Genomic DNA, 119,044 nt, shown 5'->3' on the forward strand with positions numbered 1-119,044 from the left:
TTAAGAGCATGTAGCAGTCCTACTCTTACCGACCAAGCAAACTCCCTCTTTTTCTTCATATATTAAATAAACAAACGAACAGAAAGAGTTAAAATTTCGACGGCACATAACTCTTTTGTACCGGAATTGAGGAAAGTTACTCATATCCCGAAAATCGTCGAAAATTTTATTTACTTTTTTGACACGTCTTATCATTTCCACATTTCCCGCATTTCAGGGGCCAAAAACTGCATAGTTAAGATACTTTCCGCCACCTTTCAGGGTTGCCAACTGTCCAACATTATAGTAGTTACACGATACAAACATGTCCGCCTTAGGCACCGGAGTCTCGTCGTTGTCAAAATACGTTTGGAAAGCTCCCGAGCTCGCAGGATTTGGCGTAAGTTACTGAAACCCAAAATGATCATAAGGTGAAAACATAAACCAAGTAACGCTATCGTTCAAACTTAATAAAACTTGACATAACCTATTCTAACGCAATTCAATTTTCACTACACTTAATAAAGTCCTATCATTATTACCTTCAGCTTTTTTTTGCTTGAACAATTCGCAGCATTAGTCCAGAACCAAAAAAAAACCGACTTCATAGTGACTACATTATTTTACAACTTGAAGATTTCACTTACACCCTCAAAGCGACCTATGGCCAAAGTTGTATCTTGGTTCTCTTCCTGTTTTCGCTCTCATCCATTGTACGATGTATTCCGAGATAGATTCCCATTTATAATAACAGAAAGTATTGGTGATAATAACTGGAATATTACGTTTATTATCAGTTTCAACAAGTTCGTAACAAATGGGTCGGATGGAAAATGATACGTGATGTCAAGCGGAGGAACATGGTCAAGCAATACGCTCCTGAAAGGCTGAGGATCAATTCTATCAGGAAAAATACAATACTACCTGTGGAACTGAGGGTATATATTTTATCACAACGGACGAATGCAGATTTTCAATTCTCATCCACGTTGTTTATCTGTTTAATCTTTTTGTCACAGGAAATTGCGGATCAAGAAATCGCGGCGTTCCCGCGTGATTCCTGCTTCACAAAGGTTCACAATCGATGCGTCGTTACTTCAAGAGCAAGAAGTGTTATCCCGCGGTGGAGAGTTTCTCGCATAATCTTTCGTGACCTTGCAGATCACAACCAGCTGTCTGGCGTTCAACGTGCCATGTGGTAGATTTATATATCTGTAACGGTTTCTGCAACTTGTAGATAAAATTTCGATAAAAATAGAATAATTCTAGGATAACTCCTATTTTCTATTTTCTTTCATCCATATGCCAACGAAAACCATTTTTGCTATTTAGATGCAAACCGTTGAATTTTAGGGTGGGTACATAGTTGTAGAATTTCGGGTACCAAACTGCATTGTAAATTGCTCGAAGAATGTCGCTAAATTTGAATATTGATGTTTAAAAATGACAATAGTTTTTATTTCACTTGCGATTGATGCCTTATTAGTTTTTATTGATTTTAAACAATCTAATATAACAGTATACTATTAATTAATTGCACTGAAAAATTACATCCGATTCAAATGCTGTTTCTAAAATATCTCGTGACGTTTTGAATTTCGTATTCCCACGGATAATCGTCGAACCCGCGGTTCTGGACTCCGTAAGATAAATCATCGTTCGATTTCGCGTCCGTCTCGCTGTCGCTTCGACTTCTAGGCTTAGCAGTACAGTGTTTGCTTAATTTTCGGTACACGCATTCAAGGATTAAAAGAAGCAGCGATATCAGAACGCCTGATCCCAGAACTATAAACATACCCTGAATGTCATCCAGCGTCAACTGTCTCTCTTCTGCTGACGGTATGTGCAATGTTTTCTCAGCACTGACCTTGAATATAAAAAACAATTTGATGAGGCTTAATTAACCGTCAACAACGTGAAAACATTTGGTCATTACTGTAATTAGTGGAAGTCAATTTTCATGAGAACCCGAATCTGCCCTGTTTTGCAATTATTTTGGACATAGTGGAATACTCATTTTCGATATTCAAATTTCGAATGAACATTCGAATTCAGCAACCGTTGCACAAAACACTTCCAATTGTTGTTCGTCATATATTGTGCCGTTTTGCATAAAATAAAAATTCCACCCACTTGCAAAAGTTTACCAGTAGATGATCGTTGCACGTCCCATTTAACATCAGACGTTATTTTCTGCACGAGTCCAGCCTGTTGAGCTCGTTGAGCAACTTTACTCATCCTTTCCGTGTACGTTGAGCCCTTTGGAAAGGCGACAGTGACCCCGAATTGCACGAAGCATTCGCGACTTATGTGCATCAATGATCGTTTCGTTTTCCAGCTGTGAATAATCATCGGTAGTCATCAGTTTCATATTCTCAATGACACATTATTATCATTATTAGTGTAATCTCATCCTCACTTCGGGGCAAAATCCGCCTGTACAATGTACTCGAGCATTGCTCTTGAGCCGAGTAAAGCGTAGGGCCAAAAATAGGCTCGACTCGCGTTTCGTATACCCTCTGCAAGCGTCGGCACCAGTTCCAGATTCTTTAATAGCTTCACTATATTCGGATCGCTGCTGTTCTTGAAAAAGTACTCCCAACCGTCGTGATCTGCAGTGAACGAGATAATAATTCCGAGGCAAGATTTACCGTTGAATAACCATATACAATGAAAGAGATATTATAATCTCAAAAAAATGAAATATGATCTACTAAAGTTATAGAATACAATCAGACGTTTTCGTCTTACATCCTTCGAATCAAAGTAATCCAATGTAAAAGGTAAGGGTCATAAACAGAAATTTTATACAGATTAAAATCTAATAGATAAACTTTTTTGAATAGATCGCTATATTTTGTATTTCGAAAGACGAAGACAAGTCAACTTTCGATATTTTCGAATCAATTGCAATGTAGTTGACGTTCTGATTCGAATCTCCAAAGTTGGCGAATTCTGTAATTCGAAATTAAAACTGCCTCTGTGTTCACAACTTTTGATAATATGGCGTGGAAGAGACTCTGTAGGGTTTTGCACCAAGTAAGCGCAGAAGATAAGATATTACCCAGAGTTCCCACGCGATATCGATAGTAGAGAAGCTGATCGCTCGTGTCTATGGCGGGTGGATATACGGGAATCGTTATGAATGCAATAATCGAACTGGTATAGCACGATGTTATAATTATCGTGAATACCCAGTAAAGACCTGCAGCAAAAAGGACAAGTGCATGATCTCGTATTTCCATTGTATCATGAAACAATCGCCACAAATTCTTACCGATCAGAATCGCGGATGCATTTTGTGCGAGTCCCTCGTAAACAAGTGGACTTCTGATGGTGAAGCAATTTGTAAACGTGCTAAAGACGAACCAGAACATTTCCATCAATTCTTTAGGCCGTGTTACGAGCCTCAGTAAATTACTCTTGCTGCTTAGCGTCAGAGGTATGATTGCTCCAAGGTATGCGAATATCAGGGTGACCCAAACCGATTGACGAAATGGTCCCAAAACCGCTCTGTATCTGTTGAAGAGTAACACCGAGTAATCGAAATAATTATCGATTTGGTAGATAGAAAACCATTTTTTCTTGCTCAATAAAAACTGGATCCGTGAATACAAAACAATATGTACTGTTCCCTGATTATTTTTCTACTGATACATTAATTAATAATAATTATAGTTATTCTACTTTGGCAATGCGGTAGAGGTTAAGGATATGAATGCAGCGCAATCGTGAGTGTGAGGGTACATCGTGTCGAAACGTCTCATCAGGTCGACCGATCTGTACAAACCGCCCAAACCCATTGAGGCTTTACCCGAAGAAATATCAAGCATCACGGCACTGACTGGGCTGAAAAAATTCCGGAATATTTTTCATTCTTCGTGTATCTGTTGATAAGACGTATTTTTATATTATTTTATACCCTAGTAAATTCCTGGGTGTAGGATCTCGAACATCGATCGTGAAATTTAACATCTTGCTCAGTAGCCGTATCACTCTGATGTCCACACCGTCCCACTGGACAGTATCAGTGCCCGGAGTTACCCTGAAAAATAAAAAAAATGTATTGGAAGAATATCGACATGAGCTTTCTCTGCAGTAAATATTTTCTTGTTGTCATATTTAGTTCTCCATTATTATTTAAATACCGTCGAAATGCGAACGGAGGCTTATGCATAGCTGATACGCGGAATCTATGACCATTAAATCCAGACTCTAATTTCTGTGGGAATAGAACTTTGTTAGGCCTCGTCAAACGATCCTTGATCCATGAGGTCAGTATCACAGGGCGACTTGATCCGATTCCATCGCTGTACAACTCGTGCGTATAAAGCACAAACGATCCCTCCTTTTTTAAGACGAGCAACAAATAATAAATGAACTCAATTAACATGGCGGCGTGTATAGGCTGAAGGACAAAAAGTTTAATTCACATTTTGCGACGTAGCTACCATTTAAAGTTTGAGGTATTGACTTTTATCAACTACGTAAAAACTAAGAAATCCGGTCGAACTCAAATTTTCGCATATATAAAACTCGCTTGAAAGAACGCGAGGGCTAAAGTCGCGAGGTGGAGACACGGGCCATTCTACGACAGCCATTTTGCCGATTTTGGCTGCAGAGTGCAGATTCGATTGAATGAAGATTCTTAACAGACCACATCCTCTAATTACCTTGGCTGTTCTGCTCGTGCTGCGTGCGATAACTAATAAATTTTTGTATAACCTTGAAGCGGGACTTTTTAAAAAGTCGAGAACATCCCAGGAGGAGGCACCAGTAACGACGACAACCTTTCCGTCGCTTTGTCGCTCTAACGCATTTCTTACGTTGTTTAAATTCTCCAAAAGCAAAATGTGATTCCGGCAGGCTTCGAGAGCCTGCAGAAAATCGTCGGTCAGTTTTACTCGCTTCTTCACGTAAGTAGATGGGAGATTTTTCAAAAATTCTTCCAACACCGATCCGTATCTTGTTTCGAACGCATCATCGTACAAAATCACTGTCGTACTACAATCCTTGAAATAGTTTTCACCCACGTGAGTCAATAGTCCTAAGAGGCTTTCGGATTCCAGGTTTGTATTTAACGACAATAGCATTCCTTCTCTTGTCTCAAATCTCCCGAATTTTTCTGCGGCCCACACCGATTTTGATACAGATAAAATCATCCCGAGTACCATTAAATTCGTAGCTGAGAAAATCCGCATCTCGCCAATTTTCACAACAATTTTCGTTTCTACTTAGATATAAATTATTACGAAAGGCTACGCTGCGACTGCAGATGGCAAACGAAGCACTAAATGAAAGAATTGAAGGGCACCTGATTCGCCTCTAATATCGCCTCTAATACCATCATACCTGCATTAATTTTTATTGATCATTACTACAGAATGATGTTAGTGGAATCACCACCCACGATGAGGCATAAGTAAGGTATTTCGGCTTATTGGTTATTGATTTATAAGATTAACTATTTTTTTTATTTGCTTACTTTTTATTAATTATGCTTATTATTATCTTTATGAAATATTTACTGTATTTTTCTTGAGAGCTGCCAACAAGTCGCGAGTCAATTTAGATAAAATATTTTATAGTATGATCACTTAATATTGGGTTATATAATCATATTTTATTTAAAATACACGGGTTGAATATATAACTATAAAATAAAATATCCTAGCGCACGTTATACGATATTCGCAATTTTTTTCAAATTTTCTATTACTCCTAATAATAACGTAATACATATAATATAGCTCTGGTTAGTTATTATATTAAACATATATTATATATTTATAGTATATTAATATCGCGATTTCATTTCATGAGTTACTTCGGGGTAATACATACAAACGTAAATGCAGACATATCGTTTTACATATAATCTTTATACATTATACACATAATATTATTCATATTATAGTATAGCATGAGTATTAATATAGGTGTAATAACAATACTTATTATAAACGCTTACGTAATATAAATACATGACAAATAATCTAAACGTATAACAAAAAAAAAGGAGAAAAAATTTGAAACTACAAACAAAAAAACTACTTGAAAAACTGTGTCTAAATATTTAAATACGATTATACAGTCATTTCGTAGACTCTTTTTGATTTATTCTTTCTCTTTTGTCTACTCTTCGCTTTCTGGATTGAGTATCGACAACTATATAACGAGCTTGTATTATGACGACGCTGGTATCATGTAAACAAATATGAATAACTTGTTCTTATATTTCATTTATGTTATGAAATATGAATATATTTGTTTATTTCTTCCATACTTATATCAAATAAAATCACGCGGTTGTCATTCTCAATATACCTATGATGTTTGAGTAGAAAAACGATGAATAATAATTATTTATTGAAAATTATGTAAAGTATGAAGAAAAACTAATTATCACAACCATTCACGTAGCGTTAAGGAATTGAAAGAAAATTTTACATGTAATAATTGTATGAATATTTACTGAGCGTATTCATATTTTAGACGAAAATCTCAACAACTCGAGTTTTATTTACGTTTATAAAATGTATTGTTGCTTTCTCGTGTAACAAATGACGTGTTATATAATAGTCAAAACAAAACCACGATGAAAACTAATTTTCTAAATCTCACTGTACAGTGGAATCAAAATTCACAACTCGTAAAAACTGATAACATCCAAGAATAATCGTCCGAACAAATGTAATTTCCAAAAACTAATTTTAGCGATTGTTATTTAAATCTCAAATGATCAAAAGGCACAATAGAATTTTGGTATATTTATATTTAGATAGATTTTACCACCTTAGACTTTGGTGTAAATTCAGATATCAAGAGTCTCGGTGCAACCTCGTGCCTACAGCGAATCTCTTTCAACGTTTAATGGACACGTGCATGACTTAATTATCACACTCCTCATACGGTGCAGCGTTCAATTTCTCTATGTATTTTGTAACTTTTTTACTTACCACAAAATGTGCTCATTTCTGCTTTCCAAGCTGCATCGCGCTCAAGAAATAAAAACTCCAAACGAAAAAACTTGAATCTTCATATTTTTCTATCAAACTTGTTTCGGTTTTATTATACCTTTATTACTATTACCGTTAATTTTTATTGTAGAGTTCAGGTTCTTCGCAGAGCTCGCGTCTGCTTTCTGCGAGCCTGAACAACTCCGTAAACGACGGCAGCCAGACTTCGACAGTTGCTCGTTAGTTTTGAGGTCTCTTCTGATTTCGGGCCGCCTTTTCCAAGCACGAAATACGTCTCCATGGTCCCCTTACCCTTGACGGCGATCATACCTCGTTTCTGGGTCTGATAGCCACGCGCAATCAGGAACTGAGTACAGGGACAGAAGAAAGTGGAAAAAATTCGGAATTAGGCTGCATGCGTCCAAATTCTATAATCTTCGAAATTTTGTCATAAATTGTTCTGAAATAATCCGTAGACGCCATCTTGTTGTAGAAATTATATCACATCGATACCTTCCTGATATTTAGTAATATAAAATTGGTTATTCATCGGAAATGGCATTATAAACTGACTTGTGTGTCACAAAATAAAAGTCCAACAGCTTGCACGACGCTTTCTGTGCCTGCATGTTTGTAAAATAAGCCTGAGACGATCAGCTGATTAGCCGTTCCAACGCCATATTGTACGTCCTAACCACAACCAAATTCTGATTACCTCGGCTATTTCGCGGGGAACTTGAATCTTCCCCATCTCGCCAGTTGAGTCCATACGCGATGCTTCGTTAACGGTGTTCCCCCATATGTCAAACACCGGCTTCCTTGCTCCAATTACACCACCGACTAGTGGACCACAGCTGATGCCGACTCTCAGGTCAAAGTTGTTGAAAGAATGAATGTTCACGTCCTGAAGCCGCAGTCTCATCGCCACCGCGTAGTCAACCAGTCTGCATAGGTGCTCCATATCGTCAATGTTCTTATTCTGTAATGCCGGAGACGATTTAAGCAATCTTCGGTAATTTGCGCTTTCTATTGGGAATAGGAATATGGTGCTACGAAATCTGGTGCCAAAAAATGCGCGCTCAAACCGGATTATATTCAATTTGAAAAGAACCATTTCATCGTATCTTTTGTCCAGTAGATTGATTCTGTGTAAAAAAAAAAACTCAGTCTCACAGATTGGACTGAAAATAAGTTATCTATACTTCTTTCTTCGCATAATTAACCTAAAACCATCTATGTACATATTTTACAATTCATGAGAATCCAACAAAACACAACAAATCATTACATAAGTCATGGAATTTATAAAAAAGGTGTTATAATCACCTTTTGGCAAGGATTCAGACCAGAAGCTGCCATGTAGGTTGCACCGACCGTTTTTATCTTCTCTATGCAGTGGAATCGCGTTTCGTCCAAAAGTTCATCGAAGTCAGCTGAAAAACGGTCGACGATTTCATTAAACATTCATAGTTCCAGCTTGTCAAGTGCCAAATACTAACCGATTATTTCATTCAACAGTCGTATGCACTCCATTCCTTTATTGACGTCCTCGGAATAGAACTCCGTGAAGTTGGGCACACTTGCAAACATCACACCGACTTGGTCCCGCGACTGTGAATACAATTCCTGAAAAGGATAAGCAGTAAAAAAATCATCATTTACTTAATATTCTGAAGTATCGTTATTTCGATGCAAAAGAAAATCTTTTGAAGTCCTTTGACTTGATCAAACAGTATTATTTTTGAGTTCTTGATTCCGAATTGCACTTACATACCTCAGGGGCTCTGTCCTGTGTTAGAAAATGATGAGCCACATGGTCTGGCAGGATATTTTTAAGCAGCTGCATGTTGTTGTGCCGGGATTCGATCATGTCGGAAAGTTCCCTTTCAGCCTGCTGTTTCCATAGGAAATCCAACCGCGATGTCACCTCGACTAGCCTTCCGTGATACGTGACCATCACAAGAAAGACACCGAGGAATATTAGCATCTGCGCTGACAACGGTATAGCGCGTCTGAAATGGTTATGGAGCATAAAGATAAGAAGACGATTCTCACAGTGATGATGTCCAGTATGATGAAAAGGTTGGAATGTCACGACGAGGGATCTTATCCAGAATTAGAACACGTCGAAGAAGTTCTTGAGGACGATGAGGACCGACATGATCAGCAAGAACGGGTAAAGAATGATTTGTAGGAAATAATGATGGATACAATGATCACAACAGTGGAAGCGGAAATGCAGAATAAAATGGTTCTGTGATAAGAAATAGAAAAGTGAAGAAGTTTAGGATAAAGACGACACACGACTTCAAGAACCAAAACTGGTTTCAATCGATTCTTCGCGACTTAAATGTCTTCAGGTACCTTCAAATGTGGTGATAATATGGTAATAATAATTAAAAAATGGTCTAGAGTACAGTATTTGTAAGAAAATAGTGCAAACTCACGTGTTCTCCTCGTCAATTCGTACGGTGAACAAGTCTCGGTACAGTACGAGTATAAGAAGAGCATAAACGAGTACAATAATAGTAGCGAGTGCGGTTTTGACAAGGTAATAAAGTTTTAGAGCAGAGGCGAGAGCGACAAGGCACAGTATCCATGTGAAGACGGCGTACTCGGGATGCATGCAGTCGATCCACGTGCCAGGTTCGCACGATGACCGCATGGCTGCCATGGAGGTTTCATTGTCGGAAAATATTGACATAATCTTCCTCGTCGGGACTTTTCGTCTTCCCCTGGTCGACGGGCTTCCGTTCGACAATCCCGGCTGATTTTTGAGCCTCTTGTTCCGGTGCAGGTGCCTCAACTTGTCCCTCGAGTACTTTTCGTACTTGTAGAACCTGAAAACCTCCTTCCTGGTTCTGCGATGGGCTGGACTCGCCTTGCCGTCGACGACGTGGGTCAACTTCACTTCGATGTTGCTCGTCTCGATGGCTTCCTCGCCTTCAGACCGCTTAGAGTCGTTTTTCAAGACGGACTTGCTTCTGTCTGCCTCCTTCGCCACAACGTCGTCACGAAACGCCGCTGAGAGGAAGCTGAGGATCAGCTCATCCAGACTCCTCGACGAGCCACTGGCTTCCGGTACCGAACGTCGTTCCTGAGAGCCCTTCTTCTGGACCGGAATTGGACTTGTTCTTTCGTTATGGCAGTCGACTCGAGGACACGCGATCACGCTCAGCATCGAGGTCAACGCCATGAGCGATATCACACAGCATATGAAGACCGTTCGTCGCTGCTTGTCGTGGGCCAGTACCGAAGAAAAGTGCTGCAGTATCGATGGCAGGCTCTTAAATTCCTCGGCCATCACCAACATCGAGGCAGCCGTTAATACGAACGTCGTGAAAACCAGGGAGATCAAGAGTGGCAAACAACTATAAGGCAAATAATTATATGAGTCGGCATGTTTAATGGATTCCTGGTGGTGATTGGTCGCGGAGGGAATTGATGAAGTCATAAACTGAACAACGTCAGGGTGCTCCATACGTTTCGAAAAGACTCTTGACCATCGGTCAATTCATTCAAGTAATGGGATACCTAATTCTATACTGTGAATCTTGTTTAGGTAACGATCTTCCGAGTACTGAGGACATTTCGTTCTAACAATGGGATGAAATGGAACGGGACTAAGTCTTATTCGAAGATTCTTCAAGTATTAGGATACTTGATTCTACACTAACTAATTGCGAAGCGTATTTAAACATCTTTGATAATAGACAAACCAAATGTTCATCGAAAATGTAGAAACACCATTCACTCACCTCGGTGATATCACAGCTTGACATACCGCGATGAAAAGCCATATCACGTAGCAGCAAATCATGTTCGACTTGAACATGTCTTCTCGCAATTGGCCAAACTGTGTGATGGATAAAAACGATGGTCCCATAAAAAATGTGTAGGTTTATAAAATGAAGGATGTCGGCAAAAAACTTTATTAGGTATACCTTAAGCTCCAAACTTTCGTCGTTGTACCTAAGCGTCCAGGTGTTGACATTCGCCGATCTCATTCGCTTGTTACTCGCTGTTTCTATCGCCAAATCGGCCGTAGATTTTTCCGCAGTCGGGCCGCATGCGGCTTTACGGGTTTTCGAAACGGAGCCGTCGTCCTCGAGGTATTCGGACTCGAGATTGCTGATCGAAGTAGCATTGTTTAACTGAAACAATTTATAGCCGGAATTGAAAGAAAAGTCATCGGCGACGAATCAGAAGCGCTTGGAAATTTTTTTCGGCTCATATTCTCACATTTTCGAACGGTATTTCCGGTGTCCAATCGACCCCGATTTCCTCCTCGACATTCGCAGCTCCCGAAGAGTTAACGTTTCTGCTCGGTAGCTGCCCTGCGTTGCTGCCCTTAAAGCTCTTCCTGCTCTTTCCGTTCACCCCTTCGTCTTCCGAATTACTGTTCGCTTTTGGCCTTGACGAGAAGCGTCGCCTTGTGCTCAGGGGCTCGACCTGCTTTATCAAATACGTCTCGACGTTCCTGTTCTTCAGGTAATTGTCCCGGTCTGCTCCGTAGCCCGGCTCCACCTCGTAGACGTCGTTCAAACACTTGAGGGTATCCAGCGAAATGTGCACTCGACTACAGGTAGAAGGAAGAATTTCAATTGTATAACTAATTGCACAGTGCAAACTAGCGCCACGAGGAACGAGATCCACAAAATTTTTGGATTTAGCTTTAAAATTTTAATCCTAGTTGATCCATATATTACCCGTTTGTAATGCAGAAGATAATTCATCAAGGTAGCAATGATTTTGGAACAATTTTTTGTCATTACATTTAGTAAAGTTTAAAGAATAACTTTTGATAAAAACGCAATAATTGTGGGATCTTATTCACCAAGTGGCACTGCAAAACTTATTGGCCAGCTTCCGCTCGTCACTATACTAATATAATCTTTGTACAATATTCGAAATTCGAAATTCACATTCGCGAGTCTGGTATAAAGTGCGATTATTGCATTTCATTTTGATCCAAAATTTGGCACAATTTTGCGAAAATACTTGCCCAGGTATTCCTCCGCTCTCAAGATGATTTGCGAGGGTAACATCGTAGGACCAGACGTCGAATTGCCATTTTCGAAGTCCCAAGACACCGCAGAGAACGGAACCGCTGTGTATTCCGATTCGCATGTTCAAATCAGTCTAAATTCGGGACAAATTTATGATTCAATGTCATGTGAGTTTTTTAATTATCAAGATACAATTTTTTATTTCGGCTGGTTGAAATCCAATACTTTTTGTTAAATTCAAGTACAAAATAGCCATAAGTAGAATATTTATCAAATTAAATTAATCGTTTTTTTTTACCGCAATTCATATCAATTTTGGAAATATAAATATTTGAGAACACCAGTATGATCAAAGAATATTTTGATAATATTGTGAAAGATCATTTTTTGAATATACTGTGTCAACGTAGAATAAAATCGTACGAATAAACCAGGTTTTGTTACTTTTTGAAAACTATTTTAAATGACAAATGAATATCTACGCCCTTTTTTTATAATTTCTTAGGAAAATCGTCGCAGTTCACGAGTATATAGATTTAACTTAAAATCAGTGATACATAGCAAAACATACCTTAGTTGTGTATCTGACATCGCGAATTGCTTTTATCATTCTGAGTCCCATTTCAACGCAGCAATGCGCGTGGTCAACTCTAGCCGTGGGTAGACCGGAAACGCAGTAGTAACAGTCTCCAAGAAGTTTTATGCGCAGACAGTGATTCTCGGACGAAAGTCTGTCGAATCTTGCAAACAGATCGTTCAATACTTTGACCAGTTCTTGGGCGCTGCACTGACTTGCCAATGCTGAAGAAATTCAGAGTTTAGTTATCGAATATCAGGCCAGGAAACGTGAACAGGTGAAAAAGAAAATAAGGATTAAAAAAAAAACTATTTGCACAACAAATCCCTCGTTCTGATGTGATATTTTAACACCCGAATTGAATGGACGTACAAATTTTGTGTTATAAATTTTGAATTCAATTAACATTGCGAGAAAGAATTATATTTGGGTGGATGACGGTGACAATAATAATAATAATAATACGTATATAGGTGTACCTATGAGATGATATACTTCGGCTTAAAACGTTACCTGTGAAACCCTTGATATCGGCAAAGAGTATGCTAACATTTTCGTACCGATGAATGTATATTCTGTGAAATTGATTCGGGGTAAAGGTGATGGTTCCACCTCTTTCCTCCTCTCTGGCGATGTCGCGAATCATTTCCCTCGCAACAAAGTCCGGCAATACTGAAATCGAATGTTGGTTCCTGATAAATTTATTTCTGATGAAAGATAACCTGTCATTCTAACAAAAAAAAAATCAGATATTGTAACGCTGAACTACAGCGCCGCTGTGTTACAATATTATTGTTAAATTTTACTAAATATGGCATTCTTCCGAGGTGAAACAATATAAGTAAAGTATTCTTGCCAACGTTTTGCTTTCGATTAACCAATGATAAATCATCTTTGACTTCCAATAGCGTATTTAACGCCGAAATTCAGTCGCAGGCGTGCAAACGGTGGCCATTTTGATTTTATCTTAGCATTTTGTTGCGCGTATTGTTTGGATATAACTATCGTCACATTGTTACTTCAGTTATGTTCTTTTGTTTTCAAATAAATAATTAATCAGTTGAGTAATAAATCTGAAAAAATTCAGTGTACTTTTTCAGTGTTGGTATAACTGCAGAAAAATTTTTGAACAAAATCTTGAATGGTGACGATCAGATGTTGGTTAGATTCGTATAGAACTCCCCATAACCAAAGAGTGAAATACTATTTCCCGATTCGGATGAATTAAAAAGACACGACATTTCTCAAAATTCTGAACGTTCAAAAAATCTGTTTTATAATCTGGAGTACGAAAAACATGGTAATGACGAAAAATCAAGTCATTTGTAACCTGGAAATCGGTTAGAAAATTATCAATCAATATTAAGAGGGTAAAAGGTTAGTTGTCTTGTTGAAAACCGCCCATAGTTTTTTCTATCAGGCATATATATATATTGTATAATACATGTGGGATGTTCATACATGTGTAAATTTTTTTCAATCAGCACCATTATATGTGTGTGTATACCATCCCATATCATACATTATGTATGTATGTATGTAAATCAAGGAGTTGAGCAATCGGGTGAAAATATGATGTATGCTATAGCTATATGTATGTAGAGAGAGGGTCGGACCCTTTGAAGAACACCTCGATGAACTCGTCACACGGTTCACGTAACTCTCCAACGAAACGTTGAGACCAAGTTAGGGGTGCCGCGCAGCCACCGATAGACAATATGTATGTACATACATACATATATCGTACATACGACTATGGGGATTAAATCTCGGCGATATATGCATATAACAAGGCATCAATATTTCATGCAACCGTAAATAATAACAGAAATTTTGTCAACCGCGTGCACCTTCGATTTTTTCCTAATTATGCACCGGTATTAATCATGTTCTATTTATAGGTTATCTCTTCTCTGCATTATATACATGAGCAGATGCATTACTTTTCGCCGAAAAATTTTGGGGGTGGGTCACCGATTTGGCTGCCAAATTTTTTTGTCGAAAATAAGTGAAAAAAAAGGTGATCCTGAAGAGTTGGGCTTGAGATGCCGAAATCTGGCCACTGAAGAATTTTTTGAAATTTGAAAAACGTTGATTTTTCAGTCATTTTCAACAATTTATATCTCAGCGTCTATATGACTTTTTTCTGTGGATAGCTACAACGTCTGGCCAGATTTAAGCCGATATTTCGTTACAAACAGATCAATAGTTTTGGAGTTATAACGATATTTATAAGCCAAGTGGCAGCGGATTTACACAGTTTTGCGAATACTGACTGAGGTTAAGTTCACGTAAAGTTATGTTCAAGACTTTTCAAGCTCTACGAACAAGTTCGCGAGAGGATATGACTATTTCCAATAGTTTTTCGACAAAAAGCATTTGGAAACATTCCCGGACGGAGCCGCAACGGGCTGCTATTGAGAAAAATGGAGAAAAAATGGAGAAAAAAATCATTCGGAAATGTTTGAGTACTTTTCAGTCACTTTGGGTGTTATGCAAAAACAAGGTTTTTTTCTTTTGGTAATTGTTATTACGGTTTGATCAAAATTTTACCGCCTACGATCACACCCTCGTACCTCTTTATTATACCATACCCTCCTATATTGAATCAGGGAGCGAATGAATTGTAACGCGCCAGTGGTTTGGAATTTACACCAACAAAAATAGAGTTCGATTGAAACAAAATCGAAAGATTAATCTTAGATATATTTGAAAAGATTTTTTTCCAGACTTTCGACCAAACTATCAGAATCGTAATGCGAATGTTTGTTATTGAATTCTGAAACTCTCTTAGTTGGGTATATTATACGAGAAGTTTTTTTTAAACTAACAGTTTTTCAACGATTTAAAGATTATACAGGAAAACAGAAGGCAGATAGCCATAGTACGCGTCACGCGAAATGTCAAATTGTGACAGGAATGATATTGACTAGGAGTAAACAAGCGCCGTGCGATGATGGAAAGCTAATGGATGCGAGGATTGGTCGATTTTTGACTTCTTGCAGTTTTTTTTACTTTCTATTTCCGGCTACTTGGGCCCAAAGGCTAATGGCTTGAAAATCAAGTCAATAATTCAAATTTGTTAACATTGACATCTCTGATTTCCGATGATTTCCGAGCGTTCAAAGCGATATTCAGTGATTTTCGGACTAGTTTAATCACGGAAGATTTCAAAAAATCACTCATGTAATCAGAAGAAATCACCTGCAACGCTCGGAATTTATGAGAAATTTCTGTATGAATTGAAAATAAATGAAAGCATGTAATGAAATACAAGTGAATAAAAATATTCATGAATTGAAAACATTTGTCGTTCACCCCAAGACTTGGAACGATTTCGATGATTTCCAAGTGCTTACCGTTCGATTTTTTATCATTTGATTTCCAATAATATCTGCACCGATTTCAAATATTTCATTACTCTCTATCGATTCCTCGTAATTTGAAAAGAGTTCCTTAGTCACGATTAAATTCCTTTGATTTATAAAGTGATTTCTATTTTCCAAATTAATGACATCCCTTAGTGAATAGCCGCGAACTTGGAAGGAGCTGATTTATGAATCGGAGTGAAAGTGCTTGACAAGTAACATCCGCAAAGTGTCCGCCTCCGATTTTGTTGAAACTTGGCAGGAATGTTAAGTACGCTGAAATAAGAGATTCGTGTTTTTTTTTGTATCGGCTGAAATTAATTTTAAGGGGGTGAACTACCCCCATAAAGCTATTTTTTACAATTCCTACGCATATTAGGGCCTAATGTACAGATTGCAGAGAAATTTGATTTCCATATAGGGGTTTCACACGTTGCTCTTTCCAAATCTGAAGTCTAAATAGAAAAGTTCAAAATGGCGGATCCAACATGGCTGACGTTAATATCGAAAAACGATCGATTTTCACCAATAGTAGGTGGAAACTGATTTCGAGGTTGCTGATCACGGATCTGACCACGAAAATTCGAAATTCGAAGCGACGAATTCAAAACGACGGTAGAAAATCGTTACAATATCCGTCATCCCTACGAAAATTGGTATTCATATCTGTTTCTGGAGTAGGTACTTCAGTACCCATCAATTTTCAGATAATGACAGATAATCAAAGTTGGGTAATCCCGTTATCAATTTTGAATTCATCGCTTCGAATTTCGAATTTTCGTGGTCAGATTCATAATCAGCGACCTCAAAAACAGCTTCCTCATAGTTTAGGTGAAAACAGATGGATATTTCGTTATTGAAATCGGCCATGTTGGATCCGCCATTTTGAAATTTTCAATTTGGACTTCAGATTTGGAACGAGCAACGTCAGAAGCCTCTAGAAATCAAGCTTTTATTATTATGCATAGCAAATGTCAAAAATAGCATTTCAGGGGGAAATTTCACCCTCTCAAAATTAATTTCAGCCGATATGAAAGAAAAAAAAAATAATACGTATCTCTTATTTTAGCGTACTTAACATCCTGCCAAACTTCATCAAAATCGGAGACGGACACTTCGCGGATGTTCCTTGTGAGTGAATGTGTCAGCTCACCGGAAAGAAGCAGCTTCTCCTGCCTGTTGTTTTCGTTTTGTGTCCGATGTCTTGTCTCAAGGGAGCGATGAGTCTCCAGGAATGCCTGACGCTGACCCCTGTCAGTTAGGTATTTGGTGTACATGCCGGCAAGATTTACGGCGACGTACAAAAGGACGTTTGTGGCAAGAAGACGGGGGAAGCAGACTTCATCCTGAAACGTATACTTTGCTCTATGATCACAGATGTCACTGAACACTCCAATGGTGAAAAAAAATTTCTATGATTTACTACAAAAATCTTCACGACTTTTTACGACATTTGGAACACGATCATGTTTTTCTTTTTTTTTTTTTTTTAACAATACTCACCTATCGAGACAAGACGAGTTCAAAAGTATATAGAAATGGGCAGAGGCTCTGAATTATTAATCTAGATTATCTGCGTTGGGTACTCGCTCTTGTTTCCGGTGAGTTTTCCTTGTAAGATAGATGCGACATTAGGCGACGATTCAAGGATAACGTTCATAGAAATCGTTATCTTATAATGCAAAGGTCTGCCGGAAAAAAAAATTTTGATCTCTCATTTTGATGCAGATGATCGCAGTTTTTTTTTTTTTTTTTTTTTTTTAGTTCAAGAAATTCAATCGTTTTCTGCAAAAATTGTTGCTAGAAAAACGAGGGCCTAAGATTCCCTGTTCTTCCATGCAGCTTCCGTAGAATATCGTAGAAATTATTTTCACCAGGTTCAGCAGGCGGACCTTTGAACTTACGTATTCGGCGCTGTCGCTCTTCAACGTTATCACGGACATTGCCGTGTGCGCCAAAGCGGTGCCAGAACCGGCTATAACGCACCATCTGAGGGGCAGCGGTAGCATCGCATAAGGAGCATAGACCACGAATAGAATGTACCAAACGAGTCGTTGTTGGGTCGAAAATCCGAAGCTCGCGCCGATGTAACCTGCCGATCAGATTCGCTATTGTCACAATGATTAATCCAGCTCTGCACACGGTTCGACCGCACAACTGGCTGCATGTCTATGTATTTTATTGATCGCAGCATCCTGTCAGATACAGTTGAAAACGTACGTCAGTTCGTTCGTAACTACAGGGGGGAGTCACAGACCAATGAATATCTGTCCAATTTATCAAGTAATTACTAACCCCAGCGCAGGGTGTACGTGGTGTACACTCCACAGTGCAATGTGGTAGGATGAGTGATCGAGAGGAGACAGTGAAACACCCCAGAGTGTGAATCGACTCCGATTCTGAGCTCAGGAGATGACTTTAGGTGACATGCAGGTGTGGGTGAGTTTTAATGCTGCTTGGATTGAGCACCTGAGGCTTCGTACCCTGGGAGTTGACGAGGAGCAATGTGAATATCGATGCCCAGTAGAGGTATCTGTTGGAAAAGCAGCGCCACCAGCCCAATATGCAGAAAACCAGGTTCGCCACGACGCAACAGATTATCCATGAGAGTGACTCGATCAGTCCGCTCGAATTTTTGTTCCGACGCCACAGCCATATCGACATCAGAGCGATCTGGAGCCATAATTAACAAGACACATGATTTTTTTCTACAGAATCGCGTGCTCTTCTAATGTTCAACGTGTAGAGGAAGTCCGGACGAGTTCAACGATATGTCACAAAGCATACTTCCGTTGAACCGATTTCGAATCATCAACCCGAATGCTGCACAAGGCTTGTTCAAAATTCTTGCGCAGCTTCTAAGGCGCGTAACGTGCAATTGCCTCGACGAAAACATACCTTGTGACATATCGTTCGACTCGTCTCGATCTCCGCTACACGTTTGCTCCTCCTTTGAATAATTCTTAAAATATATGCTGTGACTGATTTGTGCCTGAAAATTAGTATTTTCAGTCATATTACAACGTCTCTTACCTTCAAACTGAGGTCTATCACGTTCAGCATTATCAACGACTTCTGTCGTTGACGGTTCGAGTAGTTTAAATAGGATATTTCCAGCTGTCTATTGTGAAAGCTGTTCGTCAATGACGGGCAGAATATCCCCTTGTACAAAACACCGCGTTTGAAGACGTCTGCGAATTTGCAAAAAATCAAAACGTCGGCAAATTAATTTTTGTTCAATTCCATTCCAGTACACTAGTGAAAATTCCAGCGTGGAAATATCGAATTTGAAATGCAAGACACCTCTTTCGGCCTGTGCTTCTTCGTCCTGGACCGGTTGTCCTTCGTCGACTTTCGTTTCATTGCACGGTTCATCCTCAGCATCATTTTGATTCCCATGCGCTGATTGCGAATAAATTTTATTACCACCAGCTGTCCCAGCTCCGTCGCCATCCTCTCCTTCATTTCTTATGGTTTTCGGATCTTCCCATGCAGCCAAAGCCTCTCTTCCCAATCGTTCGGAGGTCAATTTTTTCACCGCCTTTATCCACAACTGTTTCCTCGGTGATATTCCCTGTAGCCTAGATCAGCGCGGAAGTTAATCGAATTACGACTATAAGCATACATAAACTGGTTAATTTAAACCTTCATTATTAATGATAATTATTTTTATCGGTTTTTTACTGCCCCAAGATTAAAACAGTGTTGAATTATATATCGTGAAAAATTTCGAGAGCCTGTTTTATCGGTTTGTTATCAATGCAACTGTTCATGATAAATGTATCTTCTAAACATCCGACCTTCTAGTGAGAGTTATCAGTTTCATTAATGACCCCTGTCTCACCGCGCCAGTGATCGCGTAGATTCCCCTTTAACCCCTTGAATGTGTTATTCTGGCATTCCAAAATTAGCTGAAAATATACAGTTTCCATATATTCTTAGGTCGATGAAATCTGAATCGCGTAAAATTTTTCTGTCGATTGTATTTGAGACAGTGGGAAAACGTGTTCACGTTTTTGAGTTAGGGATTTTTTAAAAATTAGCTAACAGTGCAGCTTGAACTGTGAATATAATACGTTTGGAGCTTTCGTTCAAATCTGCCTTGAATTTTATTTTCAAATTGTAGTCAGAAAACGCTGAAAACATGGTTTTTCGATTTTTGAAGACATTCTAAAAAACTTTTAAATAGCCAGAATTTTTAACGAAAGAACTGAATTCATTTTTCATAACTATAGTCAATAAACAAAAGAGATTGTTTTTTCAACCTACATGGCAATCTATTCGGTCACTTGACTTTATCAACGTATACGCACAGTTTTGATTCGGGTCATTTAAAAGATCGTCATACCTACGTCTATCTTGTTGTGTTGCAAAGAAAATCAAAAAATAAATAACTTGTTTATGTATAAATTATCTATGACGTTACAACTTTATATACGAGCTTAAAAATGTATAGAAATAATAACACAACCCCACATAAATAAAAAAGTTGTGTGTGCTGGGGGTCAGACTGTATTTTTCTTGTGTATTTTTTCCCGCTGAACACGAATCTCAATTCAGAATTGGGGTTCGATGTGAATAATCTTGAAAAAAACCATAAAAACCATGTTTCAACAATTTTTTCTTACATGGTTCTTGCATCTAAAGTTTTTTCCTTTGTTTCTCTCTGTAACATGCACCAGTACTTTACAAATATGTATTTTTCCATCATTCGGGACCGCTCCGAGGTCGGTTAAAAATATGTTTGTGTTTTTTTTCACACGATCGGTACAAATACCGACAAAAACCTGCTGCAACGCTGGCTTCGATACCACGAAATGTTGACTGAATGAATCATTCCATACTTACGTACCATTAAAGGACAGTTGAGAGAAACAATCGAAAAAACTTTAAATGCAAGAACCATAAAAAAAAATGGCCTCAACATGGTTTTTAGGGTTTTTTCAAGATTTTTCACATCGACCCCTAATTCTGAATTCAGATTTGTGTTCAGCGGGAAAAAATACACAAGAAAAATACACTCCGACCCCCAGCACACACAACTTTTTTATTTATGTGGGGTTATGTTATTAATTGAGATGTTTTAACTGTTGTAAATTAAATTGTAGATTAAAGGAATGAAACGGGTATTTCTATTGAACATCTTGAGTCGACTGCAGCCGCATAATGATGGTTACTAAAAGCAATTTTTATTATCATTATCATCATTATCATCATCATCGTTATTATTATTTTTATAAACGGACTAAGATATTCTTAAAAATAAAGAAACTTCTATCGAGATGACTGAAAATCATTGCAAATTTCGTTTTAAATCAAATGATATGTTTCAGTTGATTTCCAGTTTACTATAAGAAGGAACCATAAGTAGGCGGCCCCTCCGATTTTATCTAGTTCATACATGCTTTAGTCCGTCGAACACTAAGAGATAAGTTTATTTTTTTACCTGCTAATGAACGGTTCAGAGGGGTGAAAACGACCACAAAAATTGGCACCCAACTGGGTGATTTCTTGACGCGTTTGATGGATTTGAATGAAACCAATGCTGAAATATTTTATTTATCAATGAATAGAAACATCTCAGCGTTAATTTCATTCAAATCCATCAAGTGCATCAAGAAATTCAAACCCCGTTGAGTTCTTATCTTTGGGGGTCCTTTCCACCCCTCTAAACCGTTTATTATTAGATAAAAAAAATTCAAATGTCTCTTAGTTTTCGATGCACTACAATATAGATAAACTAGATAAAAATCAGAGGGATCGACCTACCCAGGGTTCCTTATAAGTGATTTTCGTTCGTTTTCAACAATTTCCCATAATTTTGGATGATTTTCATTGACTTCAAGTGAATTAAAAAATCACCGAAAATCGTCTGGAATGCTCAGAAATAATCTGACATCAAGGATGATATTGGAAATCATTTGAAATGAATGTCAAGCAGAAATTGAAATAATTTATTTAATTTTCAATCGAATAGCCCCTAGATTTCGATTTCGTGTAGAATTAAAAGAATCAGAATTTATAATAATAATAACTGAGGATCGGTAAGAGAAAATTTCAATCCAGAGTAAATTCCGCGAATAATTATACATGTAGGTACCTAAATAACACTAACCTCTAACTATTTTTTATTTTTGGTTATCCGACGTATATATCGAAAGTTTTTACGGTGTTACCATATAACACGTATTATACAAACATACATGCTATGTGCTATGTATATATGTATAAATATATATATATATGTGTACAGGGAAATGAAGAAGATATATGGGCATGATCAGCTCTCACATACTATATACCTATATACTTGTACTTATACTCCTACACGTTTTGTATAGCTAAAATAACGTTTTGGTTGTTTAACCCATTACTTATCCCCCGCAGGGGGGTGCCACTCCAGCATATCCCGAAGTGAATTTATTTTCGGCGTTTAATGCCTGCGGTCCCCAATACTTGGGGAATCTCGCGTGTGTGGAAGAGGCTATATAAAATATATGCAATGCCGTGCCGATTATACGCTCGTCTATTTATCTGCGCATCTATAATCCGTCCATAAATCTGATATGACCGGTATAATATATTGTGTAATTATATAAAATATACGATTCCCAATTGAGATCTATGTATATATATATATATATGTATATATATACATTTGTCTGTAATAACAGAGTCAAAGACATAACGAATCTCGCTGAGATTATATTACGAATATAAAAATCATCCCTTTGTCCAAAAAATGCGCGCGTGTGTAAAAAAAGAAACGGAAAAACCTGCGTTTATGGAAAAATTCACTCACGGTTATAACTTTCATTTGTCTTGTCTTCGACCTCATTTACTGCGAAACACTTCTTTCCTTCTAATATAACATAAAATTATAATAACACCTTGTGTACATTACACGGTATGCGGAAAGAGAAAAATGAAGATGAAACAGAAACACAACCTGACACGAAGGAATTTTAGCTATTTTAGAAAATTATACTTTTAACAGTATCTTACTTATTAGAAAAAAAAAAAAAAAAAAAAAAAAAATTAGTAATCCTACGAATGATTTGTGATATGGAAAAGATATGGGAAAAAAATGACAGGTGTTCTATAATTTTTTTTTTAATCCTTGGGAAAAGTAGATCGTCGTGAGGAATAAGGATTATTAAAAGAAAACGTGAAATCTGCTTTTACGAATGATCTTGAATTTATATGATATATATTTCCTTGCATAAAATAAGTACCGAAGTTATATAGTTTAGCATGGAATGAGTTCAAGGACGAGATACCATCGTGAGTATGTAAGACGAGGTATAATAGAATTTAAATACGTAGCTGCGTACAACGTACGAATGATGTAAATTGTCATCTCGAAACACATAAAAAAAATTGTAAAAAAAATAAAATTTAATAATATGCAACGCAGTTGAATTTGGTCATAACAACATTTTCTCGACAAATCTGAGCTGAGCAAAATTTTTTTCAAAAAGACCGCGGATAGCATCTCAAAAAGTTCGATTCTTTAACAAACTTCACGATATAGAAACGCATTCATAATGCTTTTTCAATGCCTATCGATACCACAAAATTTTCTAGAAAATCGTTCGAGATAGATCATTTCTTTTTACCTACAGATTAACTCGGCTGAATATAGTGGAAAATAAAGAATAAAAAATTTTTGCATAGTTAATACAAGTCGGAAAATAAATGCATTATTGTAAAAAAAAGTATTGAGGGAAATTTGTACGGAAATGATCATTCATGAAAAAATTACACACGATCTACTGCAAAGTTGTCCATCAATTCTTAAGTCTAGAGTATCTTTTTTTCTTTTTCACCCTATTCCGAAGATAGCATTCAAATTAAACTCGACGCGATGAAATTCGGTAGTTCTAATTGCCTTTTAAAGACCAGTGTGGAATGAATTTATAATTATTTTTTTTTTTTCGTGTTTCTCCTGCATTTTTTACTAGACTGTTATCAGACGATCCTTAATATCCCTAATATTACAAGTAATTTGTATCTATACAGGCGTACTGCATAATGAACAATGAACGAAGGAGCATATTAACAATAAATGTGATATCGATAATGGATGAAGGTGTATAATTAGGTATAATTTTGCTCACTCGCTAACGCTTGAACCGTCACTGCAGTCAAGCATCATGCTCCAGGTCTGGTCCGTAATCATTATCCCACTCGAATATCTGTAACAGAACAATAAATGTACACAACGATTCAATCAGCTGGCATTGCTCGTATCCCTAAGTGGTGTATTATAGAAATTTTATACTTTACACAAGCGTACGCGTTCTGAATTAACAACACAAGACGTATCGTTCTTAAGACGTATTGAAAGCCCGCGTCTTAAATTACCCAATTACGCAACGGAACTCGACATAACCTAACTACTGAACGATATTCTTTGGTCAGAAAAGACGTTTTGGAGTCTGGTTAAACGTGTGAAATCGTTTTTACCTAGCACGTTAGTCCAAAAGACGTCTTCCCCACCAAAAAAAAAACAACAACATTTAATCCCTTATGTCGCTTATTTCGATGTCTCGTTGAACCTCGCCAAAACAGTCAGCAAGACGTATACCGGACCTGACATAAGACGTTGCTGAAATATTCGGAAGGCCGCCAATTATGCAAATAACTCGACGTATTAGCCTGTATAATAACTGAACAATGTTGTTTAATTAAGAAAAACGTATAATAATTGAGGTCTGTTAATAAAATGAGCGAGATCGTTTCCAGCTATCGCATTGGTCGAAAAAACGATTTTTTTTTTCGAACAAAAATGTCAATGTCTTATTTCACCTGTCTTCGCGTCTTATTGACCTCGCTGAAACGTCCCAAGACAGAAATACTGATGTTGGCAAAACTTTCGGGAAGACGTCTTTCGGTGTGAAAAAATTCTCAGCGTCAAATTTATCGGTTAAATTTAATTATAAGATTAATGAATTAGACGTCTGGACGATTCAACTTGAAATCTGCAGTGTGCAGTTGGCTGGGCGTATAAGTTTTTTATTTTTTATTTCCCACTCTTGTTCTTGTTTTAGCACTCATTCACGTCCATCAGCATCAGATGCCACCGCGACTACCTACGTTTATGTGCCCTGCGCATCGCGTCTTACGTACAAAGTAGATATTTATAATCCTCTGCAGTCAAGTCAGTCACTTGCGAGTAAATGAACGCGGCGGGAATGCATTTACTCTGTGTGTACAAACATACTACTACCATGCATCTGTACTATTCTCCACGTAATATGCTTAAGTTGCTCTACTAACGCTTTTGCAAATTCAATTACGTCTGTATTATTATTATTACTGCGATTTGATCCGCCACCAAAAGACGATTCATCCTCAAAGTATGTCTTTGAAAAATTCTTAAATTCAACGCCTCGCTATGAGGACTGACATGACTTGGAAATTTTGGAGCTTAAAGTTTTTTTTACCATATATGGTTTATGGACATGTGTAGGTGAGAGGTATTCTAAAATACGCCTACAGAAATACAGAAGTCTCAAAATTTAGAATAAATAGTACAAGACTTGAACACGAATCTTACGGTGCTTTGTAGGAATTTTTGAAAACATTAATAAAACGCCTTCTCGGCGTCTTCGTTGAAATCCATTAAGACGTTTCAAAAATAACAAGAACACACACACCTTGCATCAACGGTTTTGAAAAGTAGCAAAAGACGCGCTTCGACAGTAAGTATCAATAAACTTGAAAATACGTATATATATACGTCATATATACTATATTCGTACGTCAGTTGCGGAAAAATCTAGACGTCGTTTGTACGTCAATGAGAATCTTAATCCTTTCATCGAATTCTACAGGTCCAAATCGAAATCAATTAATCGTTCTCACCAACGGCCTGACAAAGTTAAATCTTTGATGGACATAATCAATTATTTCTTCGCCTTTACAGCACAGTAAAAGGTTGTAACCGCGTTGATTGCCTATAGCCATGTACACATTATTACGCACGCATTCATCAAAGCTGCACAGTGTATATACGTATGTTCGTTAGACAAATAAGTGTGGATCGTAGATACCATGGCGCCGGCATGCTCGTTATGACAATACACACAAGCAATATGTAAATTGTACACTTGCGCATACAAGCGTGTATAATTGATATTTATTGTTAAAACTGTATCCGTATATGCATATTATACCCTAAGTGTGTTTGATCATTTAATTATTAATAAGCACAAAGTAATAATATACGTACAACAGCTGAAGATTATTCAGTCTGTATTACAATTTTGACTAGTTGCGTAATTCTAAAGAAGAAGAAGAATAAGAAGATGAAGAATTAAGTGAAACTGAACCATGCATTACGTACAAAAAACCCGAGTCCTAAATAGAAATACGATTATACACTCATCTGAGATGGACCAACAAACAAATATAGAACGTTTGTCAACAGGATGAGAAGACAATAGAAAATGAGAGAAGAGAGAATAACCAGCGTGATGTATACATAGGTACATACAACGCGAGAGTTGAATGTCATTAGAGCTCGCTAGTGGCATAACTCGATTCTTATTCTTACTCATTCAAACAAACTAAGGTATAATGTCTCGACGTTTCACATAATATTGCTGTGCATATGTGCAGTGTCAGCGTATTAAGCTGTGTATACGATAAACATAATTAGTGTATTATAATACGTACCATGTACTACACATTTCACGCAGAGGGACAGACACACGCGCGCAGAAGCACAACTTCACAATAACTTTAGAACAGCAACGAACTGACTCTGTTGCATTGGAACGGCCAACCGGTGAAAAAACCAAATCACTAACAATTGAAAAAATAGTTCCTGTCATTAACTGATGAAATATTTTGTTTGGTTCACTATTTTTTTCTGTACAGTCTTAGAGTGTGTTATAAAATTATAATTGATTCGATTGAATTGTAATAATTTCAATCAGCGTCAAAATCCAAACCAAAGAGGGTGAGAATCAATTGATTATTATTCAATATGCACGCGCAGTGTATGAGACGTATTTTTGAAACCGAAATACGAATATAATGTTATTTATTATACGCATCGATGTTCCAATGAATGTGAACGGAAAGATCGTTATTTTTATTAAACAACGATAATTTTGAAAACTATGCAACTGCACCCGAATTTTACCGGGATTGATGAAATCGTCACAATATCATCGCTTGAATTACGGAAGAAACACAAGTTTTGACCTCCAAATTTCATAGAACTTTTTTTCTCCTTACACACTCACTTTGTTCGTCGGTGTTTCAGTAGGTTCGCCTAATTGAGAGATTGGTCTGTGTAAACATTCGTATGTTTTTTTCTTTCTGAACGATATAATATGGTACGATTTTAGAAACGATGTTTTCGTTGAGAATTTATACATATGTACCTTACTAGCAATATTAATTAGCTTTAATTGACTAAAATCGCAGTGTAACATTGTTGGAATTAATAAATAAATAAAACTATAGTATAATTACGTGATCTCTCGAAATTTGTTAATACGTTCGGTCTTTTCTTTGGTTGAAACGATGAAATTGGTAAAACTTTATTATTTCGCAATTGTTTTCATGATCCAAAAAATTTTATAATCTTACATCCGACTATAAGACTGTATAACGTTCCGATACATTCCTAAATAATGTGTAGAAACGCGTATAGATATGTAATTATTGTAAATAAACATACGTTCTGATTATATCTCGTTACAATAACACGTCAGTTAATAGAATCAGTTTTTATATTGTTGTTACGATTTTTATCGTCATTATAGTTATGGTCGTTGTTATCATTAATGTTATTTCTTATTATTACTAACTGTACTAGACCTTTTATCGTGCGCTGATTACGATTCGAATATTAATCAAACATTCATATAATACCGATGTTCTTTTCAAGTTTTCGTTTATCCTCAACGTCGTGTAATACACATCGCACCGTAACGAGACAGACTTCTAGTATGATTAGAAAAAATACTATAAGTGGCATAGAGGAAGATAAATAAATGAGGGAGACAAAGATAAATTATAAAAAAAAAAAAATGAAAAATTAAACTAGGATCTTGAGAGTCTAAATAAAAGAGAAAAAAAATTATAAAAAACCATTAAAAAAACCAACTAGGATGAATGTGAAGTCTGTGAACTCTCCAAGGTATTTTATTCGATGCGAAACTACAAGTATACGGTATGAATTTTTGGTCCTTCAAATATATGATAAATTAAAAGAAATAAAAATTTTCGTTATGTTACAATTCACGTTGCCGATTGCCGAGGAAACGTGCCAGGACAGGCCGGCGAGTGAGATTTTCGACGTGTGAAGTATAGGTAGAGAGATACGTATAGACGGAACCACGTACCTCTATAAACTAGCGTGGTGCGTTCGGAGAGTCAAGACTTTAACCACGGCGACGGCGGCAGCGCGTCGTTTCTTCTTGAAAGTGGCCGCGCGCCCAACAACGGCCGAATTGTGTGTGTTCCACGCTTTTGACGTGTTACGACGCCTGCATAACCGCATCTCGCTATACACACCTGTATGGCAAAGTTGCCTACCGAACGGCGCTCGCCGCGCTTTTTCTCCGATTAGCCGAAGAAAAAGCTCCGCTGACTCACACATCACGACGGCCAATCGGACGCGAGAATGCCGCTTATCTGTAACCGCATCTGACTCATGATCATCTGGTGAAAACTCAACTCCGTATGCCGTGTATCGGCGGGGTGAGAAAAACCTGAGGTATGAGATAGCCTTCGGAAATTACAGCGATTGACGTCAATTCCTAACCCCCAACGGAGAAAGAAAATACATAAAGTGACATTTTGTATAATGTGTATGTACGCAACGGGATGATAAAGTAAAATCGACTGACTATACGTATCGTAAAACAAACTAGTTTGCTTTAATTTTATTATTATTATTATTATTCGAAGGTTATTATCCCTGATATTAACGAGATACGGATCAGTGATTTAACGACGTTGTACATTGTTTTTATTTATTAATTTGCTACCTTTATTTACTGAAAACTTACAAGTTTTTCTGTTTCTTTCTTCAATCATCTTCTCTTAAAAAATAATAACGTCAAATTTGGAATCGTAACAGCTTTTGAGTATCTATAATAGGAACAAGTTATTGCCTCACTCATTGCAACTTTTTGGGATAATTAGTATTATATTAATGATAAGAATATCATTCAACGATTATTATAAAAATTATTATCACTCATTATGGTAATGACGATGATAGTAATAATAGCAATAACAACTTGAGTTAACTCATTAAACCAACAAAATTCGAAAAAAGGGGTTTATTATTATAATTAATTAATAGCTTTGGCGGTTAACGTGACTCGTGAGCGCCAGTCTAATACTGGTATTATAACAAATGTTAGGTAATATAAAATACATGATATTGTAACACTTGGAAAAATAAAATTGTTATTACTACAAGTTTTTTTCCTTTCTTTTTTTTTCGTTTTCGTTCAATACCAACAATATCATGTAATCATAACTAATATTATATATATATATATATATATCGTATGTATACATAAACTACATATAGTCTCACCGTAACTTGTTTTGTCTTACTTATAATAATAACTGTAACGATAATAATTCTTCTATCAATTAATTAACATACACATACACGATATGGAAACAAATCGATAATGATCTCAGATCAAGGAAGAAAAGTAGTCACACGTTATAATTGTAACGCTGTAATTATCGGATTATAATGGAGAAAATTTTTACACTGTAATGGTTAAAGTAGGGAAAACAATAAAATGAGAAAAGATCAAATCAAAGAGAATGAAGAGAAACGGAAAAGGATTCCATAACTCTGCACCATTCTCGCATTTCATTTCCTTTTTTTTTTCTTTTTTCATCTCACATTTACGTGGACGCGATTATTAGGAATGATATAGGAATTACGTAGGAATAAACAATTTGGCACGTCTGTATTCAACTGAGGGTACAAAACTCTGCCCACAAACATTTTGCGTATTGCATAAATTTTCGATACATACATAAGAATTAAAAAACAAGAAAGTAAAGATACGAAATTCAAAACAAAAAAAAAAAAAAAAAAAACAACCCTGTTTACAATGCGATATTATAGGTATATATTTAATTATCGCCAGGTAATAGGTATTAATTAAAGAAATATATTTTATCACAAATAACTAGTAACAGGTGATAAAAAGAAATATAATTAGAGCAAAATACAACATAAAGAGAATAGCAAAAATCAAAAACAAAACATCTGATTATTATATTTTAGATAGGAATGTTATGTAACAAAAATGGAACGAGATGTGCTTTGGCGGTTGTATGTATTTTAAAAGCGGTGATAAAAGAAAAATACCGTTTAAACGAAAAACAACGATAAAGTTGTCTCATAATTATATTTGAACAAAAAAAAAACAAAAAAAAAAAAATTAGAAAATCTCTCGCATGCGATTTCTTGTTTTTTTTTTCCCCCAAATAATCACAATATAACAACGAGGAATAAATCGTTGTTTTTCCATAAATCCTGTTTTTTCTTTATTTTTTTTTCCAATTCTCGATTTTTAGCCAGTTATAAAAATGAGAAGGAAAAAAAAATATATCCGAAATATACCAAAAGTTATACGCGTGTATGAATGGCATAGTTACTTTCATCCTATACATACACAAGCACGTTATGTGTGGGTGTTTCGACGATGCAATTCGTCTATATATCTCTGTATAAATATATAGCTAACTACATGTATATCGTATATATATAAAAATTTGAATTATATATATATATATATAAAAAAAAAAAAAAAAAAAAAAAAAACTCTTTTGTAACGTAGTAGCAGTATTTCGAAAAATATTCTCATATGGATACATATATCCATATGTTTTTTTTTTTTTTTTTTAAACTAGCGCCTGATCTACTTATATTTATTCGATAGTTGTTACATTATTTTTCTTTTCATTATTATTAGTATTAAATATTATACAAGTATAACACGACAGTCTACTGAAGAGGAAGTTTTTGTTTCTTCGTGTAAAGCTTTATTTTTATTATTTTTTTATTACTTTATTTATTTATTTATTTTTTTTTTTTTTGGTGCAATTTGGCAATTTTATTTTGTTATTCTTACTATTCTCTTGCTATTCCAGCGGATCGTGATTTTAGTTACGTTAGAAACTATCAGCTTTTCCGTTAAACAAGGTCAAGTAAGTCCAGGATAATAACAAAATCAGTTTATCATGTACAACATAGCGTATAGATAAAGAAACGCGGAAAACGCAAGAAAAAAAAAATAATAATGAGAGAATTAGCAGTCTGTTCAGGTTATCTTATTCACTATATAATTATCCCCCGTTCTCTCTCATCTGTCTTTATAGTCAATTTTTACGATACATTCATATCGCGATCTATTATTTACTCACTTCCTTCGTATTTACTTACTATGAATGCAAAATTAAAAGTAGAGTAAGAAAAAAAATTTGCGGTAAGTGATACACGAAATCGTCACCGGAATTAAAAACACAGTAATTGCGATTACGGAACGTCATTGATTGATGCAGTCGTCGTATGAGATAAGAACGGAAAAAGAAAAATACACAGCGCCACTAAAATATTCTCAAAAATAGAGAAAAATTTGGAAATTCCGAATTCCGATAACAGTTTTACACAGCGAAACCACAAAATATTTTTTTTAGCTGGCATGAAGATCTCACCTTTCACAATTAATAACAACTCGTAATTTCTTAAAATCGCTTCTGTCATTGTATTCAATGAAAATAAAACACGAGAGGAAATGAAATTACGAATATTGTTAATGCCGACTAAATTTTTTCAGTCACCCCATTATCTCACCCTTCGATGGCTGTCGCTCTCCCCTCGGCTATCAAAAGCTTGTCCAAGTAAATGTCCGTTTCTTCGCTAACGTCTATAAGTTTCAGTCCCAGTACTGTGTCGCCTGGAGATAGTCGATCAGGTCCCGAATCGACGACTATAGAGACGAAGTTTCGCTCGACTACAAGTTCTTGGAAACGCAGACAATCTTCCACCGACCAATCTATGTTCAGTGGCTGAATTCCTGCAATTTTTTTTTTTTAGGGAAATTGAGGATTAAAAATTTACAATTTACAAACCATAGCTTCACAGATTAATTGAATTTGTTGGAATAAATTGATAGATATAGTTACACCTTTTAGAGTCAAGTAATAATGACTGGAGTCTGGATTTGAAGTGTTTTGAAGAATAGTCGTATTTCAAATCGCGAAAGCATTTCAAATCTTTCGTCACGGATTGACGGAAATAAAAAAAATAAATAAAGATACCAATCGAAAATGATATAAGCTCTAATGCTGTTCACGGATTCACATGCATTTAAATCGTAGCGATATTTAAATAGAAACAAATTGGTAAAAATTTTCCAAAACGCTTTACAACTTCATTCTAGGTGGATCTAAATTTGTACTACAATATCGAACAGGAATGGATAGACGGAATTGCAAATTGTAGATTAGATCGCATAGATCGCAAGGGATCTCGAAATGAATCCTTTATAATACGTTTTAATCCGTTTTCAATGACTGGGCGAAAAAATGTCTCAATAAAATCAAATTCGCATATTTCACTTACCCACAAGTCTGGCTTTAATCGCCTGATATGGCAAATCAAGAAACTGGCGTCCCAGCGGTTGCAACTTGTCTGTAGAAAGGACAGAAAAGTCCCCGAAATCGCAGAAATAGACGGTAACCATTTGGTCATTTATTATCTTGGATACGCATACCCTGAAAGAGAGGATAAGCAGGGCGATTAGCTTCTTGGAGGAAAGTATCTCGATCATGTTATAGCGATCTATAAAACTATCTTCGAAAAATTCCTTCAAAGAATTTCTAAAATATCATTAACTGGAAAAGTTATCTGCAAAATATTCATTCCAACTAGCTTTTTTTTAATACAACTTTCCAACGATTTCCTTTTCAAATTATTCAAAGTATCAGTAGTCACGCCGAAAATTATTGAATAAAGGCCAATAATGAATCACATATTAGTGCGTTTCGTTGAGTAACAATCCCAAGGTCTTTTCTCACCTGTAAAAATGACCGTCGAAATGCCTACCAGCGTACAAACTTCCTTCCTTGATTGAATCCGGTAGTGGAGCAGATCCCGTATAATTAATGCAAACTTCCTGAAGCTGGACCATCATTGCCTGCGAAAAATTAACGTATTAAAAATTGAGGACTCTTATCTGTCAGTTTCAATTATTTTTTGGATCTGGCATCGTCCAAATTCTGCGAATCAAGAAGTATAAAGTTCCAAAAAAAAAACAACAACAACACCCTTTTTATCTATAATTTTCAAAATACCAACCAAAAATTTAAATGGCACAACTTTAGTTACCTCAAGATGCACCCTGTCGTCGTAAGGTTGAACTGTAAAGTTTCCAGGACTCGCTGCCATCGTGATATGAACGTCGAAGTAGCGACCAAAGTCCGGTATCACTGGTGGTCTTAAGTTCTTCGTCAATAATTCTCCACCACCGGTCGCACTGTGCCTCGAGACTGATCTTTCGAGTCGTTTCTTAGGGCGTGTAGTATTGTTATTGCCATCACCGTTGGACCTGTATCAGCGATGCAGAAAGAAAATTCGATTATACAAATAAACTAAAAACAAGCTGTAACCAAGGAATGTATCTTGCTGATTTGTGCAAATTACATGAAAATATTAGACTTAAAATGATCGATTTTACGAATTGAGTTTCAAAAAGAAATTTTTCATATAAATGAAAGAGGAATAAAACGCGGAGAAAATATGTTATACATAGTATTACTACTCACCCGGTTAAATTCGGGTCCATGGCTAATGTGCTGTTTATCGATACGACCATATTGTTCGGCTCGCAACGTTTGACAAGCTCAACTATCGGAGGACTTGATCCTGAAGCCGGGGTGACAATCTTTACTAGAATCACTTGATCCGGCGGAACAAGCAGAGTCAGTTTCGTCGCCATTTCACTACTGAACATCGCCTCTGGAATGTTGTGCAGTCGTACTTTGAAGGCCTGAAGAAAACAAAACAAAATTTCGCGATTAAAAAAATAATGTATATAAGTATAAAAACAAATTTAAGGATTTAAGGATGAATCAAAAGTTGAGAAAGGAGAAAAAAATGTTCAATTTATTAAACGGTGTTTTCTCTGATCTTAACTTTTGATCAAGGCGGTGTGACCCATTCATCCTTAAACATCTTTGATTTGAGACCAATTCGTCCTGCTTGCCCGATATAATCCACATCTCAAACTGTGAATCTTACCTGATAAGGGTACTTCGGAAGAATTTCGGAGAGTTGATCGAGGGCGAGAAGGTCTTGTTTCTTCCTGACAACGACAGTCTTGCCGAAATCGACAAGAAAGATGTCGACCCTGTTGTGAGCTTCGATGTTCACTACGCTTCCTCGGTACCAATTTCCGTCCTCCACACATCTGACTAGATACAGTTTGCTTCTGTCTATATTCTTGACTTCGCTCCTCTGTATGTCCTCGCTCGTGAGACCCGTCTGTATTAGCGTGTTCATCAGGCTCACGAGGTACTTCATGCTGTCCGATTTCACATGCAGATACACATCGCCATTCTCAGTCACGTGGGAAACGTAAACCTCGGAGACATGACCCTGGTGGAGAAAAAAATCGTCGAATGGTACTTGAAAAGGGGTAAAAAAAAAAACGTGAAAAACAGGATAACTACGCTGACATTTTTCTCGTCAATGTTGTAATCAGGACCTCTTGTTTCAGATTTTATCACTAAAGCTCGGCGAGATCCGAATTTTCAAAGTTCAACGAATCTAACAATAAGTTTTTTTCAACCACAAAATTTAAATCAAAAACCCGCGTTTCATTTCTTAAAAAATTCGCATCTCCTAGTACGTTAGTATTAAAAAATTGAAAAGAAAATCACTAGGACTCACTCCAATGTGTACTATGCATAAAAAAATTATAAAACGTTTCTCCTTACCTGATTCAGCTTCGGAGTAAGTATATTCTCGCTAATCCTGTTGAACAGAAGATCGTTCAAATTAACTTCCTGCTCTTTGCTAGTGTCGTAGAGAATGACGGACGCCGTCACTTCGTCCCCAAGCTCTCGGCTCACGACCTCGGCAACGAGTATCTGTCCAAGTAAAACTTCTTCCAAGTACTCGATCACCTCGGCGCAATCGTTGAACGCCTCCAAGTTAGCGAGTGTCAATTTGACGGCCTGGAAAAGCCAAACAGTAACAACCGACGAGTGATAAACCTCCACGAAATTCAAAACGGTTCAAATAAGATATTTTACCTGTGCAGGAACTTTGCAGAACTGTTTTTCCAAACGATAAAGTTTGCTGTAATGATAGGTGTCGTCGTCTCCGTGATCGATGAAAAAAATCACGGCCATGCCGGTTTTTGCATTGTACTCGAAGCACTGAACTCTGTGCCAGTATTCTTCAACTTGAACCGCGTAATACTTTCCAACTTCGATGTCTCTTACTCCCGGAACAGTAGAGACTTTTTGATAGTAGCTTTCCAGCTCGTTCAGCATGCTTTCAACTCTCTCCTGAAAGAAAAATGGAGCAGAAACAAAATTAGGTGTGACCGGACTTTTTGTTTAGTATTGTAGTATTGCAATTGCATATTATTCTCATTTCCGGGATTGAAGGATGTTTATTGATACTTAAAATGCCTTATATCTCTACTCACGCTGTACTCTTCGCCTATCAGCCTCGCCCAAATGTCTGTCGTGTCTAAAACACAAGTGACGCAAAGATCCCAGTACTCGTCGACAGGCGGTTTCAGAACTCCGGGAACTGGAGGACCGATAGGATTTAGCTCGATCTTTTCCACCCTGGGTGATATCGCTTCCGCCACCTTTGAATTAGAAATTTAACAAGACTTTCGATATTTTTAAATGACTATCACGTTATGCGTTACGTTTATTTTTACCGCACACGCAATAATTTCAAGGTGAAATTAATTTTAAGATAAACCAACCAAAGTATAGTAATAACAATAATAATTGAGTTTTTTATTTTCCATTTAAATAACACGTAGAAAACTTGAATTATCGGCAAATGCGCGCATTTCAGTGCACTAAAGATGAGAACGTACACTTACAAATGTTTTTTCACGTAGTACGATCGTAATCACATTTGCAATTTCTAAATATAATAAGACATAAGATATCTCGAATATTTCTCACACAATTCATGAGGATCTAGTCAGCCATTAAAAAGTGCCCAGCAACATTCAATGAGTTTGGAGTTTAATTTTTTCGAACATCTCAAGTACAAAAACTCAACTCAAACTGTCGATGTTTTGATTCGTGTTATTCAAATTTTCCTGGAATCATTCACTTTAGATCTTAGTCGAATACGTGCTGTTTTCGCAACACCGCAGCGAGTAACAATGTGCGTTTCGCGCACAAAAATCTATATTTTGAACCAAAGTTTGGGTAAATCAAATCACGGTTTGGATAATTGCGGTTTGTGATAACTGAGGTTCGGATAATCGATGTCCTACTGTACATTGTACAGCAGAGACGTTGTTTTATTCATCGTAGCCTAAATAAAACCAGGAATCGAAACACTTACGCTGTTTGAATTGCGGTGTTTGGATCGTGGGCTTGAATACGGTAGGCAGAGAATCGTCGAATCATGGGCACCTTTTTCCTTGAAAATGTCTGAGGTTTCCACGATTATCTTCTCCCAATCTTCGGGCAAATTTTCCTTGAATTGCTCCTGATAATACTTCGGTATTTGGTGCATAAAAACTCCGTTCGGGTGCTCAGCAACTATCGTAACCACGCGATCCTTGACCAGGTTCTTATTGGTCGTCTCCGTGAGGCTAGATAGAGGACCGTTTATCTGCAATAATTCATGCAGCGCTTTGGCTGCCACGACTCGGGTCGCTTCTTCAGACGTGGCTATCTCTTCCGGATAACTCGTCCAGCTGTACAAACCGATCTGAAATTGGAATTGTTTCATTCTTCGAATCGTCTGTTCAATTTGAATTGGGTGGTTTTTAGAATAATTAGCCACATTAAAGCGAGAGGAGAACAAAATCGACTCATGTTTCAACTTCTTGCAGATTTTTGAAGATAGTTGGAATGAAAATAGATTCCAATAACAAGGGTGAAGGCGAATTTATTGGTACATTATAACGAAGTCGAGATTCTCACCTTTACTCTACAATAGAAGAAGGAACCTTGTCGTTTTGTGGCAAACTTAACAACCTTGTATGAGGGTTTCGGAAGCTTCATGCTTTCCGCGTAGATTTCCACCTGTTTGCACGGATTCTGGTGCTGAGAACTTAGAGGCCACATCTTTGGAGCCTGTAAAAACATTCCACGGATTGAGCGAAAGATCGAAAACAGAGCTTGGATAAGAATGAATAGATTTTGCACGATCTGAGACGAAAGTTGGGAAAGGAGTTGAAAACACTTTTTTACAAGTGTAGTTTGAATGAAAACATTGAAACCAATTCGAAAATAGCAGCGATCGAGGATTTTAAGCGTTCCAATAACCAAAACTTTCATCAAATTGTTCATATTTCAGCTTTCGAAATTCAAATTTATTCAGAATTGTCTATACTACGTAGCAGAGACGCGGCTTTAGTCGCATTCACAATCGACGTGATAAATAACACAGCTGGAAACTTTTTAAACCGTTTATTCTGTCTTCCTAATTTTTGATTAAGACAGTCTGACCCTTAAAATTGACAATTCGATAAATCAGGACTTGAAACTTGGACCATAAACTAAATCCTTCGTCCATTAACTGCGAGCAAACTGAAAAACGAATTTAAAAAAATCCCTCACCTGTGGAGTTTTCGGCGTTCCAGGTGGAGTCAAAGAGGCGACGCTTTCAGCTGCGGCAGCAGCTGCGACTAGTTGACTGGGCGAGAGCGGTGAAAGAACAGTCGGTGTACTAGGACTGGTCTGAGGCTTGAAGTTGAGCCGGTCGCTGATCGTTTTCATAGCTTTTGACTGCGTCTGAACTGTTTCGGAATTCCTCGCCTGGGTGGACGGGCCTGGTCTCGACGGAATCAGAGGCGTCGATGTTAGCGGGGTGCGCTTCTCATTGTGTGAATCTTGCGTCGTAACTTTATTCTTGTAGGCGACAATCTGAGGCTGATTTCCGGTGATAGAATTCGCTGATTTGTTTGCCATTCGGTCTGACAATTGCTGAAAGTGAGAATGAAACGAAATGGAATGGAATAGAGCGGAATAAAAAAGTTTGTCGCAAGTCGGTTTTTTGGAAAGAAAGAGAGAGAGAGAGAGATGAGATTGTGCGCGTCAAGTGAACGAAAAGAATGACAATTTAGGAATAATGCAATCTGAACGAATTGAATAAGTGAGAAAAGAGAATGAAAAGTGTTGGACGAATAGATAATTCGGAAATTTAAGAACAGACACGAATTTATTACTCAAACTTCGAATTTGAATGCTAAAAGCTGGTAAAAAAAATAGAAATATGAATTAGACGGTAGGATGGAGTGAAAATGCAAAATTTTTCAAAATCTTTATAATACTATAAACTGGGAGAGAAAATTGTAAAGAAATACAACAAAAGTTCGATTTAAAAAAAAAATAAAAATTCTTCTATGATTAACGGTCCATGGCTAGTATGAAGATGTCGACTAATTACGGAGTCCAAAAACGTTTCTCATTTTCATATATGTGCGCAGATTTTCCATAACAGTGCAGGTCGACTTTAAAAATTTTGCACTTCTATCCCACCCTGTTAGACAGGTGATAACAGATAAACAAAATCAAACCAACGAATCAAAGTTTACGAAAGCCCAGAAAACAGGGTGAAAATTGATGCGAAAGACAGAAAATAGCCAGATATTATATGAAATTTGGTAGGAATGAAATAACGAGGCGATTTGCAATAGCGTGGATGATCATTTTTGGCGGAGTTCGACGGAACGATGCTTACCAAATATCGCAGGATGTCTTCTCGCCCGGTACTAAAATCTGGTAAATTGCAAAAAAGTATTTCTAAATAGTGAAGAAACGACGCTAGTGTGCGGATAATGTGATGATTTTGAACTTAATTATTGTCGTGTTCTCGTGATAATAAACATAATCGTTTCAAAACTAACTGGAAATATTTCATCGTCGTAAAACGCCAACTTTGTATAACTGCTAACGTTTTAGGTTTGATAAATGTGGATGGAGAAAAAAAACTTTTGACAAGTAAAATCATGAGTAAAATTAGAATTCCCATAAAAAAAACCGATGAGCTTTACCAGGGAACTAAATCATAATTAATCCAAAACTCGTTTACGTTATCAAAATTCTCCCACACACAGTTTAGCGTCGCTGAAGAAGCTACGCGATTCATAGTTTAGATGATAATTGAGGATGTAAATAGGAGTAGAAAAAGGCTGAAAAAGAAATTGAATTTTGGGAATTTATGTCGTTTTTAAATTGTAAATCGATTTACTTGAGGCTCGTTTTATGAAAAACTTATTTTTGTATCATGATACTTTTTCATTAGAATTAATCTACAGGAAGCAATATTATGGATGACATTTCATTTTTTGCAGTGTCAACAATATTTCGAGAACGGCTGAACGAATTGACTTCATCAAATTTGAAGACTCTATTCCTACGCCATGATCCCACTTTCATTCAAATCACCATATTTCTTTTATTAATCAGATAAAAAAGTAGATTCTTCACGAAAAATCAGGATTGGGCTTTGAACAATCGCTTTAAAAAAAAAAAAAAAAAAAAAAAAAACAGAGAAAAACAATTACAAATACATACTTTCGAATAAAACAAACCTCAGTTGACTTGAATAATTGGTTACAGAGATATAAATTCCCAAAGTTCACCCACGTTTTTGAGCCGTCTAATCGTATACACACCCTCAATAAAAATCGCTGTGAGGTTGCTCACCTTGCTCGGAGAGGCTTGCGGAATTCCTGGATTCGGCAGCATGTATCGAGGTGGTTTCTCCATCAGTGGCGGTATAGTTTTCTTTGGTGGAATCTGCATCAAAGGTGGCAAGCTCGGGACTCTAAAGCATTTCGAATGGATCATCGAAAAGACACAAGCAAAAAACCAGTGTTAGAAACAGAATGTATAAAAGTTTCAGAGAGAGATATACATTAGAAATAAATTTTTTTTAAATTTTACTTTTTTTTACTTTCCATATTTACGCACCCCTAGAAACTTGTACTTTTTCTCATAAGAAAAGCTTTGTTGTTTTTGAAGTTTTTAATCAAAAGTGCGTACCGGGTTCAAGAAAAAAATATTTTCTAATAATGCAAAATGAAGGTAAATTTGTTCCCTTTGATAAATATGGAGAGGAAAAAAAATGCAAAAATTATGGACAGATATGAAATACATATTCACTCAAAATTGAATGAACTTCAAGGGAGTTTTTCGAAAATAACAAAATGAAGGAAAACGGTAACAAATCTTTCGATTCATCTTTCGACATAAAAATTATGTCTTAATTATAGTTATTAATTTAAAATCTCGTACCTCTGGACAGCTCGATAATTTGTGCTAGGCCCTCTTCTCTGCTGTGAGTTGATAGACGGCATGTCGAATTGCGACGGTGCTCTGGCTGATCTGGCGACAGGTCTTCTGCGTTTGGCGGTCTGAAAGAATTTATTTATCAAAACTAGCAAAATTTAAACATACCATGTTTCTATTCCCCAATAATTTATTCAGAGAAAAGAAAAGTGAAGAGCAAAAATTGATCGTTCGGCATTATTTTCTAACCATTTTTGATGGATAATGTTGCCGAAATCTGTTGGTGAAAATTGAAGAACATCACTTACCAATCCTCGCGTGCGATTCTTGGACGACGAGGACTTTTGTCTAGCTATCATCTGTGCCAGGTGAACGGTGTCTTCCGTCGGTCTGGCGATAATATTCCAATCATTCCCTCGCTTGGTGATAAGGAGCCCGGGAATATCACTGAGGAAATCTTCAAGGGACGGATAACCCAGTTTTCTGTAGGGTAAACTTTCCCCGACGATTTTTTTATAGTCATCTGAAATGATTGGACAAGAAGCTGATTATTTGGTGACCACAAGAGCAGCCATTCTATCTCGATGAAGAAAATAAGCTAAATAAGAAGAAACGGCAATCTGAAATGCTTTTTTCAGAGGGGTGAAACGGAAAGTAACTTGACTCGGTGACTCTCCAAGATATCTTGCTTCTACTAAGGATGAATGAAAGTTAGGAAAAAAGAAATTAACAGTTTTTGAAATCTACAGGATTTTTATTTGAGCCAATAATGAACTGTGAATACAAATAAAACATCCATTCCGTGTGATAGGAATGATACTGAACAGATTCTAAGAACACATGCTAAGGTATCAATGATTTAAGAAAAGCTTTTAAAATCAGAATGCTTAAAATACTTAAACTCTAGTGTTTTCAAATCGGTTTGATTTTTTATGCTCATTTCTGTTATCATGATCCAAATATTGCCTAAACAAAATTTTACAAACAGTCTGGATTGGATCATAATGGATTTTTGTAAACACGGTAGAACCGATATTCATACTACAATAAAAGATTTCTTCAATTTTCCTCAGACAATTTGTCAAGATGTAGTAAATGAGGAAAATAAGCTAAAAAATCGTCCAAGTCTTCGATCGTGTTATTTGAATTTGCTCAAAATAATTTCTATTAAATATTAGAAAAATTATTGCTTTTATGTTCACTAATACTGGCGAGAAATAACATTGTTGGAAATTCTTTAAACCATTTTTTCTCTTTTCCCATAACTTTTTATCACAATTCTTAAGGTCCATTCATTCTTAATACCTATAAACGCTGCTTATTCTTGCAGAATACTGCTAAAAAACCAAATAAAATCACAGAAAACACGTTGAAACTGATGAAAAAGCGTGTAAAATCTGCAAGGTCAAGCCAAACAAAACGTTTTATGACAAGAGATTTAATTAAATAATGAAAAATTGATAAGAATTAACTCACTGTTTAATTCGGACAACGAGACACCGCCTTTAGCTGATAACAGACAGGCGCGTAGATTGGCTACAGCCTCATCATAGTCAGCATTGTTGCCCATTATTTCAGGAAAATGGTCCTTCTTCGTTTAACCGTCGTCTTAATCCTCGGCTCTGTTTTTTTTTCTCAGATATGTTTCTATTATTCCTCCTAAAGATTAATTTTCAGAAATCAATTGAACAGTTCCAAGGAGTCGAGTAAAATTTTGAGTCACAGAACTCTGGTGACTTGACGCAACGAATGATGGGGAAGAAGTGTGCAGCTTATTCTGCAAAATATTCCCTCTCCACACTGATTTGAGAGATAAAGGTAGGTAGGGAGAGAGGGAGGGAGGAAGGGAAGGAAGCCATGTGAATAGTGTTTATGCTTTTACTGAGGCAGTATGCCTGAGTCAAGAACTCTCAAATTTCTACTGGTCGAGAACAGGCCCTGTAATTCTAGTTGGGACAGGACTGTTTATTTCACTCAGAGATTGCTTCTCTTTCCTCTCCTCTTCCCCCTCTTTTTCGTAGTTATCCTCTTATGACAAATGTAAACATTTGGCTACAAGCACGTACATAATTTACGAGGGAAATTCTTTTTCCAAAACGCATATTTTACTCGCTTGAAGGGTGTTCGATTTTGCAGTGACTCAATTATTTCAGATAATTGTAAGATTTTGCAAACTTTTTTACACTCTCCAGAGCCAAAATTGTTATTTTTTAGACACCCTTTTGTGTCCGTTGAAATTAATAATATATTCCAGTTTATTTTTAAAAGTCTTTGCGCTGGAAATTTTTCATTCGCAAATCTATGAGATTTTAAATTATTAAAAATTTGATAAATTTCCTGGAACTTTCGTGATTTTCATGGCAGGTGAAACAAATCATATTTTTTATGAAGTCAGTATATAATTCACTATTTTGCAATTTAGATCGATGTTTTAGGTGTTAAGTTTGTAGAATAATGCGAGTTTGTGTTTCTCGAGTTTGGTTCACTAGATTTGAAATAAAAATCGGATCCAAAGTCGTGTAATAACGATTTTTTTTCAAAGACCAAACGCTAAATTATCATTGCAAAGTTCAATCTCAATATTTTATCACATGATAGGATTGAGAATAATTTAAATTCGATTCATATTGTTAGAATAAGACTAAAATTTACTTGTTACTTTCAAAAACAATTATGACAAACTAAAAAATTTCTGCAAATAGGTAATTGGTTGGAAATATTGTATGAAAAAATGACACCACCGAGTATGTTAAGGAATTGGTTTATACAGGGCTGTAATTGAAAATAAACAGTCCCTTTTCAAGAGTGCATATGGTCCTCTCATAAGTTCTCAGAAAATTGAAGAGTACTCAGCTGTTTCATTTATCAGTTTTATGGCCCTTTGGATATTTCGGTTTTCCCTTTCCTTTCTTATCCTACAGAACAGAAAAACCCACATCCTTTGACCATGAAGTGAAACAGGCCCAGGGAAAAACCCAAGAAACAGTTAAATTTACGACATCTGTCTCCCTTCTTGACCCATTGTTCCTTTCCTCTTTCAAATCCTAAGTAGGCAGTTTGTTCTCCACATGTTGGAAAAGGGAGGGAAGAGTTTCTGCCTATTTACTTTACCATTCTCTTTCAACAGTTTTGTTGTTAAATTTTATCCCGCTATTTTCAATGTAAAAAGTAAAATTTGCAATATACAAGTACATCATTTTACTTTTCTTACAATTTACTATTATTTAGAACAATCACGAGATTGCACGATAACGATTTATCATAAAAATGAATCGTAGGTTTGAATATATATACAAAATCCAAATTTTCCATTAAAAATTTTTTTTTTTTGGGGGATAAAACCCTGCATTACGCTCTTTTGAAATTTGAACTAATGAATAGAGGATGCAGTATTTTTAAAAAAACATAGGAGAGAAGGAGAAGATTTCTGACTAAAAAAAGAAAATTTTCGCTCAGTACTTTTTATTTCATACTTATTTGGTCGAAAAGTTTATTGAAAGTGATAATCTAATTTTTCTCACTTTTTGAGGAATTGTATATCAGTATATAAAATACAGTAAGTATAAACTAAAACTATACATAAATGAGAAAGTATATGTTAGTTTTTTTCCTTCTTGATTTCAATAAATAACAGTTGCAACTTTTGTGATAATATATTAATAGTGATAATCCTAAGAGGGAAAAGACTAAAAATAACAGAAATAATTTATATTCTATTCAAAAACATCAAGTTTATCAATAATTGCAATGAAAATAGCAGTAACGATAGCGATAATTGTACTGATAGAAAATTTGTGAATTGGAATCAAAAATATGAGTAGAAATTAGTGTGTCCCGATTGAATAATTCCATACTTCATGCAATGAAGAAAATAAATCATAATTTAGGGTTTATCGCAAATCGCAATAATAAATTCATAGAATTCATTCCATTTCTTTATTTCTATGTCACACAAAAATGTATTGGAGTATTTTCCTTCAGAATTGTATATAGAATAGGACTGATAAGCCCTTTTTCGCGTTTGAGATGCATAGACTTTGCTATTTGCAGATATATACAAGGTCGTAATTGACAACCATACTATAGAATAAGAAAAAAAAAACGGAACCGTTCCGTTCGCAAAGCTACCATATGTAAGCAGCAGGTATAAATTTAAACGTGTTTTAAGTTTAAGCTAAGTAAGTAAGAGCAAGGAGTGAAATTCGCGCCGAATCGGAACAGTGAAAGAAAACGTTACTACTATGATTATAAAATTTTTTCCCCAACGAACTAAATTCCACGCGGCATACGGTCGACTTAACGGCAAAAAAAAAAAAAAAAAAGTGGATACAAGAACGGAACGAATTGAAATTTCGAACTATGTATGGAAAAAAAATATTCATACACAATAATTTCCAACGTGTTTCCCGCGCTCTTCAATCCATTTTTGTTGGTTTTGAGAACACATCTTTGTTATTCATTTTTTTTTTTTTTTTTAGTCTTATTGGTCTTATTATTGCCGTGTGGCGGTATTTTCTTAACGACATCTCTGCGTGCGTCTGTATAAATGTAATTGAAGATAACTACGATATGCAAATGGCGAAAGGTATTTTTTAGCCGATAATTTTTTCCACGTAACGAATCGTCACGTCAAAATAGGCACGTAACAAATACGTAGAAAAAAAAATTTACGGGAGGGTGGTGAGAAAATAAGAACTAAGCTGGAAATCGGCGAGAATTAGGTTAACAGACAAAAATTGTATATGCAATAATGAATACTTACACAACGCAGGATGATAAATTAATTAATGTGGTCCACTGTTCGGAAGAACTGCTACTGATCTAGACCAAGTAGAACACAAATTTATGCAATCAACCGATCAGTGGTAACAGTTGGAAGAAGTCGGACGATTCGATCACCGGGAGATTCTGACATTCTCACGTTCCGGTGTTTACCGTTTTCGCAGCAGCTCCCACTGCTCACATATCATTTCCGGTTTCGATCCCCCACCTTGGCGATGTTTCAAATGAGGTTATTCTTTTTTTCGCGAAGAATGCAGTCTGGATTCTGTTTGTCAATCTATTACATTTAGGCATTTCTTTTTCTTGTCGTGGTGTTGCGGAATACTTGAACAGGCATTCTTGCTTCATTGCTTAGTTCATGACTACTATGGATTCCCACGTCTAACTAGACGCAACAGCTGTGAGGCTGTGATCTTCCTAAAGATTACTAAGAATAACCACGAAATGTCGGACAATTATCTCACAAGTCCATTTAATGTGGCGATTTTTCAATGGTCGCGTAGTGCCGATGGAGTTGAAATGTTTTTCATTTATTGACTGAATTTTCAACAGAATTCCGGGTTCATTTGAAAAGTCGGTAGGCGTAGGAAACTGCACTTACCCTCCGGGGCATAAACCTCAGCGTCCGGTGAAAATGAAAATAGTACCGCTGAAGACAAGCGCGTAACAGTCGCGTAGCCAATAGCGACGAGTTTCGGTTACGACGCGAGTCGACAGAAATAGCATTAAATATTGATTGATGCTTGCAGATTAAACGAAAAACCGCTAAAAGAAATCTAGCAACGTTATTAATTATATCGATATATAATTATCACCATTCGGCACCATATTATTCCAGGTTTATTCGTATCGAGGAACTACTTGTTTGCGCAAGAAATGGCGTCCTGCGGTCCGGTATATAACCGTGACGCGGAATGGCCTCACTGCCTCTTCCTCATTAAGAGTAGAGTTGTGTTCACGTGTGGTTGTGTCTCCTTTTTCCTAAAAAAAAATAGGTCACACAACCCACCTCCATTCGTGAATTAACTCTCCTATATTAAAAAAACATAAAATACAAAAAAAAACAAAAAATCCACAACTAAAAAAACCCTCATCCTCATCCCCCACCCCAAAAAAAAAATCTATAAAAAATCTTTAAAAATAAAAAACAAAAAAATCGTAAAACCGTAGTTTGAAAATCGCGAAACTTGTGAAGATATTAAAAAAAGATAAATAAATAAGCACCTTGATATATCAAGTTGTGTGAAGAAGGGAAAAATATAGATTTTAAAATAATAAAAAAAAGAAGAAGCCAATAAAGGTGTTAACAAGAAGAAGAAGAAGACTACGACGAAGAAGGGAAAGGAAATAAAACAACACAACGTGTGTGTGACAATTATTTGCGTTTTATTACAAAAAAAAAAAAAAAAATATATATATAAAAATTTATAAAAATTGCAAAAGGAAGAAAAATAAATTTATTAAAATCAAGAAGAATAACCGAAACCAAGAAAAATCGGTAATAAAACAGATAGCTAATAAATATCCTTGTTGGTTTTGATACAGCATACGGAGGAAGGCGAAAAAATCATTGATACCAGCTGCTGTTAGAAGGAAGAAAAGAAAGGTCCGGAAGGAATTTACAAAGGAAACAACCACACGGGCTAATAACAAGCCATATTGAAGGCGAGAAGTATCTGTACGGTCGTGATAAGTAGGAAAGTGAACGAAAATGAATCCAGGAGCGCCTAATTATCCGATGGCATCGCTGTACGTCGGTGATCTGCACTCGGACATAACCGAGGCAATGCTTTTCGAGAAATTTTCATCGGCAGGCCCCGTACTTTCGATACGCGTGTGCAGAGATATGATCACTCGCCGCTCCCTTGGCTACGCGTACGTCAACTTCCAGCAGCCAGCCGACGGTCAGTATTTCGGTAATTGACGCTAGATTGTTGTTTGTAGTTTTGTAGAACCTACGAGGCTGTCCGTCCGTTCCCGATTTCCTGAAAATCTCGCTTCCCTAACTCGTGACCAAGCCGTGACACGTGCATTCTGTAGTTTTCGTCCGCCATATTGAATTTTATCCAATTCCTCACAATGGCGTCGACTCCCCCCTCCCCTCCTCGCTCTCCCTCCTTAAGGCCTCTGCACATAGAATTCCATAAGTCTGATAAGTCATAAGCAGGATGCAGCAGCCGTTGCGCCATTTTCTTCCGGTCTGTCCTTAATTCTGATTAGTTGATATCATGTTTATCAACAGTTGACACCGGTCAAAAGAGAACTGAAATTATGCCACTACTGTCTCAACGTACATGAAAATCCACACTTCGTGTGCATATCAGACCGCGAAATTTGTGTTCATGGAATGTAAAATTTTTTCGATTGAATCCCATAAGCAGAATGCAGCAATAGCATCGCAATTTTCTAGTTTTCAATGCCAATTTAAGTATTAAAGAAGATTTTACCACTTCGTGAGTAAATTCCTAGATCCGATCGCGAACTCTCGTTCATGAAATAAGGAGTTTTATGTAGATTGAATTCCGAAATCCATAAGCAGAATGCAGGAAAGGAATGCCTTATATAACTATGCGTGCTGCTGAATTCAGTGGTCATTTCGCATGCTGGCGACGACGCGACCTGATATCGACGAGGAAAATAATCCGAGTGAAAGAAAGAAGGGAAATCCATTCCGGCCCGGCCGCGGAATGAATAACAACAATTCGAACCGTCGCGTCGCCGGCGGACGTATCACGTGACCTACTCGTGTGTGCAACAGACGTTACATGTATATAGGGCATTCCACGTCAAACTCGCAGCCCATGTACCTCAACCCCTTCGATTTTAATCATTTTTAAGTATGATGTTCTTACACACCCAAAAGAGTCTCGGGAATTTTTTTTTCTGACATTCTTTAGCCACTGGTGATGTTTGTGAAAATTTGCAAAAACAATTTCGAAATAGCTATTTTTATAAATCTTACAAAATTCACACAAATTCTATGATTTGATATGTGATTTTAAGGCACCACACGATAATGGGATCTGAATATTTACTATTTTTTGCGCAAGATTTAATTTTTTTCACGCTGCAATTGTTTTTATATATATATATATGTGCCTCAATTCACATTATGTTCATGATTCCATTAACTATTTGGATCAGAAAATAGAGATACAAAAAACTTTAATCCTGTCATGGAAAAACTAAAAACTTATGGAAAAAAAAAAATAGTAAATATTGAGATCCTATTCTCTTGTGGTGCTTAAAAATCACATTTCAGATCATAGGGTCTGCTTGAAGCTATTCAGATTTTTGAAAATGGCATTTTTAGAATTAGTTTTTTCATTTTTCCAATTTTTTTTTTCCTCAAATATCACCGGGGGCTGAAAAAAATCTCAAAAAAAATTCTGTGATCTTTTTGGGTCGTTAAGAATATCATACTCAAAAATGATTAAAATTGAGGCGGGTGAGGTACAGGAGCTGCTAATTTGACATGGAATGCCCCATATGTACAAGTGCGCACACTGTGTGAACAGATGCGTGGGTTTCTTTCTTTCTTTCTGTTCTGAATTTCGCCTCGGATATCTTGTACTATTATTATTATATTGTTTCCTGTTCATTAAGTAATGATGCCGAGCCATTTTAACGGCGTATCTAGACATTTGAAAGATGATTAATTTCTTATTTCCAACCGTATCAGCACTAATTTTTTACTTGGAAAGCTTTCCTTGTTCTCTTACAAGTCTTTTTCAAATGTCTGGAAAATAAGCGGCAATTTCTTTTCAAGTATCTCTTCGCTCCTTCTTGGATTGTCGTTTACTTAAATTATTAGCCAATGGTGACATTGCATCTAGTTGAATCAAGCGTGAAAATCCTGCAATGAGTCTGCAACAATCAGATCTGTTTCAACATATGGTTCTACAATGAACAATAAAGTTTTTACAAAGTTTTCTCTTGATTTTTCTCTTCAGAATATGGTGTTAAATATATGTGGAACTAATCGCTTGTAATTATTTGTTATTATTTATCCAATTTTTGTAATAGAGAAATTTTTTTGTGATTCTCGTACTATCACGCAATTATGAAAGTTGCAGTTTTTGTTTTGGCACAACAACGTTCAATCTTTGTCAAAAATTAACTCGTGAGTTAATTTCCTTTAGAGTTTTTCCAAAAGATAGAAAAAGGCTACACTAAAGTTTACCTGCATTTCTGAAAAGTCATCATTAACATAATTTGGAAAATTGATTAACGTTACAATAAAACTTTCAGCGCTTTGAAAGAATATAATTTTAATATTTTTGCTGACTTTTTCCTATATACTCTTCGTATGCTAAATCATATGAATTGAATTTGAATCGTTATTAGTAACAAGTGTTTCTTCCCTTGCAGTAGCAGTAGAAAAATAATGTGCGATAATTCATGTAAAGCTTGTTGTAACTTTTGGTTTCTCTTTTTTAATTTCGTAGCGGAACGAGCCTTGGACACGATGAATTTTGACATGATAAAGGGAAGGCCGATCCGTATAATGTGGTCCCAGCGCGATCCTTCGTTGAGAAAATCTGGAGTGGGCAACGTATTCATCAAAAACCTGGACAAAAACATTGACAACAAAGCGATGTACGACACATTTTCCGCATTCGGTAATATCTTGAGCTGCAAAGTCGCGCAGGACGAGACGGGCGCCTCAAAAGGTTACGGATTTGTCCATTTTGAAACTGAAGAAGCGGCAAACAAATCGATCGATAAAGTCAACGGCATGTTGCTCAATGGAAAAAAAGTACGTAGAAAATTTAAAAATTACTAAAAGTCAATATAGAATAAGGGGATTTCGCGTGTTTACTACAAATGCTGTTATAAATCGTTGGAGGTTTGTGGTGAACGGTGTATTATTAGTTATTTGGATGATTAAATGACTTAACGATTGTTGAATGAATTTGTATGTTTGGAGTGTGCAGAAAGAATTGAAGGATATTGTAAAGACGAAAGCCAATGTAAAATTTATTATTAATTTAAAGATTTAGATACGATCAAGGCAGCTCATAAAGTTGGTGGATTTTCGAACTTATTATTTCAACAACCGATGAATCAGATCAATTGGAATTTATTTTCATCAATAGTATATAAATCAAGCTTTGTTTACCTATTTTTTCTATGAGAATGAATTCATTAAAGTTTTTAATGATTTTACTTTGTTACATGTTTTGCGGTGCCTATGTATATGGAAAATAGATCGAATGACTAACTTGAAATTTGGAGATTGTATTCTTAGGTAGCCTATCCTCCCTGCCGCCATCTTATTTTTTTTTTTTCTTCTTCTAATCACCATATATTTCGTTAATTCAATATATCAGTGAATTTTTTTCTTATGAAAACTCAAATTTCAACTCAAAAGGTTTTTATTCTGTTGAGTAAATCAAATGCAAGAGTTTCGAATCCTGGCAAACAAGATAAGCTATCAAAACATACTAAGTAAATCTGTTGTGTCATTTGCAAGCACTCGTCGTCACTGCAAAACATGATTATCATTAATTCTGAATAACAGTGCTTATAATCAATTGAACCTGAAATGTTATAGAAAAAAATAATAATAATAATAATAGTAACCGACAACGGTCTGCATAATTTTGAATAAATTAAATCTGAATCGAATCACTGGTTGTCGAGATATTGATTCCCAAAACCCTGACCATTTTTTCATCGACGATTTACTTCATTATACATTTCGATCGCAATGATCTTTTGGGTTATTTTTCTATGGTAATATCTTCTTCAGGTTTACGTCGGCAAATTCATCCCAAGAAAAGAGCGTGAGAAGGAATTGGGCGAGAAAGCCAAGCTGTTCACGAACGTCTACGTCAAGAACTTTGGCGAGGATATGAACGACGAGAAGCTTCGCGAGATGTTCGAAAAATACGGTCCAATAAACAGCCACAAGGTGATGAGCAAAGACGATGGCAAATCGCGAGGCTTCGGCTTTGTTGCTTTCGAGGATCCCGAAGCAGCCGAGCTGGCTGTCACCGAGTTGAATGGCAAGGAGATTCTCGAGGGCAAATGTTTGTACGTCGGCAGAGCACAGAAGAAGGCAGAGCGTCAGCAGGAGTTGAAGCGCAAGTTCGAGCAGCTCAAAATAGAGCGACTCAATCGCTACCAGGGCGTTAATTTGTATGTTAAAAACCTTGATGACACCATCGACGACGAACGTCTCCGCAAGGAGTTTACACCCTTCGGTACAATCACTTCTGCCAAGGTTATGATGGAGGAGGGACGCAGCAAGGGATTCGGATTCGTCTGCTTCTCTTCGCCGGAGGAAGCGACCAAAGCTGTCACTGAAATGAACGGTATGTTGAGAATTTCTATCCATTGTGTTTTGTTCGCTTTTCAATAAATGTTATTCATTCTAATAGCCGTAGTAAAGGTCATTCTCGAATTTGGAACTTGGTTCGTAAAATTTTTTGGGAGCGTTTTCATCGAACAAATATTGTCATGCAAATGAAATTTATATAACGGTCATTTTCTAACTAGGAAAATAGTTCATGTTTTGACCAGAATGAAGAAACCGTATTAATATCTAGATTATTTAAACTTTTACATTCCGTCCTAAGAAAGAGTCACAAAATACAAAGAAAAAAGTTCAATTTATTACTCTGATTATTGTTTGTAGTCAAATGAACTATTTTGTAAATTTAGAACGGTACTTAAGACTTCTTACTTTGCCGCAGGTCGCATCGTCGGTACTAAGCCACTCTACGTGGCATTGGCGCAGCGCAAGGAGGACCGTAAGGCACATTTGGCTTCTCAGTACATGCAGCGCATGGCAAACATGCGGATGCAACAGATGGGCCAGATCTTCCAGCCCGGCGCAGCCGGCAGCTACTTTGTTCCTACTATCCCGCAGCCGCAGAGATTCTACGGCCCTGCTCAGATGGCCCAAATACGCGCCACTCCTCGGTGGCCTGCTCAGCCTAACCAAGTCCGACAAAATGCCCAAACTGGCAATTCCGGATTCGCTGCTATGCAGGGTCCGTTCCGTGCAGCCCCTAGAGCACCGACTGCTCCCGCTGGCGGCATGCGCAATGCTCTTTCCGCTAGGCCAATTACTGGTGAGAAAAAGACTTTCTTGTTTGTTGTTTTTCAAACTTATAAATGTCATCCTTGGTCTTTACTCCTCAATGGATTGATTAATTTTACAAAATTTGCATTAGAGTTTACTGGTTGTTTAGCTTATCAGATTTTTATCTGATACTCCATTCAATCGAAGAGTTTATTTCAAGTTAAAAATTATTTTTATATACATTCATGTTTAGAAAAAGACTAGCTTTGCTGATTTTTACACAGATGAAAAACCTTTTTAAACTGCTTTTATTACTAATTACTCATCAGTTTTACAAAATTTATTACTTAGATTTGGTATTTCGTAGTTATTTTTTTTATTTCTTTGCTGTGACATCAAAGTCATTTCAATTGAAGAGTTTCATTGTAATTAAAAATTCTCTTTAGGTCCGTTGTTTTTGGAGAGAAAAAAAAAAGGTTTTACGGATTCTGAATCTTATGAATGAATTTTTTGGTTTGTCTGCACTGTCAGATTGATCAATTCTATAAGATTCGCTTTACAATTTATTCGTTTCCTAGTTTAGTAACCTTCGCATCAATTTTCATTTCATACTTTGTTCAGCTAAAGAGTTTATTTCGAATTGAAAAATTAATTTTAAACCATCACTGGTCAGAAAAAAACGTGTCTAGTTGATTGCTACTGTTTACGGAGATTCCATAAATGACGCAACGTAACCCCCCCCTCGTACGACAGTTTGTAACAAAGCGTTCCTTCCCCCCCAATGTGACATAACACTTTCCATCAATGACCGCTTTTTTTTTTTTTTTGAATAAAATTCAAAGCTAGTTATTGATAAGACATAAAATGTATTGCTGCATGAAAAAATATCGTTGCGTAATGACGATACCAAGCCTCTCCCCAATGTAACAAAGCGTAACGAATTCCTTGCCCCCCCCCCCCCCCTCCCCCTCCTCCTTCAAGCGTGTTATGTAATTTATGGAAGCTTCCTTATCAGAGATTCAGAGTTTAAAACGAAAAATCTGTTACTTTGATACTGCGCGAAACGTTTATCAGTTACTATAATCAATATTTTTCGATTTTTCTGTTTACTCTTATATTAGAATTCTTTGAGATATTTTATAAAATCGACCCGAGTTAATTTTTAATACGAAATCGGCGAGTTAATTTTTAATACAAAATTAATTCGGTTTCCTTACTGATGGGACCAAGCACATTCAACTGATTTCTAGCTTATCTTGTCCACAGTAAATCGATGCTTCGGCTTACCTTTGGTTTGAAATTTTTATCAACTTCATCAAATTCACTGTGATCTTGCTGTATTACTGCTCTTTCATTGATTTTGTCAATGTTCTTGAGCACTTCAATCAGTAAACATACTTCTAATTTAAAATCATGCCAAATTAATTTGAACCTCTTTTTTTCAATCATTTTTCGACAAAATTCTTTGCAAGCGTATGAGAATACTCGAAAAAAAATTTTTGCATGTGACGAGCAGGTCATGGAAAAAAATTAAAGAACTGCTAAATCGTATTTGGCATTCACCCTTGTCTTTCTAATGATGAATATCGTCGAATTAACTTCGTTGTTACTCTTTTCTCAATGATTCTGTCAATGTTTTTAAACACTTTGTTCAATTAACATATTATTTTACCATATCTCTGATTTAAAATCTTCCCTGCTTTAACTTTCATAATTGTCTTTACAAAAATAACAAGAATCCTTCAAAGCGACGCGTATCTTACAAAGAAACAAAAAAATTCTTCCAGGGCAACAAGCAGTCGGCGGAGCCAATATGCAGGGTCGCACTATGCCCGGACCAGCAGTGGGAGTTTCACCTCAGGGTCGCCCTTCGAACTACAAGTACACGGCTAACATGCGAAACCCTCCACAAGCGATGGCGATACCAGCACCAGCTCCGGTTCAGCAAGCGGTTCACATCCAGGGTCAAGAGCCTCTGACTGCGACAATGTTGGCGGCAGCTCCACCTCAGGAGCAGAAACAGATGCTGGGAGAGCGGCTTTTCCCACTGATTCAAAGAATGTATGCCGATCTTGCCGGCAAGATAACCGGCATGCTTTTGGAGATCGATAATTCAGAGCTGCTTCACATGCTCGAGCATAACGAGTCACTCAAGGCGAAAGTCGAGGAAGCCGTCGCGGTGCTTCAGGCTCACCAGGCGAAACAGGCAGTTGCCACCAAGAAGGAGTAGAGCTGATTTTCTTGGTAGCAAAAACTTGAACGAGGAGGATTAACGGGGCGAGATTTCTTCTGGTTTTATTTTTCGTCGCCATCTTATCTTTGACGTCATCCGTTTTTGTCGTTAATAATAAAATACGATAACGGGGTGGTTAATTCTCTGTTTTATATTACGGATACGCGGCGATGACGACTTTGAAAGGGCGCGAAAATAATAAAATCGTAATAGAAATCGAACACCATTTGAAGGAAAGAAAAAAAATACCCCGTCATTCTTTTCTACTGTTCTACGCAGAAGAAATAACAATAATCTCTTGTTATTATATTCAATATTTTTGACCTTCGTCATTTTGGCTTGTTAATTCCTTATATATTTGTAATTTTTTCTGTTTGTTTTCCTTCATATTTTTTTTGTAACATTACCGATATTTCTATAATTTCTATGATTCACAATTCAATACGATTCACGATTATTACGATTATTATTATTACTATGATTATTATTGCTATTACTATTATTACTATTCTTTTTTTCCTCAAAACAACGAAAACAATAATAATAACAACAACGCGACGTCGACGATTATTGTTTTTATTACCAGATATTGTCAACAGTTTATTATCGCTGTTTAAATACTACCAACTACACTGAAACTATTTGTTTCTATTTGTTCTTTTTGTTCTACGCTTGCTTCTTTTTTTCTGGTAATTTTTTCCTCTTTGATCGATCTCAGTATATTAGAGAATCATATATCGTCTGAAAAACGAAATAGACGATACCTATTTCTGCAACTCGTTGTTTTTAATTTCCCTCATTTTGAACACCGAAAATATAATTCATTATCTTTTCCTATATGTTTTTTTTTTTTTTTTTTTTCAGAGTTTTCTCGTCCGATTGTTGTCTGCATTGGCGTCTGTTTCAATTTATTTCACTCTAGTTTGTTTTGTGAATTTTTTTTCTCTTCTCTGTCTTTCTTTTCTAATACACGCAATATACCTAATATAACTATAACTTGATTGATATACGAAAGAAACGAAGCGAAAGATCGAAAAATATTCGGTATAAAATAATTATTATACGTGAATACGTATTATCAAAAAACGAAGAGAGAGAGAGAGAGACAGAGGAAAGAAAAGAGAAGAAAAAAAAGGAAACGCGGTGCGAAAAACTTACCGAAAAAAAAGAGAAAAACTGGTTTAAAAGCAAGAAAAAAAAAAAAAAAAAATCAATACGAAGAGAGACGATTATTACTAACGAAAATGGTTTCAATGTATTGTGCAAAAGAGAGGGGGAAAAATTTGAAAAAAGAAGAAAAAACGCAACAAAAATGTTAGGACGGCAAAGAAGTGGAAAGTAAACAAGAGAGCAAGAGTATAAGAAAGAAATAAAACTAAGATTTCGAAGAACATGGATTTGACAAGAACAGCAAAAACCACAAAAAAATTGTAGGAAATTGTGTAAACGAGATAAAGAGAGGAAAAAAAAATGAAAAATCTTTTATTCTTACAACGAGAGTAAAAAAAACACACGCAGCTTATAGAGGAAACGGAAAAAGAGTAAATGAAAAAAAAAAACAGAAAAATAATTGAATAATTTTGAAAATTCCACCCCTCGTGTGCGTGAGTGTGTGTGTGTGTGTGTATGTGTTTGCGCCCGCGTGTATGCAAACAAAAGTTCCGTGCTCAGAACGAAGAGAATCGTTCGAGATCGCTTGTTTTATTGTCTTGAAAGGGCTGCTTTTTCGCTTTCCTCGAACACGTTTTTTTGGATTACAGAAAAGGAAGAAAAAAAAAAAACGAAAAAAAAAAAACAAATGAATGTACGCGTAAGAAAAGTAATTCTCTTCGCAGTATGTGACTCAAAGATCAATGAGTGAGAAAATGGGAAAGATAAAAATTAATATAGAGTTGAGAGTGCGACGATGAGAAAGAGTAAATGCGAGTAAATAAGTATGAAGAGATGAGATAAAGAAACAAAAAAATGTAAAACGAAAAAGGAAAAAAAGATCAAGAAACAAACTTCTAACTATTATTATTATCCTAAAAACACCACGTTATTGTAATACTATTATTATTATTCTTATTGATGATGATGATGAATTGAAACATCTCACGCTCAGCGTGATGTGTAACATTATATTATCGATAATATTAATTAAATGGAGGTTTCAAATGTACAGGGTTTTTTTTGAATATATAATACTAATAATGATACTTACTTCGATCATTTATTATCATTTTTTTCCCCACACGCTTCGCCCAACTAATTTCTAACAATTTGTTGTATAATAATTGTTTTGCAATCGGTGTGTAAGTAAATATGTATATTTACGCGAGTTCGAAGCAAACGATGAAAATCGTTTCACATAATTTCAATTTTTTTGCTTGATAATTCATAACAACAGAGGGAAACAAGCACATAGGAACAACAATATTAATAATTATTATTATAATTATCAATTGAAAAGTAAAAACCCTGTATATGCGTAAATAATATTACGATTGTATCAATGTTACGCTGTAGTATTATTGTAATTGTCTTAATTACAGAATAACCATTATTTTTATAATTAAGTTATCAAATTGTGGTTTCTTTTTTTTTTTTTTTTTTGTTCTATTTTTTTCTCTGCTTTTAAACCCCTGCGCCAGCGAGAAGAAACTTTTGTTTTAGCTTCTCTTCGGTTCCATGATTGTTATTTCGTTTTTTGTTTTTTATTTTTTTAAATTCAGTTTTTTTTTTCGTGTTCTTTCGTTGTGGTCGAAAAAAAAAACCAAAACCGAAGTACGAAAATCAAAGAAAAAGAGGAAGAAGGCAAAAAAAAAAAAAAATCGGACAAGTTAAATAATGAGAAAATGAGGTATTTTTGTAGATAAAAAACGAGAAGAAAGAGGAAAGCAAAAACCAAAACTCAGACCAAATTGTAGGAACCAATAAAATCGTTGTTTAGCATCTTGGGTTATAACCGCTGGCCGCACGGGTTTCTTGAAAATGATGATGATGATGCAATGATGATGATGAAGATTGAAATTTTTTTTTTTCCTCATTCTGAAGAAATAACCATTTCATTTTGTGAAGAAAAGAAACTTTCAATCATAAAAGTAAAATGTCGTTCATAATTGTCAACGTTCGCCAAAAACGCGTTTACTTTGTGTATTTGATTATAGTTTCACCACCTTTTTGAAATTTCATACGAAAATAAGAACTAAAAAATAAAAAAAATGAAAAAAAAAAGAAGACAACTAAATAAATATACGCGCTTGGCAAACGTGATGAACGATGTTTAATAAGTATAAAGGAGAATTTGATAAACAGGAGTAAAAAAAAAAAAAAAAAAAATTGAAAAAAGAATTGAAAAAGAAGTTAACTAGTTAACATTATTATAATAATATAAACGTGGACCTTGCTGCTGCTGCTGCTGATGATGCTATCACTACAGCATTCGAGTATCTTTGATATAAAAAAGAAAAAAACAAAAACAATGTAAACAGAAACGAAAAAAACACATGGAAAAAATATTAAATTTGACCGTTTGAATTTTTCACCACACACAATTATTATATATTATATAATATAGTAACATGATATAATGTAAATGAATATTATATACACACATTTTAACAATAATAATGTTTATGACGATAATCCTTAAATGTGTGTACGCAACTTATATTTTATAATTTTTCTTGTTTGTTTGTTGTTGTTTTTTCCACGAAACTTCTCGTGTTCACGCTCGTAATTTTACTTCATATACATACACACTTATTATATATTTAGTGATCATATATTATAATTATACGTGAATGCGTGTGTGAGTAACGGCATCGAGTATACATTATATAGGTATTAGAGGGTATGTAGTGGGTAATTTTCTACGCGCTCCAATTGTATTTTGAAAGAAAAAAAAACGTAAGGAAGTAGAGAGGAAAATTAGAAAAAAAAACAAAAAAAAAACCGAAAAACGAGCAAACTGCACAAGATCATTACATTGTGATGAGTTATCTATTTGAGATCATTTGAGAAAAAAAGGAATAGATGAATTTCTCGCTTACGAAGTTAAATATTACGTAGTAATATCATATATTTTTCGTTGGATATGAAAATTTGGTTAAAAAGAACAAGAGGGAAGGGAAATATGAAAAAAAAAAAAAAAAAAAAAAACGAGCAAGAGGAATTTATTGGGAATTATAAGCATTGTTAAAAAGGTGGGATAAATAGTTCTTTCTCTTGCTGTTCTTCTCTTTCTCAGTTTCATCATTCTGCGTTTTTTATTTTTTTTCGTTTCTCTCAATGTGTTATTAATTACTCACGCCCGTTTGAGATTTTTTCAATTTGAATTGTAACGTTACAAGAGGAGAGAAAGGCGCATCCCAACGGGGCAAATACAATTATCATATACTAAATTTTTACAGCTAGCCTCCTGACGATGAGCACTAATTATATACAATACCATCTATCGTATAACATTATTAATATTATTACTATTGTGTTATTCATATAGTTACTATCGTTAACAATTATTGTATGCAAAGTCAACAACATAAAAAACGGCAAAAATAATGCACGGTTTTCTCTATTTTTTCTTCTCAACTACGGTAAGGTTGTTAGTTATAAATAATAATTGACAGTAATGCGATATAACGATTACAGCGATAAAATAAGTTGTGAAAGAAAAACCAACTAGAAGATTATCATTCGATTGAAGCTTCGGTAAGAAATGAGAAGAAGAATTAATCGAAAGTCCACAGAAGAGCGAAGTTTTTCTTTCAATTTATTCGGAATATTTTACGTATCATTATTATTGATATGACTGTATATCGTCATAATTGAAGTGGTACTTTTGTAATATTGAATTATTTTTTATCATGTTTTCTTTTTTTTGTCTCAATTAATGTATACATCGTTGGATGTATGTATTTTGCCATGCATTTTAACGCTTTTTAGTTCCATTCTGTTGTACAAGAAAATTTGAAAACTACACTGAAATGGCGAAAAAATTCTCCAAGCTAATAACAAGAAACCGTTAACATTAAAATTGAAACTGTTGCGTCAGTTCTTTGAATTCAAATTACAGTTTTGAATGTTTAAAATACTACAAAACTGTCAATTGTCACAAAATAAAGACTCGTTGTTTGATTACTACATACTTTGTTTTTTCATTACAGTACATTTTGGTTAATCAGCAGCTGGCAATACTGACATAAAATTTAGTGTCTCTTTCTCAATTATATTCCTGTCAAGCTTCGTCTCTCTTTCCTAGAGAATCTTTTGCAATGGATTTTGTTTGCCACATTTTGAAAACAAAATAACTGAAAGGCTCATCTGATGAATCAATCAGCAAGTTCTGAAACAAAACACCCGGATATAGCATCCGGTATTAAAATAGACATGAGTCCAAACTACGGTTGCCTAAGAAGCCCAAAAATAGACAGGATGAGGCATTCGAAATATTCAATCAACGTTCATACATCCTATGGTGTATACACTCGGGGATAGTGATTCTGAGTATGCAGTCCCATCTCAACGACGGATAACGTGTAACATCTGACAAAACTGTATCTAAAAAACATAATACTTTCAATGATGCACCCTGTATGCGTTGGTGTAACAGTAAATTGAGGCCCCGCTGACCCAGCGTGTCATATATGTATATATTTTGTGACGTCAGAAGCGAGGAAATTTCCTAATCGAATCGTGCGAGAACGGGAGTACGAATCTGGCTAGAAAATTTTTTAAATCGTAGCTTGAATAAAAGTGTACGTCTGTATCTCAGTGATTGCTAACGTAGATCGGTGATGACGTTAATTATGAATAATGACGAAATAAATAAAATCACGTCACATCAAACATGGCCGATCGGAAATACCGACTTGTTGAATATTCACCGCGTCTACGATTTCAGAATTTCTTGTACTCCCAACAGGGAGATAGAGACGTATAAAAGCACGCACGTAATTCGGGAAAATCCATACTAGCAGTTAGCTTTCCGTAAATATAGCACGATTCAATCAGGAAATTTTCAGGTGACAGGAGCCCGTTCATAATCGACAAGTAATCTGTCTCGACTTGTAAGTGATTTCATTGGTCGGATCTAACGGAACAGGCGAATGAAATCGGCGGCCTTAGTTCAACGTTGACCGTCTAGGGGCGCTGTAAGTGCTTATGACGTCACGAAATTTAGGTCAGCGGCGCCCTAACGGGTGATATCGGCGAGTGGGAGAAAGAGAGAAGAAAGTGCGAGAGAGAGAGGGAAAAGAGAGAGCGACCGAGAGGGGAGGCGGAACACAGCGGCGTAGATTTTCCGTAGCTGTCAGCCAGGAGAGACCGATTCGACGTTGCAGGTGATTAAGATACAATCAAAGACGCGACGAAGAGCAGAATCTCAGACCTCGCTATACGCTACTCGATAGACAAATCGTGTAAACGGTACGGTAGGAGGGCCGCTTCTTATCTTAAATCGTTTATAATTCCTTCTAATTACGCAATTGTCATGTTCCTTTTTTTTTTTTTTTTTTTGGTTTACTATCTATTCTCACCTCTTTTCCGTTTACTTTTCGCTCGGGCGCGCCTCGCTGCTGATATCACTCGCTCTTCGTTCGCTGTACCTGGTAGTTTAAGACATATTTTTTTGCATTTGCTAAATTATTTTTCTCTTTCTCTTTTTTCTTACCGTGTTTTGTTTTTTTAAATCACAATATTTTGATAATCATTTCTTTTTTCACCTCGGCGACGTACATTCGTATAATAAATATTATTGGTAAAATTGCAATATCATTTAAATATGCCGTACCGACGTGAACTGCAAATTTTTTTACAACGGTATTGTTATTTTTATATATTTTATATTACGTATACACAGTCATGCATTTCTTTATGTTGCCATTTTTTCTTCAATTTTATGTATAGCACTTATTAGCAGCATTTATTTGTTATTACTAGTCATTAATTAATTAACAATTCATGCGTTTATCGTTCACCCATAAGTTCATTAACTATTCATTTGATTTATTCACGCATTCATTCATCAATCGAAGAATTTGTCTCTATTGATTCATTATATTATCCAAATATTAACGTTTTTGCTTATTTCATTCGTCCACTCATCACATAATCACTCATTTTCTCAGTCATTATTAATAATTCACTTCTTCGTCCGTTTGTTCATTTGTTTAATCACTTCATTCATCCAGTTACGTAATCATTCGTTTTTTCAATCACTACAAATAATTTATTCATTTGCTTATTCATTCATTCATTCGTTCATCCATTCGTTAATTTCATTTTACCTTAGCACGTATAACGAGGTTATTAACCATGAGATATTCTCACAATAAATTGCAAAATCTTTTTCGTTCATGCGCAAAAATAATTTCGTCATTAAACATTATTAGTGTCATTTTTATTTTTCGTTTCTTGTTTTTCCGTTTTGTTCTCTGAATATTTCTTTGTTCGTTATAATAAACTAAAATAAACTTTGACCAAATAACAAAGTTCTATTATTAAACGTATTCCTAATTTGTTTACGCATCATACAATGCATAGTACAGATATATGTATATGATGTATAGATATAGATCAGAGCGATCAGAGTGCATAGACAACTTACTTACGCTCTATCTATTCTTTGCATCTATAATAGAAATTATCTCATCATAGATATATTTTTCCCCTTCCACCTAAACGTTCGTCATTCGAATATCCATAAATATATTATACGCGTTGATAGATGAAATTTAAAATAGATTTCTATATTACTATAATACATCGTCATGTTCGTTATATATATATTCGCCAGTTCTTGTGTTACTCCTTTCTATCTTAATTTTCTCTTCCATTTGTCATTTATCAAATTTTCAGTAATAAAGTCGAATATGCATCCAGATTATTTGGCAAATCTTTGTAATTATTGGAAACGGAAGAGAGAATAAGAAGGAAAAACAAATAACAGAACTTCTGATATTAATCTCGTAATAGAGAAAAATAGATAAAATTCTATGTTCTATGAATAAAAAATTCTTCAAATTACGTTCAATTAAATTTCACTTCGTTTATTCTTTACAGAAATAACATGAGTCTTCCTGTTGCGAAGAGGGGCAAAGACGACGCTAACAAAGAGATAGTCGATCTTAACGAAGTTTCTAGAGAGGCGAAGAGTATGATTGAAAAAATTTTGGGGGACGTTAGCAAGACTTCCGCTACGAAGCAAATCATCATCGGCACCGCTTCAGGATGGTAAGTTGGGCATGAATCAAATCAGCCCAGAAAGATTAAAATCGTATCAAAACACGAAAGTTTAAAGCATTTTGAACATTCTGATCTTTTCTCAAATTGTTGATATCTTTGTTTCTGTTATTCGAATCAGCTCAAAACCGTTTCTATTACGTATTAGAATTATTTGTCGTTGTCGCAAGGAACACCGCTGAAAATTTTTTTAAACGATTCACACTTTTTTTTTCCCAAACTTTTGACTCATCTTTAATATTATTTTAGTCAACCAATTGCTGGGTTATGATTTTCGAAGCATCTGGTTGAAGCACTAACATGAGAAATTTATAACTTATAGACTGTGTTAGATTTATCAAGTCGCTAATTCGACCGTCAACACAAGTGGGTTGTGCTAACAGTATTACACAATCGACTTTTTCACTGAAAATCGTTCCTCCAGCAACTTTGATGCTCTCTTTCTCTTAAAAGCATAATTAGCGACGCTTTGATACCAAAATTGCGTCATCATTGTCAATCACTACTGCAAACAGTTTTATTTATTTCCAAGGTGTTTAAAATCCTTGAGGTTTGATATCGCTGTTAAGTACGCTAGCACTACAGTAAAAATGAAAACGTAGCATTTGTGTAAAAAAGAAAACTTGCTACCATAAGATGAAACTCCGAAGACTTTCCACTTCTTTTCAACACTAAATCTTGGGAGGTCTTCTTATTAATTTTCCTGTTTATTCCGCTTTCTTTTGACTCGATAACGGTCTGCGAAAATTAATGTTACGTTATTTGATCTGTCTTTTTTCAATTTGTAAACAGGACAACCGGTTTGCTCACAATGAAGGTGGGAAAGGTAGCTGCGTTCGCTTTGGGTGGAGGAATCATCATTCTTCAAATAGCCGCGCATCAGGGATACATAAAAGTAAATTGGGACAAGATACAGAAGAAAGCAGAAAAGTTGTCTGACAAGGTGGAGGAAAAAGTAACCGGCGAAGGGCCCAAATTTTTGGATAAGGTGAGCAAACTTTGAAAAAAAAGGCACAAAGATGACGAAAAATTGAAATTTTTTCAAACAGAGTTTTAGAAATTTAATGACGCTTGATAGAACTTTTATGAATAATAATTTAAATTTGATTGAGAAGATAAAAAGCAGTACAAAAAAGAAAAGATACTGGAAAGATTTATAAAAAACCTTGGAAATAGCAGAGTAAAAAAGAAAGCGACAACTGTAAGAAGAAATACGAATTTTAAAAAGAATCGAGGTAAGAATTGAATAATGATGAAGATAAGGGAAGGAAGAAGAGAAAAAAAAATTTACATAAACTAATAGGAATAAAGGATTCAATCGGTATTAGAATATATATATTTATATATAGGAATAATAAAGAAAGAAAGAAGGAAAATTTTTTCAAAAATCGACACCCACAGCACGAATCTAAACTCTGAATTAAAATTGAAGTAAAGTCTATCGTTTCGTTTTTGTTCGCAGGTAGGGCAATGGTCTCGAAACAACACATATCTGGCGACAGGTTTCGTCGGCGGTTTCCTAATCGGTCTAGCGTCTTGAGTTTAATCGTATCGATAATTTTCTTTTTATTTATTTTTCTCTCTTTTCCCACCTCGTTTTTCAAGTTACGCAAGACAAGAAAAGGAAATCGATGAAACGATCTCTCTATCAGGTTCGCACGATTCTCCTGCTTTGCTTCTGGCCATTGTTATTTTTTCAACGGTTTATCGGTACATATACATTTTATTATGTATAGAAATCATTTTTTCTCTTCACCTTTTCCGTTGTTGTCCTTTTTCTGTTCCAAATTTAAAGTCAAGAATAAAATCTGCGAGTTGTTAGTTCATTTAGGATTGTTCCATCCTTTTTTTTTTTTATGACTGACAAGACAATGTTTTTCGTAACTTCGTATTCCTTAAGCTTATTTTGTCTTTTGACTGTTTTCTTTTTTCATTCCCTAATGTTTTATTTTTTCTAAATAAGTAATCTTGTGTTTTATTTCTATTTTAATAATCATATAATAGTCACTCTTTGCCTACGCGAGAAAAAAAGAGAAGTAAAATCACCGAAATGTATGCGTATATAATGCAAGAGATATACGTGTAATGTGTAAATATAATAATATTTAGAAATATTATATGACCTGCAAAAGTACACGGTAATTAGTTCATTATAATTTAGTATTTTGTTTTATATCACGTCAATTTGAACCCAATAAAAAAAACAAAGAAAAGTTGGAAAAAAATATATCCCCACAAAAAATAATAATAATAATTTGGTTCGCACGGAATTGCATTTGTCGTCTCTGCTTTGTACTTTATTTGAATTTATAATAGTCCAGCGGGTAGATTTTTACCATTATTATTTATATTCAAAGATGGATGTTCTCAGAATGTAGAGAAAAAAAAACATGCTTCGTTTTACAAGGGTGATAAAAAATGTGTAATGAGTGCAGAAAGTAAATGAAGGAAAAATATTTGAAAAGAAGAATAATAATGACAGTACAAAAAGATTTGTTTAACTATTCTAGAAAATAAAAATAATAGGAAATGTAAAGTAACTACGTCACACAAAGACGCCGTTAACAAGTAAAATAAGCTAGACGCGACGTAACTTCAAACATATTTTGTGAGCTTATGCAAATAAATGAGATGTAAAAAAAATCCAATCGTTATAACAAATGAGGTACGTGACGATAAAAGCTTGGGCAGGAAAAAATGCACGGTGTAATCGTGGTCGAATAAAAGTTTTCTTATTGCAGATGGAAAGGTTTGTTGACAAGAAATTGGACAAAGCGGAACAGTTGTTGAAGAACGGCGAGTCTCGTACGCGTCGATGGTACAACGTCATGACGAACAACGATACATTCAAGCCGAAAGAGATACACTTTTTCCTTGCCTCGTTCGCAGCTGGGTTGGCGCTGGGTTTTGCGACCGCCAATTAGGTGGCAGCTTGCTGTATGCCGAGGGTGACAAACAAAGCTGAAATTCCGTTCGGTCCCAGAAAGTGTGGCGAGGTTGACAGTGCGAGAAGAAAATTCAGTGCTGAGGCCGTCGGAAAATTATTCTCGAAAGTATTCTCTCAGGAGTTCTTGGAGAACGTCGTAAGATCTTTTAACGACGATCTTTATCAGCCAGCTTTGGAAAAGTTTAGACGGTTCGTCGACGATGCAAAAAATCATTGAGTTCGGGAGTATTTTGATACTAGATTATTTCCTGACGAAATGTAGAGCGATCGGCGCGAACAAACACAGTCGAAACTATTATCTTCTTTTTCACCACCACCTCGGAATACAGCAAGTAAAAATGTTTGATCAGATGAAAAATCGAAATGCAAGTGGAATGAAGTACGTTGAATATTACTTGATAGTAATATACATACATAATAAATACAAAAGGAAATGAAGAAAAAAAGTATAGCGAGGCAAGAGTTAAAGAAAGAAGAAATGTATATCGAGTAACTATTTAATATGTATGTTTACACACACGAAAGTCATCGTTAGACTGGTAAAAATGCAGTTATCGAGTAGTTTGCAACTTTACCTTTAGCTTTTAGAAATCGCGTTTACGCGAATATTAATAAAAGTTTACAAGAAAGAAAAAGAAAAAATGAACTAACAGTGAAACCACAATGAAAAATATGTGTACTATCAACTGATACATAATTATAGTATAGTATTATTAGTACTGTTATTATTATCATCATTATTATGAACGGTATATTGTTGTTCTTGTTGTAATAATGTTTGTAACACGGTGACTCGTTATTATTACGGCGCGGTAATCGTTCGTACAACTCACATCATGAAAGTTTTGCGATTTTGCGAAGTGAGCGTCTAAAATGAAGAATCCGGAAGAAAAATACTGTTCTTCAAATAATATATTATATTAAAATATACATCATCATTTGATCTATCCTATATTTATTCTTTATATTATTAATATTATTATCGTTTAACGTTCATATCTTATCGATAGATTTATTTATTTTTAACTCTATCATACACAAAGTTCGTTCAATTTATTCTCTACGATATATATATATCTGTGAATTATTCCTCAATTCTTCCGATTGTAGTTTCATATTCAACGAATAGTTTTCAAATGTATACAGTCTGAGAATTCTTTGTAAACGATAAAAGATTTGGAAACATTCTAAACAAAAGAAAAATAAACGTAAACGTTAATATCGCGTATTATCATGAAAATTGAAAAAAGGAAATTAAACAGCGAGAAATTAATTGCCAATGAATTTTTCTGCTTTATTGACTCGTCGAGTGTTTTTTTTTTTTTTTTTTTTTTTTTTATTGTTTCATATCATTTTTTCATCGGTCACTTTTTTTAACTGCACGTGTATATTGATTGGTCACACATTCAATCACACTTTCTTATAGCGTATAGAAGATATAAGTAATATTTATAAGCTATACTAGCAATAATAGCGATTCGTAAAAATGCTAATCTTTATTAGAATAATATTTAAATGAAATTGTTGACCACGATGATGATCGTGACTATTATTATTATTATTATTATTATTATTATTATTATTATTGGTACTTTATAATATCATAATGTGATTATAAATAATATACGCGATGATGTCGATAGTCTTTGTTGTTAATACTTGTCATCGTGATTATTACTTTCATCGTTATTATTAATATTATTATTATTATTACTGTCGTAGAATTCAGTGCCGACTACTGAGCAGTTCAGACATATTTTCAATTTAGTGAGTGCTGCAGGCATAATCGAAGAGCTCTTCATACATGCATGGTTACTTTCAAAGAAATTGAATATTTAATTGAAAAATTAAGAGTTACTTCAGAATAATCTGAAAAAAAAAAAAAAAAAAAACTGGCAAAAATTGAATCCTCGACAAATTTTTTAACCCCAACGGGGTGAAATTTTCCGTTTTGAATAGAAGCACTTGATGAAGTTTTATTCGTCAATGAAAACATTTCAGCATTGATTTCATTCAAGTACATCAAGCGCATCAAGAAACCACTCTGTTAGGTGCTCATCTTTGGGGGTCGTTTTCACCCCTTTATCCGTTGATTTTCAGATAAAAAAAAGTTACAATTCTCTCAGTTTTTATTGCACTACAATATGTATGAAATAGATCAAAATCGGAGCGGTCGACTGACTTAGGGTTCCTTGTGAACTGTACGCTAAGTCAATGAAAGAGTTGAGTGAAGTAAAAGGAGAGCAAACGTCTTTAACAAAGAAAAATGCAAAGCAAAATGACAAGATTATAAAGCTAGAAAAACAGGAGTCTTCCCTTTACATAGCAAAACATAGCAAAAATCCTCATGCTTTTTAAAATCGAAGATTCAAACGAATTTAATAGTGATTTATGAAATGATACAATTAATTTTCACGCAGACAATGGCATAGTTGTAGACGAAAATAAGATTTGAGTCTATCAATCGAATAGGAGAAAGTATAGAAGAGTGTCCTGTCTCAATTTTGTTCACTTCAACAAAATATCATCAAGAATTCAAGGCAATCGTTAACTTGAAGTAAGATAAATTCTATGCTGGAAATGATCGCAATAAGAAAGAGAGAGAAATACGTAAGAAAGTAATAAATTTTAAATCACGAGTAGAAGCAATCGATGATATGGATGATGCTAAAATAAAGAATAACGATCTTGTCATAGGGAACACTAACTATACCCCTGTTGAAATTTACCACAAATGGTTATCAACGGAAGACGAGAACGACTCAAGCAGCTTAAGAATCTGAAAAGTATCTATTGATGGTAGACATAAACTTGCCCAAACAACACATTTCCGAGAATTTTTTTTTCGAAGTCATGTACTCTTCCCAGTTCCTCAGAAACAGATATAAAGTCTCAACGGATTAATCCAGTTCAGAATGAATTTTTTGAACCAATAGCGGAATTGGACACGTGGACCAATTTGGATTATGACTTTTGGATGTCCAAGAAATGACACCGCTCTGACTCCTATAAAAATTATAGCTGCCGAAAAGAAAAAGACAAACAGGTTCGCTCTTGGTCATTAATTATATACTCTGATCTCGACCTAATAGTAAGTATACAAACCTGTTTAAAATCAGGATTATCATTAAAAGAAATGAGAAATATTGCTCTACTGAGAATGCTTAATTTGTCCAACATCAAAATCATTCTGAGCTCAAAAATTTATCAGTTGAGAAGTGAACACGCGCGTTGACTGTGTTTATCCAGGAGAAAAAAGAGTAAAATTGAAATTACCTTGTAACGTATCTCGAAAACTTGATCTGTTTTAAATTTTAGGGATATCAAAGTAACACAATCAAAAATTCATGTAACTTTATCGATTTTATATTACAGTCTATGGATGAGTAAGCTTAGAAACACTGAACTCGTTTGTGACATTATGTATGGTAAAAGGAAGAATGAAGCAATAAAATGAAATATCGTAGTATTTAGCTGTACGAAAAAAATGTCGAATCTTGCATGAAACTAGAGTTTACAATAAAATTTATATACATACTTATTATATACAAATAACGCATGGATAACAATTAATTATAAATATAATCAATTGTAGGCTCGTTCAATACGTATGGAAATAGTAAATATCAGGCGAGAAGAATGGAAAACACTGGGGAAAAAGAAAAGATTTATAGATGTTGAATTCTGGTGGACATTCTTTTTTTCTTCTCCTTTTTTCAAAGCAGTTTGAAAGTTTCCGGTAGTTATTAGAGTCAAAATCTTTTAAGACACTGCATAATGATGGCCCTCAATCTTCTTCGAAGTTTTTGATCGCCATTGCAGAATATGTGCGTCGAATTGTCACCAATCTGTATTAAAGTGTCCTCGTCTTGCTGAAAAATTAGATCGAAACGCATCTTTAGTAGACATAGATATCGGAAAGAAGCTTTTAAATCAGCTCTCGAAAGGGTGCAATTTTTTTTTCTCCATATCTCACCAAATGAATGCTCGTCGAAGTCGGACTGTGCTGCAATTTTGCGCCGTGAATTCCCTCCTGATTCAGCTTTTGTAGCAGTTCCTGCGGGTCGACGTTTCCGTACTCGTGTTTGCGCTCCCTCAGAACTTCCTCCTTGATCGGCGCAGCTGGTCCTGTAACGACCGACGCCTTGCGTTTGGCGCTTTGCCGGTCCTCGATAGTCTGAAAATAAGTTTCGGTAACTTATCGAATAGCGATGCAAGAAAATAAAAGAATCAATTTTGAAAATCGATCAATTATACTTATTCCTCCGATTCTCAGAATTGATATATAGGATGCAAATAGCATAGATTCTGAATAATCGACATAATATTTGTAAAACAAATGAGACAATTGAAAATAATGAACATTACGTACTATAACAAGAATTTGTCTTGGCAGCGTTTTAGGAATAGTGTACTTATTATTGAGAACATTAGTAATATTATTCAGTGTGGCAGCAAATAAGCGGCATTTTTAAGTCGTCTAGTCGCAATTTTCCACGTAATCAGATAACAGGAATAGTAAATAACTTTGTTTTATGAATTATGAGAGACTGTAGTTATTTATGAGAATGTTTTATCTCAATACAAAATATAAACCAGATATAAGATTACATTTTTATAGGAAATTGTTTTTAACGGCTCCTTAAATCAAAATTAATCTATTCGTATAGAAAAAGAATCGATTCGATGATAATCCAAACTTTCAAAAGTTGAATAATAATCGAGTCGAGGAATTGCGCGTCACTAGTTTCGGATATGCTGGGGGACGTTAAAATCTGAGAAAATAGCTCGCGCTCACCTTTATCGTGTAAACGTTGTCCTTAACTTCCAGTTCTCCGCTAACTGTCGCCAAGCTCAGTCCTGGTTTAACTTCGCTCGGCACAATATTTCCCGCCAATTCCGGCTCTATGAATACTCGACCGTTTTTCCGCTTCAGGGGCAGCTTTATCACCTCGCCTCGCTTGAAAGTGATCAACGGTCTTTCCTGGAATATTAAATGTAGAATTTTGGTTTTGAAGATTTATTGTGTCTTTTTTCGTCTTATTATCCATTCATTTCGGAAGAGATCATAAAGCGAAGTGCTTGAATTTGTGTATTCAGTATCGCAAAAACACTTCTTCGAGAAATAAAAACTTGGAAATACGTTCCATCACTTGCAAAACCTAAGAATTCAAAAATAAATAACCAAGAGTTAAATTTTTTGGTTCAAGTGGATATTTCAGATATTATTTTCTCTTTCTTTGTTTTAATGTCCTCTCTTTTTCAGTACTAGTTTCGCATCGCTTACTCCGACAGGTTCGATGACCAGATCAGACCTGTGAGGCGCAGTCATCGGCGGCTGGGTATAGCATTCAGGTGCGACGAGGTTATCAGGCTTCAAATCACGGATCAGTTTGTTTGCCTGGGTGAAATTCAACGACGTGTCTATCGGACAGTGGACAGCCTTCATGGCCAGCGGCTGAAATGGTGCCAAGGCATCCAAATAGGGAAAATCTGGCTCTGCAAAATGTAAAAAGTAAAAAAAATGACTGTCTCAAGTTTCGACGTGTGATTGGAGGCAGAATCGAATAGTGAAAGTAAATTTGAAAACCGAATTGAATGTTCAAAATTAATTCGAATAATTATTCATTATTCAAATGTAAAGTCACACTATAAACTTTTATGGCACATTCACTCATCGATAAAATTCAAATGAGTCAGGTGAGAGAAGAGTAAAATAAGAATCCAAGATTCGTGTTTTCACCAAATTATTCGAAAAATTCAAATCATTTTGACTTAAAATACGATGAACAAAAATAGGGAACAGAGCGACTAACCAGTGAAAATGATTGTGTGCTGAGAGTTGTTTCCCCACATCTGTACAAAGTGTACAGCATCTCCAAACCTGAGACTTGGATGTCCGCAAAAAACGACGCATGGCTGTCTGTAGTCGGAACTAAATCCTTCAGCATATGTCGATGTGAAGTGTTTGAGTCTGGCGTTTTTAACCAAGAAACCGTGAGGGAATGGTTCCTCGGGGAGATAAACCTTGTTTTGTTTGTTCGTCGACAACCTTAAATCCAAAGGAATTTTTAATATGTTCTCAGTCACTAAAAATCGGTGCTTTTTTTTCGTAATTTAATTGTACAATGAAAACTGGTTAAAAATAGTATGAGAAATTATGGCGAAGATGATTGGATAAGGATGATATTAACACTCTTTAACTAGAGGTGTGTAAAAAATTCGATACGAACCGAATAATTAGAGTTTTTGAATTATTGAAATTACTGAAATTAGGTATGTGAAGTGATCAAAGTAGCTTTCACAACAGATGAAAGAAAATGGAGAATTCCCGGTGTGAACTGATTGATTTGAACAAATCAGAGTATTTTACTTATTGAAACAGGCATTTCAAGTGTTTGGATAACTAAAATAATTCAGACTATTCAGATTATTCGAAAATAGGAATTGTTTGAATTGTTAGAGGCTTTTCGAATACTCGGATACTCGATTCGATTCGATTCGATTTGATTCAACAACTATTTGCATACTCTGATAATGTAAGAATAGTTCTATTTCGTTACTTTCTCCGAGTTATCGGCGAATCATCAAAATGGACTCACCATTCAGCCAGAATATTTGAATATGCTAAAGACGTTTCAGCGACTGGCGATATGAAGAAAAGTGGGACCTGTGAGAAGCCGGACTTGTCCAAATGTGTGCTGAGGCATTCAAAGAGATCGTAAACAACGCCGGACGGATAACAGGGAATCAAAACGCAGCCGCCGGCTCTAAGCGTCATCGCTGTAAGATTGAAATGTCAAAAATGTGAAGAAAAAATTGTGAAGAACTCAGTAGAGGTACATAAGAAAAAGATTTCAAACACTAGAAATTCCTGTACTTTCAACATCTTAGCAAGCATTCTTAATCTGTGTTTTTTCTGTTTTCGTTTGTCAATGTCTTTTACCGACGGTCATACAAAGCTCGCCAAGCATTGTGTCTGGATTTGCAGTCGGCGTTTGCGTCAGGCCTGTGAGTATCAGCATGTTGGCGTGCTTCAGTGTCGTCTGTTCCATCGGTCGCGGATGAGTCGTCAGTGTTGAGGAACCGCTCACGTAGGCCACCTTTTCGTGGTCGCAGGATATCAGCCAGTTACTGCTGCCCAAGCAGTAGCCCGAACTTATCGGAGTCACCGTTAAGGCGCCATATATATCCTGAGTGGAAAAGGTATGATCACATTTTTTCTCTTGTTTACAAAGTGTTGAACCCTTAATTTTTTTGCGCTTTTGTATCGATTGGAGTTTAACTCATTCGTTTTCTTAAATTTTTGCATATTATTGGGACGTTTTTAATTATACTCGGATTCAAATTTTCGATGCTATTTTGACCTGATAAATGTGGCATGAATTTGACTGTGATGGCTGAGTCAAAAGTTTGGACAAGATGGAAAAATTGTTCAAAAAACTTATCGGAGTGGTATTTGTGCGTATGAAACCACAGTTCTATTACGTTATAGAAACGATTCTGAGCAAATTCTATTACAAACTGGTGGAGATTTTTTAAACATTTTTTTCTCTGCTCCCAACTTTTAATTTAGACCTATGGACTCCAAATAAATTGATATTCACCAGCTTCTGATCGTAACCGACCATCTGGATGTGGGCAAGGCTAGAGTTGACAGCGGCCATGGAATAGAGGTGCTTCCAAGACTTGGGTTTCACGGCGTCGGCGAGTGGCGGAGGCAGAACGTGGAGCATTTCTTTCCAGTGTTTGGCCAGCACAGCCCTGGGTGTCTGCTCAATGAATTCAACCAGCTCCTCCATGAAGAATCTGCCGATTTGCAGGGTCGGTTCCGTTGCATAAACTATACCTTTGAACCCCGTACCTTCTGTTATGAATGGCAGCGCGAGCATACAAGTGTAGTTCGATATCAGTATTGCATCAATCTCAGAAAAATCTGTGATCTTCTCTAACGGTGGGCAAAACTCTGGCGTCGAATCAACGAACACTCTTCCGCAGTTCTCTTTCAGCTCCTGGCAATGTTTCAAATACTAGTTTCATTAACGCAATTTTTGCATCTGGGATTAGAATTTTTGAATTATTATTCTGACGCATCGATTAATTCTTGTTCCTGCATATTGATTCATTCATATTTAAATTCACTTGAACCATAAATCGACTAACCGAAATTCTCAATTAATTAGTTTTCAGATTAATTGATTCATCAGTATTCTTGATTGACCATTTTTTCGATTAACAGAATCATCAGTGTCCTCAATAAATCTGTAGTATTTTGGTTAATTGATTATTTAATATTTTCAATTTGATGTTTTGAGTGCTCAAATTAACCTTTGATTAATTGATGCTTTAAATAATAAATATCTAAAGATCTCGAAATTTTCTCTTTGTGGAACACGATAGAATTACTCATCCAGAGTGGCCACTAAATCTCAATCTCAAAATTTCCTGAATTCTTCAGATTTTCCAGACAAAAATCTTATAATTTTCCCTGACTAATTTGAATAAATCAGTTATAGCAAATTGAAAAAAATTGATATATTTTACATGTAATTTTTTTTTTTATGAAGGTGCCAACTGTAAATTGGGTCACACTGTCCCATCTAGCCGATGCACACAATCATTTGTGAGGTCATCTTTAGGAATATTCAAAATGTGAAAAGAATCCTCTGGCAATGGTAGAAATTTTGTATTCGATCTGATTTATCTAAAGCTTAAAAAAATCGTGGGACTCATATATATGAAAAAAAATATAGTAAACGACTCGCTGACTTTCCGCAAAAATTCCTGACTATATCAGAATTTCAAAGTTCCATGACATTTCCACTCCGTCATCAAATAATCAAATCAGTGAAACTTATTTGAGGGTAGAAAAACCAAAATGCAGTTTCAACTGCAATTGAAAATCAAAGCAGGGACACAATGTAGGTCTCACCCCTTCGATTTGCCAATCCTGATTGTTATCCCTGGGAACCCAACTGGGAAGGGAGTTGAACTTGGCACTGGGCACCATGGGCATTGGCATGAAATTCAAAATCGACTGCATATTCAGACCACAGTCCAACATCAGGGTTATGCCTTTGAAGCTCAAGACCAGACATGGCTTTGTCGGCTCACTAGACAGGCAGTACTAGGATAATAATGAAACGAAGGAAATTTAAATTAATATAAGAAGAAAATCACATGATTAATACTTAGTAATAGTATTGTCTTGTCAAGAAAATATGAAAACAAAAGGATGTTTATGATTATCTGGTGAAGTTTGTTTCTGAAAAACCATTGTATTTGTCATTAATAAATAACTGAAATTTTTTAGGTATTTTTATATCGAAATGATATCTTTTTACGCGATAAATTATTCAATTTTTGGATTTTTCTAAGTTTTGGAGGTTTGTTTGAATTATGATCAACCAGAAGCTTCGACAGCCGTTCTAACATAGTTTGAATTTTTATGGCATTGGTTTATTCTCAAGGAAATATAATGCAATTACAATCATTCTTACCAGCTTCATTTGAATGATTTGAAGTGACGATGTAATTTTTTTCCGGTATTTGAGCAATTTTTCTAACCTAAAACATCATTTCGCTGTCAAAGCAAGTCACAATCACGGTCTGGCACATGTGTCAGTATACATGGTGTACCTAGAAGTGCAGGCAGCTGCTTTATCTGAAAAGTCTCTCTCTCGAGCTGGACTGTACTTGAGTAAAGATGTATACCAATGGTGACGAAAATTCCCTAGATCAGTAGTGAATAATTCTTGTGACGTTAATCTGTGTGGAAAAAGGTCAGCGCGATTTTTAAATACTCACACCACGACTCAACACGATGGTATACCATCCGAATACAACGTCCGTATGTTTTAGCGGTTATTATTATCATATACTGTTTCTAACAACTAACCCAACTTCAAGTACGACAATCTTGTCACCAGAAAGTCTTAAACAATCGTCTGACTATTTGAAATATACCTATATCGAAATAACAATAAACAGAGCTATCTATCATGTAACTTTTCGTATTTCACATTCTAAGTTTGCAAAGTTTAGTCTCCCAATTAGAATGCTTGGATGGTGGGAAATGTGAATATGTGAAATGTGAAAAGTTACATGATAGATAGCCAGAGCCAGAAATCCTATGACGAGATTATCGGACTACGAAGAGCTATAATATCATTATATTAACACTATAACTGACAAATACCATTATGTCCGGTAATTGAATAACACTTAATAATGCGAAAGATGAAGGACTACAATTGTATAAATACATAATAAAATCAATGCAATGTAGGATTAGAATCACCGCTTCAAAAGTGTATTAAACTAGTGATCGCAAAACCTTCAAAACTATGTGTATGCCAAATTTACCTATGTTTTCCCTCACCATTTTTGATGAGTTCCGCAACTTTTTATATGATTCTCCCATCTGAAAAAGGTGCTCATGGATTCACTCGAATTTTCTTCGCTGATCGTTTTTTTTCGATTATTCGAACCCATTTCGTAAGGGGGCATTTTTAAAAATCTGAAAAATTTCTGGAACATCTAGATTTGCATTCCGATCATTCTGACACCCGTCCGATGATAGGCCGATTTTTGGTCGATTTCATGTGAGCACTTCTAGCACTTTTAACATTTTCAACAAACGAAACGCCAACTTGCAACCTTATAAAGTTTCGTCAAAAATGATCAAAAATCAAGGTTTGACTATTTTCTGAAATTCTTCATACCGTTGCGAGATTTTCGTTTGTTAAAAATGTTGTAAGTCTGAAAGAAATATTTAGAAAAGTCGGCCCATCGTCGGTCGGGTGCCAAAGGGATCGGAATGAAAGACTAGATTATTTATAATTTTTTCGCATTTTAGAGAACGCCCGTTCTCGCAATAGATTTGAATAACGATGGAAACAAATACGCTTAGCGAGGAGTGCTTAAACCTATTCTCTTGTGCAATATTTTGACGTAATTTTGCGAGGAAAATCGATTGTGCGCAGTTCCAACACGATGCGAGCAACGCAAATTTCAACGATTCTGAGAAGTGTTGCAATCAATTCTTGAGGGCACTATTTCGACGTAATGTTGCAAGAGAAAACGATAAGGCGCAGTCCCAATACGCTGCGAGCGATAGCTGAAAAGTTACGGCCGAAAAACTTCTGATTTTCATCGTCATTTCTCCGCCGCTGGTCCTACGCTCTTTTTGATGTGTTTTCTGAGTTCCTGGTGGTCGAATTACCCTAGAAAAGGTCATACAAATCGATTCCGAAACGAGAAATTTTTGGCTCCGAAAATGACCAAAAACGTAAGGCTAACCCCTTTGGATTTTTGCGGAAAATTTCGATGACTTTGAAAAGTGCTGCAATCAATTCGATGAGGCACTATTTCTACGTAGTTTTGCGAGAGGAATCCAATAAGCGCAGTCCCAATACGCTGCGAGCGATAGCTGAAAAGTTACGGCCGAAAAACTTCTGATTTTCATCGTCATTTCCCCGCCGCGGGTCCTACGCTCTTTTTGATGTGTTTTCTGAGTTCCTGGTGGTCGAATTACCCTAGAAATGGTCATACGAATCGATTCCGAAACGAGAAATTTTTGGCTCCGAAAATGACCAAAAAAGTAAGGCTAACCCCTTTGGATTTTTGCCGAAAATTTCGATGACTTTGAAAAGTGCTGCAATCAATTCGATGAGGCACTATTCCTACGTAATTTTGCGAGAGGAATCCATTAAGCGCAGTCCCAATACGCTGCGAGCGATAGCTGAAAAGTTACGGCCGAAAAACTTCTGATTTTCATCGTCATTTCTCCGCCGCTGGTCCGACGCTCTTTTTGATGTGTTTTCTGAGTTCCTGGTGGTCGAATTACCCTAGGAATGGTCATACGAATCGATTCCGAAACGAGAAATTTTTGGCTCCGAAAATGACCAAAAAAGTAAGGCTAACCCCTTTGGATTTTTGCCGAAAATTTCGATGACTTTGAAAAGTGCTGCAATCAATTCGATGAGGCACTATTCCTACGTAATTTTGCGAGAGGAATCCAATAAGCGCAGTCCCAATACGCTGCGAGCGATAGCTGAAAAGTTACTGCCGAAAAACTTCTGATTTTCATCGTCATTTCTCCGCCGCTGGTCCTACGCTCTTTTTGATGTGTTTTCTGAGTTCCTGGTGGTCGAATTACCCTGGAAATGGTCATACAAATCGATTCCGAAACGAGAAATTTTTGGCTCCGAAAATGACCAAAAAAGTAAGGCTAACCCCTTTGGATTTTTGCCGAAAATTTCGATGACTTTGAAAAGTGCTGCAATCAATTCGATGAGGCACTATTCCTACGTAATTTTGCGAGAGGGATCCATTAAGCGCAGTCCCAATACGCTGCGAGCGATAGCTGAAAAGTTACGGCCGAAAAACTTCTGATTTTCATCGTCATTTCTCCGCCGCTGGTCCTACGCTCTTTTTGATGTGTTTTCTGAGTTCCTGGTGGTCGAATTACCCTAGAAATGGTCATACAAATCGATTCCGAAACGAGAAATTTTTGGCTCCGAAAATGTCCAAAAAAGTAAGGCTAACCCCTTTAGATTTTTGCCGAAAATTTCGATGACTTTGAAAAGTGCTGCAATCAATTCGATGAGGCACTATTCCCACGTAATTTTGCGAGAGGAATCCATTAAGCGCAGTCCCAATACGCTGCGAGCGATAGCTGAAAAGTTACGGCCGAAAAACTTCTGATTTTCATCGTCATTTCTCCGCCGCTGGTCCTACGCTCTTTTTGATGTGTTTTCTGAGTTCCTGGTGGTCGAATTACCCTAGAAATTGTCATACGAATCGATTCCGAAACGAGAAATTCTTGGCTCCGAAAATGACCAAAAAAGTAAGGCTAACCCCTTTGGATTTTTGCCGAAAATTTCGATGACTTTGAAAAGTGCTGCAATCAATTCGATGAGGCACTATTCCTACGTAATTTTGCAAGAGGAATCCATTAAGCGCAGTCCCAATACGCTGCGAGCGATAGCTGAAAAGTTACGGCCGAAAAACTTCTGATTTTCATCGTCATTTCTCCGCCGCTGGTCATACGCTCTTTTTGATGTGTTTTCTGAGTTCCTGGTGGTCGAATTACCCTAGAATTGGTCATACGAATCGATACCGAAACGAGAAATTTTTGGCTCCGAAAATGACAAAAAAAGTAAGGCTAACCCCTTTGGATTTTTTCCGAAAATTTCGATGACTTCGAAAAGTGCTGCAATCAATTCGATGAGGCACTATTCCTACGTAATTTTGCGAGAGGAATCCATTAAGCGCAGTCCCAATACGCTGCGAGCGATAGCTGAAAAGTTACGGCCGAAAAACTTCTGATTTTCATCGTCATTTCTCCGCTGCTGGTCCTACGCTCTTTTTGATGTGTTTTCTGAGTTCCTGGGGGTCGAATTACCCTAGAAATGGTCATACGAATCGATTCCGAAACGAGAAATTTTTGGCTCCGAAAATGACCAAAAAAGTAAGGCTAACCCCTTTGGATTTTTGCCGAAAATTTCGATGACTTTGAATAGTGCTGCAATCAATTCGATGAGGCACTATTCCTACGTAATTTTGCGAGAGGAATCCATTAGGCGCAGTCCCAATACGCTGCGAGCGATAGCTGAAAAGTTACGGCCGAAAAACTTCTGATTTTCATCGTCATTTCTCCGCCGCTGGTCCTACGCTCTTTTTGATGTGTTTTCTGAGTTCCTGGTGGTCGAATTACCCTAGAAATGGTCATACAAATCGATTCCGAAACGAGAAATTTTTGGCTCCGAAAATGACCAAAAAAGTAAGGCTAACCCCTTTGGATTTTTGCCGAAAATTTCGATGACTTTGAAAAGTGCTGCAATCAATTCGATGAGGCACTATTCCTACGTAATTTTGCGAGAGGAATCCATTAAGCGCAGTCCCAATACGCTGCGAGCGATAGCTGAAAAGTTACGGCCGAAAAACTTCTGATTTTCATCGTCATTTCTCCGCCGCTGGTCCTACGCTCTTTTTGATGTGGTTTCTGAGTTCCTGGTGGTCGAATTACCCTAGAAATGGTCATACAAATCGATTCCGAAACGAGAAATTTTTGGCTCCGAAAATGACCAAAAAAGTAAGGCTAACCCCTTTGGATTTTTGCCGAAAATTTCGATGACTTTGAAAAGTGCTGCAATCAATTCGATGAGGCACTATTCCCACGTAATTTTGCGAGAGGAATCCATTAAGCGCAGTCCCAATACGCTGCGAGCGATAGCTGAAAAGTTACGGCCGAAAAACTTCTGATTTTCATCGTCATTTCTCCGCCGCTGGTCCTACGCTTTTTTTGATGAGTTTTCTGAGTTCCTGGTGGTCGAATTACCCTAGAAATGGTCATACGAATCGATTCCGAAACGAGAAATTTTTGGCTCCGAAAATGACCAAAAAAGTTAGGCTAACCCCTTTGGATTTTTGCCGAAAATTTCGATGACTTTGAAAAGTGCTGCAATCAATTCGATGAGGCACTATTCCTACGTAATTTTGCGAGAGGAATCCATTAAGCGCAGTCCCAATACGCTGCGAGCGATAGCTGAAAAGTTACGGCCGAAAAACTTCTGATTTTCATCGTCATTTCTCCGCCGCTGGTCCTACGCTCTTTTTGATGTGTTTTCTGAGTTCCTAGTGGTCGAATTACCCTAGAAATGGTCATACGAATCGATACCAAAACGAGAAATTTTTGGCTCCGAAAATGACAAAAAAAGTAAGGCTAACCCCTTTGGATTTTTGCCGAAAATTTCGATGACTTCGAAAAGTGCTGCAATCAATTCGATGAGGCACTATTCCTACGTAATTTTGCGAGAGAAATCCATTAAGCGCAGTCCCAATACGCTGCGAGCGATAGCTGAAAAGTTACGGCCGAAAAACTTCTGATTTTCATCGTCATTTCTCCGCCGCTGGTCCTACGCTCTTTTTGATGTGTTTTCTGAGTTCCTGGGGGTCGAATTACCCTAGAAATGGTCATACCAATCGATTCCGAAACGAGAAATTTTCGGCTCCGAAAATGACCAAAAAAGTAAGGCTAACCCCTTTGGATTTTTGCCGAAAATTTCGATGACTTTGAAAAGTGCTGCAATCAATTCGATGAGGCACTATTCCCACGTAATTTTGCGAGAGGAATCCATTAAGCGCAGTCCCAATACGCTGCGAGCGATAGCTGAAAAGTTACGGCCGGAAAACTTCTGATTTTCATCGTCATTTCTCCGCCGCTGGTCCTACGCTCTTTTTGATGTGTTTTCTGAGTTCCTGGTGGTCGAATTACCCTAGAAATTGTCATACGAATCGATTCCGAAACGAGAAATTCTTGGCTCCGAAAATGACCAAAAAAGTAAGGCTAACCCCTTTGGATTTTTGCCGAAAATTTCGATGACTTTGAATAGTGCTGCAATCAATTCGATGAGGCACTATTCCTACGTAATTTTGCGAGAGGAATCCATTAAGCGCAGTCCCAATACGCTGCGAGCGATAGCTGAAAAGTTACGGCCGAAAAACTTCTGATTTTCATCGTCATTTCTCCGCCGCTGGTCCTACGCTCTTTTTGATGTGTTTTCTGAGTTCTTGGTGGTCGAATTACCCTAGAAATGGTCATACGAATCGATTCCGAAACGAGAAATTTTCGGCTCCGAAAATGACCAAAAAAGTAAGGCTAACCCCTTTGGATTTTTGCCGAAAATTTCGATGACTTCGAAAAGTGCTGCAATCAATTCGATGAGGCACTATTCCTACGTAATTTTGCGAGAGGAATCCATTAAGCGCAGTCCCAATACGCTGCGAGCGATAGCTGAAAAGTTACGGCCGAAAAACTTCTGATTTTCATCGTCATTTCTCCGCCGCTGGTCCTACGCTCTTTTTGATGTGTTTTCTGAGTTCCTGGTGGTCGAATTACCCTAGAAATGGTCATACAAATCGATTCCGAAACGAGAAATTTTTGGCTCCGAAAATGTCCAAAAAAGTAAGGCTAACCCCTTTAGATTTTTGCCGAAAATTTCGATGACTTTGAAAAGTGCTGCAATCAATTCGATGAGGCACTATTCCCACGTAATTTTGCGAGAGGAATCCATTAAGCGCAGTCCCGATACGCTGCGAGCGATAGCTGAAAAGTTACGGCCGAAAAACTTCTGATTTTCATCGTCATTTCTCCGCCGCTGGTCCTACGCTCTTTTTGATGTGTTTTCTGAGTTCCTGGTGGTCGAATTACCCTAGAAATTGTCATACGAATCGATTCCGAAACGAGAAATTCTTGGCTCCGAAAATGACCAAAAAAGTAAGGCTAACCCCTTTGGATTTTTGCCGAAAATTTCGATGACTTTGAAAAGTGCTGCAATCAATTCGATGAGGCACTATTCCTACGTAATTTTGCGAGAGGAATCCATTAAGCGCAGTCCCAATACGCTGCGAGCGATAGCTGAAAAGTTACGGCCGAAAAACTTCTGATTTTCATCGTCATTTCTCCGCCGCTGGTCCTACGCTCTTTTTGATGTGTTTTCTGAGTTCCTGGTGGTCGAATTACCCTAGAAATGGTCATACGAATCGATACCGAAACGAGAAATTTTTGGCTCCGAAAATGACAAAAAAAGTAAGGCTAACCCCTTTGGATTTTTGCCGAAAATTTCGATGACTTCGAAAAGTGCTGCAATCAATTCGATGAGGCACTATTCCTACGTAATTTTGCGAGAGGAATCCATTAAGCGCAGTCCCAATACGCTGCGAGCGATAGCTGAAAAGTTACGGCCGAAAAACTTCTGATTTTCATCGTCATTTCTCCGCCGCTGGTCCTACGCTCTTTTTGATGTGTTTTCTGAGTTCCTGGTGGTCGAATTACCCTAGAAATTGTCATACGAATCGATTCCGAAACGAGAAATTCTTGGCTCCGAAAATGACCAAAAAAGTAAGGCTAACCCCTTTGGATTTTTGCCGAAAATTTCGATGACTTTGAAAAGTGCTGCAATCAATTTGATGAGGCACTATTCCTACGTAATTTTGCGAGAGGAATCCAATAAGCGCAGTCCCAATACGCTGCGAGCGATAGCTGAAAAGTTACGGCCGAAAAACTTCTGATTTTCATCGTCATTTCTCCGCCGCTGGTCCTACGCTCTTTTTGATGTGTTTTCTGAGTTCCTGATGGTCGAATTACCCTAGAAATGGTCATACGAATCGATTCCGGAACGAGAAATTTTCGGCTCTAAAAATGACCAAAAAAGTAAGGCTAACCCCTTTGGATTTTTGCCGAAAATTTCGATGACTTTGAAAAGTGCTGCAATCAATTCGATGAGGCACTATTCCTACGTAATTTTGCGAGAGGAATCCATTAAGCGCAGTCCCAATACGCTGCGAGCGATAGCTGAAGAGTTACGGCCGAAAAACTTCTGATTTTCATCGTCATTTCTCCGCCGCTGGTCCTACGCTCTTTTTGATGTGTTTTCTGAGTTCCTGGTGGTCGAATTACCCTAGAAATGGTCATACGAATCGATACCGAAACGAGAAATTTTTGGCTCCGAAAATGACAAAAAAAGTAAGGCTAACCCCTTTGGATTTTTGCCGAAAATTTCGATGACTTTGAAAAGTGCTGCAATCAATTCGATGAGGCACTATTCCTACGTAATTTTGCGAGAGGAATCCATTAAGCGCAGTCCCAATACGCTGCGAGCGATAGCTGAAAAGTTACGGCCGAAAAACTTCTGATTTTCATCGTCATTTCTCCGCTGCTGGTCCTACGCTCTTTTTGATGTGTTTTCTGAGTTCCTGGGGGTCGAATTACCCTAGAAATGGTCATACGAATCGATTCCGAAACGAGAAATTTTTGGCTCCGAAAATGACCAAAAAAGTAAGGCTAACCCCTTTGGATTTTTGCCGAAAATTTCGATGACTTTGGATAGTGCTGCAATCAATTCGATGAGGCACTATTCCTACGTAATTTTGCGAGAGGAATCCATTAAGCGCAGTCCCAATACGCTGCGAGCGATAGCTGAAAAGTTACGGCCGAAAAACTTCTGATTTTCATCGTCATTTCTCCGCCGCTGGTCCTACGCTCTTTTTGATGTGTTTTCTGAGTTCCTGGTGGTCGAATTACCCTAGAAATGGTCATACAAATCGATTCCGAAACGAGAAATTTTTGGCTCCGAAAATGACCAAAAAAGTAAGGCTAACCCCTTTGGATTTTTGCCGAAAATTTCGATGACTTTGAAAAGTGCTGCAATCAATTCGATGAGGCACTATTCCTACGTAATTTTGCGAGAGGAATCCATTAAGCGCAGTCCCAATACGCTGCGAGCGATAGCTGAAAAGTTACGGCCGAAAAACTTCTGATTTTCATCGTCATTTCTCCGCTGCTGGTCCTACGCTCTTTTTGATGTGTTTTCTGAGTTCCTGGTGGTCAAATTACCCTAGAAATGGTCATACAAATCGATTCCGAAACGAGAAATTTTTGGCTCCGAAAATGACCAAAAAAGTAAGGCTAACCCCTTTGGATTTTTGCCGAAAATTTCGATGACTTTGAAAAGTGCTGCAATCAATTCGATGAGGCACTATTCCCACGTAATTTTGCGAGAGGAATCCAATAAGCGCAGTCCCAATACGCTGCGAGCGATAGCTGAAAAGTTACGGCCGAAAAACTTCTGATTTTCATCGTCATTTCTCCGCCGCTGGTCCTACGCTCTTTTTGATGTGTTTTCTGAGTTCCTGGTGGTCGAATTACCCTAGAAATGGTCATACGAATCGATTCCGAAACGAGAAATTTTTGGCTCCGAAAATGACCAAAAAAGTAAGGCTAACCCCTTTGGATTTTTGCCGAAAATTTCGATGACTTTGAAAAGTGCTGCAATCAATTCGATGAGGCACTATTCCTACGTAATTTTGCGAGAGGAATCCATTAAGCGCAGTCCCAATACGCTGCGAGCGATAGCTGAAAAGTTACGGCCGAAAAACTTCTGATTTTCATCGTCATTTCTCCGCCGCTGGTCCTACGCTCTTTTTGATGTGTTTTCTGAGTTCCTGGTGGTCGAATTACCCTAGAAATGGTCATACGAATCGATACCGAAACGAGAAATTTTTGGCTCCGAAAATGACAAAAAAAGTAAGGCTAACCCCTTTGGATTTTTGCCGAAAATTTCGATGACTTCGAAAAGTGCTGCAATCAATTCGATGAGGCACTATTCCTACGTAATTTTGCGAGAGGAATCCATTAAGCGCAGTCCCAATACGCTGCGAGCGATAGCTGAAAAGTTACGGCCGAAAAACTTCTGATTTTCATCGTCATTTCTCCGCCGCTGGTCCTACGCTCTTTTTGATGTGTTTTCTGAGTTCCTGGGGGTCGAATTACCCTAGAAATGGTCATACCAATCGATTCCGAAACGAGAAATTTTTGGCTCCGAAAATGACCAAAAAAGTAACGCTAACCCCTTTGGATTTTTGCCGAAAATTTCGATGACTTTGAAAAGTGCTGCAATCAATTCGATGAGGCACTATTCCTACGTAATTTTGCGAGAGGAATCCATTAAGCGCAGTCCCAATACGCTGCGAGCGATAGCTGAAAAGTTACGGCCGAAAAACTTCTGATTTTCATCGTCATTTCTCCGCCGCTGGTCCTACGCTCTTTTTGATGTGTTTTCTGAGTTTCTGGTGGTCGAATTACCCTAGAAATTGCCATACGAATCGATTCCGAAACGAGAAATTCTTAGCTCCGAAAATGACCAAAAAAGTAAGGCTAACCCCTTTGGATTTTTGCCGAAAATTTCGATGACTTTGAAAAGTGCTGCAATCAATTTGATGAGGCACTATTCCTACGTAATTTTGCGAGAGGAATCCAATAAGCGCAGTCCCAATACGCTGCGAGCGATAGCTGAAAAGTTACGGCCGAAAAACTTCTGATTTTCATCGTCATTTCTCCGCCGCTGGTCCTACGCTCTTTTTGATGTGTTTTCTGAGTTCCTGATGGTCGAATTACCCTAGAAATGGTCATACGAATCGATTCCGAAACGAGAAATTTTCGGCTCCGAAAATGACCAAAAAAGTAAGGCTAACCCCTTTGGATTTTTGCCGAAAATTTCGATGACTTTGAAAAGTGCTGCAATCAATTTGATGAGGCACTATTCCTACGTAATTTTGCGAGAGGAATCCATTAAGCGCAGTCCCAATACGCTGCGAGCGATAGCTGAAAAGTTACGGCCGAAAAACTTCTGATTTTTATCGTCATTTCTCCGCCGCTGGTCCTACGCTCTTTTTGATGTGTTTTCTGAGTTCCTGGTGGTCGAATTACCCTAGAAATGGTCATACGAATCGATACCGAAACGAGAAATTTTTGGCTCCGAAAATGACAAAAAAAGTAAGGCTAACCCCTTTGGATTTCTGCCGAAAATTTCGATGACTTCGAAAAGTGCTGCAATCAATTCGATGAGGCACTATTCCTACGTAATTTTGCGAGAGGAATCCATTAAGCGCAGTCCCAATACGCTGCGAGCGATAGCTGAAAAGTTACGGCCGAAAAACTTCTGATTTTCATCGTCATTTCTCCGCCGCTGGTCCTACGCTCTTTTTGATGTGTTTTCTGAGTTCCTGGGGGTCGAATTACCCTAGAAATGGTCATACCAATCGATTCCGAAACGAGAAATTTTTGGCTCCGAAAATGACCAAAAAAGTAAGGCTAACCCCTTTGGATTTTTGCCGAAAATTTCGATGACTTTGAAAAGTGCTGCAATCAATTCGATGAGGCACTATTCCTACGTAATTTTGCGATAGGAATCCATTAAGCGCAGTCCCAATACGCTGCGAGCGATAGCTGAAAAGTTACGGCCGAAAAACTTCTGATTTTTATCGTCATTTCTCCGCCGCTGGTCCTACGCTCTTTTTGATGTGTTTTCTGAGTTCCTGGTGGTCGAATTACCCTAGAAATGGTCATACGAATCGATACCGAAACGAGAAATTTTTAGCTCCGAAAATGACAAAAAAAGTAAGGCTAACCCCTTTGGATTTTTGCCGAAAATTTCGATGACTTCGAAAAGTGCTGCAATCAATTCGATGAGGCACTATTCCTACGTAATTTTGCGAGAGGAATCCATTAAGCGCAGTCCCAATACGCTGCGAGCGATAGCTGAAAAGTTACGGCCGAAAAACTTCTGATTTTCATCGTCATTTCTCCGCCGCTGGTCCTACGCTCTTTTTGATGTGTTTTCTGAGTTCCTGATGGTCGAATTACCCTAGAAATGGTCATACGAATCGATTCCGAAACGAGAAATTTTCGGCTCCAAAAATGACCAAAAAAGTAAGGCTAACCCCTTTGGATTTTTGCCGAAAATTTCGATGACTTTGAAAAGTGCTGCAATCAATTCGATGAGGCACTATTCCTACGTAATTTTGCGAGAGGAATCCATTAAGCGCAGTCCCAATACGCTGCGAGCGATAGCTGAAAAGTTGCGGCCGAAAAACTTCTGATTTTCATCGTCATTTCTCCGCTGCTGGTCCTACGCTCTTTTTGATGTGTTTGCTGAGTTCCTGGGGGTCGAATTACCCTAGAAATGGTCATACGAATCGATTCCGAAACGAGAAATTTTTGGCTCCGAAAATGACCAAAAAAGTAAGGCTAACCCCTTTGGATTTTTGCCGAAAATTTCGATGACTTTGAATAGTGCTGCAATCAATTCGATGAGGCACTATTCCTACGTAATTTTGCGAGAGGAATCCATTAAGCGCAGTCCCAATACGCTGCGAGCGATAGCTGAAAAGTTACGGCCGAAAAACTTCTGATTTTCATCGTCATTTCTCCGCCGCTGGTCCTACGCTCTTTTTGATGTGTTTTCTGAGTTCCTGGTGGTCGAATTACCCTAGAAATGGTCAAACAAATCGATTCCGAAACGAGAAATTTTTGGCTCCGAAAATGACCAAAAAAGTAAGGCTAACCCCTTTGGATTTTTGCCGAAAATTTCGATGACTTTGAAAAGTGCTGCAATCAATTCGATGAGGCACTATTCCTACGTAATTTTGCGAGAGGAATCCATTAAGCGCAGTCCCAATACGCTGCGAGCGATAGCTGAAAAGTTACGGCCGAAAAACTTCTGATTTTCATCGTCATTTCTCCGCCGCTGGTCCTACGCTCTTTTTGATGTGTTTTCTGAGTTCCTGGTGGTCGAATTACCCTAGAAATGGTCATACAAATCGATTCCGAAACGAGAAATTTTTGGCTCCGAAAATGACCAAAAAAGTAAGGCTAACCCCTTTGGATTTTTGCCGAAAATTTCGATGACTTTGAAAAGTGCTGCAATCAATTCGATGAGGCACTATTCCTACGTAATTTTGCGAGAGGAATCCATTAAGCGCAGTCCCAATACGCTGCGAGCGATAGCTGAAAAGTTGCGGCCGAAAAACTTCTGATTTTCATCGTCATTTCTCCGCTGCTGGTCCTACGCTCTTTTTGATGTGTTTGCTGAGTTCCTGGGGGTCGAATTACCCTAGAAATGGTCATACGAATCGATTCCGAAACGAGAAATTTTTGGCTCCGAAAATGACCAAAAAAGTAAGGCTAACCCCTTTGGATTTTTGCCGAAAATTTCGATGACTTTAAATAGTGCTGCAATCAATTCGATGAGGCACTATTCCTACGTAATTTTGCGAGAGGAATCCATTAAGCGCAGTCCCAATACGCTGCGAGCGATAGCTGAAAAGTTACGGCCGAAAAACTTCTGATTTTCATCGTCATTTCTCCGCCGCTGGTCCTACGCTCTTTTTGATGTGTTTTCTGAGTTCCTGGGGGTCGAATTACCCTAGAAATGGTCATACGAATCGATTCCGAAACGAGAAATTTTTGGCTCCGAAAATGACCAAAAAAGTAAGGCTAACCCCTTTGGATTTTTGCCGAAAATTTCGATGACTTTGAAAAGTGCTGCAATCAATTCGATGAGGCACTATTCCTACGTAATTTTGCGAGAGGAATCCATTAAGCGCAGTCCCAATACGCTGCGAGCGATAGCTGAAAAGTTACGGCCGAAAAACTTCTGATTTTCATCGTCATTTCTCCGCCGCTGGTCCTACGCTCTTTTTGATGTGTTTTCTGAGTTCCTGGTGGTCGAATTACCCTAGAAATTGCCATACGAATCGATTCCGAAACGAGAAATTCTTAGCTCCGAAAATGACCAAAAAAGTAAGGCTAACCCCTTTGGATTTTTGCCGAAAATTTCGATGACTTTGAAAAGTGCTGCAATCGAATTGATGAGGCACTATTCCTACGTAATTTTGCGAGAGGAATCCAATAAGCGCAGTCCCAATACGCTGCGAGCGATAGCTGAACAGTTACGGCCGAAAAACTTCTGATTTTCATCGTCATTTCTCCGCCGCTGGTCCTACGCTCTTTTTGATGTGTTTTCTGAGTTCCTGATGGTCGAATTACCCTAGAAATGGTCATACGAATCGATTCCGAAACGAGAAATTTTCGGCTCCGAAAATGACCAAAAAAGTAAGGCTAACCCCTTTGGATTTTTGCCGAAAATTTCGATGACTTTGAAAAGTGCTGCAATCAATTCGATGAGGCACTATTCCTACGTAATTTTGCGAGAGGAATCCATTAAGCGCAGTCCCAATACGCTGCGAGCGATAGCTGAAAAGTTACGGCCGAAAAACTTCTGATTTTCATCGTCATTTCTCCGCCGCTGGTCCTACGCTCTTTTTGATGTGTTTTCTGAGTTCCTGGTGGTCGAATTACCCTAGAAATGGTCATACGAATCGATACCGAAACGAGAAATTTTTGGCTCCGAAAATGACAAAAAAAGTAAGGCTAACCCCTTTGGATTTTTGCCGAAAATTTCGATGACTTCGAAAAGTGCTGCAATCAATTCGATGAGGCACTATTCCTACGTAATTTTGCGAGAGGAATCCATTAAGCGCAGTCCCAATACGCTGCGAGCGATAGCTGAAAAGTTACGGCCGAAAAACTTCTGATTTTCATCGTCATTTCTCCGCCGCTGGTCCTACGCTCTTTTTGATGTGTTTTCTGAGTTCCTGGGGGTCGAATTACCCTAGAAATGGTCATACCAATCGATTCCGAAACGAGAAATTTTTGGCTCCGAAAATGACCAAAAAAGTAAGGCTAACCCCTTTGGATTTTTGCCGAAAATTTCGATGACTTTGAAAAGTGCTGCAATCAATTCGATGAGGCACTATTCCTACGTAATTTTGCGAGAGGAATCCATTAAGCGCAGTCCCAATACGCTGCGAGCGATAGCTGAAAAGTCACGGCCGAAAAACTTCTGATTTTCATCGTCATTTCTCCGCCGCTGGTCCTACGCTCTTTTTGATGTGTTTTCTGAGTTCCTGGGGGTCGAATTACCCTAGAAATGGTCATACCAATCGATTCCGAAACGAGAAATTTTTGGCTCCGAAAATGACCAAAAAAGTAAGGCTAACCCCTTTGGATTTTTGCCGAAAATTTCGATGACTTTGAAAAGTGCTGCAATCAATTCGATGAGGCACTATTCCTACGTAATTTTGCGAGAGGAATCCATTAAGCGCAGTCCCAATACGCTGCGAGCGATAGCAGAAAAGTTACGGCCGAAAAACTTCTGATTTTCATCGTCATTTCTCCGCCGCTGGTCCTACGCTCTTTTTGATGTGTTTTCTGAGTTCCTGGTGGTCGAATTACCCTAGAAATTGCCATACGAATCGATTCCGAAACGAGAAATTCTTAGCTCCGAAAATGACCAAAAAAGTAAGGCTAACCCCTTTGGATTTTTGCCGAAAATTTCGATGACTTTGAAAAGTGCTGCCATCAATTTGATGAGGCACTATTCCTACGTAATTTTGCGAGAGGAATCCAATAAGCGCAGTCCCAATACGCTGCGAGCGATAGCTGAAAAGTTACGGCCGAAAAACTTCTGATTTTCATCGTCATTTCTCCGCCGCTGGTCCTACGCTCTTTTTGATGTGTTTTCTGAGTTCCTGATGGTCGAATTACCCTAGAAATGGTCATACGAATCGATTCCGAAACGAGAAATTTTCGGCTTCGAAAATGACCAAAAAAGTAAGGCTAACCCCTTTGGATTTTTGCCGAAAATTTCGATGACTTTGAAAAGTGCTGCAATCAATTCGATGAGGCACTATTCCTACGTAATTTTGCGAGAGGAATCCATTAAGCGCAGTCCCAATACGCTGCGAGCGATAGCTGAAAAGTTACGGCCGAAAAACTTCTGATTTTCATCGTCATTTCTCCGCCGCTGGTCCTACGCTCTTTTTGATGTGTTTTCTGAGTTCCTGATGGTCGAATTACCCTAGAAATGGTCATACGAATCGATTCCGAAACGAGAAATTTTCGGCTCCAAAAATGACCAAAAAAGTAAGGCTAACCCCTTTGGATTTTTGCCGAAAATTTCGATGACTTTGAAAAGTGCTGCAATCAATTCGATGAGGCACTATTCCTACGTAATTTTGCGAGAGGAATCCATTAAGCGCAGTCCCAATACGCTGCGAGCGATAGCTGAAAAGTTACGGCCGAAAAACTTCTGATTTTTATCGTCATTTCTCCGCCGCTGGTCCTACGCTCTTTTTGATGTGTTTTCTGAGTTCCTGGTGGTCGAATTACCCTAGAAATGGTCATACGAATCGATACCGAAACGAGAAATTTTTAGCTCCGAAAATGACAAAAAAAGTAAGGCTAACCCCTTTGGATTTTTGCCGAAAATTTCGATGACTTCGAAAAGTGCTGCAATCAATTCGATGAGGCACTATTCCTACGTAATTTTGCGAGAGGAATCCATTAAGCGCAGTCCCAATACGCTGCGAGCGATAGCTGAAAAGTTACGGCCGAAAAACTTCTGATTTTCATCGTCATTTCTCCGCCGCTGGTCCTACGCTCTTTTTGATGTGTTTTCTGAGTTCCTGGGGGTCGAATTACCCTAGAAATGGTCATACCAATCGATTCCGAAACGAGAAATTTTTGGCTCCGAAAATGACCAAAAAAGTAAGGCTAACCCCTTTGGATTTTTGCCGAAAATTTCGATGACTTTGAAAAGTGCTGCAATCAATTCGATGAGGCACTATTCCTACGTAATTTTGCGAGAGGAATCCATTCAGCGCAGTCCCAATACGCTGCGAGCGATAGCTGAAAAGTTACGGCCGAAAAACTTCTGATTTTCATCGTCATTTCTCCGCCGCTGGTCCTACGCTCTTTTTGATGTGTTTTCTGAGTTCCTGATGGTCGAATTACCCTAGAAATGGTCATACGAATCGATTCCGAAACGAGAAATTTTCGGCTCCAAAAATGACCAAAAAAGTAAGGCTAACCCCTTTGGATTTTTGCCGAAAATTTCGATGACTTTGAAAAGTGCTGCAATCAATTCGATGAGGCACTATTCCTACGTAATTTTGCGAGAGGAATCCATTAAGCGCAGTCCCAATACGCTGCGAGCGATAGCTGAAAAGTTACGGCCGAAAAACTTCTGATTTTTATCGTCATTTCTCCGCCGCTGGTCCTACGCTCTTTTTGATGTGTTTTCTGAGTTCCTGGTGGTCGAATTACCCTAGAAATGGTCATACGAATCGATACCGAAACGAGAAATTTTTAGCTCCGAAAATGACAAAAAAAGTAAGGCTAACCCCTTTGGATTTTTGCCGAAAATTTCGATGACTTCGAAAAGTGCTGCAATCAATTCGATGAGGCACTATTCCTACGTAATTTTGCGAGAGGAATCCATTAAGCGCAGTCCCAATACGCTGCGAGCGATAGCTGAAAAGTTACGGCCGAAAAACTTCTGATTTTCATCGTCATTTCTCCGCCGCTGGTCCTACGCTCTTTTTGATGTGTTTTCTGAGTTCCTGATGGTCGAATTACCCTAGAAATGGTCATACGAATCGATTCCGAAACGAGAAATTTTCGGCTCCAAAAATGACCAAAAAAGTAAGGCTAACCCCTTTGGATTTTTGCCGAAAATTTCGATGACTTTGAAAAGTGCTGCAATCAATTCGATGAGGCACTATTCCTACGTAATTTTGCGAGAGGAATCCATTAAGCGCAGTCCCAATACGCTGCGAGCGATAGCTGAAAAGTTGCGGCCGAAAAACTTCTGATTTTCATCGTCATTTCTCCGCTGCTGGTCCTACGCTCTTTTTGATGTGTTTGCTGAGTTCCTGGGGGTCGAATTACCCTAGAAATGGTCATACGAATCGATTCCGAAACGAGAAATTTTTGGCTCCGAAAATGACCAAAAAAGTAAGGCTAACCCCTTTGGATTTTTGCCGAAAATTTCGATGACTTTGAATAGTGCTGCAATCAATTCGATGAGGCACTATTCCTACGTAATTTTGCGAGAGGAATCCATTAAGCGCAGTCCCAATACGCTGCGAGCGATAGCTGAAAAGTTACGGCCGAAAAACTTCTGATTTTCATCGTCATTTCTCCGCCGCTGGTCCTACGCTCTTTTTGATGTGTTTTCTGAGTTCCTGGTGGTCGAATTACCCTAGAAATGGTCAAACAAATCGATTCCGAAACGAGAAATTTTTGGCTCCGAAAATGACCAAAAAAGTAAGGCTAACCCCTTTGGATTTTTGCCGAAAATTTCGATGACTTTGAAAAGTGCTGCAATCAATTCGATGAGGCACTATTCCTACGTAATTTTGCGAGAGGAATCCATTAAGCGCAGTCCCAATGCGCTGCGAGCGATAGCTGAAAAGTTACGGCCGAAAAACTTCTGATTTTCATCGTCATTTCTCCGCCGCTGGTCCTACGCTCTTTTTGATGTGTTTTCTGAGTTCCTGGTGGTCGAATTACCCTAGAAATGGTCATACAAATCGATTCCGAAACGAGAAATTTTTGGCTCCGAAAATGACCAAAAAAGTAAGGCTAACCCCTTTGGATTTTTGCCGAAAATTTCGATGACTTTGAAAAGTGCTGCAATCAATTCGATGAGGCACTATTCCTACGTAATTTTGCGAGAGGAATCCATTAAGCGCAGTCCCAATACGCTGCGAGCGATAGCTGAAAAGTTGCGGCCGAAAAACTTCTGATTTTCATCGTCATTTCTCCGCTGCTGGTCCTACGCTCTTTTTGATGTGTTTGCTGAGTTCCTGGGGGTCGAATTACCCTAGAAATGGTCATACGAATCGATTCCGAAACGAGAAATTTTTGGCTCCGAAAATGACCAAAAAAGTAAGGCTAACCCCTTTGGATTTTTGCCGAAAATTTCGATGACTTTGAATAGTGCTGCAATCAATTCGATGAGGCACTATTCCTACGTAATTTTGCGAGAGGAATCCATTAAGCGCAGTCCCAATACGCTGCGAGCGATAGCTGAAAAGTTACGGCCGAAAAACTTCTGATTTTCATCGTCATTTCTCCGCCGCTGGTCCTACGCTCTTTTTGATGTGTTTTCTGAGTTCCTGGGGGTCGAATTACCCTAGAAATGGTCATACCAATCGATTCCGAAACGAGAAATTTTTGGCTCCGAAAATGACCAAAAAAGTAAGGCTAACCCCTTTGGATTTTTGCCGAAAATTTCGATGACTTTGAAAAGTGCTGCAATCAATTCGATGAGGCACTATTCCTACGTAATTTTGCGAGAGGAATCCATTAAGCGCAGTCCCAATACGCTGCGAGCGATAGCTGAAAAGTTACGGCCGAAAAACTTCTGATTTTCATCGTCATTTCTCCGCCGCTGGTCCTACGCTCTTTTTGATGTGTTTTCTGAGTTCCTGGTGGTCGAATTACCCTAGAAATTGCCATACGAATCGATTCCGAAACGAGAAATTCTTAGCTCCGAAAATGACCAAAAAAGTAAGGCTAACCCCTTTGGATTTTTGCCGAAAATTTCGATGACTTCGAAAAGTGCTGCAATCAATTCGATGAGGCACTATTCCTACGTAATTTTGCGAGAGGAATCCATTAAGCGCAGTCCCAATACGCTGCGAGCGATAGCTGAAAAGTTACGGCCGAAAAACTTCTGATTTTCATCGTCATTTCTCCGCCGCTGGTCCTACGCTCTTTTTGATGTGTTTTCTGAGTTCCTGATGGTCGAATTACCCTAGAAATGGTCATACGAATCGATTCCGAAACGAGAAATTTTCGGCTCCAAAAATGACCAAAAAAGTAAGGCTAACCCCTTTGGATTTTTGCCGAAAATTTCGATGACTTTGAAAAGTGCTGCAATCAATTCGATGAGGCACTATTCCTACGTAATTTTGCGAGAGGAATCCATTAAGCGCAGTCCCAATACGCTGCGAGCGATAGCTGAAAAGTTGCGGCCGAAAAACTTCTGATTTTCATCGTCATTTCTCCGCTGCTGGTCCTACGCTCTTTTTGATGTGTTTGCTGAGTTCCTGGGGGTCGAATTACCCTAGAAATGGTCATACGAATCGATTCCGAAACGAGAAATTTTTGGCTCCGAAAATGACCAAAAAAGTAAGGCTAACCCCTTTGGATTTTTGCCGAAAATTTCGATGACTTTGAATAGTGCTGCAATCAATTCGATGAGGCACTATTCCTACGTAATTTTGCGAGAGAAATCCATTAAGCGCAGTCCCAATACGCTGCGAGCGATAGCTGAAAAGTTACGGCCGAAAAACTTCTGATTTTCATCGTCATTTCTCCGCCGCTGGTCCTACGCTCTTTTTGATGTGTTTTCTGAGTTCCTGGTGGTCGAATTACCCTAGAAATGGTCAAACAAATCGATTCCGAAACGAGAAATTTTTGGCTCCGAAAATGACCAAAAAAGTAAGGCTAACCCCTTTGGATTTTTGCCGAAAATTTCGATGACTTTGAAAAGTGCTGCAATCAATTCGATGAGGCACTATTCCTACGTAATTTTGCGAGAGGAATCCATTAAGCGCAGTCCCAATGCGCTGCGAGCGATAGCTGAAAAGTTACGGCCGAAAAACTTCTGATTTTCATCGTCATTTCTCCGCCGCTGGTCCTACGCTCTTTTTGATGTGTTTTCTGAGTTCCTGGTGGTCGAATTACCCTAGAAATGGTCATACAAATCGATTCCGAAACGAGAAATTTTTGGCTCCGAAAATGACCAAAAAAGTAAGGCTAACCCCTTTGGATTTTTGCCGAAAATTTCGATGACTTTGAAAAGTGCTGCAATCAATTCGATGAGGCACTATTCCTACGTAATTTTGCGAGAGGAATCCATTAAGCGCAGTCCCAATACGCTGCGAGCGATAGCTGAAAAGTTACGGCCGAAAAACTTCTGATTTTCATCGTCATTTCTCCGCCGCTGGTCCTACGCTCTTTTTGATGTGTTTTCTGAGTTCCTGGTGGTCGAATTACCCTAGAAATTGCCATACGAATCGATTCCGAAACGAGAAATTCTTAGCTCCGAAAATGACCAAAAAAGTAAGGCTAACCCCTTTGGATTTTTGCCGAAAATTTCGATGACTTTGAAAAGTGCTGCAATCAATTTGATGAGGCACTATTCCTACGTAATTTTGCGAGAGGAATCCAATAAGCGCAGTCCCAATACGCTGCGAGCGATAGCTGAAAAGTTACGGCCGAAAAACTTCTGATTTTCATCGTCATTTCTCCGCCGCTGGTCCTACGCTCTTTTTGATGTGTTTTCTGAGTTCCTGATGGTCGAATTACCCTAGAAATGGTCATACGAATCGATTCCGAAACGAGAAATTTTCGGCTCCGAAAATGACCAAAAAAGTAAGGCTAACCCCTTTGGATTTTTGCCGAAAATTTCGATGACTTTGAAAAGTGCTGCAATCAATTCGATGAGGCACTATTCCTACGTAATTTTGCGAGAGGAATCCATTAAGCGCAGTCCCAATACGCTGCGAGCGATAGCTGAAAAGTTACGGCCGAAAAACTTCTGATTTTCATCGTCATTTCTCCGCCGCTGGTCCTACGCTCTTTTTGATGTGTTTTCTGAGTTCCTGGTGGTCGAATTACCCTAGAAATGGTCATACGAATCGATACCGAAACGAGAAATTTTTGGCTCCGAAAATGACAAAAAAAGTAAGGCTAACCCCTTTGGATTTTTGCCGAAAATTTCGATGACTTCGAAAAGTGCTGCAATCAATTCGATGAGGCACTATTCCTACGTAATTTTGCGAGAGGAATCCATTAAGCGCAGTCCCAATACGCTGCGAGCGATAGCTGAAAAGTTACGGCCGAAAAACTTCTGATTTTCATCGTCATTTCTCCGCCGCTGGTCCTACGCTCTTTTTGATGTGTTTTCTGAGTTCCTGGGGGTCGAATTACCCTAGAAATGGTCATACCAATCGATTCCGAAACGAGAAATTTTTGGCTCCGAAAATGACCAAAAAAGTAAGGCTAACCCCTTTGGATTTTTGCCGAAAATTTCGATGACTTTGAAAAGTGCTGCAATCAATTCGATGAGGCACTATTCCTACGTAATTTTGCGAGAGGAATCCATTAAGCGCAGTCCCAATACGCTGCGAGCGATAGCTGAAAAGTTACGGCCGAAAAACTTCTGATTTTCATCGTCATTTCTCCGCCGCTGGTCCTACGCTCTTTTTGATGTGTTTTCTGAGTTCCTGGGGGTCGAATTACCCTAGAAATGGTCATACCAATCGATTCCGAAACGAGAAATTTTTGGCTCCGAAAATGACCAAAAAAGTAAGGCTAACCCCTTTGGATTTTTGCCGAAAATTTCGATGACTTTGAAAAGTGCTGCAATCAATTCGATGAGGCACTATTCCTACGTAATTTTGCGAGAGGAATCCATTAAGCGCAGTCCCAATACGCTGCGAGCGATAGCTGAAAAGTTACGGCCGAAAAACTTCTGATTTTCATCGTCATTTCTCCGCCGCTGGTCCTACGCTCTTTTTGATGTGTTTTCTGAGTTCCTGGTGGTCGAATTACCCTAGAAATTGCCATACGAATCGATTCCGAAACGAGAAATTCTTAGCTCCGAAAATGACCAAAAAAGTAAGGCTAACCCCTTTGGATTTTTGCCGAAAATTTCGATGACTTTGAAAAGTGCTGCCATCAATTTGATGAGGCACTATTCCTACGTAATTTTGCGAGAGGAATCCAATAAGCGCAGTCCCAATACGCTGCGAGCGATAGCTGAAAAGTTACGGCCGAAAAACTTCTGATTTTCATCGTCATTTCTCCGCCGCTGGTCCTACGCTCTTTTTGATGTGTTTTCTGAGTTCCTGATGGTCGAATTACCCTAGAAATGGTCATACGAATCGATTCCGAAACGAGAAATTTTCGGCTTCGAAAATGACCAAAAAAGTAAGGCTAACCCCTTTGGATTTTTGCCGAAAATTTCGATGACTTTGAAAAGTGCTGCAATCAATTCGATGAGGCACTATTCCTACGTAATTTTGCGAGAGGAATCCATTAAGCGCAGTCCCAATACGCTGCGAGCGATAGCTGAAAAGTTACGGCCGAAAAACTTCTGATTTTCATCGTCATTTCTCCGCCGCTGGTCCTACGCTCTTTTTGATGTGTTTTCTGAGTTCCTGATGGTCGAATTACCCTAGAAATGGTCATACGAATCGATTCCGAAACGAGAAATTTTCGGCTCCAAAAATGACCAAAAAAGTAAGGCTAACCCCTTTGGATTTTTGCCGAAAATTTCGATGACTTTGAAAAGTGCTGCAATCAATTCGATGAGGCACTATTCCTACGTAATTTTGCGAGAGGAATCCATTAAGCGCAGTCCCAATACGCTGCGAGCGATAGCTGAAAAGTTACGGCCGAAAAACTTCTGATTTTTATCGTCATTTCTCCGCCGCTGGTCCTACGCTCTTTTTGATGTGTTTTCTGAGTTCCTGGTGGTCGAATTACCCTAGAAATGGTCATACGAATCGATACCGAAACGAGAAATTTTTAGCTCCGAAAATGACAAAAAAAGTAAGGCTAACCCCTTTGGATTTTTGCCGAAAATCTCGATGACTTCGAAAAGTGCTGCAATCAATTCGATGAGGCACTATTCCTACGTAATTTTGCGAGAGGAATCCATTAAGCGCAGTCCCAATACGCTGCGAGCGATAGCTGAAAAGTTGCGGCCGAAAAACTTCTGATTTTCATCGTCATTTCTCCGCTGCTGGTCCTACGCTCTTTTTGATGTGTTTGCTGAGTTCCTGGGGGTCGAATTACCCTAGAAATGGTCATACGAATCGATTCCGAAACGAGAAATTTTTGGCTCCGAAAATGACCAAAAAAGTAAGGCTAACCCCTTTGGATTTTTGCCGAAAATTTCGATGACTTTGAAAAGTGCTGCAATCAATTCGATGAGGCACTATTCCTACGTAATTTTGCGAGAGGAATCCATTAAGCGCAGTCCCAATACGCTGCGAGCGATAGCTGAAAAGTTACGGCCGAAAAACTTCTGATTTTCATCGTCATTTCTCCGCCGCTGGTCCTACGCTCTTTTTGATGTGTTTTCTGAGTTCCTGGTGGTCGAATTACCCTAGAAATGGTCATACGAATCGATACCGAAACGAGAAATTTTTGGCTCCGAAAATGACAAAAAAAGTAAGGCTAACCCCTTTGGATTTTTGCCGAAAATTTCGATGACTTCGAAAAGTGCTGCAATCAATTCGATGAGGCACTATTCCTACGTAATTTTGCGAGAGGAATCCATTAAGCGCAGTCCCAATACGCTGCGAGCGATAGCTGAAAAGTTACGGCCGAAAAACTTCTGATTTTCATCGTCATTTCTCCGCCGCTGGTCCTACGCTCTTTTTGATGTGTTTTCTGAGTTCCTGGGGGTCGAATTACCCTAGAAATGGTCATACCAATCGATTCCGAAACGAGAAATTTTTGGCTCCGAAAATGACCAAAAAAGTAAGGCTAACCCCTTTGGATTTTTGCCGAAAATTTCGATGACTTTGAAAAGTGCTGCAATCAATTCGATGAGGCACTATTCCTACGTAATTTTGCGAGAGGAATCCATTAAGCGCAGTCCCAATACGCTGCGAGCGATAGCTGAAAAGTTACGGCCGAAAAACTTCTGATTTTCATCGTCATTTCTCCGCCGCTGGTCCTACGCTCTTTTTGATGTGTTTTCTGAGTTCCTGGGGGTCGAATTACCCTAGAAATGGTCATACCAATCGATTCCGAAACGAGAAATTTTTGGCTCCGAAAATGACCAAAAAAGTAAGGCTAACCCCTTTGGATTTTTGCCGAAAATTTCGATGACTTTGAAAAGTGCTGCAATCAATTCGATGAGGCACTATTCCTACGTAATTTTGCGAGAGGAATCCATTAAGCGCAGTCCCAATACGCTGCGAGCGATAGCTGAAAAGTTACGGCCGAAAAACTTCTGATTTTCATCGTCATTTCTCCGCCGCTGGTCCTACGCTCTTTTTGATGTGTTTTCTGAGTTCCTGGTGGTCGAATTACCCTAGAAATTGCCATACGAATCGATTCCGAAACGAGAAATTCTTAGCTCCGAAAATGACCAAAAAAGTAAGGCTAACCCCTTTGGATTTTTGCCGAAAATTTCGATGACTTTGAAAAGTGCTGCCATCAATTTGATGAGGCACTATTCCTACGTAATTTTGCGAGAGGAATCCAATAAGCGCAGTCCCAATACGCTGCGAGCGATAGCTGAAAAGTTACGGCCGAAAAACTTCTGATTTTCATCGTCATTTCTCCGCCGCTGGTCCTACGCTCTTTTTGATGTGTTTTCTGAGTTCCTGATGGTCGAATTACCCTAGAAATGGTCATACGAATCGATTCCGAAACGAGAAATTTTCGGCTTCGAAAATGACCAAAAAAGTAAGGCTAACCCCTTTGGATTTTTGCCGAAAATTTCGATGACTTTGAAAAGTGCTGCAATCAATTCGATGAGGCACTATTCCTACGTAATTTTGCGAGAGGAATCCATTAAGCGCAGTCCCAATACGCTGCGAGCGATAGCTGAAAAGTTACGGCCGAAAAACTTCTGATTTTCATCGTCATTTCTCCGCCGCTGGTCCTACGCTCTTTTTGATGTGTTTTCTGAGTTCCTGATGGTCGAATTACCCTAGAAATGGTCATACGAATCGATTCCGAAACGAGAAATTTTCGGCTCCAAAAATGACCAAAAAAGTAAGGCTAACCCCTTTGGATTTTTGCCGAAAATTTCGATGACTTTGAAAAGTGCTGCAATCAATTCGATGAGGCACTATTCCTACGTAATTTTGCGAGAGGAATCCATTAAGCGCAGTCCCAATACGCTGCGAGCGATAGCTGAAAAGTTACGGCCGAAAAACTTCTGATTTTTATCGTCATTTCTCCGCCGCTGGTCCTACGCTCTTTTTGATGTGTTTTCTGAGTTCCTGGTGGTCGAATTACCCTAGAAATGGTCATACGAATCGATACCGAAACGAGAAATTTTTAGCTCCGAAAATGACAAAAAAAGTAAGGCTAACCCCTTTGGATTTTTGCCGAAAATCTCGATGACTTCGAAAAGTGCTGCAATCAATTCGATGAGGCACTATTCCTACGTAATTTTGCGAGAGGAATCCATTAAGCGCAGTCCCAATACGCTGCGAGCGATAGCTGAAAAGTTGCGGCCGAAAAACTTCTGATTTTCATCGTCATTTCTCCGCTGCTGGTCCTACGCTCTTTTTGATGTGTTTGCTGAGTTCCTGGGGGTCGAATTACCCTAGAAATGGTCATACGAATCGATTCCGAAACGAGAAATTTTTGGCTCCGAAAATGACCAAAAAAGTAAGGCTAACCCCTTTGGATTTTTGCCGAAAATTTCGATGACTTTGAAAAGTGCTGCAATCAATTCGATGAGGCACTATTCCTACGTAATTTTGCGAGAGGAATCCATTAAGCGCAGTCCCAATACGCTGCGAGCGATAGCTGAAAAGTTACGGCCGAAAAACTTCTGATTTTCATCGTCATTTCTCCGCCGCTGGTCCTACGCTCTTTTTGATGTGTTTTCTGAGTTCCTGGTGGTCGAATTACCCTAGAAATGGTCATACGAATCGATACCGAAACGAGAAATTTTTGGCTCCGAAAATGACAAAAAAAGTAAGGCTAACCCCTTTGGATTTTTGCCGAAAATTTCGATGACTTCGAAAAGTGCTGCAATCAATTCGATGAGGCACTATTCCTACGTAATTTTGCGAGAGGAATCCAATAAGCGCAGTCCCAATACGCTGCGAGCGATAGCTGAAAAGTTACGGCCGAAAAACTTCTGATTTTCATCGTCATTTCTCCGCCGCTGGTCCTACGCTCTTTTTGATGTGTTTTCTGAGTTCCTGGGGGTCGAATTACCCTAGAAATGGTCATACCAATCGATTCCGAAACGAGAAATTTTTGGCTCCGAAAATGACCAAAAAAGTAAGGCTAACCCCTTTGGATTTTTGCCGAAAATTTCGATGACTTTGAAAAGTGCTGCAATCAATTCGATGAGGCACTATTCCTACGTAATTTTGCGAGAGGAATCCATTAAGCGCAGTCCCAATACGCTGCGAGCGATAGCTGAAAAGTTACGGCCGAAAAACTTCTGATTTTCATCGTCATTTCTCCGCCGCTGGTCCTACGCTCTTTTTGATGTGTTTTCTGAGTTCCTGATGGTCGAATTACCCTAGAAATGGTCATACGAATCGATTCCGAAACGAGAAATTTTCGGCTCCGAAAATGACCAAAAAAGTAAGGCTAACCCCTTTGGATTTTTGCCGAAAATTTCGATGACTTTGAAAAGTGCTGCAATCAATTTGATGAGGCACTATTCCTACGTAATTTTGCGAGAGGAATCCAATAAGCGCAGTCCCAATACGCTGCGAGCGATAGCTGAAAAGTTACGGCCGAAAAACTTCTGATTTTCATCGTCATTTCTCCGCCGCTGGTCCTACGCTCTTTTTGATGTGTTTTCTGAGTTCCTGGGGGTCGAATTACCCTAGAAATGGTCATACCAATCGATTCCGAAACGAGAAATTTTTGGCTCCGAAAATGACCAAAAAAGTAAGGCTAACCCCTTTGGATTTTTGCCGAAAATTTCGATGACTTTGAAAAGTGCTGCAATCAATTCGATGAGGCACTATTCCTACGTAATTTTGCGAGAGGAATCCATTAAGCGCAGTCCCAATACGCTGCGAGCGATAGCTGAAAAGTTACGGCCGAAAAACTTCTGATTTTCATCGTCATTTCTCCGCCGCTGGTCCTACGCTCTTTTTGATGTGTTTTCTGAGTTCCTGGTGGTCGAATTACCCTAGAAATTGTCATACGAATCGATTCCGAAACGAGAAATTCTTGGCTCCGAAAATGACCAAAAAAGTAAGGCTAACCCCTTTGGATTTTTGCCGAAAATTTCGATGACTTTGAAAAGTGCTGCAATCAATTTGATGAGGCACTATTCCTACGTAATTTTGCGAGAGGAATCCAATAAGCGCAGTCCCAATACGCTGCGAGCGATAGCTGAAAAGTTACGGTTGAAAAACTTCTGATTTTCATCGTCATTTCTCCGCCGCTGGTCCTACGCTCTTTTTGATGTGTTTTCTGAGTTCCTGATGGTCGAATTACCCTAGAAATGGTCATACGAATCGATTCCGAAACGAGAAATTTTCGGCTCCGAAAATGACCAAAAAAGTAAGGCTAACCCCTTTGGATTTTTGCCGAAAATTTCGATGACTTTGAAAAGTGCTGCAATCAATTCGATGAGGCACTATTCCTACGTAATTTTGCGAGAGGAATCCATTAAGCGCAGTCCCAATACGCTGCGAGCGATAGCTGAAAAGTTACGGCCGAAAAACTTCTGATTTTCATCGTCATTTCTCCGCCGCTGGTCCTACGCTCTTTTTGATGTGTTTTCTGAGTTCCTGGTGGTCGAATTACCCTAGAAATTGCCATACGAATCGATTCCGAAACGAGAAATTCTTAGCTCCGAAAATGACCAAAAAAGTAAGGCTAACCCCTTTGGATTTTTGCCGAAAATTTCGATGACTTTGAAAAGTGCTGCCATCAATTTGATGAGGCACTATTCCTACGTAATTTTGCGAGAGGAATCCAATAAGCGCAGTCCCAATACGCTGCGAGCGATAGCTGAAAAGTTACGGCCGAAAAACTTCTGATTTTCATCGTCATTTCTCCGCCGCTGGTCCTACGCTCTTTTTGATGTGTTTTCTGAGTTCCTGATGGTCGAATTACCCTAGAAATGGTCATACGAATCGATTCCGAAACGAGAAATTTTCGGCTTCGAAAATGACCAAAAAAGTAAGGCTAACCCCTTTGGATTTTTGCCGAAAATTTCGATGACTTTGAAAAGTGCTGCAATCAATTCGATGAGGCACTATTCCTACGTAATTTTGCGAGAGGAATCCATTAAGCGCAGTCCCAATACGCTGCGAGCGATAGCTGAAAAGTTACGGCCGAAAAACTTCTGATTTTCATCGTCATTTCTCCGCCGCTGGTCCTACGCTCTTTTTGATGTGTTTTCTGAGTTCCTGATGGTCGAATTACCCTAGAAATGGTCATACGAATCGATTCCGAAACGAGAAATTTTCGGCTCCGAAAATGACCAAAAAAGTAAGGCTAACCCCTTTGGATTTTTGCCGAAAATTTCGATGACTTTGAAAAGTGCTGCAATCAATTCGATGAGGCACTATTCCTACGTAATTTTGCGAGAGGAATCCATTAAGCGCAGTCCCAATACGCTGCGAGCGATAGCTGAAAAGTTACGGCCGAAAAACTTCTGATTTTTATCGTCATTTCTCCGCCGCTGGTCCTACGCTCTTTTTGATGTGTTTTCTGAGTTCCTGGTGGTCGAATTACCCTAGAAATGGTCATACGAATCGATACCGAAACGAGAAATTTTTAGCTCCGAAAATGACAAAAAAAGTAAGGCTAACCCCTTTGGATTTTTGCCGAAAATCTCGATGACTTCGAAAAGTGCTGCAATCAATTCGATGAGGCACTATTCCTACGTAATTTTGCGAGAGGAATCCATTAAGCGCAGTCCCAATACGCTGCGAGCGATAGCTGAAAAGTTGCGGCCGAAAAACTTCTGATTTTCATCGTCATTTCTCCGCTGCTGGTCCTACGCTCTTTTTGATGTGTTTGCTGAGTTCCTGGGGGTCGAATTACCCTAGAAATGGTCATACGAATCGATTCCGAAACGAGAAATTTTTGGCTCCGAAAATGACCAAAAAAGTAAGGCTAACCCCTTTGGATTTTTGCCGAAAATTTCGATGACTTTGAAAAGTGCTGCAATCAATTCGATGAGGCACTATTCCTACGTAATTTTGCGAGAGGAATCCATTAAGCGCAGTCCCAATACGCTGCGAGCGATAGCTGAAAAGTTACGGCCGAAAAACTTCTGATTTTCATCGTCATTTCTCCGCCGCTGGTCCTACGCTCTTTTTGATGTGTTTTCTGAGTTCCTGGTGGTCGAATTACCCTAGAAATGGTCATACGAATCGATACCGAAACGAGAAATTTTTGGCTCCGAAAATGACAAAAAAAGTAAGGCTAACCCCTTTGGATTTTTGCCGAAAATTTCGATGACTTCGAAAAGTGCTGCAATCAATTCGATGAGGCACTATTCCTACGTAATTTTGCGAGAGGAATCCATTAAGCGCAGTCCCAATACGCTGCGAGCGATAGCTGAAAAGTTACGGCCGAAAAACTTCTGATTTTCATCGTCATTTCTCCGCCGCTGGTCCTACGCTCTTTTTGATGTGTTTTCTGAGTTCCTGGGGGTCGAATTACCCTAGAAATGGTCATACCAATCGATTCCGAAACGAGAAATTTTTGGCTCCGAAAATGACCAAAAAAGTAAGGCTAACCCCTTTGGATTTTTGCCGAAAATTTCGATGACTTTGAAAAGTGCTGCAATCAATTCGATGAGGCACTATTCCTACGTAATTTTGCGAGAGGAATCCATTAAGCGCAGTCCCAATACGCTGCGAGCGATAGCTGAAAAGTTACGGCCGAAAAACTTCTGATTTTCATCGTCATTTCTCCGCCGCTGGTCCTACGCTCTTTTTGATGTGTTTTCTGAGTTCCTGGTGGTCGAATTACCCTAGAAATTGTCATACGAATCGATTCCGAAACGAGAAATTCTTGGCTCCGAAAATGACCAAAAAAGTAAGGCTAACCCCTTTGGATTTTTGCCGAAAATTTCGATGACTTTGAAAAGTGCTGCAATCAATTTGATGAGGCACTATTCCTACGTAATTTTGCGAGAGGAATCCAATAAGCGCAGTCCCAATACGCTGCGAGCGATAGCTGAAAAGTTACGGTTGAAAAACTTCTGATTTTCATCGTCATTTCTCCGCCGCTGGTCCTACGCTCTTTTTGATGTGTTTTCTGAGTTCCTGATGGTCGAATTACCCTAGAAATGGTCATACGAATCGATTCCGAAACGAGAAATTTTCGGCTCCGAAAATGACCAAAAAAGTAAGGCTAACCCCTTTGGATTTTTGCCGAAAATTTCGATGACTTTGAAAAGTGCTGCAATCAATTTGATGAGGCACTATTCCTACGTAATTTTGCGAGAGGAATCCAATAAGCGCAGTCCCAATACGCTGCGAGCGATAGCTGAAAAGTTACGGCCGAAAAACTTCTGATTTTCATCGTCATTTCTCCGCCGCTGGTCCTACGCTCTTTTTGATGTGTTTTCTGAGTTCCTGGGGGTCGAATTACCCTAGAAATGGTCATACCAATCGATTCCGAAACGAGAAATTTTTGGCTCCGAAAATGACCAAAAAAGTAAGGCTAACCCCTTTGGATTTTTGCCGAAAATTTCGATGACTTTGAAAAGTGCTGCAATCAATTCGATGAGGCACTATTCCTACGTAATTTTGCGAGAGGAATCCATTAAGCGCAGTCCCAATACGCTGCGAGCGATAGCTGAAAAGTTACGGCCGAAAAACTTCTGATTTTCATCGTCATTTCTCCGCCGCTGGTCCTACGCTCTTTTTGATGTGTTTTCTGAGTTCCTGGTGGTCGAATTACCCTAGAAATTGTCATACGAATCGATTCCGAAACGAGAAATTCTTGGCTCCGAAAATGACCAAAAAAGTAAGGCTAACCCCTTTGGATTTTTGCCGAAAATTTCGATGACTTTGAAAAGTGCTGCAATCAATTTGATGAGGCACTATTCCTACGTAATTTTGCGAGAGGAATCCAATAAGCGCAGTCCCAATACGCTGCGAGCGATAGCTGAAAAGTTACGGTTGCAAAACTTCTGATTTTCATCGTCATTTCTCCGCCGCTGGTCCTACGCTCTTTTTGATGTGTTTTCTGAGTTCCTGATGGTCGAATTACCCTAGAAATGGTCATACGAATCGATTCCGAAACGAGAAATTTTCGGCTCCGAAAATGACCAAAAAAGTAAGGCTAACCCCTTTGGATTTTTGCCGAAAATTTCGATGACTTTGAAAAGTGCTGCAATCAATTTGATGAGGCACTATTCCTACGTAATTTTGCGAGAGGAATCCAATAAGCGCAGTCCCAATACGCTGCGAGCGATAGCTGAAAAGTTACGGCCGAAAAACTTCTGATTTTCATCGTCATTTCTCCGCCGCTGGTCCTACGCTCTTTTTGATGTGTTTTCTGAGTTCCTGGTGGTCGAATTACCCTAGAAATGGTCATACGAATCGATACCGAAACGAGAAATTTTTGGCTCCGAAAATGACAAAAAAAGTAAGGCTAACCCCTTTGGATTTTTGCCGAAAATTTCGATGACTTCGAAAAGTGCTGCAATCAATTCGATGAGGCACTATTCCTACGTAATTTTGCGAGAGGAATCCATTAAGCGCAGTCCCAATACGCTGCGAGCGATAGCTGAAAAGTTACGGCCGAAAAACTTCTGATTTTCATCGTCATTTCTCCGCCGCTGGTCCTACGCTCTTTTTGATGTGTTTTCTGAGTTCCTGGGGGTCGAATTACCCTAGAAATGGTCATACCAATCGATTCCGAAACGAGAAATTTTTGGCTCCGAAAATGACCAAAAAAGTAAGGCTAACCCCTTTGGATTTTTGCCGAAAATTTCGATGACTTTGAAAAGTGCTGCAATCAATTCGATGAGGCACTATTCCTACGTAATTTTGCGAGAGGAATCCATTAAGCGCAGTCCCAATACGCTGCGAGCGATAGCTGAAAAGTTACGGCCGAAAAACTTCTGATTTTCATCGTCATTTCTCCGCCGCTGGTCCTACGCTCTTTTTGATGTGTTTTCTGAGTTCCTGGTGGTCGAATTACCCTAGAAATTGTCATACGAATCGATTCCGAAACGAGAAATTCTTGGCTCCGAAAATGACCAAAAAAGTAAGGCTAACCCCTTTGGATTTTTGCCGAAAATTTCGATGACTTTGAAAAGTGCTGCAATCAATTTGATGAGGCACTATTCCTACGTAATTTTGCGAGAGGAATCCAATAAGCGCAGTCCCAATACGCTGCGAGCGATAGCTGAAAAGTTACGGTTGAAAAACTTCTGATTTTCATCGTCATTTCTCCGCCGCTGGTCCTACGCTCTTTTTGATGTGTTTTCTGAGTTCCTGATGGTCGAATTACCCTAGAAATGGTCATACGAATCGATTCCGAAACGAGAAATTTTCGGCTCCGAAAATGACCAAAAAAGTAAGGCTAACCCCTTTGGATTTTTGCCGAAAATTTCGATGACTTTGAAAAGTGCTGCAATCAATTTGATGAGGCACTATTCCTACGTAATTTTGCGAGAGGAATCCAATAAGCGCAGTCCCAATACGCTGCGAGCGATAGCTGAAAAGTTACGGCCGAAAAACTTCTGATTTTCATCGTCATTTCTCCGCCGCTGGTCCTACGCTCTTTTTGATGTGTTTTCTGAGTTCCTGATGGTCGAATTACCCTAGAAATGGTCATACGAATCGATTCCGAAACGAGAAATTTTCGGCTCCAAAAATGACCAAAAAAGTAAGGCTAACCCCTTTGGATTTTTGCCGAAAATTTCGATGACTTTGAAAAGTGCTGCAATCAATTCGATGAGGCACTATTCCTACGTAATTTTGCGAGAGGAATCCATTAAGCGCAGTCCCAATACGCTGCGAGCGATAGCTGAAAAGTTACGGCCGAAAAACTTCTGATTTTCATCGTCATTTCTCCGCCGCTGGTCCTACGCTCTTTTTGATGTGTTTTCTGAGTTCCTGATGGTCGAATTACCCTAGAAATGGTCATACGAATCGATTCCGAAACGAGAAATTTTCGGCTCCGAAAATGACCAAAAAAGTAAGGCTAACCCCTTTGGATTTTTGCCGAAAATTTCGATGACTTTGAAAAGTGCTGCAATCAATTCGATGAGGCACTATTCCGACGTAATTTTGCGAGAGGAATCCATTAAGCGCAGTCCCAATACGCCGTGAACAACCGATCAAGATTTACAGCCACAAAACGCAATATTCTCATTGTCATTCTCCTGCTGCTGGTCTTTCTGAGACTTATACAATTAGCGTAGCTGCAGATATCAGCTTTGAATCCTGTCAACAGTTCTCATTTCTATCATGCACTGCCGATTTTGTGAATAGCTCCGCCTCCGTCCTACGGAGTATCTAGCGCTGCCTGGTAATTTCGGAACGCAAGTATTCGTCGAAACAAAATGCTTTGTGTTTTGCAGTTGCCAATGCGCATCCACATTTCCAATAGACGGCCAAAAACTCGCGAATCTGACCTGATTATTTCTTTGAAAAATTAAGGCGTGTGAACAACCACACTGCGCAAATGAAGATTTGAAAAATCAATGGTTTACACATAATGTATGTACAAGTGCACGTAATTAGCACATCAGGAATCAGTTGCGCAAACCATATGCTGCAGATATCTCGAGAAGTATTTATTGCAAAGTGAGGTATTATCTACTGTATGTGTATTCAAGCATTTATTGAACAAGTCAAGTGTATCAAAAGTCGAAATTCGCATGCACGCGGTACACGATGCGCCTATGAAAAGGTTACACTCTTTGGGTAAAGTAGAATTAATCAGAACCATAAGAATTTATATCAATACTGAATTTGTAACCATACTAATCGGTGATTATACCAGAATTATGACCGCACCTACCTCACAGTATTCCCTAATCATCCAATTCTGCAGCATTGATGCAATTTACACAGCGCATGCATTTTCGCATTCTCATTGACAGAGTCATTCATAATACATAATTAAGTAAATCAAATCATTACATTTCCAAGGAAGCCCTCCACTTGCATCATTTTAAAAAATTTAGAAAAAATAATAATACACATATTTGAATATAAATAAAACTATGCATCGTGATTCTCGCGTCAAGAAAAAATTTGTACGTACTGTTTTGTACTCTGTGCCAAAACTACATGAATTAAAAGATCAACAGATTCAATTAATTGCAACACAATGTAAAAGTTCAGTTATAAAAAAAAAAAATCACAATAACAATGTCATTATTTTCTCGAATATCGCATGATATAAGATTTTATTTCCGTAAATAATTAGATAGAAAATATAATTAAGCCGAGCTAAATAATTATAAGTTTTTCGTTTCTCGTTTTGTTTGTTTGTTGTGAAAACAGGAGGAGGGCGGGAAGTTTTTGTTGTTATATAGTATTATTAATCATAATAATAATAATTAATAGTTATTATAGGTAGTAAACAATTACGTTATACAACAAGTCGGAATAATAAAGTTGACAATAGGATGGTTTTTTTTTATCAACTATTTCGAGAAGTTTGACAATAGTTTTGTTTTTCTTATCATTAAAATTCAATGATATTGTTGTTTGTAATATTTCACGTGGTGGTAGAAGAAATAGATAGTCATCGTCGCTGCTGCTTGATTAAATTAAAAACTTTTTTTTCCTTTTCAATTTTCACCGTACCAATATAATCAACCATTCAATTAACCAGATGGTTTCTCATTACAAATAAAAACAAAGAAAAAGAAAAGAAACACAAATTTAATCGTCACTTGTAGTTTGTTCAATTGGACACGTTGTTGTTTTGTTTTCTGCTGATACTAATTGATGTTGCTCGGTTGCCATCTTTAAAAAGTTATTATTACATTATTACGATAGGGAGTATTTTTTCCTGCGAAATTCTTTGCGGTGGAAACAACAGTGCTGCTGTATTAGCCATTCGAATTTGGATAGTAAAAGAATTAATAAACGTTTAGTGAATAATAAGCATGGCGCGACGTAAGTTCTCCGTGTCATAAAAATCATAATGGATATCATAATCTCAGCAACGTTAACTACCACGAGGGTAGCAGAAGCAGCAGCGGCAGCAGCCGACTTATTACTATCGCAATAATAATAATAATAATCAATTAATTGAGACACAGGACAAGGACGCAGCGGCGGCGCCACATCACGGTGGTCATCCGTTATAGTAGCTAGTTATTTCTTCTTCTGTGCCTTCTCGGCGGCCTTAGTGACCTTGCCTGTGGCATCCTTGAAGCTGACTGCCTTGATAACGCCGACAGCGACGGTTTGACGCATGTCACGCACAGCGAAACGTCCCAGCGGCGGGAATTCTTGGAAGGCTTCGACGCACATTGGCTTGCTCGGCACCAGAGTCACGATGGCCGCGTCTCCCGACTTTATCGCTTTCGGATTCTCCTCAGTCGTTTTACCTGTACGTCGGTCACATTTCTCCTTGATTTCTGCGAACTTGCACGCTATATGCGCCGTGTGACAGTCCAACACCGGCGTGTAACCGTTGCTGATCTGACCGGGGTGGTTCAACACGATTACCTGCAATACGTATTACATACAAAATTTAGTTATTAACGGCGATTTTTTCTTAATTACTTACTACGTTAAACTGCTTAATCGATAATAATTTTGATAAATTTATATAATCAGAACGACGAAATATCCAAAATTCAATTTCAGTAGGCATCATTAAAAAAAAAAAAAGACCTCGGCTTATTCCATGAGTGTTCCTGATAATAGTCTAAAGAACTTTGCTGAACACTGCATTAATCCAATATAAAAAGAATCACAATCTTCTGTTGAATTTCAAATAGCAAATCGAAACTTGGTACTTATTATCAAAAATAAAATTTCGTAAATTTTCAGAATATCTGACGAATATTCAATTACTACACGTGGTTTTATTTTAATAAAAATTAAGAACGCTGCAAATAATTCTAGAAACGTAATTTTAAGACACTCAGACGCTTCAGCCATCAATAGACTCGAAAAGTCTTCCGGTGGAAACCGCGAATGAAGATTAAAGTATCTCATCATAGTGTCGAATAATGTAAAAGAATAATTCGCAATGAAAACAATAGGAATAACCATATAAATTGTCTACGAAATTTAATGAATCTATGGTTACCTGAGCGGTAAAATCAGCGGCGCCCTTGGGTGGGTTGTTCTTAGAGTCACCGGCAACGTATCCACGACGAAGTTCCTTGACGGAAACGTTCTTTACGTTGAAACCAACGTTGTCGCCGGGTACGGCTTCGGTCAAAGCCTCGTGGTGCATCTCGACGGACTTTACTTCAGTCGTGAGACCCGCTGGAGCGAAGGTAACGACGGTACCTGGTTTCAGAACTCCGGTTTCCACACGGCCTACGGGCACCGTTCCAATACCTCCAATCTTGTAAACGTCCTGCAAACAAATTCAACAAGCATTAGAACATTCAGATATGAAAAATAGAGCGCAATATACATTGAAATGTGACCTTCAGTTACTATGGAAAAAGAATTGAAATGATCAAAAGAATGTAATAAACATCTCAAAATGTATAAAGAATATTTTTGAGATTAAATCAATCTATATTCTAAGATTTTTCAATTGTTAGAAATTTATCTCAATGTAGAATGTATGAATGTGTCCCAATTTAATGATTAGTCACCCAATTATTTGAATAAATAAATACAGGGTCTACTGCACGCTAGAATTTAGATTTCAGGAGTTTGTCAGGAAGATAAATTAGAAAATTCTTAGTAGGTTGATTTTGTTTTCTTATGAATTTTCCAAGATAGAATAAGTTGGTCAGATGTTGAATCAAAAAATTTATACGGCAGGTTATGTGCAGAGAAAATTGCTGACGATGGCACGATGACTTGTCTGGCAAAATTTAACACATTCAAGGTAGCGTATAACAAATGTCTTGTCAACTTTCCCAGGATCAAGCAAAATATTCCAGAACTTAGGAGCAATTTTAGTGTTCTAGCATAATTTTAGTATTTAAGGGTAATCAAGGAGTGGACATCCTGTAAACATAAACTTAGGAACAGGTAGGGAAACACTCGATTCACAAAACTTGACAATGTTTGAAATTTCTTTGCCAAAGTTTTTGGATTGAAATACTTATTCTTTAAATTTTGCTGATCGGAATGAAGCGAATTGAAAAAATTTACCTGCAGAGGAAGACGCAGAGCCTTGTCGGTGGGTCTGCTGGGTGGGAGGATGGCATCGAGAGCCTCGATCAGGCACTTGCCATCAGCTTTGCCCTCTTTACGTTCGACGGCCCATCCTTTGAACCATGGCATCTTGCTCGACGGCTCGAGCATGTTGTCTCCGTGCCATCCTGAGATGGGAACGAAAGCAACGGCAGATGGGTTGTAACCAATCTTCTTGATGTAGGAAGAAACTTCCTTCTTGATTTCCTCGAAACGAGCCTCGGAGTATGGAGGCTCAGTTGAGTCCATCTTATTGACACCGACGATGAGCTGCTTGACACCAAGAGTGAAGGCAAGAAGCGCGTGCTCGCGGGTCTGACCATTTTTAGAAATACCAGCTTCGAATTCTCCTGTACCAGCAGCTACGATCAGTACCGCACAATCGGCCTGAGATGTACCAGTGATCATGTTCTTGATGAAATCTCTGTGTCCCGGCGCATCGATGATAGTCACATAGTACCTGGACGTCTCAAATTTCCAGAGAGCAATATCAATCGTGATACCACGCTCACGTTCTGCTTTCAGCTTGTCCAAGACCCACGCGTACTTGAACGAACCTTTACCCATCTGCGAATAATGCCAATATTAATTTTATCCTCTTATCAGTGTTCGATTTAATAGCAGGATAATGGTAAATTGACACTCAGACACCTTCAGCCATCAACGGACTTGTTTAAGTCCTCCGGTGGAAACCGCGAATGAAGTTGTAGGGTTATCATCACTGTGCCAATTTAGATTGTTTTTATCAGTGACATCGTACGTTTATAACAATCTCAAGTAGCTGATCAATACAAATTTCAATTGAAATTTGGACTGCGTAACAAGAATTTTTTGGCAGGGCAGATAGTGCAGATATCAAATAATTCATGAAATATATTGGTCATGTGAATTAATGAGGCATTGAAAAAAATTTGTAGAATCTTGGTTGAAATAGACACATATTGAGTTTTAATACAGATTTGACCCTCAGCAGATTGAAAATCAAGCTGTGATGTGATTCTACAAGCTTGAAGAGCTCTTAAATTTCAAATTCAAGTTCCGTGCAGTTATTGAATCAGACAGATTGAGACAAATGTTGGAATACATATGGAGAAAAAGCGAATACAACAAAAGACAAGTAGAAACCTCACCTCCTGAGCTTCCTTCTCAAACTTCTCGATGGTACGTTTGTCGATACCACCGCATTTGTAGATAAGATGACCAGTGGTAGTCGATTTACCGGAATCTACGTGTCCGATGACGACGATATTGATGTGGACCTTTTCCTTTCCCATGTTTGCGTCGTTTCGTTACTAAAGAGTTCGACAAAGAGCTGAAACACAGTACGAACAAAAGAAGTCGTTAAAATTCCGCTCTTCACGATGAACTCTTGCAGCACGTGACCAACACGAAAGTCATCCGTCTGGATTCCAGAAGGGAAAAGACCGACTGCTGCTTGTGCCCTGCGGGATTTACGGGTTCGCGCGGCCATTTTAGAACTGCAGATGGAGGACATTTCTTCCCGAGAACCACAGGGAAAGAGAAAGGGAAGGGAGCGTTGCAGCGAAATACCGAACCGGGAATATCGCGGCGATTCTCGTTTCCGAACAATATAACGGCAGTTCATTGATCATAGTCGGAAACTGTGAGAGGACACGTCGATACGCGATTGCGTCACGTTGCAACATATGTACATATTTGATTAGCTGTATAAGAATACGCCATGACTCGTCGGCGAGTTACCGTCAAAAACGTCAACAGGCATTGCAATATAATTCGAGGTCCTTTGCCTGAAAGGATAAGCGGATACACGAACGAATGAGGGGAAAGCGAGAAGGTTGTACAGTGATCGAAGGGAGCCCGACTCGCGGTGACAACTCACCGCCATTACGTGAAGCAATAAACGAGGTAGAGAAGCCGATTAGGGTTGGATGCGATGAAAATAGGAGTTTATTGTTAGAGGATGAGGAAGCGAATTTGTTTAATTGTGCCCGAATTTTGCGGAGTTTCGGAAGTTCGCCGGGTGTAGAGTACAGGGAGAGCTTGAAGTCGGCATGCGGCCGAGGGCGAGAAGCAGCAGCCGGCCGGAATCGCCAGTTTTTTGACCGAAGCAGGCGATATATCGTTAAACTACACCGAGGGCGACGTCGCCCGGGATTTGAGGCTCGGTTCTGGCCTCGATCCGAGCCCCGATGGCTGGACTTTGTTTTCGATTTCGACGGATTACCAAACGGTAACAGAGAGCACGCACGTACGACCACTCACCTCCAGATGCCACGACAGAAAGAGATCGTTGTAGGAAAGTGACATGCGCACACGGCTTCGCCGACGCAGCCTCGAACCCAGCGACCACCGACTATCGATCCCTCGCTCCTTTCGCAAACCGAGTTTTTCGAAAAACTATGATAACTAGGAGTTTTTACCTCATGATATTTAGAAAGATTTAAAATTGCCAATTGACCGCTTCTCGCTGCAATTTTTAATCCCGGAGAATTCGCAATTGGACGTTAATCTCGGTGCGACTTTGGGTTCGAGACTTCGATTCCTTTGAACCTTCAGGTGCGTATCTACTCCACCCGGCTCGGGCACATACAATCCACACCTGCATGGCTGACGTTTGGCCAGTGACTTTCTAAGCTTTATCATCGTTCCCCGTTTTTCTTTGGCAGCCTTTTGCGATCGTTATTGAGATGATACTCATGGCCCAGGCTGTTTAGCCCAGGCTAGAGAGCGAGATTCTGATTCATCCATTTGGACTAAGAGCCCAGTTCTATACTGATCCCGTTAGTTCGGTCAGATTTTTATAAATAAGTTAATGACGTTATTCAAATGCCCTAACGCGCTTTAATGGATTTTAGCCATCTTTTCGTGAACTGCGAATTTGCATTTGTTTTGTAGAACAGTGCTTTTTTTACCCTTCGGTGAACTGCAATGCATGCCTGCAAACTCCCGGGGCTCAAGGATCGCGAGATGCGGGCCTGTGAAGAATGCTGCGCCGTGAAATTTTCAAGGGAGGCAACTGGCGTAACAGTCCCGTATGGGAAGTCATGGGCGACTCGGATTCTGGCGGAGGCTCGTGATCAATAACGGTGAAAAGAAGAACCAGTTTGTCTCGTTTTTCCAGGCCACTGATTCGAAGTAGAAAGACTTAAGATAGTGTATAATATAACGAGATATTTACCTTATCTTCTTCACAATGTGTCGTTTAAATCGAGAAATTTCTAATTGCAGTGTCCTTGTAAAATGGTAACGCTTGAAATGAAAAGAAACTCATTGGATTCCCATAAAAATAATTTTCCAAGATGTTTCATACTACTGCGAGAGCAAGGTTACAAATAAATATTTCTCATCGTTGAATTTCAAAGTTGATTTGTGATCATAATTTTACCTTTTCAACCCAATAAAAGTATGATAATAGATAAATCTACAAATCGATGTAAGGATCAGGTATTTAATTATTTAATATGCAGTAATGACATTCTGTTTTGCTCCTGCATAAGATTATACAAGCATTTCGGATTTTATGTTGTATAGGTATATTACGTTAAATACGGTCAGATATTATGTATGTTAATTTATTCATTCATTTATATGATGTACTTGCAATATCTGTTAGTGTTATGTATTTATTCATAATTTCATTATAAACAAATCATTACACATGACCACTATACAACTATATCGATATCCAATATTTGATAAGATTAATCTATTTCATACAGGTTACTGTATACAGTTGTAATTTGAATAATATTTATAATAATGATAATTTTAGGTCCATCGAAATTTTCTGTCGATCTCTGATGAGCATAGGTATATGTGCTTTATGAAATATACTGAGTATTTCTGATACCAGTGATGTTGAATTTTAATAAAACCCATCTCTTATCGTATGAAATCCGCTTTTGTAACTATTCATAAGGCGTGTGGGAGCTGTGCGACTTCAAGCCGATTCGAATGTTCCCGCTAGCCGGAAAATAGTAGTTCCACACTATTAACAGCGTCACCTTTTTTCCCGAAATATTGAACCACTTTCTGTTAGCGAAATACGAGGGTATTTTGTCCTTTCTACTCCACCCGTAGTCGCTTCAATAAACGTTTCAGTTTCCAAAAAAATTAGAAGGCTCGTCTACTATCTCCGTACGGTACAACCTTGCATCTACAACGAATTCCGGTCAAGCTTCTCTTTACGCGTATCCGATTGGCTGTCCGTAGAACGCTTCAGTACGAAGCACGGCGCGCTCTTACACACAAGTCGTGCAACTCAAGCAGAATTTCAATAGGAGGCGGTGACTTTACTATTGAAGAAAAATCCAGGTGGCGCTGCGATCGCGGAATACATAAACATAACCTACATCGTGCGTGTGACTGATGTACCGCAGGTTGATTTTATATAAATTTTCGATAATTTAATATACGCTTTTTTTATTTTGAGCCTGAAATTCGAGTAAAATGTTGTATACATAAATCCAGCTAACCTCATGTATGAATAGTAATATTTGTAAGGATATATAATGAACAAGGTGCGTAGAAAATATATAGAACAATTTAAAATTGTCATACCGGCCGCAGCAGTTGTCAACCATGTAGTTCAACACGAAGTAAAAGAGATTCCAAACCCTCCAACTCCATTGCCGATAATTGACCACACATCGTATGTACATCAGCACTGCGTGTGGCAGAATTCGGTACTACTGAAAAGGACCCCAAAATCAACAGAAGTTTTCATATAGACTAGGGGGACTTAGAGTAAAGGAGTCCGAACTCCGATGACATCTTCAGTCAACGTGTAGAGTTACGACTCTTTCCTGTACTCTTCATGGGAGATTGCCTAAATCAGGCGCATGAATTGTTTCGCGACCGTGGTTTCACGCCTAGGAAAACTCATTGTGTAAGTATATGAATCTATATTCATTATACGAGTTAGTTTATGGAATTATCATGTCATCAAGTGGAGTTTGCAGAATTGAAAATGTGGACGTTGAGACAGAATTCTCTAAATAAAAAAGAGGACATGTATACAATATACTATAAACTCTTTTGCCTAAAGAGAAAAGATACATATATAATTTCAGGACACCAGCATGTTAGAAAAGGCCTGGAAATTTTACCGCCATGAAGTGTTATTGTTATCATTAATATTGTTAATTATCAAGCTTCGGAAATGATTTTCTATATTAAAATAATAACACTCTATATACACATAGCTATGTATTTATATTTATATATTATATAAATTCTATTTTATCTTGATGTTATATTGTATAAATATAATACGAAAGTCACCTTTTAAATATGGCAGTACATATTAGTTATAATACGTCGATACAATTTATTACAGTGTATAAGGTAATTAGAATATACCGCACAGCAAATTGTCTCCTCAATACGATTTTAAATACAATTCTATACATCTTTTTTGTCACCCATGTATACATGTATATAATGCTATATGATGTATACCATATGGAGACACATAAGATTAATTATCGAAAGAAATTTGTTGAAATATTCCACGAGGAATGTGAAATAATTAGAATGATCAAAAATTGAGAAACGATGATGATAATAATAATAATCATAATAATAATGATAATGATAGTAATAATATCGTAAAATTCATGGTATCTATACGAGTATAATACATATTTGTATGAATATCATACAAAAATCGATATACAGAGTAATTTATTATTATTCAAGTTTCAATGAATATTTAATGTCTTTTATGTAATATATACCCAATATCATGATTACGAATAATATATTTATAATTTTGGAATAATAATTATAAAATACATTTTATTATAAGAATTGTTAAAGAATTGAATTTTCGATGCAGTAGTGATTTGGCGTGATTACGTAATTGTATACGGTGAACATTTAGTACATACTTATTGTTTATATCTGATATATAATAATACTCATAAGTTCGTAAGTGGTATTACGAGGATTTCTTAATTTATTATCGTACATTCGTTTTTAGAAGTTGGAACTAAACTGCATATTGTATACATATAATAATTATACCTACGTGTGTTTTGTGTGTGCTCGTTTCCGTGTTTATAGGTTTTAGAATATATTTTACAAACGGATATTATCGGCAGATTCTTGGTGACAGACGTTGATGCTCATAATTTCCAATTTGGAGAAACAAACCCGTCAAAG

General features: G+C 37.8%; 8 protein-coding genes across 18 annotated transcripts; 3 read left to right on the forward strand and 5 right to left on the reverse strand.

Annotated features, from left to right (window-relative positions):
• Positions 1–254: 254 nt before the first annotated feature.
• On the forward strand, positions 255–1,263 carry LOC124410936 (28S ribosomal protein S14, mitochondrial). Its single transcript, XM_046889683.1, has 3 exons — positions 255–379; positions 777–917; positions 999–1,263. Exons 1-3 carry the CDS (start codon positions 305–307, stop codon positions 1,179–1,181), a joined length of 399 nt encoding a protein of 132 aa, XP_046745639.1. The 5' UTR covers positions 255–304; the 3' UTR covers positions 1,182–1,263.
• Positions 1,264–1,461: 198 nt separating this feature from the next.
• Positions 1,462–5,170, reverse strand: LOC124410935 (ionotropic receptor 21a). Of its 2 annotated transcripts, XM_046889681.1 has the most exons (9): positions 4,653–5,170; positions 4,128–4,327; positions 3,902–4,024; positions 3,667–3,828; positions 3,257–3,498; positions 3,044–3,184; positions 2,399–2,591; positions 2,113–2,317; positions 1,462–1,846 (listed from the first exon to the last, which is right to left on the reverse strand). In XM_046889681.1, exons 1-9 carry the CDS (start codon positions 5,151–5,153, stop codon positions 1,538–1,540), a joined length of 2,076 nt encoding a protein of 691 aa, XP_046745637.1. In that variant the 5' UTR covers positions 5,154–5,170; the 3' UTR covers positions 1,462–1,537. The 2 variants fall into 2 exon arrangements, with proteins under 2 accessions (XP_046745637.1, XP_046745636.1); XM_046889680.1 differs by having other exon boundaries at positions 3,044–3,498.
• Positions 5,171–6,582: 1,412 nt separating this feature from the next.
• LOC124410933 (adenylyl cyclase 78C-like) lies at positions 6,583–26,704 on the reverse strand. Of its 4 annotated transcripts, XM_046889676.1 has the most exons (19): positions 26,576–26,704; positions 24,013–24,090; positions 19,196–19,473; positions 18,926–19,083; positions 18,376–18,565; positions 17,797–17,984; positions 17,046–17,238; positions 13,038–13,196; positions 12,519–12,748; positions 11,944–12,080; positions 11,181–11,517; positions 10,883–11,092; positions 10,697–10,794; positions 9,386–10,309; positions 8,713–8,950; positions 8,438–8,564; positions 8,265–8,371; positions 7,654–7,917; positions 6,583–7,305 (listed from the first exon to the last, which is right to left on the reverse strand). In XM_046889676.1, exons 2-19 carry the CDS (start codon positions 24,072–24,074, stop codon positions 7,093–7,095), a joined length of 4,113 nt encoding a protein of 1,370 aa, XP_046745632.1. In that variant the 5' UTR covers positions 24,075–24,090; positions 26,576–26,704; the 3' UTR covers positions 6,583–7,092. The 4 variants fall into 4 exon arrangements, with proteins under 4 accessions (XP_046745632.1, XP_046745633.1, XP_046745635.1 ...); XM_046889677.1 differs by lacking the exons at positions 19,196–19,473; positions 24,013–24,090; positions 26,576–26,704 and having other exon boundaries at positions 6,970–7,305; positions 18,362–18,565; positions 18,926–19,054; XM_046889678.1 differs by lacking the exons at positions 6,583–7,305; positions 7,654–7,917; positions 8,265–8,371 and having other exon boundaries at positions 8,709–8,950.
• Positions 26,705–28,906: 2,202 nt separating this feature from the next.
• Positions 28,907–45,456, reverse strand: LOC124411112 (tudor domain-containing protein 7B). 2 transcript variants are annotated; one of them, XM_046890004.1, is made up of 17 exons: positions 45,171–45,456; positions 41,885–42,067; positions 40,717–40,931; positions 40,415–40,533; positions 39,824–39,944; positions 37,733–38,098; positions 37,094–37,246; positions 36,507–36,878; positions 35,617–35,784; positions 35,216–35,473; positions 34,898–35,137; positions 34,200–34,556; positions 33,725–33,948; positions 33,288–33,507; positions 32,978–33,096; positions 32,523–32,674; positions 28,907–31,974 (listed from the first exon to the last, which is right to left on the reverse strand). In XM_046890004.1, exons 2-17 carry the CDS (start codon positions 41,976–41,978, stop codon positions 31,748–31,750), a joined length of 3,405 nt encoding a protein of 1,134 aa, XP_046745960.1. In that variant the 5' UTR covers positions 41,979–42,067; positions 45,171–45,456; the 3' UTR covers positions 28,907–31,747. The 2 variants fall into 2 exon arrangements, with proteins under 2 accessions (XP_046745960.1, XP_046745961.1); XM_046890005.1 differs by lacking the exons at positions 40,415–40,533; positions 40,717–40,931; positions 41,885–42,067; positions 45,171–45,456 and adding an exon at positions 38,856–38,893 and having other exon boundaries at positions 39,824–39,921.
• A 665-nt stretch (positions 45,457–46,121) lies between these two features.
• On the forward strand, positions 46,122–56,207 carry LOC124411658 (polyadenylate-binding protein 4-like). Of its 2 annotated transcripts, none has more exons than XM_046890912.1 (5): positions 46,122–47,106; positions 49,639–49,949; positions 50,946–51,510; positions 51,892–52,272; positions 54,011–56,207. In XM_046890912.1, exons 1-5 carry the CDS (start codon positions 46,902–46,904, stop codon positions 54,451–54,453), a joined length of 1,905 nt encoding a protein of 634 aa, XP_046746868.1. In that variant the 5' UTR covers positions 46,122–46,901; the 3' UTR covers positions 54,454–56,207. The 2 variants fall into 2 exon arrangements, with proteins under 2 accessions (XP_046746868.1, XP_046746869.1); XM_046890913.1 differs by having other exon boundaries at positions 46,122–47,094.
• A 4,500-nt stretch (positions 56,208–60,707) lies between these two features.
• LOC124411659 (FUN14 domain-containing protein 1) lies at positions 60,708–65,629 on the forward strand. 4 transcript variants are annotated; one of them, XM_046890916.1, is made up of 4 exons: positions 60,708–60,864; positions 62,500–62,670; positions 63,472–63,667; positions 65,421–65,629. In XM_046890916.1, the coding sequence occupies exons 2-4, from the start codon at positions 62,507–62,509 to the stop codon at positions 65,601–65,603; spliced, it is 543 nt and encodes a 180-aa protein (XP_046746872.1). In that variant the 5' UTR covers positions 60,708–60,864; positions 62,500–62,506; the 3' UTR covers positions 65,604–65,629. The 4 variants fall into 4 exon arrangements, with proteins under 4 accessions (XP_046746872.1, XP_046746873.1, XP_046746874.1 ...); XM_046890917.1 differs by having other exon boundaries at positions 60,713–60,869; XM_046890918.1 differs by lacking the exons at positions 60,708–60,864; positions 65,421–65,629 and adding exons at positions 61,122–61,257; positions 64,142–64,544.
• A 3,619-nt stretch (positions 65,630–69,248) lies between these two features.
• On the reverse strand, positions 69,249–75,259 carry LOC124411200 (integrator complex subunit 9). 2 transcript variants are annotated; one of them, XM_046890184.1, is made up of 10 exons: positions 75,127–75,259; positions 74,559–74,753; positions 73,234–73,638; positions 72,573–72,819; positions 72,229–72,409; positions 71,443–71,678; positions 70,914–71,125; positions 70,425–70,610; positions 69,603–69,815; positions 69,249–69,498 (listed from the first exon to the last, which is right to left on the reverse strand). In XM_046890184.1, the coding sequence occupies exons 1-10, from the start codon at positions 75,133–75,135 to the stop codon at positions 69,379–69,381; spliced, it is 2,004 nt and encodes a 667-aa protein (XP_046746140.1). In that variant the 5' UTR covers positions 75,136–75,259; the 3' UTR covers positions 69,249–69,378. The 2 variants fall into 2 exon arrangements, with proteins under 2 accessions (XP_046746140.1, XP_046746141.1); XM_046890185.1 differs by having other exon boundaries at positions 69,603–69,803; positions 75,127–75,205.
• Positions 75,260–110,343: 35,084 nt separating this feature from the next.
• On the reverse strand, positions 110,344–114,209 carry LOC124411553 (elongation factor 1-alpha). The gene is made up of 4 exons (XM_046890742.1): positions 114,028–114,209; positions 112,856–113,464; positions 111,825–112,100; positions 110,344–111,235 (listed from the first exon to the last, which is right to left on the reverse strand). The coding sequence occupies exons 1-4, from the start codon at positions 114,169–114,171 to the stop codon at positions 110,879–110,881; spliced, it is 1,386 nt and encodes a 461-aa protein (XP_046746698.1). The 5' UTR covers positions 114,172–114,209; the 3' UTR covers positions 110,344–110,878.
• Positions 114,210–119,044: the final 4,835 nt, after the last annotated feature.

This window comes from Diprion similis, chromosome 10 (genome assembly GCF_021155765.1).
Source record: "Diprion similis isolate iyDipSimi1 chromosome 10, iyDipSimi1.1, whole genome shotgun sequence".
NCBI lineage: Eukaryota > Metazoa > Arthropoda > Insecta > Hymenoptera > Diprionidae > Diprion > Diprion similis.

What these genes read in the sequence shown, in the direction of transcription:
- LOC124410933 (XM_046889676.1), bottom strand. Translation starts at nt 24,074, where the DNA reads ATGATTACGGACCAGACCTGGAGCATGATGCTTGACTGCAGTGACGGT. An exon ending in AGAAGCACAGGCCGAAAGAG is followed by an intron (nt 19,084 to 19,195) that starts GTGTCTTGCATT and finishes GCAAATTCGCAG; the next exon opens with ACGTCTTCAAACGCGGTGTT. An exon ending in GTCTGAATCCTTGCCAAAAG is followed by an intron (nt 7,918 to 8,264) that starts GTGATTATAACA and finishes CCGGCATTACAG; the next exon opens with AATAAGAACATTGACGATAT.
- LOC124411658 (XM_046890912.1), top strand. Translation starts at nt 46,902, where the DNA reads ATGAATCCAGGAGCGCCTAATTATCCGATGGCATCGCTGTACGTCGGT. An exon ending in TGTTGCTCAATGGAAAAAAA is followed by an intron (nt 49,950 to 50,945) that starts GTACGTAGAAAA and finishes TATCTTCTTCAG; the next exon opens with GTTTACGTCGGCAAATTCAT. An exon ending in AGCTGTCACTGAAATGAACG is followed by an intron (nt 51,511 to 51,891) that starts GTATGTTGAGAA and finishes ACTTTGCCGCAG; the next exon opens with GTCGCATCGTCGGTACTAAG.
- LOC124411112 (XM_046890004.1), bottom strand. Translation starts at nt 41,978, where the DNA reads ATGGGCAACAATGCTGACTATGATGAGGCTGTAGCCAATCTACGCGCC. An exon ending in TCTTCTATTGTAGAGTAAAG is followed by an intron (nt 36,879 to 37,093) that starts GTGAGAATCTCG and finishes TTCCAATTTCAG; the next exon opens with ATCGGTTTGTACAGCTGGAC. An exon ending in ATGGACCCGAATTTAACCGG is followed by an intron (nt 33,508 to 33,724) that starts GTGAGTAGTAAT and finishes TCGCTGATACAG; the next exon opens with GTCCAACGGTGATGGCAATA.
- LOC124411553 (XM_046890742.1), bottom strand. Translation starts at nt 114,171, where the DNA reads ATGGGAAAGGAAAAGGTCCACATCAATATCGTCGTCATCGGACACGTA. An exon ending in TTGAGAAGGAAGCTCAGGAG is followed by an intron (nt 113,465 to 114,027) that starts GTGAGGTTTCTA and finishes CATTATTCGCAG; the next exon opens with ATGGGTAAAGGTTCGTTCAA. An exon ending in CTCTGCGTCTTCCTCTGCAG is followed by an intron (nt 112,101 to 112,855) that starts GTAAATTTTTTC and finishes ATTTGTTTGCAG; the next exon opens with GACGTTTACAAGATTGGAGG.
- LOC124411659 (XM_046890915.1), top strand. Translation starts at nt 61,220, where the DNA reads ATGCCGTACCGACGTGAACTGCAAATTTTTTTACAACG. An exon ending in CTGCAAATTTTTTTACAACG is followed by an intron (nt 61,258 to 62,499) that starts GTATTGTTATTT and finishes TATTCTTTACAG; the next exon opens with AAATAACATGAGTCTTCCTG. An exon ending in ATCGGCACCGCTTCAGGATG is followed by an intron (nt 62,671 to 63,471) that starts GTAAGTTGGGCA and finishes ATTTGTAAACAG; the next exon opens with GACAACCGGTTTGCTCACAA.
- LOC124410936 (XM_046889683.1), top strand. Translation starts at nt 305, where the DNA reads ATGTCCGCCTTAGGCACCGGAGTCTCGTCGTTGTCAAAATACGTTTGG. An exon ending in CCGAGCTCGCAGGATTTGGC is followed by an intron (nt 380 to 776) that starts GTAAGTTACTGA and finishes GTTTATTATCAG; the next exon opens with TTTCAACAAGTTCGTAACAA. An exon ending in TACTACCTGTGGAACTGAGG is followed by an intron (nt 918 to 998) that starts GTATATATTTTA and finishes TTTTTGTCACAG; the next exon opens with GAAATTGCGGATCAAGAAAT.
- LOC124411200 (XM_046890184.1), bottom strand. An exon ending in AGGATTGGCAAATCGAAGGG is followed by an intron (nt 73,639 to 74,558) that starts GTGAGACCTACA and finishes AAACATTGCCAG; the next exon opens with GAGCTGAAAGAGAACTGCGG. An exon ending in GCACACAATCATTTTCACTG is followed by an intron (nt 71,126 to 71,442) that starts GTTAGTCGCTCT and finishes TACATTTTGCAG; the next exon opens with AGCCAGATTTTCCCTATTTG.
- LOC124410935 (XM_046889680.1), bottom strand. Translation starts at nt 5,153, where the DNA reads ATGGTACTCGGGATGATTTTATCTGTATCAAAATCGGTGTGGGCCGCA. An exon ending in ACACCCAGGAATTTACTAGG is followed by an intron (nt 3,829 to 3,901) that starts GTATAAAATAAT and finishes GAATTTTTTCAG; the next exon opens with CCCAGTCAGTGCCGTGATGC. An exon ending in CTACTGGTAAACTTTTGCAA is followed by an intron (nt 1,847 to 2,112) that starts GTGGGTGGAATT and finishes TTTATATTCAAG; the next exon opens with GTCAGTGCTGAGAAAACATT.